The sequence below is a fragment of the Scardinius erythrophthalmus genome, assembly GCF_964197995.2.
Source record: "Scardinius erythrophthalmus genome assembly, chromosome: 20".
Taxonomy (NCBI): domain Eukaryota; kingdom Metazoa; phylum Chordata; class Actinopteri; order Cypriniformes; family Leuciscidae; genus Scardinius; species Scardinius erythrophthalmus.
In genome coordinates this window covers 4,294,479-4,438,657 of record NC_138240.1, presented here as the reverse complement: position 1 = coordinate 4,438,657, position 144,179 = coordinate 4,294,479, and the positions used below count along the sequence as shown (strand labels likewise).

The 144,179-nt window shown below is 36.8% G+C and overlaps 8 protein-coding genes and 1 long non-coding RNA gene across 11 annotated transcripts in view; 6 read left to right on the top strand and 3 right to left on the bottom strand.

Annotated features, from left to right (window-relative positions):
• wdr13 (WD repeat domain 13) overlaps window positions 1-462 on the top strand; it is a 6,639-nt gene extending 6,177 nt beyond the window's left edge. Inside the window, exon 10 of the mRNA XM_081348941.1 lies at window positions 1-462. This exon is cut by the window's left edge and continues 181 nt beyond it. Within this exon, the coding sequence (XP_081205067.1) occupies window positions 1-4 (4 nt within the window). The 3' untranslated portion in view covers window positions 5-462.
• Window positions 463-1,040: 578 nt separating this feature from the next.
• On the top strand, window positions 1,041-5,046 carry asb6 (ankyrin repeat and SOCS box containing 6). 2 transcript variants are annotated; one of them, XM_081348344.1, is made up of 7 exons: window positions 1,041-1,122; window positions 1,723-1,859; window positions 1,937-2,109; window positions 2,196-2,302; window positions 2,389-2,497; window positions 2,607-2,693; window positions 3,595-5,046. In XM_081348344.1, exons 1-7 carry the CDS (start codon window positions 1,090-1,092, stop codon window positions 4,323-4,325), a joined length of 1,377 nt encoding a protein of 458 aa, XP_081204470.1. In that variant the 5' UTR covers window positions 1,041-1,089; the 3' UTR covers window positions 4,326-5,046. The 2 variants fall into 2 exon arrangements, with proteins under 2 accessions (XP_081204470.1, XP_081204471.1); XM_081348345.1 differs by having other exon boundaries at window positions 1,110-1,258.
• A 1,467-nt stretch (window positions 5,047-6,513) lies between these two features.
• LOC308681318 (protein NLRC3) lies at window positions 6,514-19,577 on the top strand. The gene is made up of 9 exons (XM_081350101.1): window positions 6,514-6,642; window positions 7,130-7,266; window positions 7,763-7,985; window positions 8,620-9,099; window positions 14,216-15,541; window positions 15,955-16,128; window positions 17,970-18,134; window positions 18,405-18,451; window positions 18,624-19,577. Exons 3-9 carry the CDS (start codon window positions 7,765-7,767, stop codon window positions 19,142-19,144), a joined length of 2,934 nt encoding a protein of 977 aa, XP_081206227.1. The 5' UTR covers window positions 6,514-6,642; window positions 7,130-7,266; window positions 7,763-7,764; the 3' UTR covers window positions 19,145-19,577.
• Window positions 11,712-13,679, top strand: LOC308681319. Its single transcript, XR_014029017.1, has 7 exons — window positions 11,712-12,050; window positions 12,183-12,214; window positions 12,315-12,362; window positions 12,609-12,726; window positions 12,892-12,953; window positions 13,062-13,153; window positions 13,242-13,679. It is a non-coding gene; the product is annotated as an uncharacterized lncRNA (long non-coding RNA).
• Window positions 19,578-22,114: 2,537 nt separating the features above from the next.
• Window positions 22,115-25,263, top strand: neflb (neurofilament light chain b). The gene is made up of 4 exons (XM_081348102.1): window positions 22,115-23,289; window positions 23,501-23,625; window positions 23,789-24,144; window positions 24,607-25,263. The coding sequence occupies exons 1-4, from the start codon at window positions 22,276-22,278 to the stop codon at window positions 24,834-24,836; spliced, it is 1,725 nt and encodes a 574-aa protein (XP_081204228.1). The 5' UTR covers window positions 22,115-22,275; the 3' UTR covers window positions 24,837-25,263.
• Window positions 25,264-27,934: 2,671 nt separating this feature from the next.
• Window positions 27,935-30,880, bottom strand: nefmb (neurofilament medium chain b; the record flags this gene model as incomplete). Its single annotated transcript, XM_081349865.1, has 3 exons — window positions 27,935-28,961; window positions 29,043-29,167; window positions 29,876-30,880. The coding sequence occupies 3 exons, from the start codon at window positions 30,878-30,880 to the stop codon at window positions 27,935-27,937; spliced, it is 2,157 nt and encodes a 718-aa protein (XP_081205991.1).
• Window positions 30,881-43,589: 12,709 nt separating this feature from the next.
• On the top strand, window positions 43,590-106,922 carry dock5 (dedicator of cytokinesis 5). Of its 2 annotated transcripts, none has more exons than XM_081350009.1 (51): window positions 43,590-43,784; window positions 50,289-50,372; window positions 51,872-51,912; window positions 52,032-52,087; window positions 54,173-54,269; window positions 54,440-54,588; window positions 54,806-54,941; window positions 55,843-56,000; window positions 56,696-56,777; window positions 57,278-57,407; window positions 59,214-59,286; window positions 59,481-59,623; window positions 64,879-65,004; window positions 65,184-65,308; window positions 66,119-66,217; window positions 68,186-68,258; window positions 68,488-68,591; window positions 69,196-69,376; window positions 69,940-70,037; window positions 70,120-70,209; window positions 71,515-71,615; window positions 71,838-71,972; window positions 72,331-72,442; window positions 72,768-72,838; window positions 73,757-73,863; window positions 73,972-74,108; window positions 74,645-74,740; window positions 75,010-75,108; window positions 75,440-75,610; window positions 77,793-77,893; window positions 78,022-78,080; window positions 78,331-78,485; window positions 79,842-79,927; window positions 82,256-82,412; window positions 83,366-83,406; window positions 83,485-83,575; window positions 87,477-87,596; window positions 88,455-88,544; window positions 90,729-90,833; window positions 91,342-91,483; window positions 91,823-91,904; window positions 91,990-92,074; window positions 93,431-93,517; window positions 94,958-95,134; window positions 97,204-97,287; window positions 98,344-98,481; window positions 99,727-99,893; window positions 102,015-102,159; window positions 102,856-103,006; window positions 103,846-103,967; window positions 104,149-106,922. In XM_081350009.1, exons 1-51 carry the CDS (start codon window positions 43,742-43,744, stop codon window positions 104,248-104,250), a joined length of 5,604 nt encoding a protein of 1,867 aa, XP_081206135.1. In that variant the 5' UTR covers window positions 43,590-43,741; the 3' UTR covers window positions 104,251-106,922. The 2 variants fall into 2 exon arrangements, with proteins under 2 accessions (XP_081206135.1, XP_081206136.1); XM_081350010.1 differs by having other exon boundaries at window positions 72,331-72,446; window positions 72,772-72,838.
• A 4,164-nt stretch (window positions 106,923-111,086) lies between these two features.
• tas2r202 (taste receptor, type 2, member 202) lies at window positions 111,087-112,064 on the bottom strand (the record flags this gene model as incomplete). The annotated part of the gene is made up of 1 exon (XM_081348802.1): window positions 111,087-112,064. The coding sequence occupies one exon, from the start codon at window positions 112,062-112,064 to the stop codon at window positions 111,087-111,089; it is 978 nt and encodes a 325-aa protein (XP_081204928.1).
• A 10,992-nt stretch (window positions 112,065-123,056) lies between these two features.
• Window positions 123,057-141,377, bottom strand: vsig8b (V-set and immunoglobulin domain containing 8b). The gene is made up of 8 exons (XM_081348978.1): window positions 141,216-141,377; window positions 139,460-139,563; window positions 134,799-134,968; window positions 128,658-128,859; window positions 126,664-126,813; window positions 126,289-126,411; window positions 124,874-125,012; window positions 123,057-123,568 (listed from the first exon to the last, which is right to left on the bottom strand). Exons 2-8 carry the CDS (start codon window positions 139,533-139,535, stop codon window positions 123,337-123,339), a joined length of 1,092 nt encoding a protein of 363 aa, XP_081205104.1. The 5' UTR covers window positions 139,536-139,563; window positions 141,216-141,377; the 3' UTR covers window positions 123,057-123,336.
• Window positions 141,378-144,179: the final 2,802 nt, after the last annotated feature.

Below are 144,179 nucleotides of genomic sequence, written 5' to 3'. Positions count from 1 at the left end.
GTAATCCCAGCGACTCCAAGCTTTCGCTACCTTGGCTACAGCATCTTTCATGCAGGCTGGCTTGAATCACGTGCAATGAAACTCCTACTGTAAATGTGTGATGACTGTGATGTTTTGAATGAGTCTGAGCTAACTCATGTGGACCATGAAAGAAACTTGTATTCTCTTACCTTTGTTTTAGGGCTGATATTTCTATTGTTGTTGTTTCGGGATGTGATGCTTGATTGTGACTATGTGCACTTAATCAGTGCTTTGTGGTCATAAATGTGTAACTTAAGAGAGGAGACGTTAATATAATAATATGTTCACCTTTGTGCATTGTGTGTCTTTGTGAGTAAGTGTGAGAGAATGGGAACGCTTGAGACAATGTGTCACTGAAGTTGTGTTTGCTTGCACAATAACACTACTGTATTTATGCCTTGTTGAACTCAATAAACTTACTCACACTAAGCACTAAGTTACATTTGGTCTCTCTGTGTTTTCCTTGGATTTATTCACGGTTTTTCTTTAATGGCAAGATTGGCAACCTTAAATCAAAGTAGCTTTTTGAAGATGGGAAAGATGTTGGCACAGATGAAGTTTAGTTCAAATCATTTTTTGAACTAAAGGATTTGTTGTTTTGAGCACTATTGTACATATTACCAGATAAGAGAGATGGAGACTTGATTTTAGAAATTTTAAGCTTTTGGTTTCAGTGCAAATTTAGCCTATATTTTCAAGTTTGAAATATGAGTAGATCTCCTCAAGTTAGTAATTTTACATGTATTTCTTTAGTATTGATATTTACTCTGTGCTAATACCGGTGACAATATTTCTTCAATATATTAATGAAGTATTTTCTAGTAACACGAATAAATTGTTGCCTACAAAATGTATTTTTTCTAAATATATATATTTTTAGTAGAATATCTGGTGACTTCAGACTCACACTTGTACCTCGGATAAAAAGACTTCTAAACCTCGTTGCTATTTTTAAATGTTAAGGCTTTTATTTTGAAATTAACATGTTTTAAATATGCGTAAGCACACTTTTTTCATGTGCTTTTATTTTGAAAGGAATCAATTCTCTCACGGCCGCTACACTGTAACATGTGGGAGGAACTACTTCCGGTTCTACAGTGGGTAAGCTTAAAGAGAAAACAAACAAATATATGAATGAAACGCAAATGGTATAAATATATATTGTTAAAAAAAAATACATTTTAGCAGCCTTGAACATTGATTACTTACTGTATAGTAAGAGGTAGACCGCTCGCAGGCAAGTAAAGAACCCACTACATAAAACACCAAACAAAAATGAATAAATCTGGTTTATAGGCTTATTTTCTATTAATTCAGACTCTGTAATTATAAAGACATTTTATAAAGAGTTAAAATAGTTTATATTTTCATGCATGTGAATCATCGAGCTGGCCGTTTTTTAGAGGTGTGGTCCATCTGATAAAACGAGTTCTTTCTTTTTCGTGAATATGTATTATTTAAAAAATTGAAAAGGATTTAATGGTTGTTTCTTATGTAATCATAGTCTTAATATATATTTATATTTTTATATACCCCAATTGTTGCATAACTATTTCATAAAAATTGTTTATTAGTCGCAAACAAATACTGATATGTGACTCAGTTTCCAAGCAAGATCTTTAGTGCATTATAATATTGTGTGTATTATGACTTGATTTATATATATTTTTGAATATTGCATGAGTTTGTACTGTTTTAAAGCGTGAAGAGACCGTGGGACAGAGGGAACAGAATATGCCTTTCCTCCACGGGTTCAGGAGGATCGTGTACGAGTACCAGCCGCTGGTGGATGCTGTGATGAGTGTCCTGGGAACAGAAGGAGGAGAAACCCAGCGCAGGTCAGCGTCTCAACTGCACTTTAAAGACACTGCAGTTGAGCAGACGATGACAGAATTGTATGCACTGCATTTCACAGACAAGAGGATGAAGAAAGCATCTCAAGGACTCTCATGGAGCTTCTGGATAGAGAGTCCCAGTCTCCCGTCTTCATGCAGGGAATCAGCTACTGCCTGTTTCGGGTGGCTGATCTCGGGTTGGTCGGCGCAGCAAAGGTGCTCTTGCGTTACGGAGCGGATCTCAACTTTGAAGGTGCGGAGATGCTAAAGACGAATACATCATGATTTTGTGATTCTGATAAACCTCATTATCAACTCAACTTTTTGTTATTGTTCCAGATCCTGTGTCGTACTACAACCCCTTACATATTGCAGTGTTGAGGAACAAGCCAGACATGGTGCAGATGTTGATATCTCACGGAGCTGAAATCAACAAGCGGGACAGGGTGAGAACACGTGTCTTATAAAGTAGCATTTACAGTCATAGTCATGCAATAATACTTTTTGTGGCACTTTTTCATCTCTGCAATAGATTCATGAAAGCAGCCCTCTTGACCTGGCCAGCGAGGAGGCGGATAAGCTGCCGTGTCTGCGTGTGCTTCTGGACTTGGGTGCTGATGTGAATGCGAAAGACAAGAATGGTATTTTATTTAACTCATCTAACAATGTAGAATGTTTGTGGTCTCTTGATATATTTCATTTTATTCTAACCCTCTGTTTATTGTGTTCCACATGCTTGCGCTTTTGCAGGGAAAACCGCATTGCTTCATGCTCTGGCCAGCAGTGATGGACTCACAGTCAATAATGTGGACAATATAGAGCTGCTTCTACAAAGAGGTGCTTCACTGGACATTAAAACAGCAGTTCTGACATTAGGCAACAGATTTATTCAGAAATTTCATTTTAAAATCTCAAATCTTGACTTAAACTGAAAGATTTGATATAGTTGTTATTGTAATGTTGAAAGTGTAATATTGTGAAATATTATTACAATTTAAAATAACTTTTTATCATTTGAATATATTTTAAAATGTAATTTATTCCTGTGATGCAAAGCTGAATTTTCAGCATCATTACCCCAGTCTGATTTGATGCTCAAGAAACATTTCTGATTACCAGTGTTGAAAAAGTTTTTTTTTTATTAAAAAAATGTATACTCTATACTTAATTTTTTGTTATACTTAATTATTTTATATCTATATAATATTTATAATATAGGTAATTAACACCTCAAAATAAATTATATATATATATATATAAATATATACATTTTTATTTTGTGGTGTAATATGACCTATATTATAAATATATTATATATATTTATGAAGAGTTCAGATGCAAAAGCCTCTAAGTGCCATCTGAAAATTTCTTCTAGAATGATCTTTTTTTATCAAGCTCGTATATTTAAGTTCAGTAATTTCACTTAAATGGCAATGAAAATTACCTATTAATTGTCATTTAAGTGAAATTAATGAACTTAAATATACAAGCTTGATAAAAATGACCATTCTAGAAGAAATTTTCAGATGGCACCTAGAGGCTTTTGCATCTGAACTCTTTATATATATATAGTATAATTGATTTGCCTGTATGTATATTTTTTTAATGTTTTATGTTTTTCTTTAAAACTTTTTTTTGCTTTACATTTTTTTTTTTTACAGCCATCTAAAAGTAAAAAAATCAAACCACTTATTCTTATTTCTTACTGTGTTTTTAAACTCATATCTGTCCTGTGCAGGTGCAGATGTGAACGCCACCACACATGACGGCGAGACCCCCATGTCGTCTCTGATCTTCCTGGTGAAGGAGGCTCTGGACAGCAGCGTGGAGGATGCGAAGGAGATCGGGCGTTTTTGTACCCACGTGGCACATCTTCTGATCAGCCACGGTGCCGATCCCAGCTGCTGCTTGAACGCTGCCGACGGGGAAGAGTGGGAACATTCTCTAACCTACACGATTCTGGAGAACTTTGACTTGCTATTTCCCCTGACCGCCCTTCTACTCCAGCACGGCGCTTCCTTCGTCTGCTCTCACCACAGTGCCTCCTTTTGGACGGGTCAACAACTGATATTCACGCGTCTCGCTGAAGCTCTCCGTGAGCCTTTAGATGCTGCCGAGCTGGCTGATGTTTTAGCCAAAGCTGAAGTGCTGTTGGATCTGGCCAGGATCTGCTCTCCTGTTGTTCCTCCTCTCTTCCCGCGCTCACAACTGCCCGTTCTGGACCAGGTTTCTACCCATCAGCCCCTGCTGGAGCTCTACAGCAAACTAGAGGACCAAGAGAGCCGGCCGCTGCCACTGAGATGCCTTTGCCGGAGACTGATCCGCCGCTGTCTGCAGCCGTGGCCCTTTGAGGAGAAGGTGAAAGCCCTGCCACTGCCAGACAGACTGAAGGACCTGCTGCTCCCAGAGAACTGCTGGACCAACAGACCCGGCTGGGACAGATTCAAACCTCGACGTTCTCCACGCTGAGAGGCGGGTCCTCACGGACTGTGTGTGTGGTTGTAAATATGGAGCCCTTAATGACCTCTGCATTCAGGAAAATTCAGATAGAAGTGATACAGTGCTTGTATCATTTGAATCAGCATGCAGAAAGATCTGTTGAACCGAGAGTGGGAAACTAACAAAAATATGTATATAAGTCTTATAATTGTCATTCAAATAAGTGTTCTTTGTGCCAAAATGCCAGTAACCTCACTGTATTACATATCACCAGGTAATTTTCTGTTTGTTTTGTAGTTTCTTTCAGTATGAAAAGGGATAATTGTTTACAGTTGAATCTTTAATATTATTCTGCATCACTGCGTTATGTGCTTTGTACTTATGTGTGTCTATTTTTAAGCTGATTTGTAAGTGATTCAGAGTTGCTGATTGGAATCAGTCTCCATTTTTTTTGTATTATCATGTATATGATATACTTAATGTGCCTTAACAAGATCAACTTTGTAGCTGGAGAATTGAAGAAATGTTTGGCTCTCTTGCATTGTACTGTGTGTGTGTGTGTGTGTGTGCGCGTGTGTTTGTAATATAGTTTGAAGCTATTTTGACTTCTTGCACATCTTTAAAATATGAGGCTATATGTTTGTAATCTTGCTTTTTAAGTATCAATTCTCCCCATCAAATTATTATTATTATACCATCAAAGGGGTGGTATAATGCCCTTTTCACAAGATGTAAAATAAATCTCTGATGTCCCCAGAGTGTGTAAGTGAAGTTTTAGCTCAAAATAACCCACAGATATGTTTATATACCATGTTAAAGTTGTCACTTTTTGAGGGTGAGCAAAAACGCACCATTTTTGTATGTGTCCCTTTAAATGCAAATGAGCTGCTGCTCCCGGCACAGAGGGCGGAGCTACAACAGCTCATTCTTAGCAGCTTCGATTACCTCACACAGACCAAGCGTCAACCTTCCAGGCTGCGTTCCAGTCCACTTTAAGACGCACTTGCAACTTCCCTAAGCACTTCCCCTCGGGGGAATCCCTGCCGCCATTTTGAAGGTCCTCTTCATGAAGTGGACGAGGGAAGTTTATATGGACAGACAAATCGAGGGAGCGAGTCTACTTCATATGTACACTTCAGGCAGCTCCATATACCACAATGCAACACGATTGTGACGTCAACGCATATTGCGTTTAATTTACCCCACCACAAACAACTCTATTCTTAATTATTTTTAAAAAAATCTTAAACAACTCAAACACACCTATATACATATAGAATGCTGCATTAAACAATTTCGTAAGGGAAAAAAAGAAATTATAAATCAGCCCCATAGTGGATTCTAAGTGATCAAGGGCTCAGCACGTTCCTATTCAGCCTATTGCAAAGGTAATTTAAGGACTATTGTAGTCCTTAAAAAGAAAATATCTCCCTTTGCTTTGAACTTTGAGCTTGTTTATGCTCAAACAGCAACATTACACACTAAATAAAGTTAGAAAATTGAAATCCTAATAAACCACCCATTTAAAGGAATTAAATACGTTTGGTTTCGTCCTGACCTGATCTCAAAATTATACTTTAATGGAGACTTTAATTACATGCCGATGGTCCCCTGTGGGAGGGCACGTGGTCTATGGGTGCATGATAAAAATAGCTAGTTATGGGAATTTTGACTCATCCCTGTGAATTGAAAAATAACTATTTTCTGACATCAATGGATAACTGAAACATGTTTATAAACCTAAAATGAGCAACTTAACATAATAACTATTAACCACTGACATCAGGCTAAGTTATGCCTAGGCTACTAACCATGTTTTAGTGTATTTTTTTTTTCGTATTTAGGCCTATTCTGGATGAGCCCCTATTTGATTTTTAACTGAAGTGTGGCCAAAGTGTATCAAGTGGTGTGCCGAATCTCAAGAGACACGTGGCAACAACACGCATCTAAACTGCTTTTGCACCAGGGGCCGGTTGCATAAACATAGCCATTATATGTCTTAAATTCGCAGATTGGCTTAATTTGATACTGAAAAGTAAGACAAATTAGGCCAATCAAATTAGGCCAATCTACGTTTTTATGTAACTGATTTAAAAAAGCCATGAACAGTCTTAAAGAAAAAAAAAAGATGTCTTGTAAGACTATTTTAGCGGTTTATGCAACCGGCCCCAGGTTAAACGTAGATTTGGCCCCGCCCACTTTTGTCGACTCAAACCGAAAGTGATGCCCGATAATAAAGTGGTTATAGCCTACCTCTATGAATTATACACACGGAAGTTTTCCATCGACGTTTATTTGGGAAAGAATTGAGGATGAATAGTTGAAACGCACAGGAGTCACATTCATAGTAGGCTAAGTTCGTTTTCACGTTATCAGTCAGAAATGAAAACTATAGTGATAAAATATTACGTAAAATAGTTGATAAACTGAAGCGATATATTAACGCTTTATCTCCATCAGCCTATCTATACTCCTTGAAGAACTCTAAAAACTACTGCATGTAATGTTATGGTGTAAAACATTTAAACTAATTTAATATTCTTTGTGGTTTTGTTTTCTAACCCTCATAATTGTCTATTATTGTTCATTAGGCTACTGTCTCCTCTTGTTTTTGTATTTGTTATTGTTGCATAAAAAACTCCATCTGGCAGACGCAGACTGTCAGATTGTGAAATGTAATCGCGAAACGTTTGTTTCCGTTTTTAAGTATGTTAACTTTAACGATAATACCTATATTGAGCTTTGTTAAACTTTTCAAGATGTATTTTTAGATGTATTTCAAGAAAATCATGTGGTTTTGTAATCAAATGTTCCTATTTCCTTCCTACTTTTAGGTTGAGAATGTTAAAGGCGTCATAACATCTCGATGACTCTAGAGGGCGCTGGCGTTAGGTGTGGTTTGGCTGGTCAGTCCAGTGGTCACTACTCGCTCAGATAGCACTGTCACGACTCACAGTATTAAGAATCAAGGGTGTGTAAACTTTTAAACGGGGTAATTTTAAAACTCCAGCTGTCTTTTTGTCCTGTGGACTATATGTAAACAACAGTAGGCTAAAAAATAAAAAATGCCATTTTTATGATCCCGCTTATTTTGTTCAAATTAATAACATTTTCGCAGATTCTGCAAAGGGTATGATGGATAGAGATATAGAGTTTTTTTATTTTTTATTTTTTTTTTATCTTCCAACACTGTTATATAACCCTGTTCTACTGAAGTATTATTGTTTTTTATTTTGATTTATGTTTTTAATTATTTAAATTTTATATTTAATTTAGCTGTTTATTTAATGTTCATTGGTATATTCTAAAATCACACAAATCAGGGTTTGGAACTATACAGTATTTAGATATGTTCTACATTTTAGTATCAGGGTTTAAAAAAAAGAAAGAAAATAAAACAGCTTATATAGAATTAATTTATTTTGACGTTCCTGTGGTTGACATATTGTATTCTAACCTTTTGAAAGCTATGGAAGGAAAGGAGAAGAGATGGAGAACAGCATCTCCAGAACCCAGCGGTGTGTCTATGAAGAGTAAAGGCTCCATGTATGAACCTCCTGGATTCAGTGAAGGAAAGGAGAAGAGCCGGAGAACGGCATCTCCAGAACCCAGCTGTGCGTCTATGAAGAGTACACACTCCATGTATGAACCTCCAGGATTCAGTGATGGACCTGTGCCATTTGACCCCAGGTAAGACTAAGGTGCTGCTTCTGTGAACAGTATAGACTCTCCCAGGTATGATAGGACACTTAAAATGTAAATTCCTGACATGTCAGTATTGTGGCATATGCTCAAATTCATTCAGATGAAGTATATTGCTGTTTTTTTTTTAATTCTTTTTTTTTTTTTTTTTTTTATTAAGCTAAGCTTTTTATTAAGCTTTTACCTATTAAGGGTGTTCAGTGTTTCCCACAGGATTTTGTGAGTCTGTGGTGAGTGGACCTTGGACGTCTAGCTGGGTCCAGGGCATTTTAAAATTAAAAGCATGAATGTGGTGCACATTGAGAACAAAATATATAACAACTTATTATTCTTATTACTACTACTGCTAAAGGAATATATTACTATTGTAATACAACTGCATTGTAAAATAAAAATGAATATTTAATAATAATATTATTAATAAATGTACTTTATAATAGTAGGATTACAATACTTATGTATAATACTTAATTTCCTTATTTTCAAGCCTTAAACCAATTCTGATTTAAATATTAATTTAAATTATTAGTATAACCCTACCCTACTGTAGACTGTAGTATTGTGTGGTGGGTCATTTTAATAAACATTTTTAAATAATAATTTTTTCTAGCTTGAATTCCAGTTCTGTTGGTTCTGCTTCCCGCTATACTTCATCTGTTGATGTGCTCAAGGAGAGACACAAAACAAGCATGAAGAGCAAGTATGAAAGCTTATTTGAGGGAATTCAATTACAAGGGAATAAAACTCTCCTGGACCGGATTTACACGCATCTCTTCATCATAGAGGGAGAGAGTGAAGGAGTGAATAAAGAACATGAGATCTTACAGATGGAGAAAAATTACAAGATGCTCCAAGAGACCCAGGTTAACTGCAATGACATCTTTAAACCTCTAACGGGACATGAGAAGCAGAGGAAAGAAAAAATCAAGACCGTTCTTACTAATGGTTTTGCTGGAATTGGAAAAACTGTCTCTGTGCAGAAGTTCATTCTAGACTGGGCTGAGGGAAAAGCCAATCAGGATGTAGATTTCATGCTTGTGCTTCCATTTCGAGAGCTGAACTTGATTAAAGATCACCAGTACAGTCTTCACAGACTTCTGCTGGACTCACTGCATGAAAAGACTCAAATCCGGCAAAATACGGGCATGGTAAACTCCTGTGTAATTTGATGTTTGCCGGATGTATGCGGGAAAAAGCGGATCAGAGTAACATGGAACAGTATATTTCCAGATAAACCCGGAAACCTCACATATGCGGACATGTAAAGGAATCCGTGAAATTTCACGGACATATACAGCTGAAACACTGCTGGGTGTGAGAGGACTGACAACTGTTGGGTGTGAAGACCTTTCATATGTTAATGACTGACACTAAAGGTGCTGGCTGTTCTCAGAGGGAGGGGCGGCCAGGGAGGACTTCAGGGTTGAGAATTATCTCTGGATTACTATAGGCTAAAGCAAACAAGCTTTTTGTACAGAAAAATAAATAAATTCTTAAGGACCTGAAACACAAAACCGACGTCAAAGAACTAGCAATAGGCTTGTTTGAGATGAGCAAAATCTGCGCAGAATCGATCACCGGTGATCAGCGCGAGATGCATGCCGGTTAGAAATGTGTCCGAGTGCGGTCCGCCTTGCTCTGATGTCATGCTGACGTATGTCAAAAATCTCTCGCGAGCGCAAGGCGCACCTGTCGGATTCTGCAGTCGCGCGCAGTTGCTCTCCACCGACTGCGCTGATCAAAAGCATGATGGGAAACGACTTGCTGACGACACAGCTTAATGCTCATTGGTTTAAACAACCGTGATGTATTTGTTCTCTTTTAAAATGTTTGATTTTAAAACTCTAATATCATGTTTTATGTGTATATGTTATGTGTGAATATTCCCAAACTATCTGACAGTGCGATCTCTTTGGGTTATGCAGTTTAATTTTTATAAAAAAAAAAAAAAAAAAAACACATATGTCTGTATTAAAGAAAAAATGATTGATAAACATGTATTTAGAATGGAATTAAATAACAAGTACTTTGGGTGTCTTGTTCATTTTATTTATTTCCATATAAAAGCAACAGAACTTGAATTACATCCAGTTTATTAGCAACACTGTGCACGAGCGTGAATCCCGTGAATCCCGCGATATCCATCTTTGATCTCACAGGTGTCAGATCCACTGCGAGAAGAGAGATCTGTCCGGCTTGCCTGCGCTTTTTTCACTCCTCCTCTCACTGCAGCCGCCTACTCTCGGCTACATTGCAGGCGAGGCAAGGCGCATCTCAAACAAGCCTAATGACTAAAGCCGACTCTAGGGTTGGCTCACGTCGCCTGTGTCAGGGCCTTAAAACCACTGCATGAAAAAAAGTCTCTTAATCAAATATTTTTTATAAAAACAGGACAAAATAAACACCCAGTCTGAACATATACGTTCACAAAAACATCTGAATATTTAATGAAATAAACAAAGGAATTTAATTAGTGCTGGGAAAAAAATAATCGCATCCAAAATAAAAGTTTGTGTTTGCATAATATATGTGTGTGTACTGTGTATAATTATTCTGTAAATACACACATATGCATGTATTTATTTAAGAAATATCTGCATGTATATACTGTATATACATTTATACACAATTTATATTATATATAAATATAAATAATTGAATAAAAAAAAAAAAAATCTTAAATATATACATGCATATGTGTGTATTTATATATACAAAATAATTATATACAGTACACGCACATATATTATGCAAACACAAACTTTTATTTTGGATGCGATTAATCGCGATTAATTTTTTTCCCAGCAATAAATTTAATGGAACAAATAAAGAAAAATGAACCAAACATTTCAGAATATCTCAAATTTTATTGTGAAGTTTTACAAATTGCAGACAACAACAATTGTCGCCTTTTTTACAATTGGCTTTTAGCTTGCTTAGTTGGGGAAATTTAATATTCAACAATATTATTGATCTGCCTGCGTTGACACTATTATATGAGATCTGAGCTGAGCTGGACGATGACATCACGGTTTTCTCCAAAGTGGCTATATATATCCACATTTAAATTTATTCATTTATTTATACAACAAAATGAATCACCACTGAACTGACTTAAGCTGGACTGTGAAGCTATTTTCTTCTGGAAACAAACTGTCTTGCATTACTTTCCTGTTATCTCTGTAAAGCTACTTTGAAACAATCTGTATTGTAAAAAGCGCTGTATAAATAAAGGTGACTTGATATTTATTAAAAAGGTAGAAGGAACCTGAGCTTTTCTACTCCACTGAATTGAAGACTGAGGTCACTACAGTTAAAATCTCTTGCTGATTTAATCCACCTTTAAACTATTAATGTCTATGAACAAATAGCCTATGTATTTTTATGTTTGTGTGCCTCAGCGTTTCTGAGTGAACACCGCTGGTTTACTCACTATTTTAAAGTGTACTGTCGATCACGTGATATGACGTCATGACGTGCAGCTGACGTTACCTGAAAAATCTGTCCAAGATGGCTACCCTCTTGAGCGACGTGTATCAAGAATGAAACAACTTGTAAGTAAACCAAAACACTTCAAAACTACTTTGCTTGTTGTAATATTGTAAGAATGTCATATTACACGTGATATTTGACTTAGACGAGGCTATTTTTAAGTTGCAAGCGCGGTGCCGCGGGCGCGATTGCCGTCAGTCCGCCTGCTAGTTACAGATAATATCCTGTGTACTGTTAATGTCGTGGCAGGGCAATAATGTTCACGTTAGTCAATAACTCTTTTCAGCAAGTGATAGTCCTTCTGTTTTTGAGTGTGTTGCTGCTGTTTGTGTTAAGCGCCCTGCTCTGGCAAGTTCAATGTGATGTTATCTACATGCTGATGCACCCAAATGAGCTAGTGGCTAACGTTAGCAGTTACGTTAACTTTTACTCAAACAAAGTTAAGGTTATGGACATAATAGTTACCGAATGAACTATGCAAGTTTTTATTAAACCCTTTACAAACGTCTTTTCATTATAGGTTTAAGTGGAAGGAGTGCAGTGAGCATCCCCAAAATCAAGGTGACTCAAATGTTAATTTAGTCTGTAACTATTTTTCACCATTTCTTTTATTTGGAGCCTAATTCATTAGCATCAATCAAACGTCTCTTAAAAATTAAATCTCTTGCTGTCTGTTTTTGTGTGCATGTGCAGACCTACATTGTCACCAGAGAGCAACTTTATCGGTAAGTTACATTCACTTGAAATTCTGTATCATTAATTTGTCATTAAAGAGGTTGATTGCATAATTTGACTGGTTTCATATTGATTGATTTATCTGTGCAGGTGAAGGACTTCTTGGGGAAATGGCCGGCTCTTCGGGTTGAATCGCAGGTAAAACAGACTCACTTCTCTTTTCTGCCACTCTTCACACATATTTCACTGCCAAATTTTTAATATGTATCACATTCAAATGGAACAGCAAATGCCACTATTCACTGTGTGTAAGAACTATCACTTTGCATGTGACCATGTTGCTCAACAATGTATTTTAACGGAACATGTTGCATCACAAATGTGTTTTCTGTTGCAAATCGAGTATTATCCTTTTTATATAATTATTTTTGTTTGTTTTTGTAGCTTTGTGCTGAGTTCCAACGCATCACAAACGTCAACATACGGAACCAGTTCTATGCTGTGCTTGACCAACACACACCTGCACTGGTGGCCTTGTATAGGCAGAAGGCGGCACGAACCGGTAAGATATCAGAGGCGCTGAGTGACATCTTAAAGACTTATGAACTGATATGTTTTGTCTCTTATGTTTACTGTGATGGCCAACTTATTCAAACTGAAAATTCACTTTTGAGGTTCTTGCAGATTGTGAATCCATTTAAACGCTTTTTAATTTCAAACTTTACAGGAACCCGTAAAGCGCCTCCATAATTCAGAGAACAACCCACACAAATACGATCCACAAACCGGGTAAGACTGCGTATTGTATACTGTAAATGTTAGTTTAATCTACCACTATATGGATTTGAAATACTAAAACTGAATTTCATTAATGATGCCTGCAACTTTTTCCCCCAGAATAAATTCATCACATAACCTGGCTGTGACCACTTATCTCTTCAAAGAATTAAGGACAACTTTTACAGACGTTGACCCTGAATGTGCAAAAGGTAATCTTAAAGATGTTGTAATCATTTTAATGTCCTCTGTTTTACTTAGTTTTATTGGCATTACATTTATTTATGATTTATTTAACAGGTTGCAAGACGTATTTTGAGACTTTGCGGAGGAAGTAACCACAGAGTTATCTGCTCTCTGCCAGGTACTACAAACCAGACTAGAGGCTGACCCACGCTACGTCACACCACCAGTGCATCATGGCAGTTTGAAAAAATTAATATTTACATATATACACTTTAATTTCTATATTTATTTATTGATTTTAAATTGTTTTATATTGTATACTTTGTATATTTGTTCCTTTTTGATGTGCATGTTGCTGATCTCCACGTTTTGTATTTTATTCCTTTACACCTTTGTTAACATTTCTTTTTCCCCATTCATTTTAATGTATGTTTATAATGTTCATGTTATATTTGTTTTTGTTCCTTTAAATTTTCATCCCCTCAAATATTTTTGTTCCCCCATTCCTTTTTAATGCTTGTTTATAATGCTCTTTGTAATGTTTTATTTACCTTAATAAAAATGTCAGACTTTCTCATTGTTCTTTGTGTGTGTTTTTAAAATTATATTTGAATGTATTAAAATTGGGGTAAGGGGGGTTTAGTGTATACTGAGCAATATCTGCATAGCTGGCCTATAACCAATCAAATCACTGTGCGAAAAGGCCTAGGGTGGGTTATGTTCTAAAAGTAACCAATCAAATCACTTTCCTGGGTTTTCAATGTATCCTGTCCTCCAATAGTGGTCTGGGTAATGGGAGTGGTTTTAAAAGAAAAGGACCAATAGGGGGGAAGGCCAAAAGGTGCACAAAGGTGTGAAAATGTTCTCTTGAAAAAACCTTTGAGGGATTACTTGCCATGGCAACAAATGGCTGTAGCACGGGAGTATACGTCCACAACATACATCCGATTTGGTATCATTTCGGATGTATACGGATATATACAGACCCATGGAATTTGAGCTATCCGGCCAGTATACTCCCGGATTCTTCCGAATTCCAGCAGTGTATACAGGAGTATACTGGTCCGGATACACCTCTTTTCATGCAGTGACTTTCATTCTGAACTCCAGGATCTGGACTCAAAGATCTTTGAAGAGTATAAAGTTGTGTTCATCTTTGATGGTCTGGATGAAAGCAGAATTTCACAGATTTTTTCAGAAAATGAGACCATTTCTGATGTGAATGAGTCTTCATCAGTGGGTGTGTTGATGTCAAACCTCATCAGAGGAGACCTACTTCCCAATGCTCTCATCTGGATCACCTCCAGACCAGCAGCAGCCAATCAGATCCCCTTGAAATATGTTGATCGGGTGACAGAAATTGAGGGATTCAATGATTCTCAGAAGGAGGAATATTTCAGGAAGAGAATCAGTGACGAGCATCAAGCCAGCAGAATCATCTCACACATTAGAAGATTAAGAAGCCTCCACATCATGTGTCACATACCCGTCTTCTGCTGGATCTCAGCCACCGTGCATCAAAACCTCCTGAGACAAGATGACAGTGCAGAAATCCCTCAAACTCTGACTGAGATGTACATTCACTTCCTGCTCACTCAGATGAACATGAAGAATCAGAAGTATGAAGAGACAAGTGGGAGAGATCCAGAAGAACTCCTGCAGTCCAACAGAGACGTGATTGTGAAACTTGCTGAACTGGCTTTCAAGCAGCTGATGAAGGGCAATGTGATGTTCTACGAGGAGGACCTGGGAGAGAGCGGCATAGATGCCACTGACACCACAGTGTATTCTGGGATTTGCACTGAGATCTTTAAGGAGGAATCTGTGATTCATCAGAGGAAAGTCTACTGCTTCATTCATCTGAGCTTTCAGGAGTTTCTCGCAGCGTTGTATGTTTTTAACAGCTTTATAAATGACACTTCAGATGCTCTGAAAGTGTTTGATTTACTGCCAAATTTCCATAAAGGAGTGATAGATGTGGCTCTTCGGAGTGAGAATGGACACCTGGATCTCTTCCTGCGATTCCTGCTGGGAATCTCTCTGGAGTCCAATCAGAGACTCTTACAGGGTTTGCTGACACATACGGAGAGGAGCTCAGAGAGCATCGGGACAATCACAGCTTACATTAAAGACAAAATCAAACATGAACAGGGTCTCTCGGCCGACAGATCCATCAATCTTTTCCTCTGTCTGCTGGAGATGAAAGATCAGACTCTGTTCAAAGAGATTGTACAGTTTCTGAAATCAAACAAAGACTCGCAGAAGAAACTCTCTCCTGCGCACTGCTCAGCAATTGCCTACCTGCTCCAGATGTCAGACGAGGTGCTGGAGGAACTGGACCTCAAGAAATACAACACATCAGATGAGGGCAGAAGGAGACTGGTACCGGCTGTGATGAACTGCAGAAAAGCTCTGTGAGTATCTACATGCAGCACATTTTTTAGTATTGGGATATCAAAAATACACTTGATAGCCTAGCTTTTGTCTTGTATGATCTAAAAATATATTTTCTCATTTAAATGACAAACATGTCAGAACTGCGCGGTTCAGGTTATTTTCTTCATATCAAGTTCCAGATTACTAATTCATTCAATTGTGTATGTAGGCCTACACTTTTTCTCATTTTTTAATTGTAAGATATAATTTTACATTATTGTTTCTGCACACCAATAGACTCTTTTTACTTCAGCCTAGATGTTATTTGCCAAAACCTACCAACTAATCATTTGAACAACTTCAACAAACAAAAATAACGATCATTGACATTAAAAACCTGTTATAGATGTCCAATTACATCAACTGAAACAGTGTTTTTATTCTCTTTCAGTCTTGCTGGCTGTAATATCAGCGATCAGTGCTGTGAAATCCTGGCATCAGTTCTACAATCATCAGATTCACCGCTGATAGAGCTGGATCTGAGTAACAATGACCTGGAGGACTCAGGTGTGAAGCTCCTCTGTGTTGGTCTGAAGAGTCCAAACTGCCGGCTGGAGATACTGAGGTGAGTAAAGGCCCTTCACACAGTGTTTAGTTTATTTTTAATGGGAGGCAGTGCACAAGCGATGTTCGTGCACCTAAAATCTTGCCGGCTCCACAAGCATGGCTCTTTGTGGCTGGCACTGCTGAAGATAAAAATATATTTTTTTTGTGAGGTTTAGGCGCGTCCACTTTAACCAATCATTGAACAGATTATTAACAACCAATCATAGAACATTTCACTGAGCTCATGCTGTAGTGTTGAAAACATAGGAGAAGATCCTTTTAAATGTAATGAAATTCCCAGAGTTGTATGACCCATCAAAAATCTCATACAGAGATATAAATAAAAAATCCAGAGCATGGCAGCTTGTGAGTGTAGTGAAGTTGGTTTTACAAGTAAAAATACAAATACGTGCAAAATGTCATTAACTACTCAACTAATCACATTCCCATTCGATGATATATAACAAATAACATGAACACAACATTTCTGTTATGTTTTATTTACGTAAAATACATTTATTTACTTTAGGTGGGCTAAAGGCACACCTTAAGAAAAATGTTCCCATAGTGTATTGCAGAAAAAAATGTTTGGATTGAACATTTATGGAGCAACAGATTTTGTGTGGAAATATATAATAAAAGTTGTTTATTTTGTTTAAAAATCTAATAAATGTATGAAGTGGCTAGGGCCTTTTACCCCACAGACACAGGTAAAAACATGGGGCAAAAGGCACACATTATTTATACAAATACTTTAGCTAAAATAGTACAATATATTTTTAATAATGTCTAAGTTAATACTTGTTCAGAACAATCACAATCAAGTTTGTACTATTTTCTGATTATTTTGATAAATAAAAGAATTCATTTTTGTTCAATAAATATACTGTCATTAAAATATGTTCATTTTTAAAATACAGAAACAAAATTATTTTAAAAAGTAAAGATTCTGAAAGCTTTGAAGGAGATCCGATAATATTTTAATATAGATTTACTGTAGTAACATTATTGATTATTGATATTTTATTATATGGTATGATTAATATCATATTTTAAAATATGATGGTTTCATTATAAATATAGTAATTATCTCTAAGGTGGACACCCAACTTAAAATATGATATTTACCATCTGAATCAACTGTGTCAAATCTAATGTCATGTCAACAAATGGAAAAGTCAGCCAGATATTTATCATCATGTTAATTATTGTGTCTTTCATCCCAACAGCAGGGGTGCCTTTTACCCCAAATACCATACTTTTACATATTCTTCCGTTATTGAAAAACTGTTGCTTTAATTACCTTTAACAAAACTGAAAATCATTAACAAAACCTTTGTCTCAAAATATATTCAATAATTTTAGCGATTCTCATTTGCTACTTAAATCTACATTTGAAAAATATCAAATATTAGATCAAACTAGCACAGAATCAACTTGCGCTGCTGCCTGCGATCGCATCAAGGATCAGCCGAATTTCCACATGCATCTTGAAAAGCGGATGTTTTGGAAAGTGCTGCAGCAAGTTTTTGTGCCAGTGGCTAAAAGGAAAATAAAATCAAAGGCGCCTTTTGCCCCGCTGCACCCAACTGTGAGCTTGTTGATTGGCAGTGTTGGCCCTGAGACTGCTCCGTTTCCACCGCTTGCCTGACGTGTCCTATGTGAAACAGCCTTAGAGATAGCAAACATTTTCGTCCTGTTTTCAGAGAAATAATTTATCAATGTTCCTGCCTAAATAAATGAGTGATGCATGATATCTTTTCTTTTACATATATTTATTTTCTTATCAGCATAATAATATCAGTATAGATCTAATACAACAAGAAATCCCAACCTTACTTTTAATTACTCTCTTTGTAGCTTGTCTGGCTGTATGGTAACAGAGAAAGGCTGTTGTTATCTGGCTTCAGCTCTCAGTTCAAACCCTTCACACCTGAGAGAGCTGGATCTCAGCTACAATCACGCAAACTTCAAGATGTTTTCTGCTCTGCTAGAGGATCCAGACTGCAAACTGGCGAAATTTAAGTATGACATGTAATGTATTTACCGTATGTGTCCCAATCAGATTTAGCTTTGAAAGTATGTTTGATAAGTATGACAAAATATGATAAATGTTCCTGTTTACATTTGTAATGATCTACAGCTTTTTTATGATCTTATTTGATCTAAATAAAGTGTACTAATATTGTTCAAAGTAAAAATAAATACTATGTGAAAAGTACAGGTTGTCGTAAAAGTACTAGACCTGCACTGCCTATTCCTACTTCATTCCTACATTTCTTTTTCACTTTTTAGTGCATGCCATTGTGGAGATTTCAGGATTACACCAGGACTGCGAAAATGTAGGTGCTATATATATATATATATATATATATATATATATAAATGTGTGTGTGTGTGTATGTATAATATACACGCACATAAACATGGAATCAGACAATCATATTCCAGAGAGCCATGCAATACTATGATGAATGAACTGTCTGTCGTTCTAATCTCTCTTGTTCTGTACAGATGCCTTTGATCTCACGCTGGATCCAGACACGGCAAATACTCTTCTCACTCTGTCCGAGGGGAACAGAAAGGTGTCACATATGGAAGATTACCAGCCATATCCTGATCGTCCGGAGAGATTTGAGCACCAGGAGCAGGTTCTGTGTAGAGAAACTCTGTCTGAACGCTGTTACTGGGAGGTTGACTGGAGTGGGAGGGCTTATATTGCAGTAACATATAAAGAAATCAGAAAGAAAGGAAGAGGTGAGTGTAAGTTTGGGTGGAATGAAAAGTCCTGGAGTCTTTTCTGTACTACTGATAGATATAGTGCCTGGCACGATAACAAGAGCACCGACATACATGTCCAATCAGACCCTTCAAACAGAGTAGCAGTGTATCTGGACAAGCCGGCCGGCACTCTGTCCTTCTACAGCATCTCTGAAACACACACACTCACACACATACACACGTTCAACACCATGTTCACTGGACCGCTCTACGCTGGGTTTGCAGTTTATGGTTCAGTGTTTCTGTCAGGGTGAACAGCCTTCTGCCTTTTAGTCATCATGAAATCAAAATTGACAATTCTTTTTTTTATTATTATTGAATTTTGCAATATTTATTATAAATTCATTATCTTTTTTTTTTTTTTACATTCACATGTCCTCGTCCATATGTAATCAAAATAACTTGCAGCAACCCTCACATGGGATCAACTAATAGCAAACCACAACCATCCAATCAATTCCCGATTGACAAAATCAACTCCCATCCTACAAAAAGCCTTATTCGCTAACCATCCACTGCCAACTTTACCAGGTGTTAGTTTCAGTAAATGCTCTTTTAGGACTAGGGAGGAAGTTTTGAGTTTTGAAAGTTTCATAATGAACTCTTGAATGTAACAGGATGTTGTGGTGTGTTTATCATAACATATTTCATTGTGATGAAATTCATATTTCATATTTCATGGAGTGAATACACTCCAATCAAACATCACAGGAACACTAAAAGACATCAGTCAAGTTAATTAGCTGCTTCTGTGATTCATAGATGAAGCAAATATCATATTGGATTACTATATCGTGGTATGTGTCAATTACTATGATGCAAAATTACTTGTTTCAGTGATGTCATTTATTTTTGTGTCATATTTATACAATACAATACAATTGTATTAATGGTTCAGTAAGCATTGTAATTAAGATTTGTGAGGAACGCTGTTGAAAATATAAATCAACACTTTAACAATTTTGTGAATATTTGCTAGATGTCTGTTCTGTGTGTGTTTGCTGAAAGAAACTGTATTTGTATAGTCCTTGCTGTGTAAATAGGAGAAAAAAAGGAAACGGTCAGAGAAATATAATTGGAAGAAGGGTTATGATCAGGCAAGAGCTTTAGGATCCACGTTAATATTGGAAAAGTGTGTTGGAGAGATGTTATAGAGGAGGAGTTAAGGGCTGAAAACGGACGCCCAGGTTGCTTTGTTTCTGCTTGATATGTGGATAAAATGGTTTTTGCTATATTTCATAAAACCAAGATATACTTTTGTATGCTGTTGTTGTTAAATTACAGCAGATTCATACATGTGCGAGCTGCCTGATGCACCAGTTGTTAGCGGTATCCTGTGTTGCATAACGTGTTTGTTATTTTGGGGGCGGAGCAATGAAGTGTTGATTTCAAATATCAACAGTGTTTCTTACTGCACTTTTAATCCCTGAGACTTGTCACCTACAACTAAATATTTCATATTTCAATATTTAACAAATCAAGTGAATTCTGTCATTGTTGAAAACCTGAGCTCCTGAAATACAAAAACATTTTTTTTTTATAAAACAATGATGCACTATTATAAACTACAGTAAACACAATTATACACTATTATAAAACAATGTTATAAATTATATATGCTTTATTGTTGTGGTCCACCTTAGAACTTTGTAAAATAACTGCCGGCTTACATTTCTGTGTTTGTGTGACGTTAAATGATCTAGGAATTCTCACTCATTATAAACAAAGACAGGTTGTGTGTGTTACTTTAAGAGAGCAATCTGTTGTGTTTTATTTTCTTTGTTTTCTATATGATTTCATTTTATAATAATTTATAATCATTGGTCATTTATGCAGTTGTCATTTGATTTATCATTTATTCATATATTTTTTTACTTACATTTATACTTTAATCATTTATCCATCTTTTTATTATTTATATTATTAACATTTTATGCCTTTATATTTTGCAGCACCATGTTTACTTTCTATTATTGTTTATTGTATGATTGTGTGGTTTCAAGGGATATTTGTCTTTATGAGTAAGAGGCAAGAGAATGTCTCCATTTCAAGGTTTTTAAACTAACAGGATGATGTTGTGAAGCAGTAATTTTCCATTGCTTTGCCCAAAGAGCACTGTTGCAGAAATATGCTTTTGCTCAGTGCCTTTATTCAGATATGTACAACATTTGACATGAACACATGATGAACCCAATAATTACACATTTTGTTTTCTTTATTAAAACGAAATGCAATGTCAAGGCCATAAGAGTTAAAAAGCAGTGCACATTTCCTTTGCTTGGCATAATAAGACTTGTTGAATTTGTTTTGAGCTTTGATAAAGACTCTAAGAATGTTCAATAAACACATTTTTTCATCATTACTTCATCTCCTGCCTACTGCATTAGCTGTCTGGCTGTTGAAGAGACTTTAGCAATCAGATGACAAGAAGATGTTTGTCTGATATTCTAACTTAACTGTTAAGCAAGAATAAAGAAAGGGAAAATGAAGTGTGTATAAAAAGGTTGCTCAAAAATGTCCAATAATCTAAATGCATTTCTGTCACAATCTATTAAATTGTGTGAAATATTGTTCTTTGGGGACCTATTTCTTTGTGATTGACGGATTATTATTTCAGGTTATTGTGTTGTTGTCAGTTTCTACTATGACTCTGCATTATTTCACAGCGATGCAAATCTAACTTGGATTATTTCACAATACCTTCGACCACCACTAGAGAGAAGCATTTACTTGTGTAAGTCCTTCTGTTAATGTTTATTTTGCAGTTTGTTTGTAAGATTTGCCTTTAGAGCATCTGGTGACAAGGATTTTAGTGGCCTGTGCAGCACTTGCACAGACCATTGAAAAGCCTTTCCTTCACACCAATTTTGCCAACATTTTAAGATGGCAAAAGTGAAAATATTATGCAGATTTCTCATCTCACAACTAGAAACAGTTTAAAATGCAAAGAGAACTGCTGGGAACTAATATTAAAGGCTCGATTTAACAGCTATATCCCCTGTTAGATCTGTACAATGAAGCCATTGCATGATGAATTGTCTTTTTCCTTTGTTTCCTTCCTTTTGTCCTCATTGCCCTCTTTGCTGTGCTCTCTGTTTCTCTCTCTCTCTCTCTCTCTCTCTCTCTCTCTCTCTCTCTCTCTCTCTCTCTCTCTCTCTCTCGCGCATTGCCAATCCATTTCTGTAATTCGCCCCTCCACTCCTGAGAAACCTATCCCAGCCCGCACTGGAGGGTAATGGATTCATGCTGTCAGTAAAAAGCTCTGCGTCAGAGTCTCTCCTCCTGCTATAAAAAGCCGTGCCAGTGGCGCTACATCCTCACAGAGCTCTCTCCACAACAGCAGCAGCACTGCGGAAACCTCTGCTCTCTTTTCTCTTCAACAACCATGAGCTCAATGAGTTACAACCCTTATCTCCCGTCTGTGCAGCGGAGGCGCGTGGTGGTGCGCAGCGGGACGCCCTTCGGCGGAGCAAGCAGTCGTTCTCGATCTGTCTACTCAACCTACTCTTCCCCGTCCCGTGCCTCGGTTCTCTCCTCCTCTGCAGGTCTGCAGCATGCAGAGCTGGACCTGAGCCAGGCTTCTCAGCTGAGCTCGGAGTTCAAAGTGGTGCGGACCCAAGAGAGGGCCCAACTCCAGGGCCTCAACGACCGCTTTGCCAACTTCATTGAGCGTGTGCATGGCCTGGAGCTCCAGAACCGTTCCCTGGAGGCAGAGCTGCTCCTGCTGCGTCAGAAGCACTGCGAACCCTCCCGCCTCAGGGGTCTGTACGAGCAAGAGGCGAGGGAGCTGCGCGCGGCGGTGGACGAGGCCCGTAGGGAGCGCCAAGCGGCTCAAGAAAGGCGGGACCGACTGGAAGACGCACTCAAGGACTTGCAGAGTCGCTATGAAGAAGTAGTCCTGGCCCGTGAGGAAGCCGAAGGCCGGATGGTGGATGCCAGGAAGGGGGCGGACGATGCAGCGTTGGCCCGGTCTGAGCTGGAAAAAAGAGCCGAAACTCTACTGGACGAGCTGGCCTTCCTCAAGAGGCTCCATGAAAGCGAGATCGCCGAGCTCCAAGCCCAGGTGCAGTACAGCGCCCAGGTGTCGGTGGAGATGGAAGTGGCCAAACCCGATCTCTCTGTGGCTCTCCGAGAAATCCGAGGTCAGTACGAGCGCCTGGCTCAGCAGAACATCCAAGCCGCAGAGGAGTGGTTCCGTGGGAAGGTGAGCACCATGACGGAGGACACTGCCAAACACACGGAGAACATCCGCACCGCTAAAGACGAGGCCGGGGAGTACCGTCGAATGCTGAAATCTCGAGACCTGGAGATCGAAGCATGCCAGGGCTTCAACCAAGCTCTGGAGAGACAACTGCAAGAGGTCGAGGAGAAGCAGAGCGCGGAGATCGCTGAGCTACAGGTCAGAATCATAACTACATGTCCTCAATTTACATTTATGCATTTGGCTTTTATTTAAAGTGACTTAAACTGTATTCAACACACACATTTGATCCGTTCTTTATGTCCCTGGGAACTGAACCCATGACCTTGGCTATATCCTTCAATAATGCTCTATATGCACTGTTGTACTCAAAAATCAAACTTTTGTCTTTAATTTTTTGTCTGGACAGGATAACATCGGTGACTTGGAGAATGAGCTAAGGTCCATGAAGAGTGAAATGGGCCGTTACCTTAAAGAATATCAGGACCTTCTCAATGTGAAAATGGCCTTGGACATTGAGATAGCTGCTTACAGGTTAGTAATGTCAACCGTTTTCTAGAACAACATTTATGCTTCATTGCATTTGATATATAGCCTCAATCAATTAATATGGGTTTTACATTGATTACATTTGATCCTCCCTAATCTTGAAAACTTCTTTAGATCCTTAAATAAAAGTCAATTTACATTCCAACAGGAAACTTCTAGAAGGAGAAGAAACCCGCTTCAACGTGGGCGGTATTGGTGGTATGTCCAGTGTGTTTTCTCCCTCCATCGCTGCCACTCCGTCTTTCGGCCGTCCCGTGTTCTCTGTGCAGGCCAGTCTGACCTCTGGCGCCCCCTATCTTCTGGGAACCAGATTGATGAGTTACTCTGCCATTCCGGATGAGATTATAGAAGCCAGTCAGATGCAGGAGGCTGGAGCAAGTCCAGAGAAAGAAGAGGAGGAGGAGGAGGAGGAGGTGGAGGAGAAGGAGGAGGTGGAGGAGGAAGAGGGTGAGAAAGAGGAGGAGGAGGAAGAAGACAAAAAAAAGGAAGAGGAAAAAGAAGAGGGTGAGGATCATTTGTTTTTTATATATATATATTTTAGATATATTTTAATTTAATTTACATAAAAATTTCTTCTATTTATTATGTTTGACACATTGGTGCATATACAGTAAATGAACCCCCCCCCCCCAATATTTTTCCCTTTTATTTATTTTTATTTATCTTCATTTAGTGAAAAAAAGTTCATTATAACTACATTTTTTATTTAAAAAAATTACATTAACGTTTTTGTACCTATTTTTTTATGTTTGTTAAAATGTGTTTATATATAATATCGTCACCTTTTCAATTATCAATTTTTCAGTTATTGGTTCAGTTTTTTGTGTTTTCTGAGAAACCTGAAAAAATGATTTATTTCATTATTATTTTTTTTAATTATTTTAGGAAGGTGACGATATATAAATTCTATCTATCTATCTATCTATCTATAGATGGCAGTAGTGACATTTGTTGTCTCTTTTACAGGTGAAGAAGGAGGTGAAGAGGGAGCAGAGGAAGAAGGTGAGGATAAGGGAGAACAGGAAGAGGAGGAAGAAAAAGAGGAAGGAGGAGAGGGTGAAGAAGCTGATAAAGAAGAAGGGAAAGGTGAAGAAGAAGAGGAGGAGAAGGATGATACAGGAAAAGAAGAGGAGAAAAAGAAAGGAGACGACGAGAAAGAGAGTAAAGCTGAGAAAGTCAAGCCGAAAGAGAAGTAAACCCACTGGACCAAACCCCTGGTGCTAGCTGGAGGTGATCAAACCTCGTTTATCTCACACATGCAGACGTCTCGACAGGTTTACTGTGTCCTGCTGCTCCATTTCACATTCAGACACAAACTAGAATAATAAACGCCACCATAGAGATCGCCTAAAGCCAGAGTAGCCTATGCATGAACACATGCCTTATGTTTGCGCTTGGCAGGGAAGTTGTGATTGCAGGTTTCTTGTGTTGGTTTAATTGATGTTTATTTATTAAAATGCAAACAAATGTTATTATTTGAGCACTGTGTCTGTATGCCTTCAGCATTAATCGCACTATCAACTGCCTATGCTAACACAAGTGTGCTTAGTATACAAAATGCCTTATACCAGATCCTCAAAGAAAGGCTTATTGCCTACTAATAAAATCTTGACAAACCTCCTTAACCTAGTGCGTTACTCTGTGTTGTTGTGTTTCTGCCTGTATGCTGTTAGTAGTACAGAATAACTAACTAGAACAAATTATACCGCATGCATAATTCAGCGAGTGGTGTCTAGCTATCATTTCAGAAGAAGGTTACTTTGCATGTTTTGGCGGAACTCATTGATTAAATGTTGAATGTTTCTTCCAGTTCATTCGTAATGCCAGACATTAAAGGTTTAGCACAGTGCATTGTGGGATACGATATACCATATGTGATCCTGGACCACAAAACCAGTCATAAGTCCCACAGGTATATTTGTGGCAATAGCCAACAATACATTGTATGGGTCAAAATGATCGATTTTTCTTTTATGACAAAAATCATTAGGATATTAAGTAAAGATCATGTTCCATGAAGATATTTAGTAAATTTCCTAGCTTAAATATATCAAAAATGTATTTTTATGAGTGGATGCAGCAAAATCGCCAACAAAAATGGACAACTTTAAAGGCGATTTTCTCAATATTTAGATTTTTTTGCACCCTCAGATTCCAGATTTTCAGATATCGGCCAAATATTGTCCTATCCTAACAAACCATACATCAGTGGAAAGCTTATTCAGCTTTCAGATGATGTATAAAACTCAATTTTAAAAAAATGACCTATAAGACTGTTTTTGTGGTCCAGGGTCACATATGTGCTCTGCTCTCTCTCTATAAATAGGCATACTGTAGAAATACTAAGAGAATAGTATAATCCATTCAGGTATGCTACGGCCCACTAAAGCTGCAAGTACGGAGCCATTAGCTCAAGTATAGCGCTGCATTTTGATTATTTATTCATGACAGCTGTAATCAATATAATGCAAGAATCCTCAGAGCTCAGCTAAAGTGATTCACTAGAGTAGACTGATGTCATGTGACTGTTTTGTGCCCGTTCAGCACAGAGCAGAGTCCAGGCAAAGCACAGCTTATGCTTCTAATGCACATATATACGAGGTGAGTGTTGCATAGTGGTTCAGATCTGGGCTGTAACAGGGAAGTTTTAGGTTTGAATCCACTGGAGTTTCCCACTGTGTTGGATAAGTGTGTCAGCCATGCACTGTCACCCCAGATGTGATCCTCAGCCATACCCGGTGGTCAGCACAAATCTCTATTGATTTATCATTTGAATTAGTGTGTTTTAGCATACAAATCCAATTACTGCCCCCTCAGCGACATCCTTTCGCACAAATTCAGTTACCTGATGAGCCCGAGGACTCGGCTCGAGCTCTAACAAGCCAGCGCAGCGCATCTTCTCCATTATCCTAATTGAGAACTATACGCTGACATGTAGTTACACTAATGTAGGGGGTTTAGAGATGGTCTCGTCTGAAAATGTTTTTTGATTAATGTCCACGCTGTGATGAAACGTTTGTGAGTTAAGTCATGCTTCATTGTCATTCTTTCCATTTGCCCAGGTGGAAAAAAAAGAAGGTTTTATTGCCAACTATTAATCTTAGTTTACATGTGAAGGACTTTATCTTCTAGTGGAAGGATAATGAATGGTTGAATGTATGAAGGAAACATTTAATGAAAGCAATTAGATATACAATAAGGGGATGCAATGGTAACTTTGCTGTGCATTGTGTCTAACAAGGCCCTTTATCCATATGACAATAAATACTTTATTGGTAAATGTATCATTTAGGGTTACATGTAAATTGTCCATGTTGAAATCCTATTGATTTTGTGATTATCACCAATCATCGTTGTGCTATTTGTTTCTAAATCATTGCAGTGCAAATGTCCATAATACTTTTATAAAGAAAGAATGCATTAAATTGATAAATCTGTTCTTTTGAACTTTCTATTCATAATTTTTTTGTCATTTCCACAACAATATTTAGCAGCGCAACTGTTTTTAACATTGATGTTTCTTCATACAATGTTTCTTGAGCAGCAAATCATCATATTAGATTGATTTCTGAAGGATCACGTGACACTGAAGATTGAAGTAATGATTCTGAAAATTCAGCTTTGATCATACATTTTAAAATATATTCAACTTGAAAACAGTTATTTAATATTGTAATAATATTTCACTGTTTCTACTGTATTTTCGATCAAATAAATGCAGCCTTGGAGACTTTGGTCTTATCCACCCCAAACTTGTGTGTACAGTAGCGTGAATGCAAACACACAAGAAGCTTTGTAAGGACTTGATGAGCTTTTATTGATTGATATGATATTGCAAAGTGCAGCACCAGTTAGCTTTCACAGTATCATCGTCAACAGCTTTTGTGTTTCGCGTTAACAAACCGACTCTTATCATTGATTCAGTGCATTATGTCTTAAGGCAAGAAGTATACAGATGAAATGAAGGGGTTTCTGCTCAAAGTGCGCCTGCGAATGATGATATAGTCGTAGCACCATTATTGCCAAACAGCTGCTGGAGAACTTCTCTCGTTCACAGAGATGGTTCAAGTCATTAGCAGCGTAATGTATTTGCACTTTAATTCAAACGCGCTATAATTTCTGTTTCAGACGCAACAGCTCAGCATGGCGACGTCCTCCCCAAACCACACATGCAAGTTAATCATTTAACACGCATGCAATTATTGTTGCTAGCTGCGTCATTTTCACATTTTGCATCAAATAGAATAATTTCTAACAATTGATTATAACTAATTTCCCATCGGAATCATCTGCATCAGTCTTTTCCTTTGATTTCCTTCTTGGCTTCGGGAGTGACTTTCTCCACCTTTTTGGTGACTTCTTTCTTTTTCTCCTGAGGCTTTTCCTCTGGCTCCTTCTTCTCTTCCTCTTTCTCTGCGTCTGCTTTGCTCTGCTTGTCTCCGTTGGTGATGGTCTCCACCGTTCTGGTCTGGACGTCTTCTTTCGGACTGGCTTCCTCTTTGGCCGGGCTCGTCTGCTCACCGTTGGGAACAACTTCTTCTTTTTCTTCTGGCTGCTTTTCCTCTGCTGGGCTTTCTGGTTTCTCTTTTTCTTCACTTACGGGGGATTTCTTTTCGTCTTCCTCTGCATCGCTTTTTTTGTCGCTCTTCTCGGAATCAGCCTTTGTTTCCTCTCCTCCAGACTCGTCTTTCTTCTCCTCATCTCCTTCGGATTTGGTCTCCTCTTTCTCGTCGTCTTTTTCATCAGCTTCTTCCTTCTCCTCGTCATCTTTGGTTTGTTCTTTCTCTTCCGCCTCTTGTTCTTCAGCGCCCTCCTCCTCTTCCTTTCCTTCTTCATCTTTGTCACTGCCTTCTTTCTCTGATGTTGGCGATTTGTCTCCACACAGTTTTGTTTCCTCAATCACTTCCACTTGTGCCTCTTCCTCCTCACCCTCTTCTTCCTCTTCCTCTGCCTCCTCAGCCGCCTCTCCTTCTTCTGCTGTTTCTTCCTCATCTTCTCCTTTCTCTTCCTCTTCTCCTTTTTCTTCCTCTTCTTCTCCCTCAGGAGCGGCGGAACTCACTTTGGCCTGACTGGCGGCAACAATCTCTTCCTCCTCTTCCTCCTTTTCCTCCTCTTCACCCTCACCTGCTTCTTCTGACACCTCTTTTGCCACCTCTGCCAGGACATCATCAAAGTCACTCTCTCCTTTAGTCTCCTCAATGATCTCCTCCACTATTTTATGTTTGACTTTAGAGGATCTGGGCTGGCTGTACGGAAACGCAGCGCTCGAAATACTTCCAGAGACGGCACGGAAGCGCGTCTCCTCGCCCTCCAGTAGTTTCCTACATTTAAAAGAGAAAAGTTTGTCATAAATCAAACAAGACATGAAAAAGAGCAAAAAAAAGTGTTCTGCACAACTCTACCTGTAAGCTGCTATTTCAGCATCCAATGCCATCTTGACATTGAGCAGATCCTGATATTCCCGAAGATGACGAGACATTTCCCATTTTGTTCCTTTTAGATCATTTTCCAATTGATGAATCATTTCCTGTTAAATTAGATGTGATAAATGTATTAGTTTAAAATTTTGACTCAGTATTAACTAAAAAACTGATCTTTTACCTTACAGTGGAAACAACTACATTTACAAAAGTTCTTATTTGGTGCCAAATGTTCTCATTGTACCAAATGTAGCATCTGTTCATGATTTGTTTTTATAATTTATACCAGGCCTGGCAGAAACACAACAAACCACTAAAACGAAGTCCTGCAGCACTAGTAAAAAGTAAGTAGTACGCGCTTGGCACGCTACGCATAATTACGCACGCAGTGCGCAACCACCTGTGAAATAATGGCTGGGTTTCAAAACCTAGTAAGCAGCAGGATGCTTTCTGTTTTGCAACACAGCCATGTGCATTTGCTTCCATTTAAGACATTAGAATTAAGAAATAAATAAACTCTAAAAACAAAAACAAAATCCATCGTTCATATCATGAAAAAAGCAATCATCTCACTGCGTGCGTATTTACGCGCAATGGTACAGTGTGCATACTTACATTATAGCTACTAATGCTGCAGGATTTGTCACATCTGATATAAATTGTAAAAAACATTCTTATTAATTTATATGAATTAATTAGTAATAATTTATATATAAAATAATTATATTTTTATTAACTTTTTATTTATATTATTATTGAATTAAAATTATAATCGATTCGGTTTTAAATGTTTTATTAGGTCTTGATAAACTGACCTGATAACTCGCAACGTCGGTGTTGTGGCGGTCTTCGATATCATGCAGCTGCCTTTCCAGTGAATCTTTGGTGCCTCGAAGAGCCTCCAGTTCGACGTTCTTGGCTTGGATCTGACGGCGGTAGTTACCGATCTCGTCCCGTATGGACTTTATAGCATCCTTGTTCTGTTCCGCGGCGTCCGTCAGCATGGCATAGCGGCACTGGAACACCTCTTCAGCCTGCTGGAGGTTCTTGGAGGAAAGCCCGTCCAGTTGCGCGCGGATCTCCCGGAGCGCAGAGGTGATGTCGGTCTTCTGGAGGTCCCTCATCTCCACCACCGGCACCTGCGCGGCTTGAAGCTGAGCCAGAAGCTCGCTGATCTCCTCCTCGTGGTTCTGCCGCAAGAAGTCCATTTCGTCCACGAGCGACTGGACTTTCCTCTCCAACTCCAGCTTCAGCAGAACCGAGTCGTCCTTGTCTTTCTTCATGCCTCGGATGGCAGCCTCCGTGTGCTCTCTGAGCCTGGACTCATCTTCGTAGCGCTCTCGGATCCGCTGGAGATCCTCATCCATGTGGTCTGTGTCCAGCAGGATCTGCGTCTTCTCCTTGTGGAGCTGCTCCAGGGCGCAGCGCAGGTCTTGGAGCTCGCGGTCGTACCCATCGCTCTGCAGGGACTGCGACAGTTTCTGCTGCTTTAGCGCTTGGATCTCAGCCTCGAGCTGCTTGTTTTGCTCCTCGAGGAAGCGAACCTTGTCGATGTAGCTGGCGAAGCGGTCGTTGAGGCCATGGAGCTGCTCCTTCTCGTTATGGCGCGCCGGGTCTCCGTTGAGCGCCGCGCTCAACTCGAACCCTTCCGGAGACGCGAGCACGGAAGAACTGTACGCAGCTCTTGATGCAGTCACATTTGCGGTTCTTTTGAAAGACACAGGACTGCTTTTAGCCCACGAGCGCATAGTGGATGACGGCTGGCGGATAGTCCGTGTCTCCAGAGCTCTTCGGCGGGAGGAGGTACCTATCATGTCCATGGTAGATGGTGCTTGTGAATTGGTGGTGTGTTCGGTCCTGTTCTATTTATACGCGCGCTTACTTTGTCAACGAGGCAGGAGCACCACCCTCCCCTTGGAAAATCGATAAAGATGGGTCGTTGGGTTGTTCAGCAATTCACCTCAGTGGTCGAAGTCTTTTAAAATTGTATAAAAGGTGAAGTCAAGAGGCTGTGACTTTCTGCATCACATGTTGTTTAATGCACTTTAACGCACTTTTTGCTCTTGTTCACTTATACTTAATGTATTGCAGATGGACTTTATCCACTATCTATCTATCTATCTATCTATCTATCTATCTATCTATCTATCTATCTATCTATCTATCTATCTATCTATCTATCTATCTATCTATCTATCTATCTATCTATCTATCTATCTATCTATCTATCTATCTATCTATCTATCTATCTATCTATCTATCTATCTATCTAATTTTAATTTATGTGTCCTTAGAGCAACCCATCAATAAACGTGCATTTTGCTTCAAATTCAGTAATATTTTATGTTAATGCATATGAATTTAAACAAATTTTGTGCAGAGATTGAACAAAATATTTGCAGAGATATAACAAACATTAATCATCGGCTGAACAATAAATACACAGCTCTAATTTACAAAAAAATATTAAAAAAGTTAAGTTTTTTTTAACATGCTGTGACTGTTTTTAATAAACTGTTTTTCTGTTTTTAGAAATAAAAAATAATTATGTGAAAAAAAATGTATTTTAAAGAACAGATATTCCATGTAGTCTCTGCATTAATTTGCAGGAAAAAAACTGCATACTTAATAATAATATAATAATAATAATAATAGTTACAAAAGTTTTTATTAAAAAAATGTTTTTGGATATACAGATGAATTATAAAATGCCACACTGTAGGACATGAAAGCACTGCACACAAACACAAAATAAAGTAGTATTTGCACTTCTATTAAAATTAAAATTAACATCAAATCGGATCGAAAGGCTAAAAAGCAATATCATTTTTATGGATAACCTCTGTCCCATATTAACATTCACCTCTTTAACTGATCGCTTTCTAATAAAGTGTAATTTTTTCCTTTGCTTTTACAGACATTGACATTCTTGAATGTGTGCACATGGCAAGACGAAGCAGCCAATCCGCCGTCAGCCTCAGCTGATGCACTGAGGATTTGGCCTCTGTTGTCAGGAAGGTTCAACAATGCAGCAAAGTACCAAGGTTATAAGAAGTTTTCTAATTCATTTTAGAGTGCACAAGGGAGTCATTTTAGTTCAATGCTTAATAAAAAACCAAGGGCCTTCCTAAAATAATAATTATACTTTCTTCATAAGGAAGTACCCCAAGGACCTAAAAAGCATCTTGAATACTGATATTAATTAAAAAAAGGGGCGCAAATCACTAAGATGTTATGATATTAATATCATTATATAAGACAAATCCAATAAAACGGCAGTAATAATGCCATAAGAACTGCACTTCAATTATTTATCCAGATTATAGCCATGACGAGTAAAATGAGCAGACACATACTGGAAGAAGTGGGTCATGATGGGAAATACTGTACACATATGTCAGAGGTTATATACAAGAAGCTTTGCAGACTAGATCAATACAAATCATAGATAATCAATAGAAAATATAAATCTGACAATCAAAAGAGGGAAAGTGGCCTGTTGCTAATGACACTGATGCTTAAGATTCAGGGTTTAGGCAATATGTAGCAGTGTGTGTGTGTGTGTGTGTGTGTGTGTGTGTGTGTGTGTGTGTGTGTGTGTGACAAAATGTTCCCACAAAGATCCAAAATCCTTGTTCTTGTTGGACATTTTTGGTCCCCATACATGAGGAAAATGGCTTATAAATAATTATAAATAATGGCTTATAAAATATACAGTTTGTACAGTATACAATCGTTATGTCTATGGAAAGTCCCCATAAAACATTAAATCACAAAGTGTGTGTGTGTCAGAGTGTGTATATATATATAGCCTAGTTTGAGTTAAATCCTATAGGCTATATAATATGTTGAGCTAGCTGTGCATCATCTCTAGTAGGCTAACTCATCCGGCTCATATGTCGTTGTTGACTCTGTGATAGTGAATCGCCTGCCGCAGTGAAACACTAGACGCTCGAATGTAATTGTAAAGCCCAAAAAAGTTGCTTTTTTGCCGGTTATAAAATTGCACAGTCATGCTTTTAGACAGTGCGCCGGCTGATGTTCAACCCAGGCTGCGAGCCAACACAAGGGTGCAGAGATGCTGAGTCAGCTCAGAGGCAGAGGAACACAGCGGAGCTCCATTACTGTTGCACACAAATGGGAATGTAAGACAGATAGTAGTACACCATATACGCGTGTGTTTGTGTGTGCTGAAGTAGGAAAAAAAATGATGAGAAACATAAACATTCTGGTACTAGAAAGACATCTGTATCATTTCAGTGTGCAGAAGTCTCTTTTCATGAGTTTAAAGACATACTTGGACAACTATTAGGTGTTTTGAGGATTGCATTTCCCACTCAACACTTCAGCATCCCTCTCCTCCGTCAGCAGCTCTGCGGCACCGCGAGCGCTCGCGCGGGCTGACAGCACTGTTTTTCCTGCAGACTCACACACACACACACACACACACACACACACACACACACACACACACACACACACACACACACACACACACACACACACACACGCGCGCGCGCGCGTATCTGTGTACACACTGCCGGGTGTAAATCACAAGCTCCGCCCCTCTGCAGCACACCACTGCACACAGACATCTCATTTACAGAGCCGGACGGGTTAGACGGGTTTGGCAGCTTTGGAATTCCATATTAGAAACCGTGTGTGTGTCAGTCTAGAAAGATAGTAAGCCTATTACACAAATACGCATTTGATTTTTTAAATCACGATGTGGACTTTCCATTGACTTGCACTGATTTTACCCCTAATACTCACAAACCTTTTGTTTTTTCATCAGCACATTACTGAGTTTGTTTAATAAGTAGTTTTACTCGTGAGGACCATTTGCTGCACCAAGTGATATCAGATTTTACTAGTCTTGCGGGGAGTTTTAGACCCTATAAAGTAAACCAAACCGAAGTCTCTCTTTTTTTTTGCACATCTTAAAGCTTCTTTTGTGGCATTTTCAGTTCCATGAAGAACCTTACACATTAACAGAACCTTTTCTTTTCCACACAAAGTTCTTTATAGTGGAAAAAGTTCTTTAGAATTTAGAAATTCTTAACAGTAAAAAAAATAAAAAAAAAATAAAAAGTTATTTGAGGAAGGAACCAAAAATAGTTCTTTGGAATACGAAAAACTCAATTTTTAACATTTATTTTAATGAGTGTATATGATAGAACAACGTGCATTTACTTTTCAATTATAGCATATTTCTATATGTTTAGCATTATATATTTTAGCATTATAGAATTATATTTTCCAATTTTTTAATAAGGGAAATAAAAACATTTAGCACAAATTATAAAAATTATTCACCGCTATTCTTTTAACACGACAACAACGGCGTTTTGGGGGCCTGAAAACAAAAAATTTTTAAAATGGGTTTCAAAGTGCATGTTTTTGAAAACAATACCATTATTGTCTCTGTGTAAACTACAAAAACGCAAATTTGTGAAAACGGTGACATCATGCGCATGTGTATTACGTCTATAGGCGTGTCGTTTTTCTTTACAAAGTGACATCGCCACCTACTGGCCTGGCATGAATAATACAGCGTTTTGTGTAGTTTTTGTAAATCCGTGTGAACAGGTTGAATTTTGACAATGTTGTCATTTGTAGCCTACACAAAAAACGCAAAGGAAACACTTTTCTGTTTTTAGTAACGTTGTCATCTAAACGTACCCTTAAATTTACAAATGTTAACATTTAGATTAAATGAGAAAATTAAGAAGAGCATAGCCGTTCATCATAAGTGTTGAGATGAGATTTTGTGCCATATGGTCAAAAGAAAAACATATCCCTCATTTAAAGTTATCACTTATGTTATATAGTGGTCACTTATGATATCATATTAAAATATCATTTTTATTATTATTTAATAATAGTAATTTTATAGTAATTTTTTTTCTCTAGGTCCACTTGACAATCTCTTTGTAATGATAATCTCTATTTTGTGTACTAAAGCAGTCATACTTTATTTAGTTCATAGAGCTCAGTTCCGCTCAGATCTGGGCTGTGAGTTTGCTGTCAAGACAGATTCATAAAGCTTCTTCACAATCTGTGCGGAAATGTTCCTCTCAAAATGTTCAGATCAGACTGAAATGATCTGGAGCATGGCAGATTTCCACATGTTTTACTCTTAGTTTGTTTTTCTGCTGTTTATAATCTTCATCCTCATTGCCTGACGGTGTCTGGGTGGGCCATATTTTTGAACGCCGAATAGGCTGACAGGCGTCAAATTTAGGCGTGTGTTCATGTTTTCACCTGTCTGCATTATAACCCATTTTTACAGCTTAGTTTGAATAAATGCTCTTTTTGGACTAAAGAGGAAGTTTTGAGTTTTTAAAGTAACCGTATGTTTTCATGTCATTCTGTGTTGAAATTGAAATTGAAGTTGAAATGATTCCTCATGATATGACCACTGTAGTATTGATCAGCTTTCAAACTCAAATCACTACAACAGCAACCTAATGAACTATTAACACTGCCACCAACAATATATCACTAACAAGAGACAAAATCAATAGTTGATAATCTGATCGCACTACTGTGGATGTTCAATGACCCTTCTATGTTCAAATGTCTCTTTAAATGAACACACCTTGAAACAAGAATCTTTCTTTGTCATGTTTGAGAACGATGTCATTGTCTGTCCTCTGGGTCCCACTGTCCATCTGTCGTGTGTGTGTGTGTGTGTGTATATGTACAGAGCGCCTCCTATTGGTCTAACAGCAAGAATCACCTGACAAATGCAGGACTCACAGGGGTTACAGTAAATGTTTCTAAAGCTCAGGCTTTCAGTGCCTTTATTTGGAACAATTTGCAAAAATGTTTAAGATGTACAGTAATTGCTTTTAGTGAATTTAAATTCTGTAGAATTAGAAATTTGATTGTATCAGCTTTAAGCGATTGTTTCTTTTACTTAAATGTGCTTTTGTGTAAATTTGTTTTGTTGGTAGTTTATTTAAGGATTTTTTTTTCTGGTTAAAGAAAAATATTAAATGTGTTAAAACACCACCAGAGGTATGTGCACAAATTCAAAAATATATAAACAGGAAGATTTAATAACAAAAATGATCTTGTCGTTTATCATTGTAAAAACACATTTGGGAAAAAATACACAGGGAATAATGAGCATTTTCACTTTGTGCATATGATACGGCGGTGTCTGAGGGAAGATTGTATCATCATCCCCTTCTGCAGAGCTCTTATTAGGTGTTTAATGCTTCTGCCAAAGAACGAGTGTAACTTCATTACTGCAGTGGATATAAATCTCCCACAAATGCATGTGTGGCAGACACACACACACACACACACACACACGCACTGAAAACGTCTAAGGCCACTGAGCCAAGATGATTAATATCCTCTAGGTCTGCGTCGGCTTTTATTGTAATTTCCATTATACGACTGTATCGGGACTCCTGCCTCACTCTCATATAGTATTATGCTGTTTCAGTAAACAGGACTATCTTGAGTTGCATGTGAATTCTTCACCATGCATTTGGTGCAAAAGATGCTGCATTCTGTTTATAAGCAGTCTAGCTCCATTGCTGTCAGTGTCACCTGACCTTTACCCTCTGTCCAGGACCTGAAAGGCAACACCCAGAATCTGCAGTGCTTTCCTCCTCACTCTCCTTCTCAGTACAGTATTGGCAAGCGCAGCCACAGATGAGGAGAGGTGGTCCCACTTGTGACGTGGGTCAGTCCAGCACTGCATTGCACCCAGACCACACCTCAAAACACACCACACCACACCACACCACACACACACACCACAATGCACCTACAGGCAGCAGTGACGGACACTGATGAATCTCTGCTTATATTGTGCATATGGTTGTGCTGCAGTGCCTGTTTTAGGAGGATTGGCACAGCCTGGTGCTATAGTTCAGCAAGTTTATGTGCTTTATCCTGCCAAGCTCTTTTATCATCTGTTCTGTGCTGAAGTGCACTGGAGGAAACACAGTAATTGTCGCCGTCATTTGTAGGGTGGTGTTAAAAGCACTAAAATGCATTAAAGTAACAATGAGCTGATAGTTGGAATGAGATGACAAATATGGTGAGCGTGGGGGGACATGCTGGGTTCTCTTAGGCCCTGTTTACACCTGGTGTTAAGATGCGTTTTGGTCGACCGGATCTCAAGTAAACGAGGGGGACACATTCCCGTTTACACTTGGTGTTTTAATCCGTCTCTTTTGTCCACTATCTTCTGTCCTGATTTCTTCGAGAGGAGGGTTAATGGACGGGTAAATGTAGGCTATGGGCTTTTTCAGATCTTACGATCTAATGGGTGACAAAGCTCAAGCAATTTACATTTAAACGCACCCGGAGACGACGGAAAAAAACTTACAGAGAGCAGCAGCTTTAGTTTCTGCTCTGACAGCGGAAGACCAGCCGGACGCTGTGAGTGTGTGTAAGAAATCAGGAATGGCGAGAGAACATTGTGCTTGATATTCTCACATTCGGTCAGTAGAGGGAGAGTAAGCGTCTTTTGTGACACATTTGTCCATGAGCGTTTAAACCACCAAAGCAATCCGGTTCAATGCGTTCAACTGAATTTGTGATGCTCACAAATAATTTGAACAAACCCCTAACAATAGCCTACTTTTTGGTACTGATTTTTCAACGCCAGTGTTGCTGTTATACTTGTGCTGCTATGCCATAAAATAACTATAGTCCATGTTTACAATTTACAGTCCATATTCAGTGTATCTATTTTTTCCCCAGAGTATTTATTATCCAATGATATTTTTTCATTTATTGCGTATTTATGTAGTAGCCTATGTAGTCTTGTGTAATGTTCCGTGTTAAACCATGGTCCTGAAGAAACGCCTTCTCGTTCCAATGCACAGCCTACATGTTATATAGAGGAAAGACAATACAAATGCACTTGACTTGACTTGATGCTATACTTAAATCATGTGGATTTTTAAATAGGGTTGTGCTTTTCATTTTCTTAGCAAAAAGATTGGACAGTTTTGCATAATTTTTCCCCCCATGCCTTATGAATCAGAATATGATTTCTGGTGTAGCATTTTCTTTGAAATAGTTTTCACTATACATTTCCCAAATAATTAAGAAACAATCCATTGAATTAATGTGACATTTTTATGTGGAAAGACAGAAATAGTTTTTTCTTGTAAAATGAACTCTCCAATTGACAACACTGAACACTATTTTTCCAGTGCAGAACACCCTGTCAACTAGTTTTACATTCACATTAATGCATTTGATAGACACTTTTATCCAAAGGACTTTTCCAGGGAATCGAACCAATGACCTTTGATGAACAACAATTGAGCTGAATAATGACACTATCGTCTTCAGCTGAAATTGAACTGGTTTCATAATTGATGAATTTTGCAATGTTATTTTCTTGTTTATTAATGTGAAGCTGCTTTAAAACAATGTTTTGTAGAAAAACTAGCCTATTTGTGATTTGAACTGACCTTGGCTACATGCAAAACCACAGGCAATCACCACTCAGTTTTTGCACACACACACACACACACACACACACACACACACACACACACACACACACACACACACACACAAAAGAAAAATAGAGGGAATTTGCCCTTGACTGAGCGCACGGAAACACTCAGCCATGGACGAAATAGACACGGGAATCAATACTGAACAATGTATATTAACATTCTGCAATGTAAATGTCATTTCATAAATGGTTGGAATTTGAAATTCTAATCAATCCCAGTTTTTTGGGATTGAAAAAGCAGATGGTCGCCTTCGTTTTGGAGGAATGAGAGCAGCCGGTCACATCCATGGAAGTGGATCAACACCATCAGCAGTTCCAAGCCCTGAAACGCTGCATTTCCTTGACAAGATTTAAGGTGGAAGTGCTGAGCCTTTGACTTCCACAGAGATGTTTTAGCAGAAAGATGCTGCTCTGGCCACGGTCACGCAAGCACTTACGGATTGGATGTTTCCTGCACTGCTGATCAATTCAGTTTAATGGCAGGGAAAGCAGGGTGGGGGGGCTTTGAGGAGAGGAGAGTTTCATCTAAACCGTGCATGTCCTTTCGTACTTTTGCAAAGACATTCAGCCTTCTTTCTTTCTTTTTTCTGTTAAACTCGTTTTCAAAACAGCAGTTGTCAGTAAGAAACAGACTGCAACCTGAATACGCTTTTTGACAAGTAGATGAAAGGCAGTTTTTGTTTTAGCAGAGGTTTGAATCGAAGCTTTCACTGACTTCATCAGACTCGATGTACTGTAAGCTCTTCTCATGCACCGGCACCGTCATTCTCTTCTTTATGTTTTACTCGCTGGCTGAATATTTTTGCTTTAAGTTGCTGCCTTAATTTTTTAAGTGCAATCAACTTGGATGATTAAGTCATTTCAACTTAAATTACATAAAAAAATGAGTTGAATCTTGTATAACTTCTTGTATAACTTATTTTGATGAGATAAAGCAATGTAAAAACATGTGTTATCATAAATTATCGATCATATCATTTTTTACAGTGAGGCCACTATCATCATCACCGCCCATCTTACCATAAGATAGAAAATCTGTTTAAGCAGTGAGACTAAATGAAGAGTAAATGGAGACTGATTTTGTTTTCCTGAGCAAAAGTACAGTAATTATTAAAAAAATAAAATAAGCTGATCTACATTTGTGACTTTTGCTTTTTTTTTTTTTACTGTCTCATATTTGAAATTGAGATTTATACATCATCTGAAAGCTGAATCAATAAGTATGGTTTGTTAGGATAGGACAATATTTGGTCGAGATATAACTATTTAAAAATCTGGAATCTGAGGGTGCAAAAAAATCTAAACATTGAGAAAATCACCTTTAAAGTCATCTATTTATGTTCGTGATTGTGCTGCATTCACTCACAAAAATAAATGTTTAATATATAATTTACAGTAGGAAATTTACAAATGATCTTCATGGAGCATGATCTTTACTTAATATCCTAATGATTTTTGGCATAAAAGAAAAATCGATCATTTCGACCCATACAATGTATTGTTGACTATTGCCACAAATATACCCGTGCGACTTGTGACTGGTTTCGTGATCCAGGGTCACATATCGTAATTTTTAGTTAATTTCTGTGAAGCTGCTTTGAAACAATCAGTATTGTATAAAGCACTAGGCCTAAGATGACTTGACTTATAGGCCCACTGTTTATATTATTTATAATACATTTTAGGAGAAACCCCCAAGACGAATTTGCACTAGGCTACTGTAAAAGAAACGTAGCCTAACTCACAACTCCATTAAGATACGAAAGAGCAACTGACTGAGCAATATTATTTCCTCTTAGTTGCCATAAAATAAATAGTTGCCACATTTGACTGAAAATATCTGTTGTATGTGCTATAAATACTAACAACAAACCTCGTGACGCTGAAAGAAAAATGAGAACCAGCACTTGATTCTGCTGAGGAAACACACGGAATTGATTGGTGAGAAAACTGATTTTTCAACAGCACAACTTTTGAGTAGCCTAGGAGGAGGAGGAGGAAGACGAAACCAGTGAATAATTTGGGTTAGAAATATTAACATAAGCGTGACAGAAAGAAAAAGGGATCGAAAAAAATCCGTGGTGAAATATAAATGGCTGGAGGAGGGGAACAATTATTAGTTTGAGAGTTGCAGAAAACATCCGAGCAAAGCAGAAATCGTGTATAATATATAGTTGAGAATATGTTTCTATTGAACTGTTTTATCAGTCAGTCAAGTATCCCAAACCCTTGAATAGTTTTCATACCTTCAGAAATTTAATAAAGGCTTCAGCACTTCACAATATATCTGACTCATAAACGGAACGGAACCTTCTGCAGATGTGGATCTGGAGGACAATAACTCCCTCTACTGGACACTGGGAGCGCTGCTTTCAGATGATCAGAATTCTCATATTATATTACTTCCCATGCACTGGACAAAAAATTAGCTGCCTTACATTTTTAAGTACAACCAACTTGGATGTTTAAGTCATTTCAACTTAAATTATGTTAAACTGACGTTTAAAAAATGGTCTGAATCTAGTTAAACTTATAAAAAAAAGTTGAAAATTGCTTAACTTATTTTGATGATTTGAAGCAGTGTGAAAACATATGTTGTCAACTTATTGATCAAATATTTTATTTTGTTATTTTTTACAGACAGGAGACTTTTTTTAACTCCTCAGTCACTTTGTGTACACACAAAATATAATGCAGAAGTAAATTTTGTGCGTCACTCCTCAATATTTGTTGAACAAATTCAATATGTAAACCATAACCAGTGATTTATTAAACACAGACCCTGATTATATAATGCCATATTCAGTGTTAATGTGATCAGGTAATGCCAGCGGTGTTTTTGCCAATTTTTTTCCTCTATGCAGTTCGTAATACTTTTATCTTTATAGACAAAAAAATCCTCTACTTCTCCAGTATAAGACTATGTGCACCCTACTGTCCAGTCATAAAATGTTTTTTTCTTTCTTTACAGTTTACGGTTAAATACTGACTCAACATCTTGCTCTGCTAACTGTTTGTCAGCTGTTAAACACTCCAGGATACTTTGGCTTTGACTCTATGGGTGAGTTTGAAGGTTTTGTGCACTGGCTAAAGGGCACATTCCTCACTGATGAGTCAGTTAATGACTGAGGAGATAAAAAAAAGCAAACCAGTACAAAGTAGCCATTCAAAACAATGTGCAACTGTGAATTATGCAAATTATGTAAAATAGGATAAAACAAATCAAATATGATTTTTAAGGTGGCTTTCTATAATGTTGACAGATCACGACCTTCAGATCCCATTTATGATGTTCCTGACTCAAAGTCCAGTAGAAGATCCAAGGATTATATTTAAATTCCAAAATAAAATAAAACAAAAATAAATAGAACAAAAAATAAATAAATAAAAATGAACAAATAAAATAAAATAAAATAAAAGACCAGTAGAACATCCAAGGATTATAGTTAAATTATATAAAAATAAAATAAAATACTACTAACCTATAATTAAATTAAATTAAAGTCAAGTTGAACATCCAAGAATGATAGATTCCACCCCAAAAATAAATAAATAAATAAATAAATAAATAAATAAATAATTAAAAAAATACTACCAACTAACAATTAAATTAAATTAAATTATTTATTTTTTTAGATCTATGTCATTCTTGTTCTTAATATTCTACTGCACAGTGGTTTTTACCTCAGAATCAGAAGGCTTGATTTGAATAAAACACTGAGATGAATGTAATGACTCACAGTAAACATTAGATGGCACTCTGTCCCTATATAAAAAAATCAAGCTTTGAGCCTTTGGAAGGGCTTTAAGAAGATGACTAATTTGATATTCTGTCATTGGGCCTAATTTATTCCGCATTTCAGTTCTCCTGTCTACTTCTGAAATTCACTAGTATTTTCACTTATAAAGAGCACTGAAGTTAAACCAAATACTCAAAGCATTTTTATCTTGTTTGAAACTCTAAGAAAACTGGATCATTAAAAATATATAGACAGCTTGTGTATGTGTTCAACAGTTTTATTGACTGGTTGGTGGAGTTTGTAACCTTCAACCCAAGAATGAAGAGTCAAATGTTAAGAACATAAACACCAATATTAGAATTTAAAGGAATCAAAGCCTATAGTGACCAAATGTGCTTTACTCAGAGTTGTTTGCTGATCATCCAAACCCTGAATTTGTATAAAAATGAAGGCAGAACAATAAGCCAGAGCAGAATGACAGAATGTTCTCTCAACACATTTTGTTGGCAACTGAAGGTCTCTGTATTTGCAGAAGGATCATGGAATTAGTTTTGTCCAAATAAATTGGAGACAGAGAAGTGGCAATGAGTTAGTTAAATCCACACTTAAACAGCTGGGGTCCTGCCGAAATCAGGGGGATGAGAACACGCACGCACGCATGCACGCACACACACACGCACACGCGCACACACAGATGTAGCAGTTGCTGTAACAATAGTAGATTCCAAACATTCCTTCCCATCTCATCTCATTCTGGCTCAGTTCACCGTCCTTGAAATTATTGCAAAAATGATTAAAGCCATGCACGTACTAAATCTAAAACGATAAAAAGCCCACCCTGTTAAAATATATATAGTGAGGGGGAAATGTGGGCATGCATCCCATGGACTTCCTATCTATCTATCTATCTATCTATCTATCTATCTATCTATCTATCTATCTATCTATCTATCTATCTATCTATCTATCTATCTATCTATCTATCTATCTATCTATCTATCTATCTATCTATCTATCTATCTATCTATCTATCTATCTATCTATCTATCTATCTATCTATCTATCTATCTACAGAACCCTACCTTAACCTAATTTTAAACCCATAACCAAATCTTAACTATAAACATTGACCTTATGTCCTGACAACTTTTAGTATTTAGCAGTTTTTGTGTTTAAAAATGAATATTAATGAATGCATAAACTTTTAGATTTCAATGAAATTCACTCTCTGTATGTGTGAAAGAGTGAGGGCGCGTCACACACACACACACACACACACACACACACACACACACACACACACACACACACACGCGCGCGCACACGCACGTTCTTTGCGTAACACCGGAACTGTGATGTTCGGACCGCTGCAGCCCTGCTACTCCACAACACTATTATTGTTCATATGATTAATTTCACTTGTCTCAAGTTTTCCTGCCATGACGCTCTGGATTCCCACTAAAAGAGAGAAATACGGAGTGGGTGAGTGACTTTCAAAGCGCTTCCGTTAGTTTGTACCCTATGTTTCACTCTGTAAACTTGCGTTGGAGTTTGAGGAGCGTTCAGCCGCACCTTTACCTGAACACACACACACACACACACACACACACACGCGCTAATGATACCTGTATGAAAAGTTGTCAAGTTATTATACACAAACTACTCAGATGGTTTAATATAACAAAATGGTTTAGATTTGTTGACATTTTGTTTCATAAGATTGGATGGGGATCTCATTGCACTTTATGGTCACAAACAACATGTTTATTTTAGTATACTTTGCTTCATTGTATATATAAGTACACAGTACAGTGAATGTTTTTTCCTGGAGGCTTGACAGGACAATACAATTACACTAAATACAGCAGCAGTGCGGCCAGAGTTACAGTGATCACAGTCATAAACAGCATTTCCCTTCCAGTCACATTAATCTGTGCACATGAGCTCAGGTTAACACACCCATAAAGCCAAGCAGAAGGAACTCTTTTATCTCTCACTGCTCACTGACATGTACACTTGCTGGATTGTTTCGCAAATGCCCTTATCAACCCACACACAAACAACAATAAAGGACATTTGCATACATTTGTGGTCCGCCAACAGGCTACGCTCCATCTAAAACTAGTTTTTTATGTAAACTACCCTTGTGCAGTTTAATTTTTAGTTGATAGTACCCAATTGTGCATTTGCAATTTGCTCTTACTTTTGTTGTTCAAGAGCAACATTTGCTCCCTGGAATTGATTTTTTTCAATTTCAATTTGCATTTATTTTTCCAATTATCCAATTTATGTCACATGCTTCATTTGAAATGACTTCAATTCTGAGGACAGTTAAAGCTATTACCTATGAAATTAAATCAACTTCAAATTCAAAAGATATCATAACACAGCAAATGCTCTGCTTGCTTCATGCAATTGTCCAGTCTTGGTTTTCTTCATGTTTTCCTCCAAAAAAAAAAAAAAACACACTTAATATTATCTACACATTCAACAAAACTTGGCCCTGAAACAGTAATTAAGAGCAAATCTGATAGCTACCGTGTCTGGAGAGGGAGTACATTTAATATTTAATGCTAATGCATCAGCTAGAGGTGGGAGATTTAAGCATTCTTTCTCGATTAATTACATCTAACATAATTAGTTTATATATATATATATATATGCTATTAGTTGCAGTTTATTGCGATTAATCGATTTGAAAGCACTAATATATATATATATTGTGTGTGAATATGTCATTTTTATTTATTGGAACAGTCAATGTATAAAAAATATACTTTTGATAATGGTTTGAATCGGCATGTGCAATGTTTGGACATACTGGACTGAATTTATGATTTTCATGATTTTCAAAAAACATACACTTATACGTTCAAAAGTGTAGGGACGGTAAGATTTTTAAAAATGTTCTTCAGAGGCTCTACACCCATATTCAACTCTTCACTACATTATGTCATACAGTACATGTTAGATAACAGATTCAGAGCACATTTTAATATTTGGAGTACTTTTGTCGCTGGTTGATGTACGTATTTATTCTGTAGCTCTGTTGCGATACTGTACTTAGTGTTTATGCCAAGAGTGGTCAGCTGGCCAGTTGAACGCACACAGGATCGATTGTTGCGGTGGAATGTTCTTAAGGGATATGTAATCTGTTGGTCAGACATCAAGCAGTCTGGTTCATACTCAGCCGTTTTTCCTGCCCGAGGACTTTAACATACACTTGAGGAATTTGAATTAAAGGTGCTTTTTGTGGTAACACTTTACAATAAGGTTTTATTTGTTTTCATTTGTTAGTTAACATGAACTAACAATGATACTTCTACAGCATGTAATAGGCTTAGTTAATGTTAATCTCAACATTTACGAATGCATTTCTTAAATCGAAAGTTACATCTGTACATTAGGGTGAACATTTGTATTCACTAACATTTCATTAATGCTATAAATATATTTAGTATATAAGTATATTTTGATAACACTTTATTTCGATGGTCCACTTTAGACGTTTAGGCCTACTATAAGTAACTTTGCAACTACATGTCAACTAGCAGTCATTAGAGTATTAGTAGACTGTCTGCTTAATATCTGATAACACTTTATTTTGAAGCTCCACAAACAGACATTCTACTGACTATGAGTAGCTTTGCAACTACTTGTCAATGTATTCTACTTACCAGAACCCTAACCAAACAGTCTACTAATACTTATTATAAGTTACTTCTAGTTAGGAGAATGTGTAAGTGGACCATCGAAATAAAGTGTAACCAATGTTTTTGTTGCTTCTGAACTCTAATCGCACTCATTCAAGCTGTTTTTGCACCATGACTTCAGCACATTTTTTGCTTGTCACTATAACCACAAGGCATTAGTCTCACTGCCCTTGTGAAGCGCTATCACATATTTACTCTTTGAAATAGCTCGGTTCATCGTGGTACTTGAGAGAAGCGCATAAAAACGCTTATGGCAAAATGACAAATGGCAGTGTGCTAGTGTGTGACTTGCTTGTCAGTGATGTCATAGACGAGCCTACACAAAGACGGTCAGAATAGAGCCTGTTAGCAGAGCCCACATCCCAGCATGCACCAGGCCAACACTGTGACACCTCTATGACCCATTTGGCCAACAACAAATCACACGCTCAAATGGTGCCTAGTGTGTGAACTGAAGACCGTGACAGCTTTTTTTAAGTGATAAAAAGTCTTAATATGTTCTAAATGTAACCTGGGGTGGTGAAATTCTCCTTTGTGTTTGACACTCCTCTGAGATCTAGATTCGTTTGGGTGTGGACAGGAAATTTCATGCACCTTATAAATGATTAATCTGAGCGAACCAGACCGAAGTTTATGTGCTGATTTTACGAGTTGTGCGATATGGTGGTAGCACATTTTCTTTTCTTCAATGTGCACAGAATGTCAGATTGTAATGAACCTGTTCTATACTAACTCAGCTGTAGATTAAACCGAAAGAAGTTGCTCCATACTTTGCCGTGAAAAAGAAGCGGACAGATTTCTCAGTTGAGTGTGCTTGAGATCTGCAGTGCGCTAGTGGAAGCATGTTAGGAAACGTAGCCTCAAGCTTTTTGGTTTATCTATGAGTCTTTATTTGAACTGAACGATGCGCATGCCTGAACAAGACCTGAGCTATTTTCCCCTGGGCTGAGTGTCATCGCGCTGTAGATAGTGTGGCATTGAAAAATAACATTATTTTTTAGCTGTACTTGATCTTTTTTATTGTTTAATGCGTCATGAGTGGGAGATTTAAGCAAAACATTTATACATACCCTGCTGTTCAAAAGTCTTTAATGCTCACCAAGGCTGTATTTAATTGATCAACAAAATACTGTGAAATATTATTGCAATTCAAAATAACTAATTTCTATTATAATATGTTTCAATATATTTTATTTTAAAAATGTAATTTATTCCTGTAAAGACAGAGCTGAATTTTCAGCATCATTACTCCAGTCTTCATTGTTGTTGTTGCTTAATATTTTTATGAAAACTGTGATGCATATATTTTTTTCTGGATTCTTTGATGAATAGAAAAAGCACATAATTTGTTTAAAATATTTTTTTTTAAACATTTTAAAATGTCTTTACTCTCACTTTGTGCACAATTTATTGCATCCTTGCTGAATAAAAGTATTAATTTACTATGAAATATATAGACATAACTGGTTTTATTCTAAATATGTCACAGATTTGGTCACACTGGACTGAATTTATAAATGATTTTTAAGAAAATTTTATATACAGTACCAGTCAAAAGTTTGGAAACATTACTATTTTTAATGTTTTTGAAAGAAGTCTCTTATGCTCATCAAGCCTGCAGTAAAAAAACCAAAAAAAAAACAGTAATATTATGAAATATTATTACAATTTAAAATAATGGTTCTCTTTTTTAATATACTTTAAAATGTAATTTATTTTTGTGATGCAAAGCTGAATTTTCATCAGCAAGTACTCCAGTCTTTGGTGTCTTATGATCCTTCAGAAATCATTCTAATATGCTGATTTATGATCAATGTTGGAAACAGTTGTGCTGCTTAATATTTTTTTTATAACCTGAGATACTTTTTTCAGGATTATTTGATGAATAAAAAGTTAAAAAGAACTGTATTTATTTAGAATAGAAATCTTTTGTAACAATATACACTACCGTTCAAAAGTTTAGGAACAATAACTATTTTTTTTTTAAGAAATTAGTACTTTAATTCAACAAGGATGCGTTAATTGATAAAAGGTGATGGTAACGATTTATATTGTTAGAAATGTTTTTATTTTGAATAAATGCTGTTTTTATGAATAAATGCTGTTAACGTTTTACTCATCAATGAATCCTGAAAAAAGTATTCCAAAAAAATATATTAAACGGCACAACTGTTTCCATCATTGATAATAACTGAGTATCAAATCATCATATTAGAATGATTTCTGAAGGAATTTTTATTTATTTTTTTTTTTTTTAACTGCAGGCTTGATGAGCATAAGAGACTTCTTTCAAAAACATTAAAAATAGTAATGTTTCCAAACTTTTGACTGGTACTGTATATAATGTGTTATTTAATAATTTCAGTGGTAGCTCACTCAATTCCATTGCTTCTATTCATGTTTGACGTCAGCTTTCGAGGAAGTGCTAGTAGGAGGGCTTGACAGCTTTAGAGACAGTAAATGTGGCGAGGCTTAGCGACTGATCATTTTCTTCTTCGCAGGGAATGCTTAAAGTGACCCATGTGCTTGCACAATTGAGATACGATACTGTTCAGTTTAGTTACATCGATTGACAAACTGGTTTATCGACCACCCCTAGTATCAGCCAATCATGTTTCAGTGATTGCTTTGTCATGACACTGTTTCTTTAATGTAATTTAATATGTGAATGCGGAATGAGGAAAGTCAAGTTACCTTTATTTATATTGAGCTTTATACAAAACAGCTTTACCGTGATAAACAGGAAATGAACGATTCAGTGACGCAAACAGAATTGTGTTAGTGTGCTAAACTTTCCTAGACTTCATCTTTGTATGCACATACTCTCATTTTTTGTGTGTAGCAGATGGAAGGCAGTGTGGAGGCAGATGCGTGGCACAAAGAAATCTTGCACTCCCACTAGTTGTCCTTCAGACATGCACCCTCAGGTTCATCTGCAGTTCAACAGCCCAAAAATGTTACTACTAGTATGAGGAAAGCACTCAGCACCTCTTAGTGTGTTCACATTCCACAAATCCGCACTTGTACAGTGCCCAACATTTCAGATGCTGTTTGTTCAAGCTAATATTGCATCCAAGTATATCACAAACTCTCCTGTCGTCTGTTGTATCCCCTACAGCATGATGAAATTGACTTATATTGCTAAGACAAGCGTCACTATTAATATTGCTGTCTCTGAATCTTTGAGGTTGAGGTTTATTTTAAGTGTGCCAAGAAAGGATCTAACATAACAATCAGCATCATAAAATAAATCATCATCAAATCATTAATTACAAGCAATCATAAGTGAGTTAATCAATTACCAACATACAGTATATCATTTTTTAAAACAATTTATGGAATAAAATAGTTCTTTTTTATTATATAGTATAGGTAAAGGCTCAATATGTAAGATTTATGTATTCAAATGTCCAAAAACCATCAAAACAATGTTATGTATTTTGTTGACTTGTGTACTTACACTATCTCAAATGTTTCCAACAATGTTTAAATCCAGAGAAATCAGCTGTTTTAACCAGTGCAACGGTCCGTGTCATTGCGGCGCCTTGCCAGTGACGTCATATAAACGATAACCCGTGATCATGAGTCCTGTTGGATGTTTCCATTGGCTGTGGAGGTTAAGATGACAACTCCCATGATTCCATGCTCATTCACAGCATCATCAGGCTATGCCTTTGTTATTGTTTTGAATAAGCGACCTCTTGCGGCAAAACTTACATACTGTGCCTTTAAAGTTACCTTTATTATATTATAAAGACTTGGGGTCAGATTTACTAACAGCTTGTGCCAGCAAACCCTCTTTTGGCCTGTGCACGTTGTCAGTCGATCACGAGCAGAGCTTTTCACTCTCATTGGCACTTTTTTGGAATTGCGCTCTCACGCTAATTTAGTAAACACCAGATGATGTGTGCTCTTTTGACCAGTATAACCTCCCTGAACACCCTATCAACTGCAAAGCAACGTCCTTGCGTCATGATGGCATGTTTTTAAGGGCAAAATAAACTTGCATTATATTCTGAAAATCGTTTTTAGTTGTAATCTCACAGGGAGTTTGGGTTACATTTGACGTTGTTTGAAGATCTGAGTCATTCCGATAGGCGTCAGACATGTCAAGTGGCTGTTTCCCTGCAGAACTTGAGAACTTTCCTCTTAAGAACTTGTGCAACAGTTTGTGCGCTGTCGTTTTTTTTTCCCTCTTTCACAGGACAGACAGCAGCCTTGTTGTTTTTGTTTTTAGTTTTCTCTTTGTGACACACTCTTGTCTAAATTTCAGCTATCTATAACTATGATGCCAAAGGAGAGCCAGAGCTGAGTCTTCAGGTTGGGGACACGGTACACATACTTGAGACGTTTGAAGGTGAGTGTTGAGTTCTTGGACACGTTTTGACACGTCCACCTACACTTTCTGATTGCGTGTTCACACTTGCACTGAACACTTAATCTGGGGTATCCCAGTTCTGGTGTAGCTTTGAGAGATGTTTGAATGAATGGATTTCACACATGACCTGAACACACAAATTAAGCACCATTTGCTTAGAGGATTTAAAGGGATCATATTTTACACTTTGTTGCAGTTTATTTAACCAAAGTCCACTTATAATGTTAAAAGTTTTTTTCCATGACCATTTTCTATTCTCTCGGACCGTTAAGCTGGTGTCAAAGGGACAGTTCACACAAAAATATAAATTGCCTCCGAATTTACTGACCCGCATGTTATTGCAAATATGTAAAACTTTCTTTTTTTCTGTGTTACGACATTTAAAGTAATAATAATAAAAACATTCTTCTTTTGTGTTCTTCAGAAGAAAGGAAGTCATACAGGTTTGCAATGACTTGAGGGTATAATACTGCAATATTGTCAAATATTATTACAATTTAAAATAACTGTTTTCTATTTGAATATATTTTAAAATGTAATTTATTTTTGTGGTCAAAGCTGAATTATCAGCATCATTACTCCAGTTTTCAGTGTCACATGATCCTTCAGAAATCATTATAATATTATCAAGAAACGTTTCTGATTATTATGTTGAAAAGTTGGGCTGGTTCATATTTTTGTGGACAAGGCTTTTTAACTTTGCTGTCCACATGCAGCTTAAAAAAATAAATAACCATCTGATTTCAAAATACCTTTCCATCTGTGATGGACTTAAACCTTTAAGTGTGGAAGTTAAAGATGTGATGTAAATTCACGTGATTTTTGTCTGATTAAAATGGGACAGATTGGCTAATTTCCGTTTTTTTACTTGCTGAAAAGGACAGGAAACTTTTTAGCACCAATACAACAAAATGAATAGGAAAGGATTGTGCATTATGCACACAATTGTTGATTTATCTGTGCATTTTAGCATTCTTGCACTGCAACAAAGAATGATTGGACATTTTGTGTAAGTCTGTATCCTTGTAAACTCGCTAAGTATTTTCTGGCAAGGTTTATAGATATTCTTCTTCAACAGCTCACAAAATGCTCTCAAACTAATTTGTACAGTCAACATTCACAATGAAAACTTTATTATATTACCATTATCATTAATCAGCTTCCACCATTATTATTTAATTTACACCCCCAACTCGGAAAGCTGTGTTTTAAAGACAATACAGAGTTTCCAACTGATAATTATGACTTTGCAGTGCTTGCATTAATGTCCCTCTTCTTGTAAATATGATTTATTTAAAAATAGAAAACCTGATTTTTGTTATTTACAACTGCCTTATTTCAATATTTTCGCTCGTGATATTGTTAAATCCGAACAGAACATCTGCCTTATTCTGTTATTTTAATAATATAGAACATAGCATCTGCCATGTGGCATCATCTTTCTAAAAAGATCTGTTCTTTTTCCTTCCTTCTCCCAGGGTGGTACCGAGGATACACACTACGACAGAAATCACAAAAGGTGTTGGGATAATTATCATCCTACTGATAAAATGACAATCTAATCATTACCTGACATTCTGCAGCAGGCGGAATGAATTGCGTGGGTTCTCACAAATGCTTCTTTGTCTTATTTCAAAGGGCATTTTCCCTGCCAACTATATTCATCTGAAAGAAGCGAAAGTTGAGGGAACTGGGTAAGAGGCAGATCATATGTTAATTATGCTCTATAATGCATTAATGAAAAATTGTCTATCACTTATTTAATCATGTGCTGTCAGAAAGATCTACAGTTCTAGTCATCAACCGTGGCTTGTAGTTTTCTCGTTTACTCTGACACCCACTGTTGCACGATTGTAACACTTGTTCAAAGCAGTTAAAGGTAGGGTAGGCAATTTTCGGAGGGGCTAGAAATAGCAAGTTATTTTTGAAAGCATGAGATCCAATCCTCCCTTCAGAGTGTCTCCAAAGCCATGCCTCCTTAAAAACACAAAAACACGCAGAGCAAGGAGCAAAAAAAAAAAGAGTCATGAGACGAGAAACGGCATTAAACTTCCTCATGTCTCAAAGCACATGACATTACAATAATAATGAACATAACTTAAAGGTGCATTGCGCAAGTCTCTGAGTTTTTGCAGAACTATGCCCCCTCTGGCAAGAAGCGAAACTGCAATATAGGCAATTTAATAGGCCCAGTCTCAAATTCCGACCCGAATCCCTCTTATTTATTTTACTGTACAGGATTATAGAGGCAATCGCAGTGATCAGAGAAGGGCTCATTCAGCCCATCAGGCAATTGTTCAAGCATGTATGGGTTAGAAAAACGGGTATTTTTAACATGAAATGTTGCGCAATGCACCTTTAAAGAGCTGTGACCTGTACCACCTGACTGCTGCAGATTAATTTCGACGTTGATAGTGTTGCTATTGAAACGCATAAATTCAAGTCACGAACAGCTCCGAGTATAACGTCACGGGTTTCATCTCTTCCAAATGACAGTAGTTATGGCGTGAACGCAGCATAAGCTGGTTGTTTTGTTGTCAGCTGTATAAGGCGGCTGCTGTTTCGTTTGCGGCGCTTGGTGACTGACGTCTGTCTAACTCTGCATAGCATGAATCGCAGTGATGACGTCACGTGATGTCTGCGCGAACAGGTGTGCGGAGATATTGAAATGCATACGTTGACAGGCAGGTAGGACATCGTATCATTGAATTCGGACCGAATGCAATGATTGGACAAACATTTTATGTTCCTATGCCTTCCACAGATTATATATATACATATAAAAATACAGTTAGACCACTTAACTTAGTGATTGTTATCAGCATGTGAAGAGACTTTCAACCAGCATAACAAACTATTTTTCTGGAACAAATCGCCTACCCTGCCTTTAAAATAATGCATGATTAATAAATATGGGTTAAAATGCTCTGAAATGTATCATAGCAACACATTTGGCAAGAAAATATAGTCTGAATCTCCCAGCATGCCAAAGTCACACAACATGGTCACTGCTGACACAATTGCTGAGTGTTTTGGACCAAATTTAACAATCTTCTAAGCAAGTGTTTCAACTGAAATCATTTTCTCAATTCTCAACATGTTTAGTCATAGTCAAAATGAGTGTAATTAGTGCAATTATAGTGACATTTTTCTGACATTTATCTTTTAAATGAGCATTTTTATATTTTTAATTGTACTCTTATCAGTGACATTTTTGAAAATAAGGCATTTCAATAACTTGCTAATAAACTTTTCATTGCCATTAAAGTGAAATTACTGGTTTTCATGCAATGGAGCATATATATATGTGTGTGTGTGTATATATGTATATGTATATGTATTTTTTTTTTTTAAATAAGTAGTATTTCAATGAATAACATATATTTAAAAAATGCTTTGATTTGGATATTTATACATTATTTGAGTGGTCCATTAGTGACATTTCTTAACTTGTCATGACTGTATGCTTACTGGCTGAAATATAGATTATTAAATATGCTGACTTGTGTTTTTAATTCAAAATGATCACTTAGTGTATCAAATAATATTGATGACGTTCTGCAACCAAAAAGCCCAGCGTTGCAATTTTGCGAATGTTTTCCAAATTATACTTTTTATAACGATGGCTTCTTATAGACATTTCAAAAAAATGAAAAAAGCATGATGAAAATCAGTGCTTGGTTCTCCCCGGTTTAAATAACTGCAAAAGGCATTTTTATTTGATGATCTGAGAACCTGACTGAATCAGGTTTTTCTTCTAACCTTCTGTTGATGTACAGGAAACAAGAGACTGTCGTACCTACAGATTTGCCTTTGGTCCAGGAACTTGGCGCCACACTACGGGAATGGACACAAATATGGCACAAGCTTTACGTGGTACGTGAGCCCACCTGTGTCATTTGTGGTTAGTTTGAGTTGAACTCGTCGTCCGTTTCAGCTCAACACAGAGCTTCCCACAATGTGTTTGTTCAACAAAGACAAATCCCATCCCTAGTGTTTTGTAAGCTGTGATATCATTTTTAATCAATTGTTCGTCTACACACCAGAACAACAAGACCACGCTCTTCCGGAACGTTCAGCAGATGGCCTACAGTCTGATCGAGTACCGCTCGCAGATTGTGTCCGGCACGCTTCCCAACGACGAACTTGTGGAGCTGAGGAAGAAAGTCACCGCGAAAATCGACTATGGGAACAGGTGCGATATAGCCTCCCCAACCTCACGTTGTTTCACCAAACAGATCTTTTGATAAGTTTTCATTTGAGGGGCTTGAATGTCTGTATATGTGATTTACTGATATCCTCAAGCAGTTGATGGAATGTTTTGATACAACTGTTTATAATTAATGATGATAATACAGTAAGAATGTGTCAGCACTCTTGTGTGGTAAACTGTGACTGTGGCTGTTGCACAGGATTCTGGGTCTCGATTTAGTGGTGCGTGATGAAGCCGGAAACACATTAGATCCCGAACGCACCAGCACGGTCAGTCTGTTCAGGGCTCATGAGACGGCATCCCTCAGTATTGATGAGAGGATACAGGAGGAGAAGGTAAAACACAAGTTTTTGCTCTGTTCATGGTCAAATTGGTATAATATACACGCTGGTACTAGGAAAATATTTTCTTTCTAGTTGCTTGTTGAACCCTGGGTCCAGAATTAGCACATGACTATTGCCAAATTGGATTTGATGAGTAATTAAAATAATTGGCTGTTTATTGTATAATGCATGGTTTGAGTTGCAATGTAAATTCACAGGAATAGCTGTCAGAATCAAATTAGGAAGGATACAAATGGACTGCTAAAGAAAAACTGATCCACTGGTTGGTTATTCTGCTGTTATGTTTTGACAAATAAATAGGCTAAATATATATTAATTGCACAAGGAATTTTTATGAATCCCCTTTGAAGCACTGTAGCTAAATATATATAATAAAAATAATGCAAAAGTTATTGTATTATTGTAAAAGTTATTATAATGCATGGTTATTTCCATGGCTGGTGAAAAATAATTATGGCTGTTAATTAAAATTGACCTGCAACTGAAAAGTGTATTAAGGTATTTTTGGACTTTGTATGAGCGTTTTCTTTGTACATTTCTTGATAATAAATAATCCCCCCTAATCAACATGTTTTTATGTTTGGTTTGTTGTGAAATTGGTCCTAAAATCTTTTTCAAATCATTATTTGCATAAAAAATGTCAAAACATTATTACTTAAAGAACTCATTGGCTTTCCTCTCAAGTGTCTTTTGAAAGTTACATTTCATTTGTTTTGCAATGCAATGCATTTTTTTTGCATTTAACAGATGCTTTTTTCCATTGCATTCAGATGTACATTTTAACAGCTAATGCATTCCCAAGCATTGTTAATCAAACCCATGACATAACTTCAGTCAAACTGTCCACTACTTCTGTGTCCAGTGCTGTATTTTCTCTTTTCTTTTTGAGTAGATGCGGCTTCAGAGCCTGGAGAAACGGCGTCAGGCCCTCTTCAGCGGCGTGCACACGTACAGCATCCTAATGAATCTCAAAAACTTTGTATGCAACCTCGGCGAAGACGCAGAACTCTTCATGTCATTATATGACCCTGACAAGTCGGAATTTATCAGGTGAGTCCGTCTCTTCCTTTTGTTTTGTTTTTTAAAAGCAGAAGGACAAAAGTATTCAATGTCCGCTTCGTATCGATGGACTTCTGTTTGAAATAGAAAGTTGATTTAGTTCTTTAAAAGCTGAAATACACCAGTATATTCCTCAAAGAGCAGCTTGTGTCGGTTTCAGTGGTGAAAATATTATGGCACAAACTGGACAATGAATAACATGCTATTTTATTTCATGAGTTGCTTTATGTTAGAGAGAGAATGTCCAAGAGACTGAAAGTGAATCTGTTCTTTACAAGTCAACGAAATAGTTTTTCAAAAGATACATCGAGATACACCTACTCAATGCGGTTCTTTGCTTTCAGTTATAGCCTTTATATTTAAGAGCTTGCATCATGAATCATCAAATTTTCCTTGACATTTTGAATTAAAAGGGTATATTGTATTATAAAAACAAGAACTCGAAAGATCCTGAGTCCATTAAAACTGTTTATTAAAGTCAAACTTGAAAAGTGTCCCATTTCGAAAGCATTGGATTTTTGATGAGGGTGGAAAATAGTCATGAATATTAAATTAACATTTAACATTATAAGTGGACCTTGTCATAAGCTTGTCATATAAAGGCAACCTTTCACAGACCTAGTTTGGTTAGTAATGTGAGTTTTGTGGAAATAATTTTTGTGACACATTTTGTATTTTCCTATCAGTGAAAACTTCCTGGTGCGGTGGGACAGCACAGGCATGCCGAAAGAGATCGAAAAACTCAACAACCTTCCTGCACTCTTTACGGTAAGAACAGGTTTTTTGACTACCGGTCAAAAGTTTGGGGTCAGTACGATTTTTTTGTTGTTGAAAGAACTGTTTGTCTTTTTGAATATATTTTAAAATGTAATTTATTCCTGTGATCAAAGCTGAATTTTCAGCATCAGTCTTCAGTGTCACATGATCCTTCAGAAATCATTCTGATATGATAATTTGCTGCTCAAGAAACATTTCTTCTGATCAATGTTGAAAACAAATGTGCTGCTAAATATTTTTGTAGAAACTGTTATTCATTTTTCAGTATTATTTAATGCATAGAAAGTTCAAGAGAACACCATTTATTTGAAATATATATATATTTTTTGTAATAATGCAAGTCTTTACTGTCACAAACAAACATTCTGACCCCAAACGTTTGAACAGCAACTCTAAAAATGATTAAAAAAAATAAAAATAAAAAAGCATGGGATTGTTTTGAATAGTTGTAAGTGTTACCTGCTGTTCTTCTGTGACGACCCTGTGTTCAGGATCTGAGCAGCAGTGACCTCATCAGACAGCGCCTCTTCCTGGTGTGTCAGATCATCCGTGTGGGATGCATGGAGCTGAAGGACGGAAAGAAACACACAGGAGGGCTGAGGAGGCCGTTTGGAGTAGCAGGTTCTAGATTCTTGAATATGTATAGATGGTATAGCTGTAGAAGATCCAGAGCTTTCCTAGATCTTCTCTTCGTTTCAATCTTCATATTCGGAATATGTTTAGAACCATAAGTATTTGTCCCTTTAAATTGTTAAAATGGTACACTTTACAATAAGGTCCAATTAGTTAACATTAGTTAATGCAACTAATTATGAGCAACACATTTGTCACAGTATTTATTCATCTTTGTTAATGTTAGTTAATACAAACACAAGTGTTAGTTCATGTTCGCTCGGGTCCATTAAATAATATTAATAGATTTTTATGTTATTTTAATGATGTATTACTAAATGTACTGATATTAATAAATGGTTGACAAGTATTTTTTATTATTAGTTTGTTAACTAAGGTAGTTAAGTGTAGCCATTATATATCCATAAGTAATTTCTGTGCCACTAGTATCCTGGAACAGAATTGCAAAAATATTGACTGTTTTCAGGCAGATTTCCTTCCACCTCAACAGGACGACACAAACAGCTTTAAAGCTCAAATAACACACATTTTGTTCTGCTGACTACAAGTTCTTCAAAAACAACAATACAAATGACACATGTCTGCTTTTAAGCTCTTCAGCTGTCTTGTCTGCTGGGCTTCACTTATGAGTGCATTACTGCGAGTGCACTTTTTGTCTGTTTTCACGATCTTGGGGATGCGTCAACTTCATTTTGTGCGGTAATAGATCTTAACTTGACAGATGTGTGTGAACAAGGGTTTAATTGCATCAAGAGAATCACAACAATCTGTGTTTCTCTAGTATTTTGATGATAACACTTTTACTTTTTTGCTCTGCCTTGTATTGTCAAATAACTGAGCAAAAGACATTATTTATCCGTATTGCCGATTTGTTTTTGAGAAAAATGGATTTTCCCAAGTCAAGCACGCATGACGTTTCGCATCTCGCAGCTTATAGTGTTCTCTTGCCTTTCTTTCTCCTGTTTATCATATTTCAGTTTAAAGTTTCCAGTTGTGCAGGTAGCTGAAAGACCCAATTATACTCTTATTATCTTCCTTGGTCAAACTCAATAATGTCATACGAAATGATTACATTGTGAATAGATGTTGTATCAAACCTACAGGTGACCCACATTTGTGGAAAATAGTTTATTTTTGTTTCAATAGGACGTTGTGTCAAGTGTTGTGACTTTTTTTTTTTTTTTTTTTTTTACTGCTGACTCACTGTAGACAAAAACATCAGGTTGAATGCCTGCATTGTATTTTTTAAGAAGAAAATTGAAGCAATTTTTTACCGTAAGCTCAAAGACATATTGCATCACTGGCTTATCCTGAGCACAGACAATACCTGGGTTATCTTGTTGAGAACATGTTTGTCCATTTTTTCATGGTTGGTGGTACACAATTAGAGAGCTAAAAGACATGAGAGTTTCAGGAAAAGCAGTTATTAGTAGGCAGCATGATCACAGAATAATGATGTTTTTCTTAGATTTAATAATCTGATTTTGAAGATGATTTAGTGTCTGTTCATTTGGCATTCAAGCTTGCATATCACAAGTCGATATTGAGGTTTCTATAGACTCAAGATTAGTCTATAGAAATCTTTAGTCAAAAATATTTTATCAACATTAATACATATTCAAAGAATTGAAATGAATAGTTTGCGCCACATATTTGACCTCCGAATACATCTCAAAACTAATACTTAGTTATTTTCTCTCTCTAAAGGAATTTGAACAATACAGAATGTAATAATTAAATGTAATGTATCTGTGGTTCGGATCAGCTATAGCCTCCTGTTCTTTGTGTTTACAGTCATGGATATCACAGATATTGCCCATGGGAAAATTGATGATGATGATAAGCAGTATTTCATCCCTTTTCAACAGTGAGTGTGTCCTTTTTGAGATTAAAATATCCTTCATTTACATGATTGGTTTCTCTTTTCATGCTTTTTTTTGTGCACTTCTTCATGCATTGTTGTTTATCTTTGGCAGAGTCCATCATACACTGTTACCCCTAGGCTATATTTTGCTATTTCTTTCAGTTTTGTCCTTCTCCTCTTGGACTCTCTTTTCCTAGGATTGCCATGGAAACGTACATCCGTCAGAGGCAGCTAATCATGTCTCCTCTCATCCCGTCTCGTGTCATTGGCGAGAACGAGCCACTGGCTGCCGTCTTCAACAAGGTCATCGCAACACGAGAGGTCAACCACAAAGGACAGGGTAAATCCAGACCAAAAGGGCCAAGCAAATAATCTTTGGTCTTGTGTTTATGTCTCTGGCAACAAATGTGACCTTGTGGAAGTTTCTTGATTGTTGTATGAAAGTCGAGTATTTGGTTTTGAGAGAATGAAAACTGGATAACTTTGGTAGAGACAAATTTTACAGTTGATTTTAAACAAAAAATTCACTTTATTTTTATTTTAGTAGCACTTTAAGGCCAATCATGTTTTATGTCTGTCTGTCTGTCTGTCTGTCTGTCGGTCTGTTTGTCTTGTCTCTCTTTCTTTCGTTTGGTTTTGCTTGTCTTTCTGTCTTTCGTTTTGTCTGTCTGTGTCTGTCTGTCTTTCTTTTGGTCTGTCTGTCTTTCGTTTGGTCTGTTTGTCTTGTCTTTCTGTCTTTCGTTTGGTCTGTTTGTCTGTGTCTGTCTGTCTTTCGTTAGGTCTGTTTGTCTTGTCTTTCTGTCTTTCGTTTGGTCTGTCTGTCTTGTCTCTCTGTCTTTCGTTTGGTCTGTCTGTCTTTCGTTTGGTCTGTCTGTCTTTCGTTTGGTCTGTTTGTCTTGTCTTTCTGTCTTTCGTTTGGTCTGTCTGTCTTGTCTTTCTGTCTTTCGTTTGGTCTGTTTGTCTTGTCTTTCGTTTCGTCTGTTTGTCTTGTCTTTCTTTCATTTGGTCTGTCTGTGTCTGTCTGTTTTTCGTTTGGTCTGCCTGCCTTTCATTTGGTCTGTTTGTCTTGTCTCTCTTTCTTTCATTTGGTCTGTCTGTCTTGTCTTTCTGTCTTTCGTTTGGTCTGTCTGTCTTTCATTTGGTCTGTTTGTCTTGTCTCTCTGTCTTTCGTTTGGTCTGTTTGTCTTGTCTCTGTCTTTCGTTTAGTCTGCCTGCCTTTCATTTGGTCTGTTTGTCTTGTCTTTGTCTTTCGTTTGGTCTGTTTGTCTTGTTTTTCTGTCTTTCGTTTGGTCTGTTTGTCTTGTCTTTCTGTCTTTCGTTTGGTCTGTCTGTCTTGTCTTTCTGTCTTTCGTTTGGTCTGTTTGTCTTGTCTTTCGTTTGGTCTGTTTATCTTGTCTTTCTGTCTTTCGTTTGATCTGTCTGTGTCTGTCTGTTTTTCGTTTGGTCTGCCTGCCTTTCATTTGGTCTGTTTGTCTTGTCTCTCTTTCTTTCATTTGGTCTGTCTGTCTTGTCTTTCTGTCTTTCGTTTGGTCTGTCTGTCTTTCATTTGGTCTGTTTGTCTTGTCTCTCTGTCTTTCGTTTGGTCTGTTTGTCTTGTCTCTGTCTTTCGTTTAGTCTGCCTGCCTTTCATTTGGTCTGTTTGTCTTGTCTTTGTCTTTCGTTTGGTCTGTTTGTCTTGTTTTTCTGTCTTTCGTTTGGTCTGTTTGTCTTGTCTTTCTGTCTTTCGTTTGGTCTGTTTGTCTGTGTCTGTCTGTTTTTCGTTAGGTCTGTTTGTCTTGAATCCGTGTATCATTCGTTCAATCGTTTTTTGATTTAATTTTGAAAGTAGAAAAATGAGAAAACAGTTCCTTTTTCGATTTTTCGTTTTTTTCCAAAAAAACGAAAGACAAGAATTCAGCTTGATTTTTCGTTTTTCGTTCTGAGGTAGCAAAATGAATAAACAGATGGAAAATTCGATTTCTACACGTGGGCGTGAATGAAACGCCACTTTCCTCTGATTTGTCAGCCGAAGATCAAACTGTCCCGTCATCAGCTCTTCCTCAGTTCTGCACTGCAGAATAAGAGTCCTCCGTTGTGTGGATTCTTAACGCGTTTATTGCAACTTTTTCATGTTTTCCATCAACGAGACTAATGAATGGCTCGACACAACCCGTACTGGGGAATAGACTAGACGGGGCTTTCTTCTTTGTAGACCAGAGTTCTCAAGTGCCAGGGGTTTGCTATTTTCATATTTTCCGAACTGTAAAGTTTTTTTTTTTTTTTTTTTATCATGAACCACGCTGAGTTTTATTCCTGAGTGACTATATAATGCATTTTACTTCAAATAATCTAAATGTTGACTTTGAAAAGTAGGCGCGTCCGAAGGCTATTCACTCTATTTTGGTTCATTTTTGGTGTGCGCCAGAAAGATGTTCAAGGAGACTGAGACGCACTAAAGTAGAAATCATGTTGTTTTCTTTATTTTTCAAAGGCATGACATTTTGTAGTCATTTTGAATGTAAACAAATAAAAACATAAATTTTTACTGTTTCGAATGACAGAGTAACGAATAACGAAGTTATTTCCCCTGCTGAGCAACAACTCCAAGTGATGGCGCTGACGCATCGCTCGCTCTCACAACATAGGCAACATAGGCTATTATCAGTTCACTTCTGGCATTGCTAACTTGACATCGCAGCCTGTTCATTATTAAAATAAAACACAGTCAACCAAATATATAAAAAGTTATTCTGCTTAATTTAATTTGTCTGTTGTACAATATAAAGGCTGTGCCGCACAGTTAATCCAAACTCATTTCCCATGCTGTGAAGAGGATGATTTAGCCTATACGTGTAGGCCTATATTGGGACTCGACTGAAGTTTAAAGCCTTCTTTACATTATAGTTAGCATCGAAATTTTGCATTGCAAATATGGAAACTATATGGAACCAACGCCGGTACAGTTTCAGTTTCGATTCAAATAGCCTAAATTTGTTTAGGCTTGGCGTTTAAAATAGGCTAAATGTTGTTTATAATAAAGGACACAATAGGCTATTATTATAAGCTATTAGGTTATATTTTTATTATACGTGGCTACTTATTTTTTATTCTTGTTGTTTTCTGAATACCATTCATTTAAGGATTTGACATAGGCAAATGTCAAAGGGGAAGTAATGGTAAGGGGAAGTAAAATACGCATAGAAATAGCCTATATGTTATTAATAGTGTTTATAATGTTAATGTTGAATTTTATTTACCGTTTTTTTTCTGAATAGGCTAATAATAAAAATGCGTTTGTTTCCCTCTCAACATGACCCAGTGCACTGCGCACAAGCGCACATCTTTGAGATATAAATTAATAAATTTTAATAAAACACAATAAGGCCTACATTATAAAACTCAGAAGAGTATGTATTTTAATATCTATGTTGTTCTCTGTTCTCCGGTTGTTAGATAGTCAGTCTGAATGACATTTCATGCGTTTATGTTAATATAGCCTAGGCTTAGGCTATATATAGTCAATGCATTATTCTTTTCTTTTTCTATAAGTGTTAAAATATTTAATTTATAACTAATTATATTGATTATCTATATCTACATTTATTATTTTAAAAAAATTACTGGGCGATCGAGGGCGACCATGTTAGGCTAACAGTTGTCATTTACCCTGCATACCGAGCTGATGCAAAGCATAAAGTTAGGTGAATTTATATCTACACAGAAGAAAGCCCTGTCTAGTTTATTTCCCAGTACGGGTTGTGTCGAACCACTCGTTAGTCTGGTTGTTTGATGAAAAAAAGATTAAATGTAGTTGCAATAAACGCGTTAAGAATCCACACAACGGAGGACTCTTATTCTGCAGTGCAGAACTGAGGAAGAGCTGATGACGGGACAGTTTGATCTTCGGCTGACAAATCAGAGGAAAGGGGCGTTTCATTCCCGCCCACGTGTAGAAATCGAATTTTCCAGCTGTTTATTAATTTTGCTACCTCAGAACGAAAAACGAAAAATCAAGCTGAATTCTTGTTTTTCGTTTTTTGGAAAAAATGAAAAATCGAAAAAGGAACTGTTTTCTCATTTTTCTACTTTCAATATTAAATCAAAAAACGATTGAACGAATGATACACGGATTGTCTTGTCTTTCTGTCTTTCGTTTGGTCTGTCTGTCTTGTCTCTCTGTCTTTCGTTTGGTCTGTCTGTCTTTCGTTTGGTCTGTCTGTCTTTCGTTTGGTCTGTTTGTCTTGTCTTTCTGTCTTTAGTTTGGTCTGTCTGTCTTGTCTCTCTGTCTTTCGTTTGGTCTGTTTGTCTTGTCTTTCTGTCTTTCGTTTGGTCTGTTTGTCTTGTCTTTCGTTTGGTCTGTTTGTCTTGTTTTTCTGTCTTTCGTTTGGTCTGTTTGTCTTGTCTTTCTGTCTTTCGTTTGGTCTGTTTGTCTGTGTCTCTCTGTTTTTCGTTAAGTCTGTTTGTCTTGTCTTTCTGTCTTTCGTTTGGTCTGTCTGTCTTGTCTCTCTGTCTTTCGTTTGGTCTGTCTGTCTTTCATTTGGTCTGTCTGTCTTTCGTTTGGTCTGTTTGTCTTGTCTTTCTGTCTTTCGTTTGGTCTGTCTGTCTTGTCTTTCTGTCTTTCGTTTGGTCTGTTTGTCTTGTCTTTCTTTCATTTGGTCTGTCTGTGTCTTTCGTTTGGTCTGTTTGTCTTGTCTTTCTGTCTTTCGTTTGATCTGTCTGTGTCTGTCTGTCTTTCGTTTGGTCTGTTTATCTTGTCTTTCTGTCTTTCGTTTGATCTGTCTGTGTCTGTCTGTTTTTCGTTTGGTCTGCCTGCCTTTCATTTGGTCTGTTTGTCTTGTCTTTCTGTCTTTTGTTTGGTCTGTTTGTCTTGTCTCTCTGTCTTTCATTTGGTCTGTCTTGTCTTTGTCTTTCGTTTGGTCTGTTTGTCTTGTCTCTCTTTCATTTGGTCTGTCTGTCTTGTCTTTCTGTCTTTCGTTTGGTCTGTCTGTCTTTCATTTGGTCTGTTTGTCTTGTCTCTCTGTCTTTCGTTTGGTCTGTTTGTCTTGTCTCTGTCTTTCGTTTAGTCTGCCTGCCTTTCATTTGGTCTGTTTGTCTTGTCTTTGTCTTTCGTTTGGTCTGTTTGTCTTGTTTTTCTGTCTTTCGTTTGGTCTGTTTGTCTTGTCTCTCTGTCTTTCATTTGGTCTGTCTTGTCTTTATGTCTTTCGTTTGGTCTGTTTGTCTTGTCTTTCTGTCTTTCGTTTGGTCTGTTTGTCTTGACTTTCTGTCTTTGTTTGGTCTGTCTGTCTTTCGTTTGGTCTGTTTGTCTTGTCTCTTTGTCTTTCGTTTGGTCTGTTTGTCTTGTCTCTGTCTTTCGTTTGGTCTGTCTGTCTTTCGTTTGGTCTGTTTGTCTTGTCTCTCTGTCTTTCGTTTGGTCTGTTTGTCTTGTCTCTCTGTCTTTCGTTTGGTCTGTCTGTCTTTCGTTTGGTCTGTTTGTCTTGTCTGCCTGTCTGCTATCTGTCCGGTAATTGATTCTGAGATGACTTAGTCTGTGTTGAGAGATTCTTCACCCTCAGGGCTGGAGTTTGTTGACTGACGAGACCTGTCCGACTTATAATGGCATATTTTTTTTAATCTCAGGTTTGTTTGTGACCCTAAAGCTGCTCCCTGGAGACGTGTTTCAGGTTAAAAAAGATTACCCTCATTTTGTGGATCGCACAACAGCTATAGTCAGGAAAATGGGCTTTCCTGAAATTATCCTGCCAGGTTGGTCTGCACATCTTTCAGAGTGTAACATCTTCGTCTTAATAACAGTCCTATTAAAGCCTTTCTTACCCACTTTAGTACATCCATTTGCAGTTGTCTCTTCACCCAGATCCTCTAGTGACCATTACCAGTCAACCTTAATGTACAGTTCAGTTAGTGCAACTATTATGTCTCTACAGGTTATCTAAGGAATGATATATATGTTACACTGCTACAAGGAGAATTTGATCGTGGCAAGAAGAAGACCCCCAAAAATGTAGAAGTTATAATGAGCGTGTTGGATGAAGAAGGAAATCCCATGGAGGTAAAAATAAAACAAAAAACATCAAATTTAATATTTACTAACATTAATATCTAGGCACAATCAGGATATTCCCACAGCATTGCTTGGTAAAGCGCAATTGTTAAAAACCAGTAACTGAATCCTGATTCAAAATAAACACACGACAACAGCTTCAATTACATATTTTTTGCATTAGTCATTTGCAGGTGCTACCATGGTACATACCAAAAAAACTTTTTAGGAAATAACATCGTCATTTCACTATGAATGATCTGAATAAAAAAACACGTTCTTTGGTTCCACTGTCCTCCGTTCTCCTTGTTTATATTGACTAACAGTTTTTACTTTCTCTGTTTAGCATGCATAGCTCATCCACCCCCTTTATCTCTGTGTTTTGACAGCAGAACTGTTGCTGGCATAAAAACAGCTCACAGATCTTTCTCCTTTATGAAACGGCTGCTTTCTTTAAATGTTCAAACACACAGTACAGAAAGCTTTTTACAGTTCTGTTCTTGCCAAATGCTATTTCGATCTGTAATGCACAGTAATGTGTGTCCTGTTTACACCCGTGAACACTGAAAAATACAAAAAAATTCATTCTGAAACATTTCCTAAAAAGATCTCCCCCTTTTAAGAGATTTAAGCTTGTCTTTCAGTCTTGCTGTCATTTTATATACTGCACATTATGCAACACAGTTTCCTTCAACTCAAGCTGTGCGCTGCCAATTTCTGGTCTTGTTAACATTGAACTTTTTCTGCTGCAAAACACTTACTGTATGTGAAAAGAAAAACTAAATCTTTTTTTTTTTTACCTTCTCAATCTCTCTTCAGAAAGCCATGTTTCCTGGAGCTGGCTATGAAGGGATCACTGAATATAAGTCTGTCATCTACTATCAAGTCAAGCAGCCCTGCTGGAATGAGACGGTTAAGGTACAAACACCAGGACGAAAACAAAAGCATCTGGGTTCAGGTTTTTGAAGTTTTGAAGCTAAAGGCCCTTTCATATGACTCACGCAAGCATTCTCCAATGCAAAGCATTAATCTACAGTTCAGCACAACCTCGCTTTATTTTGCATGCAGCGTATTCAAGCGTTGTAACCTGTAACTCAAAGTTCAACATTTTCAACTTTTTTCAACGCAGTCAAATATTATAACAAGATGGAAGAGCGACTGATTCTTTGTGCAACTGAAGTTGCATGTTTTATTCATTTATTTAATATCACTTTCATTAAAACCTCTTTGCTAACTCAACCATGCTAATGCATTTTTGCATGAACATTGACGCACATTTTACAGCTGATCTTAAACAAAAAATTCACTTTAGATTTATTTTTGAAGCACTTCCCATAAGGCCAATTGTGTTTTAATTGTAAAAGTAAAAAAATATATATTTTTGTCATCTCAGTTTCTGTTATTATAATTTGTTTTAACACATATCGACACCCAACTCTTTGTCCATTTAAAAAATTGTAACACTTTACAATAAGGTTTAATATGTTCACATTCGTTAACTACAGTAGTTAACATTCATCTTATTTAATCTTAAGCATTTAATCTTTCAGCATTTACTAATACATTATTTAAATCAAAAGTTTTATTTGTTAACTTCAGTAAACGCACTGTGAACTAACGAACAAACAATAAACAATTATATTTTTAATAACTAACATTAACGAAGAATAATAAATGCTTTAAAAAAATGTATTGCTTATTGTTAAAGGAGAACTCCGGTCAATTTTAACATTGAGCTCATTTTTTTGTAAATTTGGAGTGCTGTCAATACAGAGAACAACGACAAAAATCGGTGTTGCCTACACCGAGTTGTTCTATTTTTAAAATTTGCACCCTGTTGACTTCAATGGGGCAAGTACTAAACCTGCTTTTAGCCTCTTAACATCCTTGATGTGTCATTACAAGTGCACAGCTAATGTGAGTGATTCCTTCAGAGTGAACATGAGTGAATCTGACTGCAGTAGATGTGAAAGATATGTATAAAAATTATGTTATTTAAGCCAGCGCAAATACCTGTGTTTACATCCTGTTTTCGGTTGAAGTCCAAAGTAGTCGATTGCCGAGTTCACGCGCATAGGTTTAGTTACCTATGATCACGCGCGTGAACTCGACAATCGACTACTTTGGACTTCAACCGAAAACAGGATGTAAACACAGGTATTTGCACTGGCTTAAATAACATCATTTTTATACATATCTATCACATCTACTGCAGTCAGATTCACTCGTGTTCACTCTGAAGGAATCACTCACATGACCTGTGCACTTGTAATGACACATCAAGGATGTTAAGAGGCTAAAAGCAGGTTTAAAAGAAGTCAACAGGGTGCAAATTTTAAAAATAGGCAACACCGATTTTTGTCGTTGTTCTCTGTATTGACAGCACTCCAAATGTACAAAAAAATGAGCTCAATGTTAAAATTGACCGGAGTTCTCCTTTAAGCTTATGCAAATGAGATGTTATTGTAAATTGTTACCAAAAAGTGTTGCCACTATTTATAATAGTTCCTCAAAGTAAGATTGGACAAAATGATCTGGTGAAATGAACACACACAATGTAAAATGCATATCTTGACAATCAGAGAGAGTATGTTTCCTTTTCATTCTTTCTGTAATGTTTTATTGTGATCTCCCGGATCTTATTTTAAGCTCAAATGTGTTCCCTCTTCCATATCCGATTTCCTATTTTCACTGCATACACCTTCCACTTTCATGCTGCCGTGCAAGAAAATTGCCCTTCTGTGACACTGCCTGCAATGCTTTTCATGTCAAGGTCAACTGACGCTTGTGTTAAGAGGTGTGTTGGAGCCCTTCACATGGGTCATATGAAAGGGACTTAAGAGCTGCACTAGAGTTTTCATTCACTCGCTCCCATCTGTTTGTCAGGTGGCCATTCCTATTGAGGATGTGTGTCGATGTCACCTGAGGCTGACCTTTAGACACAGATCTTCTCAAGATTGTGAGTCCCTATTGTGCATGACATTGAGGTTGCAAGAACTGTATGTAGAACAATGGGCTAAATATTAAACTTGAAAAACATTTAAAAAAAGAAAAAAAGAATATAGAGTTTATGGAGATCTCACTTAAACACATTAGCATTTTTGCTGACCCCAGGTTGAGAACCTCTGCACTACTCTATTTTCAAGTTTGTTTTAATGTTGAAAGTTTGTCTGCTTACATTTCTGTAGCCAGAGATAAGTCCGAGAAGCCTTTTGGCATGGGCTTTGTCCGCCTGATGAAGTCGGATGGCACCACACTCCCAGATGGAAAACACGATCTCATTGTCTACAAGGTGGGCATCTTAAAGGAATGTTCTGGGTTCAAAATAACTGTTCTCTATTTGAATATATTTTAAAATGTAATTTATTCCTGCGATTTTTCAGCATCATTACTCCAGTCTTGAGTCACATGATCCTTCAGAAGTCATTCTAATATGCTGATTTGCTGCTCAAGAAACATATTTCTGATTATTATCAATGTTAAGAACAGTGGTGTTTGTGAACAGTTTGTGAAAACCGTGATACATTTTTTCAGGGTTCTTTAATGAAGAGAGTTCAAAAGAACAGCGTTTATTTAAAATATAAATCTTTTGAAACATTATAAACGTCTTGACTGTCACTTTTGATCAATTGAAGGCATCCTTGCTGAATGTGAAATGTATTAATGTCTTTCAAATAAAAAATATATTACTGTCCCCAAGCTTTTGAAAAGTAGTGTTCTTTCTTCGCTGAAAGCATTTCAGTCAGTTAAACTCATCTTAGCATGTGACCTTTGGGTCTCCTCAAACTTTTCTGAACTTCCCTTTATACCTGCAGTATCTGTTGTTGTTCCATGTCATGTGGCCTTTCTATTTCAAACATGCAGTGCCACTACAAGTTCCTCTTCTGTTCCTACAGGTGGATGTGAAGAAAACTGACGACGCCAAGACGTATTTGACTCTGCCTGGCTCGTATGCTGAAGTGGAAGAGAAAGAGAGACAAACGGGAAAGTCCTTCCATCCTGCCGGTCTCATTCCTATCACCAAAGACAGCTTCCAGATCGCCACCCTCACCTGCTCTACAAAGCTTACTCAAAACGGTATTTCCTGTAGTAAAATCAACAGCACTTCCACCACAGTCATTTATTATATTTTTAATTTAAATATTTCCACAATATCTCACCCAAGAATGACAGTTTTGTCATAATTTACCCTCATGTCTTTGCAAACCTGACATTGTTTGATGTCTCTGCATGTTAAACTTTACCTTCAGATTTCATTTTCACATTTATTTGAGCGCTTTTCACTATGCATATTGTCAAAGCAGCTTTACAGAAAATACATTTTTCTAGGTTACAATTAAGATGAATCTGTGATCAGAGGTGACTGTGTCAAAATAATGTCCATATGGCAGAAATACACAGCTGTAAGAAAATCACGCAGTTAGCTAACGTCATGTATTCATTTAAGCAGAAACAATGAGCAATGACGTTAAAGCAATGATTACATGTGATCATATGATTTGGAACAAGAGGGATGAAAATAGATAATGATAGATAACGTTTAATTGTGTGCTAAACTCTCACAGAATGTGACAGTATGAAGCAGTAAAGTTCTTGCAGTTGGTGGATTTGTAAAACTTTTTTAATTTCCTCTGTCTCAGTTGACCTTCTGGGGCTTCTCAACTGGAGATCAAACACTGAGAGACTTGGAGAAATTCTTCAGAAACTGATGGAAGTAGATGGAGGGGAGATTATTAAAGTAAGCTTGTGAGAAAACACAACATTGGCCTTCTGCAAAATGCTGCTTTATGATCTAAAGTTTTTGTTGTGTGTTTCTCTAGTTCCTGCAGGACACACTAGACGCTCTCTTTAATATCATGATGGAGACCTCAGAGGAAGAAACCTATGATACACTAGTTTTCAATGCCCTGGCAAGTATTGATTATTTAACTCGCTCTTCGGAGATCCACTAGTTTCCAATTATGCTTCTGTTTTGGAGTTTTTCCAGTAATGGAAAATCTGGAAATATCAAGGAGCAATCAAAGAAATTACATGTAAACTTTCCTGTCAATTCGTGCAATGATTTGGTCCCAACATGCCACATGAGTGTAAGTGTTAAGTATCCCGAATAGAAGTTACACACCAAAGCTTAAAGGGTTAGTTCATCCAAAAATGAAAATTCTGTCAGTAATTACTCTCCCGCATGTTGTTCCAACCCCGTAAAACTTTCGTTCATCTTCAGAACACAAATTAAGATATTTTTGATGAAATCTGAGAGCTGTCTCACTCCTTCATAGGCTGCTAGGTAATTTCATTCTGCCGGCCCAGAAAAATTAGTAAAGACAACATTAAAATAGTCTAAGTGACTACAGTTTTTACTCATTTAAAATTCTTAATTTATTATATGAATAATACTGTATGTAAGGAATTTGATTGAATTTTACCATTAATTGAAATGGCTAAATCTTGAAAAAAGACTTCATTTTTGGAGTGGTATTCATAGTGTGGGAAGCTTGTTCCGAATGAGCGATACTTTCACTGTTACTCATAGTTGCGGTCTAGGATATGAACAAGTATTAAACTTTGGTGTGTACGTTTTCTCATCGTGATACAAATCTTGTTGAGCTTGTTGGGGCCAAATCATTCCACAAAAGTTAGATTAAAGTTACCAACTGTATAAAGAGTGCTCTGCCACTTCTGCCGAGTCATTGCGTTTTCATTAGTTATTCATATGAGTAACCTTGCCATAGCACGCCATATGGCCATCTGCATGTGGGATGTCTTCCCCCTCACAGACATACAAGTCAGATTATTCCTCCATATGATGCCTACTTTACCCGTACATCATTTTTTTAAGTAGTTATTTTTTATTTCAGTATGTTTTTCAACCACTGTTAAGTTGCATTACATTTGGGACAGAGAGTGACGTTAGTGCCTTATAATCCTTTGAGGTTATGCATCATGTCAGAAGATATAAAAATCAAGTTGGTTATTAATATTTTTCTCTGCTAATTTGATCTTGGTTGCATAAGTACAAAAGAAAGGTAGTCTTGCAGAGGCAGGGACTGAGTTACTTCAATTTGATGAAATATAATGAAAACAAATGTTTTTCTTCTGATGAATTATTCACAATGAGATACATTTATTAAGAAAGTAAATTTAAATTTAAACTTGATTGAAGTCATATGATTATATTGTGAAGTGCTAGACTTTTTATTTTTGCTTTATTTGTCCAGGTTTTCATCATCTCACTGATTGGTGACGTAAAGTTTCAGCATTTCAACCCTGTTTTGGAGACCTACATTAGCAAACACTTCAGCGCTACTCTGGCGTATCAGTAAGAGTTAATGTCTTGTTTGGATTTCGCACAGTTCACATGTTTTAATATAACTCACCAGTATTTTTCCACATTTAATTCTCACTTTGCCAACTCGGACTAACACTCTCTTCTTATCTAACCTGTTCTCCATATACACCTGTCCAGTGACACTCTCAGTTGTGACTTGTGTTTATTTGCAAGCGCGCTGTAATTGCCTCGGTTTGCCTTGTCTTTTCACAGGAAATTGACCAAAGTGTTGAATTATTTTGTGGGCCATGCTGAGAACCCGGCTCATACAGAGCGACTATACGCCGCCTTGAAAGCCTTCAAATATCTTTTTCGTTTCATTGTGCAGTCTCGAATTCTCTATTTGAGGTGGGTACCGGCCCTCATTTCCTCTTGAAAAGAGGGCTTGATTAAACTTGTCCTTCATCTGACAATACAAATGAAAAAGCAACAGTAAAAATTATATTTTAGAAATCACTCGCTTCTATGTTGGTACAAAGACATGGGGCAATTGGACCTCCATATGGACATCCATGGCGATGGATGGATGGATGGATGGATGGAATGAGAGATGGATAGATAGAAGGAGAGATGGATAGATAGCATGAGAGATGGATAGATAGATAGATAGATAGTTCTACATCCGCCCACAGCTCCCTAGAATCATATCGCTGATGTTTGCATGGACAAGCATCACTAAAATGTTTTTCTGTTTGTTATTTGTCAGGTTTTATGGGAAAAGTGAAGATGCGGGGCAGTTTCTCGACTCCATTCGGACCTTATTTCTCTCAATCAGCAATCTGATGGACAGACCTCTGGATGAAGGAGTTAAGATAAAGGCAGGTCTCACTACTTTTAGAAGATATCTTTACAGATGTCATTTGTGAACGATGCAGCCATTTGTAAAAGCCACAAATAAAGATTCACACTACTGTTCAAAAGTTTGTGGTCAGTATTTTTTCTTATTTGAAAGAAAATAGTACGCTTATTCAGTTACAAAAGATTTCTATTTCCAATAAATGCTGTTCTATTCATCAGAGAATCCTGGAAAAAATTAGACATTGATAAAAATTTAAAATGTTTCTTGAGTAGCAAATCAGCATATTGCTAATGCTTTCTAATATATATATATATATTATCATATCATATATGTTTTTCTCACAGGGAGCAATCTTGAAATATCTTCCCACCATCATCAATGAATTGCAGAAGGTCTTTGACGCTGTAGAGCTCAGGTAAAGTGAAAACTTCATTGCCGTTTCTCTTTTCAGAAATCATGGTTACAGTAAAACACATATGAATGTAAATAAATTGCGTCAGTGTTTCTGATGGTTACAGTTTCATTCCACCCTCAAATGTTACAACTACCATCGTATCTTACATGATCAAAAAACTGCTAAATGAATGGGATCAGTGTACAAAAAACAAACTGAATGAAATGTACCTTACTGCTGTGTGTGAAAAAAATCATTTAAAAAATGTATTTTCAATAATTCCTGGGATCAGATCATATATACATAATGCAGAATCGGACATTCCAGAATCTTACACAAGTTAATAATATCAAACGAAGATCCACCGCTATGATCCTTGTGTATCTCTGAAAGATATTTGATTCAATTGTGTGGTTTGAAGTTCTCTTAGGAAATCATATTACTCAGCAGCACTTTGGGAGATAGTGCCCTGTCTATTTTAGAGTTTTTATCTAAAGCAAACTTTAATAACCTTAAATTAATCTTTTATAATATTTCAACTTCTTACCTGCCATGAAAATAGCCAAGGAAGCTGGCATGGCATTAAAACACCAACTAGTCCTGATAGTTAAAACACAGAAATGTGAAGCTTTTATTTTCGTTGAAGCATTAGCAATTCAGTAAAAACAGTTGCATTTTTTAAGCTTTAAAGTATAAATGTCTTTCAACCATTATCACTAACAGAATGTGTTTGGCGCGGTAGATCTTGTGGAAAATTGGTTGTGGAAAAACATCTCTAACAGGCTTGTTAAACATCCAATATTTGAAGACCAGTTTAGACAAATTAAGGGTAGTGTAACTCAGATGTTCACTTCACAGATGTAAAAAAAAAAAAAGTATGTCAGCTTTAGAGTATTAATTTAGAGTTGACACTTTTTTTCCTTTCTCTCTCTCTCACAGTGTTCAGCTGGCTAAGTTCATCGAGAGCATCCCAGATTTTCAGATGGTGAGGCAGAAGCTGGGCTGTCTGGTGAAAATTGTTGAGAGTAACCTGTTCAAACAGCCAGGTAGGACTTGACACAACATATAATTTATCTCATCGACATCACACTAAATGCGTAGTGCACAAGCTGTGTGTCATCCTAAACCCCTCATATTCTCTGTTGTGCTTCTAGACTGCAGAGATGTCTTGTTGCCCCTGATCACAGATCAGCTGAGTGGACAACTGGACGATCACTCCAACAAACCAGATCTTGAGGCCTGTGTACAGCTGTTGAGCACTGTACTGGACATGCTGGACTGCAAAAACGTGGTGAGTGATGTGGTAGAGCTTCTCACATCAAATCAGTATATTAGAATGATTTCTGGAGGATGTGACACTGAAGACTGGAGTAATGATGCTGAAAATGTAGCTTTTCCTCCCTGGAATAAATGACATCATAAAATATATATAAAAAATAGTTATAATATTTCACAGTATAACTTTTTTTTTACTGTATTTTTGATCAAATAAATTCAGCATTGGTGAGTGTACTTATATCTGGCTACACAAGACTATTGAGTGACTTTTTGTATGAATACAGACAGGCTGATCTTTCAACCATGATGCATTTCACTGGTTTGTTGATATGACAGCACATTCAAGATTGGTTGACATTTCGGTTGATATGCATTGAGACAGACAGACATTTCAGGTCAAACTCTTGTGACTTGTGAGCAGTTGCATTGCAAATTTCCAAAATAAGGTCAGATAAGGTCATCTTACCAGAGAGAGAGTAGTTTCTGGATTCAGTCATCACTCATTCAACCGTCCTTTGTTGCATGTAATTCACCTTTTTATTCTTTCAGGGTCCCACGTCCGGTCATGTGAAGTTAATCGTGGACCGTCTCCTGCGGAGGGTCAACCGTACGGTCATCAGCCTGAGCTTGGACTCTCCCTTCATAGTAAGAAACAAAGAACGCCACAAAACTGAGCTTTTCTAGAACGATTTGGCAGAGATGAATCTGCTTACCTTCCTGCCAAAGCTGGTGCAATTTCGACCGCACCGCGGCAAAGCCCACACACACCTGCTGAAGCTCATAACAACAACAGACCGCACCACTGAACTTAACTTGTTTATTTCCTTGCCCAGGCTCTTGGCTATGAGTTTTCACAGCGGTGTGGGCAGCACATGTAAAGTTATTGATTATTCCTTCTCTTCCTCTGGACACAGGGCCACTACCTGGCATGCATGACCGCTATCCTGAAACAAATGGAAGACGCGCATTATGCACAATACATCAGCACCTTCAAAACCAGACAGGACATTATCGTAAGTCTCCCGCTCTCTCCGCAGGAGCCATCCATCATCGCAGATGCAGAAAGAGCCTTCTGTGCTCCGAGAGTTTAGTTATAAATAATCCACCTTTTGCACAGCTGCCCGATGTTGCTCTTTTCCCTGTCGTCGGTCGAAGCGAGTCAGGGTTTAATAGCACAACGAAATTAGTGTGTTCAAAGCGCCGCTTCAAATTAGCATCTGTTTTTCCTGCTCGGTCATATATTTATATATTTGCCGGTCTGCATCTAATCATAGAATTCCTTGGCATGTACATACATGCTCTTAACAACAATAAATCCTGTATTTTGTTGTCTCCCCTCACCAGGATTTTCTAATGGAGACTTTCATCATGTTCAAAAACCTGATGGGCAACGTGTTTCCGCCTGACTGGATGATCCTGAATCTTCTCCAGATGAAAGTGTTTCTGCGGGCGATAGACCAGTACTCTGATGTTCTCAACAAGTACTTTCTGGACTCCGCTAACTTCCACTTACAGGTCAGTTTGACAAAGTCTCATAAAGGGGTTTTAAGTACGCAATTATGCTTCAGGCAAGACCAAGGTTATATTTCCAGAAATGCAATAGTGTTTCTGGTTGTGCAAACCACCAGTGCATCCCAGTGTTGCTCCAGACACAACTGCACATTGTAGGCAACTCACCAGAACCGGTTCCATTTTTCCATCCGGAAGACATTCGGAGGTCAGTGTTGTCTGGTGACAGAACAAATGGCTCTTCACAGTTTGGGGTTAATGAGAAATAATACTTTCATTCAGTAAGGAAGCATGAATTTTGTTAAAAAGTGAGAGTAAAGACATTTATAATGCCGCTTTTGTGTTTTGTGTCAGTGGTATAAAATGGATGAAATATGTTTCCACTTTTTTGTTTTAGTTTTGTTATGGTGAAATAAAGACCAAAAAGGTTGTGAAAAATCTGGTTAAACATGCCGTGTGTAGGAATTATTAATTTTTTTTTCAAATATGTAAAGCTACTAACAAAATCATTAATTGAACCTTTAATGAACCGTAGTGGTATGTTGAAGAAGAAAATAATGAATACTGTCTGTTGTTAAAAAGCCTGTGTCAAAAGGAATATTATTTTCCTTTAATCTTCTGAGATGAAAGAGTTCATTTTACTAACCATACTGTAATTTTCAGATCTTGTACTTCCATCCCAATCCTAAGAACAGCACAGCTGAATCCTTCATTTGAAAACTGCTGCCTTCACAAGCAGTATATAGGCATTAAGGCAATCTGATGTCCAAATCTGATGTTTGCACAACACCCTGCCTGCTAAGACCTGCTGCCTGCTTAGTTATTGGTTGTTTTTTGACAGCGGCATAGATTTTTTTTTTTTGTTGTTGGTTGGAATGAAAAAGGGATCTGACAGAGTGGTTAAAAGAAGCAAATAAATGTATTATTTTCCTATCTATGATTCTGTTTCTACCAGGAAATACACACTGTAGTCATTAAATATTCTAAAACTCACTTGAATGTGTTCTCGATAAATAAACTGGACCATCTAAAACCAGGTATCCAAAAGCAAATTGTGTAAGCGCAGCAATGCTCCGTTTCTCATTTAATATGTGAATAGTGAATTTTCATCTTGAATAATCCTAAGGGTCTGAGAGAGTGTAAAAAATGGTCATTGAAATCTAATTTATGGCTGTTTTTGGTGCAAAAAACTTGACGAACATTATTATAAGACCAGAGATAAAAATAAAACCTCTTTAATGTTCTGTGAGATTGTGCAGTGGTGATTTGACCACTGGTTTTATATAAGTGCTGTGACTATCTCTGCATGCATCTCTCTGCAAGTGTGTCCAGGAAAATAATGTGAGGTTATTCCTATGAAGCGTATGGATGCTTTCTGGTGATTGCACGCTCTTATGTAACATGTTTTTACTGTTGAGATTGTGATTATCTTTTGGGAAACCATATGGATTTTGCACCCACGTTAAGCCTTGTGCACTTTAGGCATTTGGGAAATATAATCTATAGCGCTGTTGAAAATACAGCTAAACTTTCTGTTGCTTGGTTACCATTCATCCAACACCCTGTGCAGTATTTCACCCGTAAGACCTCAGGCAATTAAAAAAGCAATTGCATTACAGTATATCAATACAAACTAATTTGTTTAAATAATCAAAGTGTGACTATGCCTTACTCATCTGTGATATGTAACCAAACACTCAACGATAATTTAAAAGCAGCGTCCGGCTTTGCGATGGTAGAACGAGGACAATTGTGGTCCTTGAAACAATGAAATAGTAAATACAGATTTTCCTCAGTGAATCCCCTTTTTGTCAGTGCAATTAATATTGTTATAAGTATTAAACATATCCTTCGCCATTTGTGCAGACATAAGTTATACCTCAAATTGTGCATCTTGTTACACACACATATGCATGTATGCCCAATACAATATGCATATAAGAATACTAGGATATTACCATGGTGCATGTCTTAAACATAGTAATACCATGGTATGTTTTGGTACTGTTTTTTTATGTAATGACAATGAGACCAAAACTTATCAAAGAGCCAATTGTCTGAAATGCAGGAAATTGCTGTACACAGATGTTTTTGAATCTTTGCCTTATTCTTGTGATATTTTTATGTCCGTTTTGTACTCTGGAAATTGTTTTGCAGTGATTGATTTCCTTTTGTGTTTCCTCAATAGCTTTGGAACAACTACTTTCACCTAATTGTTGCCTTCCTTACCCACAAGTCCTTGCAGCTGGAATCCTTCTCGCTTGAGAAACGAGACAAGATTCTCAACAAGTGAGTGAGAGACATTGTTCTGTCAAATCTTTTTGAGTTCAAGTGTTTTTTGTTTTTTTTTTGGTTTTGTTTTAAAGGCTGATATTAAATTAAACTTGATTAAATTGTGTTCCTAAAAATGTAAACAGGTGCGGAGACATGCGGAAAAGCATCGGCTTTAAGCTGGGAGTTATGTGGCAGAATCTTGGTAAAACCTTTTTCCTGTGCCTCTTATCTGTTTGAGACACAGACAATTACAGAAGCTTCAAGAGTAGAGAGGAATTTTGCAGAATGTTCTTAAGGACTGTCTTTTTGTTCAAATTGCTTTTTATCGAGAGTAAAATCATTGCTGTACTGTTTGTCTTTAATGGCTAAGGCAAAGTACATATTGCAGATAAAAACGGAAAAGAACATTTCAGCTATTTTGGGGCATCATTGGATGTATGTGTCACTTCCAGGCCCAGAGAAGATCAAGTTCATCCCTGCAATGGTTGGGCCGATCCTGGACGCCACGTTAGTGCCTGAGCCTGACCTGAGGAAAGCCACCATCCCCATCTTCTTTGACATGATGCAGTGTGAACAGCATTTTAGCCCCAACCACACCTTTCAGAAGGTGAGAGGTTGTTTTTGTACCAGGGTTACTTTGAGAATGAGAACTTCTGTTCCAAAATGTTGTCTACCTAGGCAGCATATTATTTAGGCAGCACGCGCACACTCATTATGCTGTCGACAGACGAATAATTCTTCCTTAAAAGATGCTGGTATTTTTTATTCGGTGCAGAAATATCTATCAATTAAAATATAGACATGTTTAATTATAAAAAGTGATAATTTACAATGTAGTTAATTTTGTGAACATTTGTTAATGCATTAGGTTTCATGACCTAAAAGTGCACAGCAATTATTTTCTTCATCATTGTTAATTGAAATATAAAAAAATATGCAGTTTAAAAAAAATATATATATTAATAAACAGTCAGATTATTAGTCAGTAGATGACAGCTCAATATTGGATTGTGCAGTGAGATAAACAATGACAACAGTCAAGAAAGTCTTTCAATCTAGTGTTCTTTCTAAAATGTGCAAATCTAGTATCCCCATTAGGACATACGCAACAAAATGAGGTACTCCAGTTGTTGAAAAAATACATTTTTACCGAAAAATAAATGCATTTTAAAAATAAAGTTGTTAAACATCAAATATTTGATGACAGCTGCAGTGACAATTTGACATCTCATTTTTCTCTAGTGGTCTCTTTCGAGAGCTATTTCTTTAGAAAAATCAACTAAATAGATAGAGGTGCATCTTAAAAATGTATATTTATAATATTCAATGTTGGGGGAAAGTTACTTTTTAAAGTAATGCGTTACAATATAGAGTTACTCCCTAAAAAAAGTAACTAACTGCATTTTATGGAAAAAGTAATGCGTTACGTTACTTTTGCGTTAGTTTTTCTCACCTGGGCAGGGCTTGCTTGTTTGATTTTAATGCCAAAAAAGAAACAAAAGTAAAGTTTTTGGCAAATGTAAAGGCCCTTTCACACCAAAAGTGAAGGCTGAAGGAAAAAGAAAATTCACTGCCATTCTGGATCGCAGAAGAATAGGACGCAGGAGATTTTGTTGTAAATTTAAAACTAATGCGTTACTTTACTATTAAAAAAATAATCTGATTACGTAACTCACGTTACTTGTAATGCATTACCCCCTACACTGATGATAATACATCATATCGTTAGTCATTTGATTGATGCATCGATCCATATCAATGTATTGCTACACTTCTAATGCTAATGACAGTTTCTAGTGAAATCAACTGTAAGTGTTCTCTATTTGTGTGTGTGCTTGAGTTACTGACCATGAAGAGCATTCAGATCAGCTACTTAGGAAGGTCCATGTCTTTTAAGATGTTGCCTATGTTGGCTCCTACATGATGCTCAGAAAGTTTGATGAAGCATTTGTGTGCTTTGCAGTTTGAGAATGAGCTAATCACAAAACTGGACCAGGAAGTTGAAGGAGGCCGTGGTGATGAACAATACAAGATTCTGCTGGAAAAAATGTGAGATCTTTCTCTCCCCTTATACTCTTAAAGATAATGTTTCCAAAAGAAGTTTTTTGCAGCGATGCCGTACTATCTTTGGTTCTCCAAAGAACCTTTCAGTAAACAGTTCTTAAAAGAACCAGACTTTTCTTTGAGTTTAAAAATTCTAAAGAACCTTTCCTCTTTAACCCTCTGGAGTCTGAGCGGTTTTCTGGGCCCTTGAGATGTTCTGACATGCCCTGACATTTGTGCTTTTTTCAGTTGCTTATAAACATATTAATGGCAAAGGTGTAAATTCACTCTATAAAGCACAAACAGGGCTACCATAATATGTGAGCCACGTGTATGTACATGTTTTAATTTTTGAGAGAATAATGTTTATGCGTGGATATTGAAAAAACTAAAAACTAAAATTTCTGAAATAAGGCCACAAAACACATAGTAAATATGTGTCAATAAGACTTTTGACCAAATGGATGTCGTCGCCTATAGTTTTTTCTTCAAAATTATGTGAAAACAGTCTTGCTTTATCGTTCAAATAAAACCATACATTGATTTAAATTGATGTAAAACAGGTTTTGCTTTGAAAGCCAATATGCGAGGGGGCGTGAACGAGGAGTGGTTTTCACCTGAATTACCACCCACTCTGCATAATGATGAGCCATTCACACAGGTGTGAAACTGGCTGAGCCACAATGCTTGGACAAAAGATATTTAGAAGAAGACTTATATTGACCATTTAAGAATTTGCTTACATCTATCTTGTACATATGTTGTGCTATTTTATTAAAAAGGTTACAATTACAACAATAATTACAATTTCAACAATATTTCAAGTGTACTCTTTCTTTGTAAAAAAAAAAAGAAAGATTATAGGCCTACATTTTATCTATGTATTCATTACTTTGAATATAGCCAACATTGGAACAGCTAACATCTTAGTTGATGACTTTATTTTTGACAAAAATATTAGGCTATTTTATATATAGAAATTGCTAAACAAAAGCTTATTTGACGAGGCAGTATATTCTACAGTAAGAACTGTACCCAAATCTACTAAACAAAATGTTGTCTTTCATATTTCGCCTGACTGTAAAGTTGTTTTCATGAAATATTAGGGCATATAAATGTTAATTTGCAGTTTACGTTGCTTATACAAATAGCCAACATTTTATTTCAACATATTTCAGTCGATTTTTACTCATCTCAGTATAGCAATACAGTTTGCTAAAACATCATCATTCGTTGACGATAGGCTTATTTACTTTAAATCCAGGAAAGTTGTTAATGAAAAAATTATTAAAATTAAGATACAATTGATACAAAACGAAATTCGTTTTAAAGAAAGGATTTGTACTTTCTGTTTTGAGGTCTCTGTGAAAGTTTGAAAGTCTTTTAGTGTTTTTTTTTTAGAGCTCGCGTCCATAATGGAGAAAAAAACAGAGCGCATGCCGTTCATTCGTCAATAAACAGAAACCCGAGAAGGAAAAACTTACTAGTATTCCTCAGCTCCTATTCCTCGTATTCCTCATTATTCCTCACAGCGCTGCAAGACGGTGTAAACAAGTAATGATCTGAATAAACTTGTGTTTTCTCGAGCTGATGGGGGCGTTCACAGGATTGCGCGGATTACCTCAGCCATTTGCGTTTGAATAGCGTGCGCTCTCCGTGGGCGGAGTCACATTACATTTGAATTAGCTCTAATTAGGTCGACTGGAATCGCTCTCTTTTAATACAGATTTCACAAGATGAGAATATTTGTTTTTTATATAAATTACTTCATTTAAAAGAAGAGATTTCAAGCTTCATAAAGACATATATCACGTGTATGTGTGAGAAGTATTCACTGAGTTATGGTTCATTTTCGGACGCGTTTCAGAATGGACTACACGGACAGAGAGAAGGCAGAACTCGCTTCGTGTTTATTTTTCTTTATTTGTCGAAAAGCACAACACTATGTTTTTATTGTGAGTATACACAAAAATAATACACATTTAACAGAATCGATTGATGTATGGAACTCCTATGGAAAATCAAAGTCAACAGAGTATTCATGAGTTTCTTTTACACTGATAAAAAAAAAAGCAAGCTGGTATCGCCGGCGATACCGTCGACCTCAGGGGGTTAAAGAACCTTTTGTGGAATTGAAAGGTTCCATAGAATCATAGATGCCAAAATGGTATCTTCTAATGGTTCTTCCATGGCATAACTGGTGAAAATCTTGATTTTTAAGAGTGTACCTTGTGCTGCCACTCAAATATTTTTGATTGCTTTGTGCTTCTATTCTTTTCTGTAGTTTCTGTGCCTGCGTGACTGACTCTATGTCTCTGTTTGTGTTGTGTCCAGACTGTTGGAGCACTGTCAGCGGCATCGGTATCTGTGTCAGTCTGGTGAGGAGTTGGCTCTGCTCTTGAGTAGTCTGCTGGAGAACCTGCTGGCCTACCGCACCATCAACCACGACGAGAGCCCCGAGCTCCGCATGAGCTGCACTGTCAACGTCCTGGTGAGAACCGGAGCGCGTGAACTCAAACACATCTTTAGCTTTCGAAAACATTCTTTATCACGCACTCAACCTGCTGAAAAGACCAGCGAGGACTAGAGGTTTGGTTCTGGTCTAGTTTGGTGGAACACACTTTTCATCAGAGGGCTTAATTTGTGAAGCTAATTGACTAAAGAAGTCTTGCTGTACACTCTTAGAAGAAAAGGTTCGGTTACACTTTATTTGGTAACACTTTATTTTACAGTGTCCTTGTTACATATGTTACATGTACTTACAATAGTATTAACAGTTAATTATGCATAATTACATGCAACTAACCCTCAACCAAACCATAATCCTACCCTAACTCTAACTCTATAGTAAGTACATGCACTTGTATAGAAAGTAATATTACTCAGTACTTAAATATATAATTACACTGTAACAATGGCACTGTAAAATAAAGTGTAACCCTTTATTTTTAGGTGACGCAGTTACATTGTACTTACTCAAATAAGAATTGAGTAATATGAATTACCTACATGTATTTACTCTAGAGTTACTTACTATACTTACTATGTAGTAATGTGTTTTTTTACGTCACTTTAAAATAGTGTTCTGTCAGGTGCTTCATTTATAGAAACTTTTTAGGGGTTCCCAACATGGGGTCATTTTATGGATTTAGTATTAATTAATTAACTGTTTTAATTCATTTTTTTTATTTTATGAATTAAACATACTTAATTACTAGAAAAAATAACCCGTTAAACATGAAAGTATTTTGCAAATGTTAAAGACCTTTCCCTTATAACAGAACCTTTTTGGCATAAAGCGTTTTTTAAAAATTGTGACAGGAACCCTAGCGTTCTATATAAAAACCCATTAAATTATTATTTATTATATTCATCTAATCAGGAATAAAAGATCTTTAAAGACTTTCATAAAAATCACATGTATCTTCTCTCTCATGCCCACAGAACTTTTACAAAGAAAAGAAAAGGGAGGATATTTATATCCGGTAAGTGTGCCAGATGATTGAAAGTTATTGGCTTGTTGACCCACACATGAATCTGAGTGTTTTGTGGTCTTTCATTAGATATTTGTACAAGTTACGTGATCTACATCTGGCCTGTGAGAATTACACCGAGGCTGCCTACACCCTGCTGCTGCATGCTGAACTGTTGGAGGTTTGTGCTGGTCACGGTTATGGTTAGATGCCGACATCTATGCATATCTCATAAATGAGTACACCCCCTCTGAACATAAAGATACTTTTCTATTTCTAAATGATTGCAATTCATGGAAAGATGACAACATGTAAATTCATTAAACATATACTAAATAAAAACAGAGAAAAATGTGATATCAATATCTGTAAAATAAGTAAATGAGCCGATTTTGCTTCAATGAAGGGTTGCATAGCCTTGTGGGGAAGTGTGCCGACATGTAGCTTCGTTGCGCTTCGGGGGACCCGAGTTCAAATCCCGGCTCGTGGACCCTTTCTCGATCCCGTCCTCCCTCTCTCTCTCTCCCATCTCGCTTCCTGTCTAGCTACTGTCCTATCCAATAAAAGGCAAAAAAAAAAAGAAAAGAAAAAAAAGAGGGGTTGCAAAAATTAAATTCAACAAACATGTAATATTCTAGTACGTACAGTAGTATGCCCTGCATAACTTTAAGTATACTGCTTGGAAAATGTTTTGCATTAAATAACAAAAACAATATTGCCCCATTGACTTTAGACCGGGTTTTTGTTGGTCAATGGCACAGTCTATTTCATTTGCCTCAAAATAGCAACAATGCACCTGAACACACCTCGTTTTCAGACCAGCAGCCCATGGGAGAACAGATGGGCGCAAATGCATTTGCTTTTTAAACAACGTGACGCAGGACGTGAAGATGATACCTGCATTGCGCCAGGTGTATGATAGTGCCCCTAGAGTGCCCTGATGTTTGATGAGGAATGTTGCTCTTGTCTCTACAAAATCCCCCAATAGTGTTAAGGTTGGAATAAGGCATGGAATAAGGAAAAGGATTGCATCTCCTATGTTTCAAGATTTAGAATTTTAAATTCATGACACACTGATCCTCCAATCCATTTTTGGATGCTGTTAGGTCCCAAATGTTTGATTTGGTCTCATGAGACCATAGTATGGATTACCAGAAGTCTCTATTTTGTTATTATGAGCCTTGGAAAAGGCTAAATGAGTTTCTTGTGCTTTGGCTACAGTAGGTAGTTCCTGTGTAGACAACATTTCACTTCTGCACGTTGCGTCTTACTGTGTAAGATGAAACAGTCCCTCTTCTGACAGCTTTTTCCAGATCTGAGACACTTGCTTGGCATTTCTCCTGCTCTTTTCTTAGCAAAAAATCACTCATTCATACAAAATGAAAGCTTAAAGTGAATGCCGTATTGTTTCAGGTATATATTTTCACGATTGGAACATTGCTTTGATAATTCTCTTGTACCAATGTCCTCTTTTGTGCAAAGAAACAAATCTACTAATCTTTGAAATTGTTCCATATTTGTCAAAATTAAGTCTGAGAAGGATTCAATGGGCTTTATAACTTTTAATTGTCAAGAAATTACTCTTATATAAAAGTTTTGGTTCAACATACTCACTCGTTGATCACAAAATGCCTTTAACTTGCAGCAGAAAATTTGTTTAATTTTATTTTGTAACTTTCAGGAGGGTGTACTCATTTTTGCAACAACATTTTATCACTTTGATAAGAAAATCTTATTTCCCTGAATAATATTGGCATGGTTCTTTGGTAATTGATCAAGGATACTTGCTGGAACATTACATCTTCAAGAAACCCTAAGAACTCTTCTATGCAAAGAGTAATTTGTTAACTTTCAAAGGGGGTGTTTATATTAAATAAGTTAAATATGTATTTCTTAGAAACAGCAATAATTTCCAATTTTTATTCTTCCTTCAAATTATGAGAAGTTTGTAGTGACCAAAAAAGATAGCAAATCAAAACTTAATTAAATTAAAAGCAAATTAAAACAAATGATTAGAAAACACAATTAACTAAATTAAATCTTATTTTTGAGCTTTTTGCAAATTTACGTTCTTTAAGCTGCTTTTCAGTCTAATCATCCATAAAAAGGGTTTTTAAAATAAAATGTTATAGAAAAATTAATATGTATTCGTAATTCATATTTGTCTTTCACAGTAATTGCAATCATTTAAGCATAAGCCTTTAGATCAAAATGTCTTAGGGTCATGAGTAGGCATGTGACATAGTAGGCATATAATTTTCTGTGTGTTTTTATAACGGAATTGAATTATTTAGCAAAAATAGGTTAAAGATCTTCAGTGTTGTCCTATAAATAACAAGTTTAATGACTCAATAAAACCATACACAACAAAAATATATGATGCAAACAAATGTTTCAAACAGAGTGCAGTAGATCACACTATGCTAAAAACTAGAGAACAAATTTAAGAAGAGAACATTTTCAACCAATATCTGAATATCTTTCTGGGATAGCATTTTTCAGTCCAGATTCAAATTATAAAATGTGTAATTATTAAGTTTAATTGTTTGATAAACACCATAGTGAATACAAAAATCTGAGAGTTTGACTCTCTTCTCAATGACAAGTGGTTGCCAGAAGCAAAAAAACTTTGACTAATACTGCAAAAAATAATGTAATGATGACAAATGACACATATGAAATATTATGATATTAAAGGGGTAGTTCACCCAAAAAGGAAAATTTTGTCATTAATTACTCACCCTCATGTCGCTCCAAACCTGTAAGACTTTTGTTCATCTTCAGAACACAAATGAAGATCTTTTTGATGAAATATAAGCGCTTTCTGACAGCTACGCAACTACCACTTTCAAGCCCCAGAAAGGGAGGAAAGACATCATTAAAGTAATTCACGTGACTCCGGTGGTTTAACCTAAATTTTATGAAATGTCGAGAGTTTGCCTAAACAAATATAATTTTCCACTTTATTTACAAAATATTAATCTCCAACGTGCGTTCATGCACCAACGTCTGCTCTCGCGCCGTGGTGCTCTCTCATTTGTAGCTGGGTTTCCATTACAGATTTACTCAAAACTTTGCGATATTTTCTAAATGTTGATTAAAAACGAAAGCGAAATGACGGGGTTTCCATTAACGGATGATGTCTGACTAAAACATAATTATTTCCTCTCGCGATATGTCAAAACAAAGCCTGAGGCTAACTTAATGTCATCTCAACTTGCATTAGCCTGGTGTATTTTAGTTTTTCCAGTTATATCAGCTCATGCCAAATAGAAAGAATGTTTGCCTTACTTGTGCTGTGCAGACCTGTGCTCATTGATGTGACAGTTGGTCTCTCTCCTAGTATTAGGTTGAAAACCTTGAATTTTATTTCCCCTTTCCCATTAGCACAGCTTTTGCAGAGGTTCTCTTTTCCATAAGATACTTCTGTTTGAGAGCTTTCCATTTGGAGTGTAATATTTGCTACGGCTTCCGGAAGCCCTTCTCCCTCATATCTGCTTCGAGGGCTTGATAAATTGTGGCATTTCTTTGTTTTTTAGAATCCAGTATTCCCATAAAAAGTCTAATGTCTCGTCTTCTGTCTTATGTTTCGCAGAGCTGAATTGGGTTTCCATTATTTTCAATTCGCAATTTCAATTTGCGCAATTTGAAGGGTAATGGAAACGCAGCTTGTGTTCTGAAGATGAACAAAAGTTTAAAGGGTTTGGAACGACAATAGTAATGATTTTCGTTTTTGGGTGAACTAACCCTTTAAAGAGATTTGACACATTCCCATTTATTCACAATTTGCTTACATTTTTAAAAAATAGTTTATTATTCAATGACAAGGATGTCTATAGATTTGGAAATGACATGGCCTAATGAAAGTCAGTTGTTATCCTCCAAATCTTTATAAAAGCCAAACATTTAGCCTGTCACTCCCCAAAATTGTATTATTCTGCTTAACTTCGTCTGGTTTGCATTTTAATATCTGCACTCAGAAACGTATTGCTCTTGCAGTGTGCTGGTTAAAGTTGCAACATAGTTTGGTGATTAGCAGATCAGTGTGATTGACATGACTGAACTGTGCAATCTCTTTCTAGTGGTCCGACAAGCCGTGTGCGCCCCACCTGATCCCACGGGACGGAGCTCAGGGCTGGACACAACAAGAGCTGAAGGAGAGACTTTTTCAGGAAATCATGTGCAATCTGGACAAGGGCAAAGTATGCACATCTAAATCTAATGAAAATGCTTTAATATAATTACTTCACATGCCATTCAACCCATTTTTAGGGAAGTACAGCTGTAAAGAACAGAAAAGAGAATTATTGTCATGTTGCGGTTTAACTTCATTTAAAAGTTTACGGTCTGTAAGAATTTTTTTTGAAGTCTTTTTTAAAATGTAATTTATTCCTGTAATTTTCAGCTTCATTACTCCAGTCTCATTACTCCAGCATCATAACCCCTAACCCTAACCCAGTGTCACATGATCCTTCAGAAATCAATCTAATATGATGATTTGCTGCTCAAGAAACTGCTGCTCATTATCAATGTTGAAAACTGCTTCACATTTTTGTGGAAACCATGATACATTTTTTTCAGGAATTTTTGATGAATAGAATGTTCAAAAGAACAGAATTTATTTGAAATAGAAATCTTTTGTAACATTATAAATGTCTTTACTGTCACTTTTGATCAATTTAATGCATCCTTATTGAATAAAAGTATTGATTTCTTAAAAAAACAAAAAAGAAAAAAACTGACGACTCAATGGTTGTGCATTTAAAGATATATTTCACCCAAAAAGAAAACATGCTTTTATGTATAGATATATATATATATATATATATATATATATAGATGTCAAGTTGACTTTTGCTGTTTCATGTCACAACGCATCATGTTTTAAAATGTTTTTTATCTTTTATGAAGAAAGTAATTGATTTGGAACACTGGAAGGTAGACTAAATGATAACAGATGTTTCATTATTGAAGCTGTTCCTTAAAGAAGAATAAACACCGCAGATGTGTTGCCATCAAAACACGTTCTCATTTATTGTTTGTTTGTTCTTTGTCCACAGATGTGGGAGAAAGCCATCGAGATGGCCAAACAGCTTGTTAAACTTCACGAAAACCAAATGTTTGATTTCATAGAGCTCGGTCAGCTGCTGGTAAGACAGACGTGACAGAATTCCCTCTTGTTTCTTTGTTAATGCGATCTGAAGGTAACGCCGCAGACAAACCTCCCCCGAGCTTCTGCAGGAGATGCTCTGTGATTGTACAAACATTTTAGCGTTTTGATTCACGCACTACTTATTGATTCACGTTCTGGGTTGGTAGCCTAATCCATCACGCTGTCGGCTGGGTAGCAGCCGTCACTCGGCACAGGAAATAAGCATGGCAATTTGCAAGCAAGAGGAGGAAGGAAACTGGTGCGATAACGGCTACTGTAGCAGTTACACACTCTCCTCTCAGTTCTGCCTTTGGCTCTGTCAAGTTCTCACTTGGCAGCTGACTTCAGTTTGATCAGTTTGTGCTGATGAATTGGGTGGACAACTGCTTCAACTTTTCTGTCCTGTGGTGCAGAAAATGTACCATGCATTAGTTAGGTGAAATTTGGGAAATTTTTGCCATTGAGATGACTGGAAAAAAAGTCCCATTTATTTTGAATAAATCCTATATTTCTAATTTCTTGTGTGAATTGGAATCATTGTATTGAATGTACAGTAACAAATACCAAAGGTAAAGTATGTAGAACACTTTGAATATTCTGTCATCATTTACTTATCCTCATGTCATTCTGCACCCGATTTAATTTTTTCTTTATCGCCGGAGCGCAAAAGGAGATATTTATCTGAATGTTCAGGCTGCAAAATGTTCCCATACGTTTAAAGTGAACAGGAGTGCTGTAAAACTCCAAAATGATAAAAACAGCATAAAACCACCGTATTTGTTGTACAAGTATTGTTTAGTATTATTTATGCACTAATATTTATTAATGCTTTTAATTAGCTTTTATTTTTATATTTAAAGTTTTATTTGTAGTTTAAGTTCTAGGAATTTTGTGCTTTTTAATTTTTATTAGCTTTTTTATTTCAGATTTAGTCATTTTATTAATTCAACTTAAACATATTTCAGTTAGTTTCCAAGGCAACATTTATAATTCTAATATTTATATTCTATTTTTTTATTTCAGCTTTATTTAAATTATTAAAAAGATTAATAGTTTTAGCTTTAGCTAACAATAACAACACTGTGTAGTACATATGGCTTGCATGTTATATTCCTAGTGTGAGCCCCCCCCAAACACCCTCTGCCATAACTCTCAAAAGGCACATGAAAACTAAGATGGTTGGAAAAATTATATTTCAGTGCTTTTGCGTTCTCTCACGAAACTTTTGTGCTCACCCAACAATCTTTGTGTTTGCTTGGAAAACATTCGTGATGGAAATAATATGAGGTGGGAGGAAAAACAGTGAAGGGAAACACAATTGCAATTCCATATTTAACTATAAAAGAGCCACATGGTATGTGAGGCCAAAGGCAGAGAGCCACATTTACACAGAGGGGTTCCAAGATCAGATTCTGAATGTTAATCATCTCCATTTATGAATGTATATACGAATATGATTTACAGGCTCTCCTACGACCTAGAAAATAGGTGAAGTTCTTTTACAGAATCATAAATGATTGGCAGTATTGGCAATTCTTCAGTGTTAGATTGCTGCCACTTAGACTACCATAATTAAAAATGTTACCGTATCGAAAGCATTTCTATCAGAGAGCTGTAGGAACAATTACAACAATTCGATTTTTTTTTTAATGACTACTATGACCTTGATTATTATTAACCTCTTAAAATAAGCTACTAAAAGGATCTTAATTGTTCGTCTTTCCAAGTATTGGAAGAACCAGGGGTTAAGTGCTTTGATCAAAGGCATTATGGGGCAGATAACAGTAATTGAAGTTGACTGAAGCCTTTGTATTAGCAGGATTACGTGCAATAGAGGTCAAACTTGTTACGCAACAGTTTTTTGGAACCATCAGAACGGTCAAAAATAGATGATTATGTGCAATATTAAAATTTCCCTCACCCAAAGCTGTCATATGACTTCACAAGAATTGCAATATAGTTCACAAGTATTATGACCTCTTTCACGTTCATTGTATGAACGAGAGCAGCGTGAACACACATAAAAGTCTCCTTTTATGTTCTAAGGAAGAAAAAAAGTAAGACAGGATGAGCAAATGATGACAGTGCTTTCGTTCTCAGCTGAACTTTTCCTTTAATGCTTGACTTTTGAATGCCTTAATTGCTAATTGAAATGTAAAAACACCAGTTGTTTTGTACACAGAAACAGCAGGCACAGTATTATGAGAACATCATGCACGCCATGAGACCTCAGCCCGAATATTTCGCAGTGGGATACTACGGTCAAGGTTTCCCATCCTTCCTCAGGGTGAGTGAATTGCTGCTGTATCCCAGTTTTGCCTGTTTAAATGGATTCAATAAGGGATCGGTTTTTCAAACGACAACTTGGAGAATTATTCCCCCATTTGGTGCTCAAATGTCTAATTTTCTGTTGTTTATGTGGTGTAAAGTATGGATTAAACAGTGACACAAACATGCTGGCAGGGCATTTGGGCATTAAGCATTGCCAAAGGAAAACAGATATTCTGATTGGAGCTCTCCCCAAAGAGCTCTCAGAGTAATTGGGTTTTAACAAGAAAATAATACTTTTGTTCACAGTCAGAGGTTTGGAAACCCTGGTGCCTTACTTTTACATATACAAGAGCCCCTTAGACATCTAATGAAATGATAGGCTTTGTGCAGTTATTATTGGTTCTGCATTCCAGATTTCAAGCCATGAAAATCGCTTAAACAGAGAAAGAACTTTGTTGCTAGTACGTTAATAGCAGTGGCTTACAGTCTTCAATTAACATTTTCACTCTCCCTGTTTCTAACAGAACAAAATGTTCATTTACCGTGGTAAAGAGTATGAGTGGCTGGAAGACTTCAGCCTCAAGCTCATGTCTCAGTTTCCCAATGCAGTGAAGATAACCAGCACATCGCCCCCTGGTGACAACATCTTTAACTCACCCGGTCTACGTATCCTTCACCTTTAACCCAGCAATATACTGATGTTAAAGCTTTTTGTTGGTAACATTTAAAGGTTTGGGGTCAGTATTTTTTTTTAAAGAATATAATACTTGCATTCAGCTGGGATGTATTAAATTGATCAAAGGTGACAGTAGAGACATTTATAATGTTACCAAAGTTTTCTATTTCAAATAAATCTTCTTTTGAACTTTCTATTCATCAAAGAATCCTGAAAAAAAAAATGTCATGGTTACCACAAAAATATTAAGCAGCATTGTGTCCAAATGCTTTTTTGAACCAAATTAAGTCAATGTGAACAGTTTTCTACCCTTAATTGATTCCCTGCAGATATTCAGTGTTTTACGGTGAAGCCTGTCCTAACTTTACCTTCACAGTTCAAGGACAAGGGAGTTCCTGAACAAATCCTCAAGTATGAATCAACACCCTCGTCACAATTCAAATCTATTGTAAATAATGCTGTTATAGATCTTATTTTCCTTCTGTTGTTTTCTCAGTTACTACAGGACGAACGAGGTGGACAAGTTCCAGTATTCAAGACCGTTTAGGAAAGGAGAAAAAGATCCTGACAATGAGTTTGCCGTAAGTTGCAAACATTGATCAAATATTGAATCACTGAGGTTGACCGATAAGGCAGATGAGGGTATTTATGGTGCACGAAAAAGATGATTTCAAATTAAATTACTGACATTTTTATTTCAACATTGTTGACATTATACATTTTTTTAAACTTGTCAAAGCTTTAGTTTGAAGTGTCAAGCTCAAACCCCATGAGTGAGTGACTGGTTTTCATCAAGATTGTTTGTGACTTGCAACCAATGAATGAATGAAATGAATGCAGGGGTCTCACAGGCATGGCAAACCTGAAATTTGTGTCTGAAAAAAAAGTTATTTCCAAGTCTAAAAGAGTCATTAAAATGAATGAAATGTTAAAGGAATGGGTTCAAAGACATAAGTGTTATTATGTTGTTTTTGAAGCTTGGCAGTAAAAAATTACTCTACTTCTTATTTTTTTATTCACGTTTTGTAAAAAAGCTGTTTGGACATTCTAACATCTATGTTTCTTGGAAGAAAGACAATATAAAAATTGTAGTAAAAGTAAAAAAAAAAAAAAAAAAGTCTATCTTATGCTCAGTGTTAATTGGTTTAAAACCTTTTATATGCATTCTCTATGAAATGATTAAAAATATCCATGTCTGATAATCACAAGAAATCATTTAAAAGCAGTAATTTAAAGGGCTCCTATTATTCCTTTTTACATGTTTAACTTTGTTTAGTATGTAATGTTGCTGTTTGAGCATAAAAAGTGAGTTCTTCTCTATATCAGTGCGCTTCTGAACTCCTGAAACGCTTCCATTGTAGTCTTGTAGTCATTGTAGTTTTCTTCCGGAAACGAACACATCACAATATTCCTCATTTAAATAATTCCCATCCAAGGCATACACAAAAAAAGGGTGGGAAGCTTTAATAGTGTTTTGAAACTCACAGACCAATCACAACACACTGGTCCAGCCGACCAATCAGAGCACACTGCTTTTTGGAAGGAGGGGCTTCATAGAGACAGGAACTAAACAGAGCATTACTGACAGACCTTTCTGTCATTAAAGCATAAAACCTATTCTAGTAGATGCCTAAAACAAAATCAAGACTTAATAGCTCTTTAAAAAATGTCAGATTGTCAACCCCCTGATGATGATAATGATTTAAATGCCTAATTAAACTTTTAAAAGAAAGTTGCCACTCACTAGCACTGAAGAATCACCCTTATTGCCAGTAATCTTGAATGTTGTGATTCTGTGAAGCTACATTTCACTAGTTTCTAGGTGGTACAAGAACCTGTAATTCAGTTCTATATAATTATTCATAAAAGGGGATGATTAACCTTCTGAACCTGTTACCCCTCTGTGTAAATGTGCCTCTCTACCTTTGACATCACAGACCATGTGGATCGAAAGGACCACTTTTATTACAGCATACCGCTTTCCAGGAATCCTCAAGTGGTTTGAAGTGAAATCCATGTCTGTGGTGAGTAACTCGTTCTTCTCGAAATACTCTAAAACTGACTTTTATTGTAAAATGTCATAAGTGTTATCTGAATACTTACCTATTAACAAAAGACAACATGACATCAAAATTAACCCTATTCACCTTTTTTTCAAATGCCCCATAATGTGTTAATCAGTGCATGTTATTGTTTTCATAGTCTTTCATCAAATTGTGACTTTTTCTAAAATAATGTTTCTGCTGATGTTATATTAACCAAGTGGATTTTTACTGGAGAAAATGTATGTGATGCTTGTGCGTTGCTGTACTGTTGCTAGGATATTGCTTACTGGCAGTAAGCAATATCTATATAAAAATCAAATCAAATCAATATCAATGTAAAAAATAAAGGATATTTTTTTCGGCAGCACTTGATCCAGTAATACTAACACTTTCACTTCTATTCTATTTTTTTTTTTATATAAAAAAAATAAATAATTACATGCACTGTTAGATTAAACTGAGAATGGTCATAGCACTTGCATATTGTCGTCCTACTGTTAGTTTAACTGCCTCTATTGTTCTCATTTGTAAGTCGCTTTGGATAAAAGCGTCTGCTAAATGAACAAATGCAAATGTACTGGCATAGATTAAAATAGCCCTCCTACAAGCCTTTATGATATTCCAGTTTCAAGATATGCCATTTTATGTCATTCTCAAAAGTTTGGAGTCTTTTGCTCACCAAGGCTGCATTTATTTATTTCAAAAATACAGTAAAACCAGAGAATATTTAGAGAGATTAACACTTTATTTTGATGGTCCACTTTAGACATTCTATTAACTATAAGTAACTTTGCAAGTACATGTCAACTTATTCTACTGATTAACTTAAGAAACTACTTTTAAACTTAATTAACTCATTCTAATCCTAACCTAACAGTCTACTAACAATCTACTACAGTCTACTAATACTCTAATGAGAGTTAGTTGACATGTAGTTGCAAAGTTAATTATAGTTAGTAGAATGTCTAAAGTGGACTATTTTAAATAAAGTGTAACCCAATTTGTTTTAATTACTGTTTTCTTTTTGAAAATATTTAAAAATGTAATTTATGACAGTGATGAAAAGCTGAATTTTCTTTAGTCACATGATCCCTCAGAAATCATTCTAATATGCTGATTTGCTGCTCAATAAACATTGATTATTTTTATCAATGTTGAAAACAGTTGTGGTGCTTAATATTTTTGTGGTAACCATGATCATTTTTTGGAGGATCTTTGATAAATAGAAAGTTCAAAAGAACAGTATTTATTTGAAATCAGTATTTTTTTGTAACATTATAAATGTATTTACTGTCACTTTTGATCAATTGAATCCATCCTTGCTGAATAAAAGTATTCATTTCTTTAAAACAAATGGTAGTGTATGATCATAATCAGATCTTATCTCTCCGCCCGTCTCATATTGTCCCTCGTTTGTAGGAAGAGATCAGCCCTTTGGACAACGCCATAGAAACCATGGAGCTGGCCAATGAGAAGCTGAGTAATCTGGTACAGCAGCAGGCGTGTGACCGCTCTCTTCCTGTGCACCCGCTCTCCATGATGCTCAATGGAATCGTGGACCCGGCTGTCATGGGCGGCTTTTCCAACTATGAGAAGGTCAGTCTTTCTCCCCTGTTTCTTCCGAGCTTTGAAACCATGAGATCCCATGCTCCCTTTAAAGTGTCTCCAATGCCACGCCTCCTTCAAAACACATAAACATGCACAGCAGGGAGCAAGTGTCACGAGAGACAGAGTTAACCTACCTCATGTCTCAAAGCACATAACATTACAATAATAATGAACATAACTTAAAGAGCTCTGACCTGTACCACCTGACTGCTGCAGATTAATTTCGACATTGATAGTAGAGATGCACCGATTACAATTTTCTGGGCCGATTCCGATTTCCGATTTTTCATTAAGTTTGACCTGCCGATACCGATTTTAGCCGATTCCGATTTCATTTTTTCTAACCACTTTACAGCACACACAAATATTTATTTTATATCTTTTCTGTAATAGAACATTTTACAATTTGCATAGTTCACACACATCTAAAGTGCAGTGTTGTGGAAGAACCATTTCCTTTTCACATTCAATATCCAATAATTATATATATATATATATATATATATATATATATATATATATATATATATATATATATATATATATATATATATATATATATATATATATATATATTAGCAAACGAAACGTCTGTATGAAAACAGGGAATGGCAATAAAATAATAGGCTATATAAATAAAAAATAAAATAAATATAGCCTTGCAGTATAAAGATATTTCTCAAAGCACACACACACAGGCCTATTGCAATCACTTGTACAAACTGAATAATAAAACAAGTTTAAAGGGTACATTTTCTATAAATATTAGTCTTTGTTTTCTTTTCTGACATAGCCTGCTCCAGTTCTTGTTAAAACACACAAATTCTGTGCATTTTGGGCACTTTTTTAGTGAAACCCTATTTAGGCTATTTTCCATCAAAAATGTGCTTTCCCTTTAATTGAGCGTGAGCAGTGCAGCAAATAGACTCGGCGGCGAAACATGCGCTTCACTGCTCGCGACGCTCCTGCTTGACGCTCACGCGCTGCTCCTGCTTCCGTTGTGAATGCACTCATTGATTAACATGCACGCCGAAAAAAAATACGCGCTTGCGGTCTGAACGGACGTAATTCACGAGGTTTTCTACATGTGCTCCGTGTGCACGTGTGATGCTGATGTTGCGCGATGTTAATTATGCGGCGCCCGAGTGCATTAGACCGGCATAAAATCGGCATTTGTCAGACTGACCGGCCGGTCGCCGGTTACAGCCGATCACGTGAAAATCGGCCAATTCCGGTCACCAGCCGATCAATCGGTGCATCTCTAATTGATAGTGTTGCCGCTGAAACACATAAATCCAAGTCACGAACCGCTCCGAGTATAAAGTCACGGGTTTCATCTCTTCCAAATGACAGTAGTTATGGCGTGAACGCAGCGTAAGCTGGTTGTTTTGGTTCAGGAGGAACTGTAAAAGGCGGCTGCTGTTTCGTTTGTGGCACTCGGTGACTGACGTCTGTCTAACTCTGCATAGCATGAATCGCGCTGATGACGTCACGTGATGTCTGTGCGAACATGTGCGCAAAGATATGGAAATACATACGCTGACTGGCAGGTAGGACATCGTATCATTGAATTCGGACGAACATTTTATAGTCCTACGCCTTCAACATACAATTTATATAGATATAAATACATGTAGACCACTTAACTTAGTGATTGCTATCAGGATGTGAAGAGACATTCAACCAGCATAACAAAAATGTTTCTGGAACAAATCGCCTCCTGCCTTTAATTTCAGAGCTGTAAGCTCAGTGTGCGGACATGAGTCTTCTTACTTCTATGATAGTCGTCTTTTTCTCCTGCACCTGAGCCCAATAAAGGTTTGGGATGTGCACACCTTTTTCTGTATTTTTGATTCTATTAATTTTTAACCAAAAGAAATCAAGCCCAAATCAAGCTGACACCCTGATAGTCCTCAGCTAAATCAGTCAGATGTGCTCAAGAGTCGCTCTGTATCTTTAGTCCTGGTCAGATATGAAAAATTGATGTGTGTCTCGAGGCGTTAGGTCTGCTGCAGCACCGGCAGATTCTGATTGAAATTTTTGTTTCACCCCCTCAGGCGTTTTTCACAGACGCCTACATGAAGAAGAACCCCGACCACCTGGAACGCATTGAAGTCTTGAAACACCTGATTGCATTGCAGGTGACACTTCTGCAGATCTGTGTTGTGTTTAACCATTCTCACAATACTCGAATTATTCTCATAGAAGTGGGAGATATGACCATCTACCATGTTAACTATGTATGTAGAATTATTTGCACCCCTGGTAAATATGATCAAAGATGGCTATAAAAATAAATCTGTATTGTTTCATTAAAAAAAAAATTCGCTAAAATCTAACTTTTCATTGAAGTAAAAGAATTATTGCCCTGATGGTGCTTTGGAGAAAAAGTATTTATTTCATTATGAGATTTTCGCTTCACTTTCAATTCTTTTACTTTAATGAAAGGTTAGATTTTTGTGAATTTTTTGAATGATAGATCAAAAGGATAAACAATGCAGATTCATTTTTAGAGCTTTGCTCATATTTACCAGGGGTGCCAATAATTCTGACCACAACTGAATATATAAATTAATATTGTCTAAATGTATTTACATTTTTGTTCAAATGTTTGGGGTTGTTAAGAATTTTTCATGTTTTTGAAAAAAAAAAAAAATTTATTCTCACCAAGGCTGCATTTATTTGATCAAAAATACAGTAAAGCATTAGTGCTGCTGATTAATATTAATGTGGGAACTGTGGTCGTTTGATTAATAAAAAGTTCAAAAGAACAGCATTTATTTGAAATAGAAATCATTTGTAACATTATAAATGTTTTTACAGTCACTTTTGATCAATTGAATGCATCCCTGTTGAATTAACCTATTAATTTCTTGAAAAAAAATATTATTGACCCCAAACTTTTGAATGCTGGTCTAAATTTTTATAAAAATTGTGGAACTGCCTGTTTTTAGATAATCAAATATCTTTAGATAATTAAATGGATTAAATTACTTGATGTAAGTAATAAAAAAAAAAATTCTAAATCTAAATTTCAATTAGCTTTGAAACCATCTACAGTAAATGGTAAAACCATCTATACATTTGTACTGTTGCACTGTATGTTTTGTCATATTAAAATCAGGTACTGAAAAAGCATCAATGTGATCCATTCAGAGTTAAATTTTTAATGTTGAAAATGCTTTAATGCTTCCCAGGTCCCATTGCTTGATGAGGGAATTCGGATCCACGGAGAGAAGTCCACGGAGCAGCTCAAACCCCTTCACAACAGAATCGTCTCCTGCTTCCAGGACCTGCGCGCCAAAGTGGAGAAACTCTATGGCGTCATTACTCTAGTGAGTATGACGAATACGACTCTATTGAGAAGAGGCAGTTTTTAACAGCCTGTTTTTGGGTCGCAATGTTTCAGATCTAATGAAATGATTCATACTACATGTTGTCTAACAATTACTTTGATGGAGATTTGAGATCAGCTAAGACTCATCAAGATTCATTTTCGTGAGACAGTAGACCACAAGAGGAGGCCATATCTGCTTTGATGAAGTGATATTTGTCTTTGTGTGTCAGGTGTATTTGGTCCCAACAAACATAGTAAAACCTGCACTTTCCAGCCTCTTTATTACGATATTTTTCTTTGACAAGGTTGGTCCCCAAAAAGAGAAAAATAGCTTAAAGGTGAAGTATATCATTGTTTTGATGTTAAAAATCTTTCTGCAATCCCAATTAACTAGAAGTAAGCACAGTTCTTATTAGATGACACACAACTTGTCCCTTATCTTTTTCCCTAAGTACATGAATGTTGCCTCAAATCATGTGATGACTTGTGCAGAAGCATGCTATTACTTTACCAAGCAATTTTTACTAAGCAAAAATCCCATAGATTTACACTACTCTTCAAAAGTTTAGGGTCTCCTGTGCACACAATTTATGCATTTATTTGATTCAAAATAACTTTCTTTTTGATTGTAATTTATTCCTGTGATGCAATCCTGTGATATTCCTGAATTTTCTGCATCATTACTCCAGTCTTCACTCAGTGTCACATGATCCTTCAGAAATCATTCTGATATGCTGATTTGCTACTCAAGAAACATTTCTGATTGTTATCAGTGTTATAATCAACAGTTTGTAACTGTAATCAACAGTACAATCACAGTTTTTTGTGGAAACTAATGATACATTTTTTTTCAGGGTTCTTTGATGAATTAAAAAAGTTCAAAAGCACAGTATTTTTTTTTCAAATAGAAATATCTGTAACATTATAAATGTCTTTACCGTCACTTTTGATCAATTGAATACATTCTTGCTGATTAAAAGTATTATTTGCAATTATTATATATATAAATGTATTATTTTTAAGTTTATAAAAAGTATTATTATACATAAATATATATAAATCTTACTGGGTGGGAAGAAATGACATCACTTTAATTGACTTAATAGTGCTAAATTCACATTTACGGTATAAATGCTAAAAGTTTAGAGTTGCATTTAATTGGATTATTACAGAGGTCAGTGAGATTCAAGTCATGATATAAATAGAAACTTGTTTGTGTTTGTGTTTGTATCTGTATCTCCAGCCCTGCTCTCTGACCGAAAAGAAAAAGAGTCGCGTGGGGTCGATGGTGATGCCATACATCATGTCCTCCACGCTTAGACGGATGTCCACCATCTCAAATTCCTCCTCGGGACACTCCAGCGGCTCAGGCTCCTCCGACGGAAACTCCTCCAGGCCTGCATCCCAGGAGTCAGTATTCTCTCGTTCATAGAAATAATCTTCCTCATTTTCAGCTGCGCACCGAGGGCTAATTTATCGTTAGACAGAGTTCCCGTGGTCATGAAAGGATTCAGTTTCCCCTGTAATTATGCCTCTGCTAGTGGAAAAACATGACATTAATCCGGTTTAACCTCCATGTTTAATTGGTTCTTTTATGTGTAAGTGGGTTCTCATTAAACAAGTCCTTAATTACCATTAACTCCCCAATAATTTAGATAAAAATCTACCTAGCCTCAAATCTTATCTTATCGGAGTAAAGGACAACCTGCTTGTTTTTCCCTCAAGTATTTGCAGATGAAATTGTTCTAAATTAGTCATTCCTAACTGGTCATCACACTTGCCTATAAATGCTTTCTTTCTGGAAAATCATTATTGTGGATGAATGATGCTTAGTCGGAAAGAACACGAAAAATGCAGTTTCCGTTTTTCTTCCCCCGTCACTTTATGCATCGTTTGATGTCACCCGAGCGTGTGCTGCTTTATTTAGAGAATGTTCTAGGTAAATAATTCTTATTAATTCTTATTTCCCATGAGGTCCACTTATAATGCTAGTCAAGTTTTTTTTTGTGCCAAAAAAGTCAATAATTTAGTTTTTATGACTATTTTCCCTCGCTCTGAGTCTGACCTTTAGAATTCAGTTTAGTCAATTTTAGCTTCACATCAAATAAGTATTTTAATCACAAAGCAGAGACTGTTTTACATAGGTTGTCTTTACACCCAACATTAACACGCGTTTTTTGTGCATAACTTAGATATTGTATGAAAGGTTGTGTTAACTGAAACATTTTCATTTTAGTGGTTGATATTTGGATATATTGGCTGATTAGATATTTAATTGCATGTTCATTTCCCCTGTTTTTACATTAAGATGATGATCACGTAAAGTCAACCTTTAAAAACACTTATAGTTTAGCAGTGGTACATGTAATCTTTAGCAAATCTCTAAGTCAATATCCATTATTCATACTTTATTATGTTGCTATGGCTTAATTCCCTTGAAGCATTTAAAACTATAGAATATATTTTTGTTGTTGTATTTTTAATGTATTAGGCAAAATAGTATTCTATGGAGCACATGACATGCGGACAAATATATATATATATATATGTCATGGCCGCGAATTAAGAAATCGTTCCCACAACTTAATTGAGCATTTTAGTAAGTGGTTAGCCACGTTGTACTAGTTTGCTCCCTTGTTTTGATTGAACTAAAACATTGGAACGAATTATTACAACGTGGCCACAATTTCGTAAAACGAGGGAAGTTAATAAACCAAGGGAATGAATTCTTAATTTGTGGCTACAATATAGTATGTATTTTCCCCGCATGTCATGTACTGGGCTCCATAATATTCACTTAATATCAGTCATTTTATTGGTTATCGGCTATGTCATGGAATGAATCAACATTGTAATTCGGAAATTCAAAATGAAGTACATTGCGACAGATTCATAAAACAATCAGTGCTAAAATGTGTTGCTCAAACCGTTTCAGACTGACATAAACAGTTTAAGAACTTCCTCCATTTAAATAAACTTGTTCATGTCATAAAAGTGAAGAGTTGAGAGAAGAGTTTGGAAACTCTTAATGTTTCCTTCTGTGCATGTTAAAACGTCATGATTGAATGTTTTATAATGTTTGTACTGTTGTATTTGGACTTTTTCATGTTAGTCAGAAGCAGTTATACTCAATGTTTCCATTTTATATTTTAACATCTTTGATTTTCTTATCTTAATATGTTAACATTTATACTTCTGTTTTTAGCAATGTGCTTTTACTGAATTGTCAATGAAGTGCGTATATCATATAAGTAGCAATTACCAAGACAGGCAGCTGGGAGAATACATCAAATATCTCTGAAGAATCTCCCAAGAATAATTGCATATACATTGTTTTTCACTTCTGACGGTTTCTACTTCTGCGCCACTCAACCCACGAGTGGCTTACTTGTAGTCAAAAGTGTTTCTAGACCTGAGATTACTAAACTAATACATAAGCAGAATGCTGTTGCACAAATGCATAATACATGGCAACATGCTCAGAGGATTTGTAAAGGTGCACAAATATCTGATTGTCTCTCTTTCTCTCAGTTCGCTGCTCTCCCGCGTGAGCGACAGCAGGGTTTCGGTTCTGTCCCGCTCAGAGGAAGATAATCGGATAAGTAAGAAGAACAGGAAGGAATGGAGCATGAGCAAGTCTCAGGTCTTACTGGAGCGACCCGCTGACACAGACCAGGTCCTGGGAGCTTTTGTATTCATTCTTCTGTTTAGGGTCAGATTCACTTCAGTTTGCGCCAGCGCAAACCCTCTTTTGCCATTAAATAAAAACTTCTGTCAGGATTTACTAAAGACACGCAGTGAAAAATGAGCGCTGAAAAGGGTTATTTTGCGGCTGACCTTTTTGCATATGCATTTGTAGGAGTTTCCCTTTCAGATGCAAAATTTATGGAAGGAGATTATTTAAATGAATTATGCAAGGTGATTTACTTAGGTTTGCGCTCATCAATTTACTGGTATTTGGGCCATTATTTAATGCCCCAAAAAAGCCCTTCTTAAACCAGATGCTAATTTGAGCTGCTCTTAGATTGCGTTGGTCATTATAGAAACGGTCCTGCTGCCTCTGTGTCCTTTAATTTGCACGTCATCAGTAGATCACGAGCAGAGCTTTTCACTCCCATCTGCGCTGTTTTGGAGTCACGCTCTCATGCTAATTTGCCCTGTTTAGTAAATCCGGCCCTATATGCGATGGCTCTGTGATGTTAACATGATCACAATCTGTTTGATGTTGATTTTTATCATTTCATAGTGAATCAAAATGATAGAGTGGAATAAATTGTAGAGTTGTAGACATTTATAAAATGGACTAATGTAATATTTTGAGATATGATTCATTTGATGCACTGTCTCTGTGTCTGTGTCTGTGTGGTGGCAGATTCCTCCAGAGAAGCAGCCAAGGCCGAAAAGTCTGACGATAGGGGACCGGAGACTCACGCTGTCACTGTTTCATGGAGAATCATCCAATTTGAGTTTACACAACCCACTCAGCCCTCTGCCTGCCACACCACACACACCGCGCAGCTCGAGTGAGTGCACACACACACACAACACTGACACTTATGGAGATGGTGGGCTTTTTTTACTTGATCTGCGGGTTTTCTTTACCATAATAACTACATGTCAAAGCATTATGGTATTACTGTATGCTAATATCTGTAAACCGTGGTGCCACTACAGTAATGTTAAGAAATATAAAAGTTCTCAAAATACAAAACCATTCAAAAGTCAGAGCTTGGTAAGATTTTTAACTATTTTTGAAAGAAGTTTCTTATGTTTACCAAGGCTGCATTTATTTGATCAGAAATACAGTAAAAAATGTAATTTTGTGAAATATTATTACATATTAAAATAACTTTCTATTTAAATATATTTTACAATATCATGTATTCCTTTGATGGCAATTCGAATTTTCAGCATCATTACTCCAGTCTTCAGTGTCACCTGATCGTTCAGAAATCATTCTAATATGATGATTTGCTGCTCAAGCAACATTTCTGATTATTATCAATGTTGAAAACAGTTTTGTGTGGAATCCTTGATAAATTTGATAAGTTTCCTACATTATTTGATGAATAAAAAGTAGCATACAAAATGTAGCATTTATTTGAATCAGTTGTAACAGTGTAAATATCTTAATGGTGACTTTTGACCAATTTAATGTGTTTTCTACCGAAATAACACAAATGTAAATATGAGAATTATGCCGTTTTTTAAAACTTAAAAGGTTTTAAACAAACTACAATTTCTAGAGGCATGTAAGGATGATGTTATAAATCCACAGATCATCATGATCGAACACACTGATCCAGGACATGGCACATCTGTATTGACATTAATAAACCTCACATTGATCACCTTCCCGTAGGTTACACATGTCTCCCGAGCGAGAGTGACTTCAGCACACCTGACATCACGAACATCCCTCCACCAATGCCACCCAAGAAACACCCTCACGAGAGCGAGAGCACCTATAACTCTACTTCTGAGGTGAGACGCGGCATGTGCAGTCTACATGTGGAAACAAGTTACATTTTTAGCATTAAATTTACACTTTCCTTTGTGCATTCATCTGTATTTTGAGCTAAAATCTTGATGGCAAAAACGGCATAGAAAGCTGAAACAACATTTACAGACTGAAAATAATAAGCTTTTCCTCTGTCACCCATAGTTCACGCCTCCTTTACCGACGAAAGCTGAAATCAAGCCTCCACCGCCGCCACCCAAAACACGCAAGTCCATGTTTTCCACATATGAGAGCAATCCACAATAAAGACACTCCGGTTGTCCTGACGCCCGCGGTACCCGTGTCTCATATCATTGCGTGCTGTGAGGGTTCGATTTAAAGAGGAAACACATCTGAACGGTACTTGCTCCTCTTTTAAGAAATTCTGAGCTGGGTTTTGTGATGAAAATTTGATTGAAGATTATCATAACATTTTTTGGTAGCAAAACAGCAGTTTAATTATGATAAAATGCTGTTTTTTTTATTTGGAAATGAACTGAGAAATGTATTTATTCATCACTGCTGGGCAGGAACGTGACCAAAGGTTGGTTTGAATGTTCAGATCGGCCTCGCATCCACTGGATTCATTCGTTTATCTAGACCTGTAGCTGTGCCTGATAAAAATAAATATTTAAAGTTATTGAAGTTATTTTTACTTCCTCTGTGCACATATTCACTTTGCACATTGCTCATAATTGTTGAGTTGTGCATTCATGCAATTAAATCTTTTCTAGCTGAACTTGTTGAACCAAGGAATAAGAAAAGACTGATTGTCTATGTGTTTTCACTGTAGAGAGCTGTGTAGAAAGCCTGTGAACTAAATCAGTATAATAATGCACGTTTAATCAAATTAAAAAACAGAATTCAGGAATGTGTCAGCACTTAAATCTCACCGTAGTTCTTCGCGGAACGGTACATTTGTTTTGGATCTGGGCCGGTCGGTCCGCTCCATGCTTGGGACGGCCCTGGCTTGGATCAACATATACTCGTCTATGAAACAAGTCATACCTAAGGTTTGCTGGTTCATGTACCTCAAGTCAGAATCACTTCAGTAGTTTGTGCACTGTATGGAAAAGCTGTATTTGTGTACTGTATTTTTTGCTCATTATGTGTTTTTTTTATTTTTATTTCTTTATATGATGTTTTTTATTTTTGTGATTCCAAATTTGTCTCTTAGAATAGAATGCAACTTTGGATGTGTAAATTATTCATTGTAATGTTTTTGAATACAGCGCTCCAGTTATGAATTTGTTTCAGAATAGCAGGAGTTCACAGTTAAGGTTCACTGGGTAAAAACTACATGGCATTTATGTTGTTTGTAATGGGTTCTTATATTAAGGTAATTTGCATAAAGATGGCATAGTTTTGTACTTTAAGAGTGTGCTTTTTTTTTTGTGCAAATATGATATTTAATTGATGTGCACATGGGAAAATCTATTTCTGAATGAAATGTTTTGTACATTTTGTATTAAACTGTGAAATTTTCAGAACAAATGTGATAGAAATAACACAAAATTCCAGGGAATCCAGAACAATGTTTTTATAAAGGGATTGTAGGGTGTAAATATAGAATTTTTCTTTGCAGAATTATTTAAACTTGAAACTGTAATTTAAATTAGATTTGAATGAACGAATTAGGGTTTTCTATTTTAATTTGTTCATTCTGAACAAAAATACAGTCCACTGGGATTCTGGCCTGGATCATTTCAACATTCAAACACTTTTTTCAGTTTAGTAAATGCATGTTTTTAAAGTAATTATTTATATTTTTGCGGCCAAAGTTGGCAGTTTTTCCACCTGCAGGCAGAAACCTGTTAAAGCCACTGGACAACAACCAATCAGAAACTGTTATTTTTGCTCTGTAGTTTGAATAAAAGTGCCAAAAAATCTTGAATCAAACTGTTTACTAGTTTTTCCACTAATGGAGTTTAATAGTTGAGTCAAATTACCTTTCAGTGTAAATATGTCTTCATTTGGTTTCTGTTGTGTTTGGTAAGGATCAGCATCAACTTATCGTAACTTTTTACTTCAATCTCGCTGTCCTTTCAGACCCAAGTAAATGAACGTATACATTCGTCAGGCATTACAGAATGCTTCCAGCACAATCAAACTCTATGCATCACTGAACACTCAATGCATTATTAAACCCCACTTGAGAGAACACAACAGTTTCTTTTCAGAACTTGCCTGTGTGAGATTTGTTGTAACTTGTTCTATTTAAATTTTTAGAATTTGCAGGTGAAATCAAATGAGAAAGAAATGAATGTTTCACACTTTTCAAATAAGCACTTTGAAAATTGGTTTTCTTATTTTAACAGGCCTATAAAAAATAATCCCCTATGGAAAACGTAGTTGTCCTTGCCCAAACCACTTCTAATCCTTGATTTACAATAGCTAGAAACGTGCTGGAATAAAAAAGAATCAGTATTAATTCAGTATCAACTTCAGGCGTATTTCTTTAGACGTGAAGAATAACAAATTTTAAGAATCTATTTCAAATATGCTTCCGTACATAACATCACGGTAAAGAATATTGTATTTAGCTTTTAAGGTCAAGATAATGATTCTGCTCAGCAAAGTTGCAATTCCTGTTTTCTCCTTATTGTCTTTAATGGCCTTTTTTCACTCAGACTTATGGGATTAGCACACGAATGATTCGTCTATGCAATTTGAATGATAGTGTTATGCTGATTGGGCCTGTTTTCTCTTGAGCAAGCCAGATAACCTGCCTAACTGGTTTTCACTTGATAGAATCAAATCACTGAAAGATTCATCCCTACATTTGCATGCTTTGTTTGAATTTGTCTCCACCTTCAAAAGTCCCTCCTCCTAAAATGCCTATAAGATACAGTGCATACTGTATTAGATTTAGATTTGTTGGATGACTGCAGCAACGTACAGCGAAGTTCTCAATAAAGAATAACTTCTGTTTGAACGTGATCCCAACATCTCCTGGTCTTGCTTTAATGAAGGAAAAGAAGTTTCCAAATGACTTTTATTTTTATTATTTTATTCATTCTTTTATGTTCGATTTTCTTGTACAGCACTTTGAGAAGCTGCCTTTAAAGGCGCTATATAAAATAAAGTTTATTATTATTATTATTAATGTAATAGTCATCTATGGCTATACTGAGCATACAGTAAGCAATGTTTTATTTAGCCATTTACAGGGGCCCTAAAAGTTTCACAAAAATCTAAAATCATATACATGCACTTATTATAACCTCATATTGACAACATTGAATATTTATAATAATAATAATTGAAAAAAAAAAATGGCGCCCTGCAGTGAAGACAAGAAGGCGTTTAAGTGACTCGATAGCCAAATACTTCTCGGTCCACTGTGTGTTTTTACTTGAATAAAATGCAACTTGTCACAATGATTTCATGTAAATTGTCCTATTCTTCTGGAGACACCCAGACTGACTGCTCATCAAGTGAGTTTACGCTGACATTATACGCGAGACGTGTTCTCTCTCAGCGACCTGAACTAGAGGTCATGAGTGAGTCGATCAAAGCACCTCTCCGTCCGGCCTGAGATTACAGAGGGAATCATCTCGCCTGTCAAGGTGTCCCTCTTTTTTAGAAATGGATACTTCTCTCTGTTGTGCTGCATGATAGTATGAGCCACACAAAGCCAAGCATCCTCTAAACCTGCAAATCATTTATGTGCCTACATTTTTATTTTAATTGTTGAAGATACGATTTTCTGTTCATTTTGTTTGATCCCAAACCAGAATAGGTCGTAAAATATGTGCTGTTCAATTCTCCACGGTTCTCCTTCTGAATTAATGTTTGATGCTTGAACGTCATAGTCTCTCTATATGCCTGTAAAATGATTGACTTCTAAATAGCCTTTAATCTTACATTCCACTGATGGATGTCTCCATGGTAACACCACTTAAAACCTGCCTTCAGAACATGAGATCCTCGGTTTTTCACTCGGGGGAAGCATAGATATTAAACTCTATATTCTTATATCATTAGCCTAATAATGTCTGTCTTTCTTCTGTAAGACAAAACTATTTAACAGTTGCTGGATGTTTAGAAGCATATTCACGTTGGTCTTTTCTGAAATAATGAATCTTTTCCATCAGGTAGTGTCGTATCTGGTCAACGATGAGAGGTGAAAGCATTGGTTTTTTTATTGGTTTGATTCCTGCACTTGAGTTTCTTTTGATCTTTTCTCTCATTTCTCTCTGAATCATGATGTTCTCTGTCTATTGGCTCCAGATTAAAAAAAAAAAAAAAAAAAAAAAAAAAAAAGAGGAAAGAAAGAAATTAGTACTTTTATTCAGCAAGGATGCCTTGAACTGATCAAAAGCAACAGTAAAGACATTTATAATATTACAAATTATGATAAATACTGTTCTTTTGAATTTTCTATTCATCAAGGATTCCTAAAGAAAAATATATCATAGTTTCCATAAAAATATGAAGCTGCACAACTGTTTTCAATAATAATAAATGTTATGATGAATGGATCATTCAAGATTTATTTACAAATTAAATTTTAAAATACATTCAAATAAAAAACTTTTTTAATTTTAATAATATGCTACAATATTATTTGCTGTTTTTATGATTGATAGAATGAATAAAATTGTGTATAACTTATGTAAAACACTTGCACCGCACTTTAAATGTCTGAATGTCAATGAATTAGTTGGGGGGGATATCAAAGCAAGTGGCATTTACGTTAAAGAAAAACATTTGACCGAAATGTTTAGTTGCTGCTTGTTTTGATGTTTTGTTATATAATGCAATGACAATCAGACATTTTAGTTGTTTTGTGTCCACTCTGTCACTGCAGATTTCAGCAGATCCGAAAGTCCAAAATGATACAGAGATTTCTTTTTTTTTTTTTTTTCATCCAGTACTTAAAATGCTTGCTTTGGTTGACAGAAATTAGTGTAATTGTGAACCTACTTTAAAAACAATTTCTTTATAACCCATATAAAACCTCAAGCCTTTATTGTTATCTTTATACATTGGTATGACCGGGCCTTAACGCTGTGTTACTAGTGCTAGGTGATAAAGATGGCTTTGGGGACGGCAAGATGTGAATGTCTCAGTTGAGCATTATTTATTTGTATTCGTTACATTTCACTGTGGATTATTTGCTAAATTTGCAAACAGACTTTTACGATATGAACTCGACAGTAATGCAACAACATGTAGCCTAAGTAACCGTGTTTATTCTAATGCCTGATCTGTGACCAGTGATTTCTGATGATTCATGTAATGTTCTTTATCGATGTGTCAGTAAATCAAACCAGTGACTAAACGATCAACTTCACATTTTTTCTCTTAGTAGGATGAAAATAATCTGTTATTTAAACTGTGCTTAAAATATAGAAAGCGGTCAAAGAACGCTCCCTTTAAAGTCACTGGAGCTGTCAATCAAACAGCAAGACTCTCGCCAAAACTCTCGTTATAGTCAACGAATCACTTATTTACATTGTGTTTGCACTGTTAGTTATGATGAGAGCATTCGTTAGAGTGCTGAAATACAGTTGCAATGATGAGATCACTGCATTCATGCGCTCAACATGTCTATGATCAGCTACAATGCTCATCACTGCAGCCTTTCATGCCACAATCTTAAATATAATGCTATAGATTTCAATATAATGCTATTATCAACACTTTTCACGATTAGTAAACCTTGAGAGCTGTAATATTTAAAATGCGCTTAAAGTTTTCGAGAGAGTTCCACTTGTAATACTTATTTCATATGCAAAGATGCCAGCCAATCACAGCAGTGGGCGTTTACACTGAAGTCTCACAGCAGACACGCCCCTTCAAACAGAGCGTTCAAATCAGAGGGCTAAAATCAGGCTAGGAAAAATGCCTTTTATTTCTAAATTATGACAATTTTTTATGTAAAAATCATACTAACATTATAAGTGCACCCCAGGAAACATAAAATAATAAAATAATGCAGTTCATGACCCCTCATGAATGAGTCTGTCAAACTATTGGAAGAACCATGTGGTGCTTTATGTAAACATTTTGTTTTGTAACTTTAAAAGAAAGAAAAAAAAGAAATGTTTGATGAATTGCAGTACACTTGCACAGAAGACGCTGCAGCATATTTCAGCCCACAAAGGAGTATCTTTACACAAAAGGCAATCAAATGTTTTTATACTTTATTCATGTCAACCATTGACAAGTTGCGATAACATGAACCTTCAAGGACTAGTAGAGCAGAATGATTGTGCAAACTTTCAAGGCAACTCAATGTCCAATAATATCTAGTGCTCAGACCTTAAAGAATGAGTTATGAAATCGCATTGTATTATCTCAGGTGAAGAGAAATCTAAAAATGTCTTCGCTCGCAAGAAGCTACCCAAGCTATATCATTTCTAAAGCCTCGTTCACACCCAGAATGATAGCTATAAAAACGATATTAGCATCCGCACCAATGGACGATTTTGTTCTGTTTATTCTTTGTCGTCTGCCGCTATAAATGCTCAAGCTCTTTAAAGCAGGGTGGATTCTGATTGACTGTCAATGTTTTTATTGCGCACCAGCTGGAAAAATCGTTCTGAAAGTGATTCCAATGACAGTGTTTCTCTGAGCCGTTATCGTTATAGTTGAGGTGTGGACTCTACTATTCTTTTTTATTTAGAAAGATTTTTAGAACTATATCTTTATGGTTAACTATAAATATAATTTTGACGTTACCTATATTAGCGTGCACCAGCAGACAACATTGTTCTGTTTATTTTAAGCATGCGCTGCAGTTTTGTCATCTGCCGCTTTAAATGCTCAAGTTCTTAAAGCAGGATGGATTCTGATTGGCTGACTGGTTTTTATCGTTCATCAGCTGGAACAAATCCTTCTGAAAGTGATTCCACCGATATAGTTTCTCTGTGCTGTTATAGTTGTGGTGTGGACTCTGCTATTCTTTTACATTTAAAACTATTTTTAAAACTGAATCTTTAGTGTTTGATTCTGATTGGCTGTCAATGTTTCTCTGTGTTGTTATCTTTATAGTTGCGGTGTGGACTTCTTTTATATTTCTAATGTTTTTTTTTTTAAACTAAATCTTGTCACTATAGTTATCGTCCCTGATGTGAACGGGCCTTAACTCCAGGTTAGTGTCCATGGCTGTGCTCATGCGGTTCTGTTTTGACCTCTTCGACCTTCATGCTGCTGAAACAAGGGTACTCTTCTAAAAAGAGGTTATAGGAGGCGATCAGTTCCTTCCAGTAGCTCTTTTTACCGTAAACCAGCACGAACGCGCTGACCGTGGTGTAGACGCTGGCAAAGAGAATGGTCAGTGCGAGCGTGTTCTGCCTCATCAGCACCACCGTCATCTGTGTGTAGATGTCCACGGCCACGAAGCAAATGTACACGACCACCAGGCTCAGGGTCATCTTGATAACCCGCATCTGCGTGCCTAACTTGGGCCCGTGGGCTCCGTTGCTGCTGGCCTTCATCTCCAGAAGATGTTTTGCCAGGTGGTATGAGATCGAAATGCTGCATTTGACCATCACAATGCCCGGAATGATGTCGGAGATGATCACGTAGTAGAAGACGTAGGCGAGCCCCGTCGTATCGGTGGGCATGATGGACCCGCAATCGCCAAATTCAGTGCTTGTGCCATTGTAATAAGTGAGAACGCTCAGCAAGGGAACGCAATTGGCGAAGCCGCTCACGAAGATGAGCGCCAGGACGGTGTGGACATGCTTGACGATGGCCTCCTGGATGCGTGTGTAGCAGTGGACGGGCTCCATCACCAGCTTTGTGCCGTAGTAGAAGGTCAGGAACGCCGTGCTCCAGAATATGATGAGCTTCAAGCTGAAGATGAGCACCAGCAGGATGGCCGCCATCAAGCTGATTCGGCACACGGTGTCGATCACGTCTATAGTCTGCCATAAGTAAGTGAGAACCTGCTGGGAGATGCTGGCCAGGGCGATGGCCGTGATGATGAAGTCGGCAGGGTTGAGCTTGTGCTTCTTCCGGTAGCTTCTGTGGGTGACCAGAAGCAGGTACATGTTGAAGAAGATGGTGAGAATTGCCAAGAAGCCGGTCAGCAGCCAGGCCACGAGTTTGTCCACAGATGACAGCATGATCGATGATGGTCAGATCGATGGTCTCAACATACACAAAGGAAAGAAAAGAAGATCTCTTTCAAATATATTCAATGAGATTATGGTATCATAATACCTCCTGGTATCATAAACCCGGCGCAATGCGACACCAGACGCAAGTGTTTTTTGCTAGTTTCAGCCCGACGCAGTTATCATTTTCACCTGTGCCACATTTCGTCCTGTAGTACTAGAACTTAAAGGGATAGTTCGGCCAAAAATGATATTTAACCCATGATTTACTCACCCTCAAGCCGTTCGAGATGTATATGTCAATCTTTTTTCAGACGAACACATTTTCAGTTATTTTAGAAAATGTCTTCGATCTTTCAGTGGTTATAATGTGAAGCTATGGGGTCCACCTTCTTCAAGTCCCAAAATGTGCATGCATCCTTCACAAAAGTAATCCATCCGGGTCCAGGGGGATAAACGAAGGCCTTCTGATGGTAATCCGTGCGGTTTTGTCGTAAAAATATACATATTTAAAACTTTATAAACGAAAATAACTGGCTTCCAGTGGCGGTCAACGCGCATTCACGGAGATGGATGCCGGCGTAGGACGTAGCGTAGGAAGCGTCGTGACGTAGAACGAACGTGACAGCGCAGCCAGAGAGCAGAGCAAAACAAATCTCTACGTTCGTTCTACGTCACGACGCTTCCTACGCTACGTCCTACGTCATACGCCAGCATCCATCTCCGTGAACGCGCGTCGACCGCTACCGGAAGCCAGTTATTTTCGTTTATCCCCCTGGAGCCGGATGGATTACTTTTGTGAAGGATGCATGCACATTTTGGGACTTGAAGGAGGTGGACCCCATTACTTCACATTATAACCACTGAAAGATCTAAGACATTTTCTAAAATAACTGATAATGTGTTTGTCTGAAAAAAGATTGACATATGGATCTCGAACGGCTTGAGGGTGAGTAAATCATGGGTTAAATATAATTTTTGGCCGAACTATCCCTTTAACTAAAAATACTAAATAAAGCTAAATCATTTTTTTTTAAAGAAAACAAACTAATAAAATGACAAACTAAAATAAAGTGAAAACTGAAAATATAAAAAAGCTAATATAAAACATTAATAAATAATATGATGTATGTGTGTGTGTATGTAAAAGTGTTCAGTTCACAACCCGTTGCCTTAGAATTAGGTAAATAAACGTAATGCTTAATTGAAAAAAATAAGTTATGTGAACTTGACAATTCCACATTACTTCATTTTTTCGAGTAAGTATGAAGTTTATTATACTTATTTATAATTTTAAGGCAACAGGTTTCCTCAATTTTTTTAAGTTAAATCAACTGATCAATAGCTCTATTCTCTGACAAATTTTTATTTTTATTTCTAGACAACATTGATGCATAAATGAATTAAACCAGTGTTATTGCTAACTAAAATGTCAACTTAAACTTGAAAAACAAAATTTAAATGTTGGCAACTTGGCAACTCACTGAAATAAAAGGTTTAAGCTGAAATCCTAAAAGTACCAAAATTACTAAAGAAGACAAAAGTCAAAACAAAAATTGACAAAAATTTAAATAATAAAATAATACGGGTCTCAAACAGTAAAGATACTAAAGCACTCAAACGTCAAAGATCAATATCAGCTTTCTGATGCTTTCATATTTTGCTATGTTCTCTACTGTACGACTGCTATTGACTCATTTGTGTGCTTTTATTTCTTTAGAGAATAAACAAAGGAGAAACATCTGACACAACATTGATAAATAAATTCATATTTGAACACATACGTTTTCCCTGTGAACATGCACACACATACAGTAAGAGTTATGATTCCTTCAAAAATAATATTTCATTACCTTGTTTGGAGTTCTCAAATATTTTCCTTCATGTTCGCTGTGCTTGAGCTCCTCGTGCATTTAGGGGCTAAAAATACCAGAAAATGATGTTCTGTTGTCATGGCAAAATGCATTTTCTTTTTAAAGAAGTAGTAAATGATAGGGAGAAAATTGAAAGTGAATTGCTAAGGTTGGTGCTGCAAGCACTTGACAACAGACAAGTGACTTTTATACACAAGATTTGAAGGACAATTTTCATATGCTGACAGTAACCATATTTAAAGCAGTGTATTTTATGGCACAGAAGCATGACTAGTCATTCTATCCACTATAGCTGACCAGACACTGCGGTTTAATTCAAATGGCATTGGGGGCTGGTGGGCTTTCAGTTTCGGGATTTATGCTTCAGTATTCATTCAGCCAGATTAAATTCCTTTCATATGCAAAGCTTTATGTTGTCCGACACCATTTCACATTTGGTAACGACAATCTGTGTTTACTTTGATGATTACAGCATTTATATAATCCAGTTAATGAGCATAATTAAGGGCCACTGGCCACAAGTTATTTTCTTAGATGGGGGGAAAAAAGAAAAAGAAATCTCTCTTTTTTACACTAAAAACAAGAGATTGTGTTAAATAATTCACACTAAGAGGAAGTAGATGGACAAATACAGAGTGAGCAAAAGTGATGGGATGTTTTTAATGACCATAATAAGTTTGGCTAAACCATTGAAATATGAGCTATATAAATAAATAAATATATATATATATATATATATATATATATATCTTAAATATTATATATATATATTTATTAATTATATATTATTGTATTATATTAAATATGAGGGAAGAACACAGGAATAAACTTGGTATTTATCTGACAAAGTTATTTGGCAAAAAAGGGGTAAACTAAAGCTACACATTTTATTTTGCTATGCAATTCAATTCTGCCACATCTGAACATCTCATAAACCACAAAAGCAGTAATGGGTATTAAATAATAAACATTGTGCATTCATGTAGATCCATACAAAAGTGATTTAATTTGACAGTTATTTTTGAACAAGAGACAACATTTTCATGCCCTCATCATGTAAGACTGGATAAAATATTATGAAATGAAGTAAAATCTAACTGACATCAGAGGTTGACTTTTTTTCCATTTATTTCTAAACAAGGCTGTAAGAACTGAGATTTAATACAGCCTATTTCAATCTTCGTTTCTATGCCATATGTTGAAAGGCACCTGCACAAACCTGCTGTTCTCATTATGAAATCATGTTGTATAATTATTCAGATGTGCTCAATGTAAATCGAAGCCAAATCCTGAGGTGGACAAACTGCTTTGCCTGCACCCGTCCTTCCTGTGCTAATGCACCCAGAGGTTTTTATTTGACTAGCACACATCCCACCGAGACTCATAATGAGAAGATCCAGTCCTCATTCACAAGACAAATACAGCTCTCCTGGCATTCGTATGCACGACGCATATTAATTGTGATACTGCTGTATAACATGCAGGTGATAAAATGGCCACTTAAGCATGTTGCTTTTAAAGAACTTTGGTGCTTTCTTGTTCATTTTGTTCAAAACATTCAAACACATCCAGCAGCCCTTGCCTCGAGCCAAACGTCTTTTCATAACCCAGCAGTCGCTTTTCCCTGCTTTCGTCTGATACTGAGAATACTTACACGACCCTGACATTTTACCCACAGATCCAGCAGGAGAAAGCATCACATTACCAGGAGAACCTACGATATTCTGTTTGTGCATCTCATAAACCATGTAAGCTGTAATGGGTATTAATTAAATAATAAATCATAGTGCATTCAAGTGATTTAATTGGACAAACACACAGCTACACTTACTTTTGAATAAGATAAATGGTACATTTCCACGCCCTCGTCATATGTGTCTTTATAAAATATTCAATTTACTTTTTTTAAAGATGGAATGAAGTAAAGTCACCTTTTAGTGTTTTATACAAAACAGATTATTTCAAAGCAGATTACTGATTAATGATTCAGTAATGCAAACAGAATCCGATTAAAGAAAACAGTATAATCATATAAATCATTATGAAAGTTTTCTTTCATTTTAATTAACTTTTTAAACTTTAAACTAAGCACAGGGTTTTTAACTAAGCACTTTTAACTAAGCACTTTAAACTAAGCACAACTTAATTTGAAGTTGTCTTCATTTGTGTGGATGTTCAATTCTGAAAACACACTTTCATTATTTTCCTTCTATTCTCAAATTTGATGAAAAATGATCTATTTATTAGGAAATATTCCAGTTCCTTCATTATTTTATTTCTATGCTCAAACATATTTCAGTCGTAATTTAACTCATAGATTTTTTCTTGTGTATTTCCTGTCAGTCTTGGTAAAAATCCCTTTACTACTGACATCATCCTCCAGGAAGTGACATCATTTCAGAGGGACAAACATCAGTGAGTATTATCAAAAGATTGGATGAATTCTGTGATGTTTTGTTGTATTGGTTGTGTTGTTTCACTTTAAAACACAGAAATCATTATGATAATATCAAAATTGATTCAAGTTGATAGCCACTGTCAGGCCTCACTATAACTCTTTATTTTCGTCATGTTCTGGCTATAATATTTTGTTAAAATACAGTAATTTACCGTAAGGCTCGGACACTTCTTTTGTCACATGCTGTTTTTCTCCTACCGTATAGTATGGGATTTCGGATGCAGCCATATAGAGAGTTCAAATGCTCAAGAACAGAAATGAGCCATAAAACAACAGGTGATGAGATAAAACCTGATCCATCAGAGCATTAATAAACTCATAATGGACAGGATGACCAACAATGTCATTACTTTTACAACCACTACTTTTTGCACTTATTGGATACAGTCATGCTTTATGAAAGGCACTTGAGTCATTCTACTGGATTGAAATCAGTTTTGAGATGCAGTCACTAGAAATGGTCTTGGTGAATTACTACAGCTGAAGTTCTGTAACTCATCCTGAAGTGTTTGTGCTACAGACATGAATGTTGACACAAATCATACCATAAAGTGTTCTGGTTTTTTTTTTTACTGGCGGCTAATAAAACAGAGAAAAAAATAATAATAATCCAATAGATGTACATTAAAGAGACCTGAGCCAATTCCAAAGACCAGAATATGAGGCTTAAAGGATGCTTTAAAATAACCACCTACAATAGTAATGTGCTTACAGACTCAAAAAAACACCTTAGCAACCGAAGAACCATCCTGGCAACCAACCAGAAACCAGAATAGCCATGATTTTGCACTCACATTTTCTTCAGAAAATCTATGGTGTAAAAACAATGGTTTGCAAGGAAAATCTTTCTGCTCTCTTATTTAAGGATAGGCATATTGGTTTCTTTGAATCAGAATATTGATTTTTCAAGCCTGATGAACCTTGGCAAGGAAAGGAAAATCTTGTTCACTTTGTGCAATTAAATGTGAATTCATCTGCATGCAGTCTGTCACACACTGTGCTGCTATGTGTCCCTGAAACACGGTGTGTAAATGCACTAATTTCATTTCAAATATCTTTTCATGTCTTTCTGCCACTCGCTTCTTATTGTCCATCCCTTAGTCCAGACCCATTATCCCATAATGAGGGGTTATTGGTCTAACAATTCTGAGAGAAAAGTGGAAAAGAAGAAATGGATTGGAGGCGAAAGGGCACTGAGAGGGTGAGGTGATGGAGGATGGTGCACTGCCTCCAGGGGGCGCTCTTGCACAACGCTCTCACTGTCATACAGGGATTGACCTGAAGATGCAAATCAAACAGAGCAAACAATTTCCTTCCCATCATCTCTCAATCAGAGCGCAGATTAGAACTGAACACTTGTCAGTGCAGGTGCATCACAAGGGAAAATCAGTTAGACAGCAACTAAAAAAAACAACGTATTAGAAACGGAGGACTTTACCAATTCAACCACCAACATGCAAACTGCAGAATAAAATCATATATAAATATTTAACAAATCAAAATCATTGCAGCAGAAAAAAAAGCATTTAATATGAATTAGAAGTAATTATTTTATTTAGGTCTTGTCATTGAAAACAAGCCCATCACTGGCTCTGGTAAATCAGTCTGAGGTAAACTTAAGGCTGGAATACACTACACGACTTCTAAAATCGGAACAGATTTTAAAACATTGCATCATACACTTGTTGACTTTGTAAATGGTTACAGAGAAAACCTGAGGATCACACACTAGATTTTCAAGTAATTCCGAACACAACAGAAACATGCCCTTGTTGCTATGAGCCACATGACAAATGAAAACAATATGCTTTCTAAAATCAGCTCAAGGTGTTTAAAAGTGACATGAAACGGAAGTTGCGGTCGTCTTTTCTTCCCTTTTGTGACGTAGCCTATGTCTATTTGAAACGGCATCTTGAACAAGGAAAAAATGTAGGACGGGACTTGATTTTCTCCATGGGGTATTGATTGGATTATTGTGGTTTGCTATTGGTCGTTCTCATGTGAGTGACAGGCGTGTGGAGGATGGGACTATATTCTCCACAACTGACTGCAAATTGCCATTCAGATCTGCCCTTATTCAGGGGCGGACTTTACCATTAGGCAAAGGTCGGCAATTGCCTTGGGCCCCAAGCTACCTAGGGGCCCCCAAAATGCCCCATTAATTTATGCTTAAGTTTTTTTTTTTAATTTTTTTTTTAATTTTCGCAAATTATATATTTCTAAATCTCCATTTGCGAAAAATGGCATCAAATCATTAGTCGCAGAAAGGAGGGGGCCCCCCACCTCACTACATTGGACTATTCCATTATCTCACGCATCTGCGAAAGTGACAAGGCTGTATTGCGACAAAAAACTGACAGAGAAAAAGAAGTGATTGACAGAGTGTACAGAGTAGCCTAGTAGAGTAAAAATGAAGCGAAGCTACACAAGCGGTGCTGAAAAGAGGAGGAAAAATTGCAGAATAAGGTAACAAACTTTTTTGTGATGCCCGCTGACAATGACAACAACGATACAGGAAATACACAAACAGAGCAAGATGAGTCTAAACGTGAAAATGAAAAGTTTCGAAGTTACCCAAGCGTCTCAAATAAAAGAAAAAAAGACTCAGATACTGTAAGTAGGCTATTTGGGAAAGCTGCCAAAGATGACAAACTTTTTTATGGCTAGGAACAACAAACGTCCAACGCACAGAAAGATCGTGAAGCAAAGAGGACATGGAGACCGACAGACAAAACAGAGCAGTTTAAATTACTCAGGTCTCAGATTCTGTCAGTTCTATTACGAAATAATAAATACCGTTTGGAGCTTGTAATGTGACGTGACCGATCCCTAGAGGCACGTGAACTGATCATCTTCGGTAATAACTTACCAAAATGTATTCCTTTATTCATAATATCGACCAATCAGTGTTTTTCAACCGCGGAAAGAGGTAAAACAGCTGGAGAACAATCGTCACATAACATTTAGCCTAACGTTCCTCAGGAAAGCCACTTAGTTACCATAATATAGGCTATAGCATGTTAGTTGACTAGAAAAATAAGATATAAAGAGTATTTAGCTAAATAGGGCCTATGTGTAGGCCTACTATATTATTTATTTAGTATATTGTTTACTTATAATTTAATTATAATAAAAAAGCATTGTTTAATTTTAGTTATTTTTAACCTTAAATAATACCAGCTGATATGGCTCTCTGTATGTTCACAGCATTATGTGAGTTTTTTTTTTCTTGAGAAAAATTAACGCCTATCTTGTGTACCTAATATGTATCCAAATGAGTCAATATTGAATCAAATCACAAGAATTGAATCGAAATGGTGAAATTTGTCAAGCAAAAAAAAAAAAAAAAAAAAAAAAACAGAGCTTACCAGAAATTGTACCATGTAAACATTGTAACGTTTCTGTTTAGGAGTGAATACGTGTATGCAAGGTTTAAAGGGGAAGTTTTATTTCTCCTCTCCAACCTTTACCTGCCTATTCACCATTCAGTCTGTAAAAAAGAGATTTCGCTCTCTTTTAAAGGTGCAGTGTGTGATTTTTAGACGTCACAATAAGTTGATCTTCATAGAAGGGGGTTCCCGCGGTTATGTAGATATAAATGACTCATTCTAAGGTAATAAGAACATAACGGTTCATTAAGTAAGGTCTTTATACACCACTGAAAACATAGTTATGGATCTTATATTGCATTTCTGTCAATAGATCCTCAGAAATATGACACATTGCACCTTTAAAGATCGGATGGGGGGCCCATACATACCTTCGCCTTGGGCCCCCAATTTGCTAAATCCGCCACTGCCCTTATTTAGTTAACAATGCCCAACTTCCTACAATCCAATCCACTCCAGAGGACGAAAATCCCGGTCCAGTCCCGTCCTAGATTTATTTCTCAATGCAGAAGCCATTTTACTCGAATACACGTCACAATAGGGAAGAAAAGACTATCGAAACTTCTATTTCATGCTGACTTTAAAGATTATGAGAGCACAAGAATAATGCAAGACACATTCCATATATAATTGTTGGTTTGTAAACTGTGCAAAATTTGTCTGTTGTTGTACCATGTCGCTCTGCTTTTGCATCATAATCATACGCTGTTCGTTCGTTGGCCAGAGGAGAATTGAGCGACTGAGCCTGGTTTCTCCCAAGGTTTTTTCTCCATTGTGTCACCTGATGGAGTTTTGGTTCCTTGCCACTGTCGTCTTTTTTCACCTTTGTTGCCATTGGCTTTTGGCTTGATTAGTTGAAGACATTGAATTTAATATTCAACAATATTATTGATCGGCCTGCATTGACACCATTATATGAGAACTGAACTGAGCTGGACGATGACATCACACTTTTCCCCAGATACATGATCTAAATTAATAACCTTTTTACAACAAAAATGAAACATCACTGAACTTACTTCAGCTGGACTGTGACACTATTTTGTTCTGGAAACAAACTTTGTTGCATTATTTTCCAATTATCTCTGTAAAGCTGCTTTGAAACAATCTGGATTGTAAATCTGGACTGTAAGCATTGCATTATTTTTTAGATTAGTGGATATTTCTTCCAGGTTTTCTTTCTCCACTCCTAACACCTACTGTATGAAGATGGGTTCCTTTAGGGTTCAAGTGGTGCTCACTGTAGAGACACATGATGTCCAGCTCCACCTCTCTGGATGTCATGGGTTGGGCTTGATCTAGTATGTTTCCACCTCTGTGGATCTGATGGGTGGAGGGATAGAGGTATGGGCAGGGTTAGGTGTGTTTGGACCTTCTCCAGCCATTATGCCATTAAGTTGGACTTGACAGTGAGAACCACTCTTTGGCTTGCTCACTCGGGAAAATACTCTAAGGCATAATTTTCATGTAAATGAACTTCCAAATGAGGACCTCACAGAATTTGAGGCATTATTATTTTTCTGTAAAGATGCTTTGTTTGAAATATTGTTCATTGTGAGAAGCGTTATAAATAATATTGACTTGTGGGGCTGGACTTCACTTCAACAAGAACAGATTTCTGCCCCATGTGTCACAGCTCAGACCGCTTTCGCTCTTTATGAACACAAAAAACAAACAAACAAACAAAATTCTGTGCAATCCGATCCTTGAAACTACTCTGATGATTCATTAAGTAATTTGCATATGGGTCTGGGGGCATGATTTATTCAGTAATGTAAGGCTGGTGCCAGTACGTCTGATTGACCCCTCGATGAAACAAAAGACCCTCATGAGAATTAACACTTGAACTACCTCCTGCATATGTAACAGGGATTTCTGAGACGCAGCACACAGTGCAGTTCACACTTCACACACTATCTCCCCTTCATTCCCCCCTTCCTCCTCGCCTGAAATACACTAAAAACCTATGCAATGTAAACTATGTACAAGAAGTATCTATGCATGTTTGATATTTATATCTGGTAAAATGGTCTCATTCTCCCAACCATAATGAAAAGCTAAAAGAAGTTATAAAATATGAGAAAAGTGATGTGTCCCTTAAAGGTGTTTCTCTCCCCCAGATCCTCCATTCAGACTGTACCTCCTGTATGTAAAACAAGAACCTATTCAAATACAAATTCTGATCTCACAGTGTGAATCCCTGAATAGGGAGCCAAAATCTAATTATAATGACAGACCCCACCATTTGGTAAGAATATTGAATTATCTGGGTATATAAGGAAAAGGTGCAGAAAGTTCGAGGAGTCTGTAGGTTGACTGCCCACACAAACCCTGTGTGTAATTTTCGTTGACAGGTAATTTCTACAAATCATTCCATTTCTGAATTGTTATGTTATGATTAACTGATGATTTTATTCTTGCGAATTGGACTTTGAAGTATTACTTCATTACCTGGTCAATAAATTGTAAACGTTTGATTTTATTCTGAACGACTCCGAGATTTGTTTTTCCCAAATAAGATTAACGGATTCGTATATTGCCACAAGATTGCGTCAGAGATTAGCGACGGCTAATAACTGATATCAGGGAGTGTGCTGGCGACTTGGGTGGGTGGATGTGTTCCGATGTCTTCTGTTCTAATTTAATGTTACTTTAGATAAATGTACAGGCTTGATTAATTCAGAGCCAAAACCTACTTGTAAAACGATTGAATTAAGTTCCTGAAGGGCATCCAAGGGGGCTATACAAAATCTCTTTGATTGTTGTGCGTGTTCGGCAAAATCCTAGAGAATTAGCCAACTGCCTCAGCTCCTGATCTTCGGGACTGGCCACTTGTGTCGGAGACCTGGGTAAGGAACTCGGAGCGATATAGTCTTCCTGATCTAAGCGGGTAAAATACAAACAGAGTTTTAAGAGAATAATCAAATATTCGTTCACATTTTAATGATGCACAGATATCATTAAAACCTTTTCATTTTTGGAGTCAGATGAAACGAGCTATTGCATGTGAGAAAATATATTGCATTTAATCTTGTTGTGTTGCGTAAAAGGAAAGACAGTAGCGCGCAGAGAAACCTTCCCCGTATTATTGGAGACCTCCATTGGACCAATTAGACGGGCTTAAAGTAATAATAATTTTTTATATATTACATTTCATAAATTTTATTTAAATAAAAATAACTATTTATTGGCTAATTCATTCATCAAAATGAATTAAATTTTAAATAATTGAAAAACAGCCCTAGTAAACATCAACCACTCAGATGACACTTTATGTTTTACTTTCAATCTTAAAAGATTGAATTTATTGTTATAACAAAAAGTTAGTTTGTTAGTTTAATGTATTTAAATTTCCATTATCATTTTGACCACATTTCACCAAAACGACTGCAAATACTTATAAAACAATCATACAAAAATACAACAACACAACTATACACATATATTATTAGATCTCTATCTTGAACATTAGGAGAATTCACAAATGTAAGTATTCTTCTGTGCAGTATTAATGTCCTCAAATCTTCTGAGCGCAGTGTCCCCTGGCAGGACGTCAGATGTTATACGGGGTATCCGTATTTGCTGTCATACGTGAGCTGAGGCCTGTGATCAGACGCAAGCATGCTGGCTTCCCTTTGGACTCTGCTGAGTTCGGTGTGGGCACTGCTGCGACCGGATCCGGCTTTCTGTACGGGGTTGTAGTGGATCCCGTGGTGGACGCGGTAATTCCTTACAGAACGGAAGCTGGAGTTACGGCTTCCCGGGCGACTATCCGGAGCTGCGGTGTCCTCCCTGAGAAAGGAAAAATGTCACATGGTGTTAGCCACATTTATTTTTTGATATATATATATATATATATATGTATATAAATAAATAAATAAATAAATAAAGGACACATATATTTGGGGCCAGTCCAGTTAGGTACTATTGGGTGTGGTTACAGTTGATGAATAACAATGTACCAGTATTGGTGACTTGTCAGCCAGGTATTTATCCATGAGATTTGTTGTGAGACATTCTTTAACGCTGAACTAAAAGTACGTAGGCTACTTCTGCTGATGTAGTGTGAGACAGTATTCCAGTGTTGAGACATGCTGCATTCACACCCTCATCGTTATTAGGCTACCGTAATTACGAGATGACAACGCCTGACGTTCTACTTGGAGCTGTTCTCATAATGAGCTGTTCTTGGATGCATTTCTATGGCAACATTATCAACGGCAGGTCAGGTGCTACAGCGGTCAAGTTACAAGTTGGAATTACGAGTTCTACGAGGACATGAACGCTTTTTACGAGTTGGAAACTCAATTACAGTAATTCCGAAATAGCGTGAACACACCTCTATACCACCATTCCCATTCAAACCAATCAGTTTTTTGAGCAAAAATGGATTTTCACATTTGATAATTAAGTTTCACAATAGTAGAAGGAAGAAAACAATAGTTTTGGGCAATGTTTTCCTAAAAAGTGTGAAAATGCACTAAAATGCTTTCAAAATATCCTCTGGGTCTATGACTACGCCCAGGCAAACCTTCCCACTTTGTTGTTAGGGTGTGTTGGGTGGTTGCTAATGTAGTTGTGTAATGTGTTTATTAGTGCTTGCATACTGGCTCAAGTCAAAGAATCCAACTTCAAGTTTCACTGACATTCTTGTATCTGCGACTTTGCCTCCTTTAATGTACGTCTGTAGGATTTTAACTTTAAAGTCCGCATGAATTGAAAATTCACCCTATCTATTTTCCAAATGCATGTAATATATCTTATTGAAAACAATTCATGCCTACATAAATTGAATTTTTTTTTTTATGTCATAACTGGTCCTTTCGGTGTAAATGACTTCTCTCTGATGATGCATGCAGGACTTCTCCAATCATTTAGTCCACTTAAACTCGCGTTTATCTACCTCCATTTTCAGATCCAATCAACAACTGACGCATAGAAACCAACTCCCGCCCTACATTTTTTCCTTTTGGATAACCCGTTTCACTCGGATATATAAGTCATAATACGGAGGAAAAGATCTGTCGCTATACTTCTGTTTCATCAACATTCCACCTATTCCAATTTTTTTAAATATATAAACAAGCAATATCTTACCTGATCTCATTGGCTATCTCTTTTTCATAACGCCGCTTGTTGCAACAGCAAATCAGGAGCCAGATCAGCAGAAGGAGGAGGAGCAGCAGCAGCAAAGCACCAATCACAGCTCCCACAATCACTCCAACTTTATTGGTTGCTAGAGATTCCGATAAAAGCCAATAGATTATGTGAAGAAATGGCTCGCTCGACTCTAAACCTGAGAAACAATTCATCTGACAGTGCTGCAGAGGCTTCAATTGCCTTACAAAATCATCTGCAGATTAAATAGGTTAATCAAAATAATATGCAAAAAAATGCTCTGTTGAGTGAGTCTTACATATTTTGTTCAAGGACACATGCTGCATAATGGACTTCACAAACAGACATGCTACTGCATGTATTATATATGAACCTTGAACAGAAATGTGCTGAATACACAGGAAAATCACTGGATTTCTCAATTTCTCCATGGGTTCAATAAGCATAAAGACACTTTTTTTGTGCAAATAAATTGCTTTCAAGTATTTGGACACTTAAGCTACTTAAAGAAATAGATTTAAAAGGTCTCAAAAGCCTCAGGAACTTTTCAATTCACTAACGTCATGTTTTAAGCCATTTCTTTTAGCACAGAATCTTTAAATCAGATGGTGTTCTAGTGCTTTCTAGTGGATGTACACTTACCACAATACCAGTTTTAATGTTTTTGAAAGAAGTCTCTCCTGCTCACCAAGGCTGCATTTATTTAATCAGAAATACAGCAATATTGTGAAATATTAAAATTTAAAACATTATGTAATTTATTCCTGTGATCAAAGCTGAATTTTCAGCATCATTACTCCAGTCTTCAGTGTCACATGATCCTTCAGAAACCATTCTAATATGCTGATTTGCTGCTCAGTTATTATTGGTTAGCTCAATTATTAATAATTTTTTTATTATTATCATCAATGCTGAAAATAGTTTGTGCAATGAACAGTAACTTACTTGCCCAAAACTTTTGAATAGTAGTGTATCACGGTTTCCACAAAAATATTAAGCAGCACAACTGTTTTCAACTCTGATAATAATAAGAAATGTTTCTTAAGCACAAATCATATTATTAGAATGATTTATGAAGATAATGCTGCTAAAAATTCAGCTTTGATCAAATTGCAATAATATTTAATATAATTACTGAAATTTTTATCAAATTAATGCAGCCTTGGTGAGACTCAAAAACATCACAAAAAGTTCTCAGCTTCACACAGGTGTCCTTGCAGAGTAACTGCAGGTTAAATTCTCTATGATAATGAATCTTTTTGTGAAATGTCTGTTCTGGCTTCCTGTCAGATACAGCATATGGCACTCAATACTCAACGCTGACATGCTGTTGACATTCAGACGTCAAGTGTGTCTTACTTGTCTAAATACGTTGTGGATCCACCCATACTTACGGTTATAAGCTTGAAGGGCGTATGTGCATCGCTCCGCTCCGACTTCATTGCTGACCTCACAGAGGTACTTCCCCGTGTAGCTCTCGCTGTGGTTTGAGATGAGCAGCTCTCCGGTCAGGGGATCTTTAAACAAAAGAGTCATTCAGAATGAGCAGCCATTGCGAAAGGCCCGGCGGCGGCGTTTACGGCAGAGTGCACACAGTCAAACTTGTTTGGTTGCTATGAGGCTCAAAAAATTTTTTTGTTTTCATCTACAACAGCTGGCTTTACGACACACACGCCTGAAGCTACAGGTTCTTCATATTATGAAGCTTTCGCTTCAACTATCCGCTAGCGTTGCGCTAGATCTGCGCTCACCGCTGGGGACTCACTCACTCTGTGTTGCGGTTGGTGGCATGTTTCCACTTTCTTTGGTCCATGCATATTTCAGGGGTGATGAACCCTGGGAGGTTTTGCAGCGGAGCGAAACGGTTCCGCCCTTCTCCTCGCTACCTTCCAGCCAGCATTTAGGGGGCGAAGGTTGTACTGACAGAAACCAAAAGAAAAATAATCAGAGGTCATGGACAAAATCACATGGCTGATGCAAGGAACAAACTGATCTGTTACGAGCCTGCAACGTCAGTAATGAAAGCACTAGGCCTGGGCAATATAGAGTTATAAAATAATAATCATAATACATGTTGATATTTTTAAGTACTTTATATGCTGTAGGCTATATGTAAAAAAATACTTGACAGTGATCAGACATTGTAGCCAATTTGATTAAAAAGGTAGGCCTATTTAAAAAAAAAGAAAAAGTGTATACATATATTTAAATAGTTGAAAAGAAAGAAATTCGTCTTGGATAACTGTAACTTGGATCCCTTTCAGGTGTACAACACCAGCTTTTCACAATCTAATTCATTCCTCATAGATAAAATCAAGTCCTATAAATGTTTTCCTCATTGAATATCCTGTTTCACACAGAAAGGCGTCACATATAAGGGGAGTGCAATTTGATGTTGACACTCTCATACTTGGATGGATTGTGAGATTAGTGTCACGCTGTTTAGAAAATTGAATGGCCAGATAAAAATTGATTAAAAACATTGTAATATTCACAATGATGCCAAATTATACGACAGCAGCAAATTACAAATATATTATGAATATTTGATATATTGTCCAGCCCTTGACAAATATGTTGTCATGTTATTATAGTTTTATTATAAAATAATAACTTTTGTAAAATAATATTTGTTACTTGAAATCACGTTACTGAAAGCAAATACAATTTTAACTTATTTTGTAGCCAAGGCAACATTTCTAATTTTCATGTTTATTTTAACATTATGTGCTACAACAACTAAAATTTACATAAAAAATAAACTATATTACACATCAAATTTGAGATCACAAATATGTGGCAGATGTTGAATATAGCCTACTGTGGAAAAAAAACCCACATCTGCTCAAAATTAAGTTCCAAAAAGTAACGAAATATGTTTTATTTTATTCTTTTGCAATTGTTATTAAAACATCAGGAGAGTTTTATATTATTGCGGCAGTTAGAGATCAATCTGTGTTAGATCGTGAATATGTAATAATGATTGGCGAAACATTCATTCATTTAAGGGTTTAAAAAACAAAAGATGAGCACACAACAAAATTCCTAAAATTTTAACTAGAATTGAAATGAAAATGGATCATTTAAAAATAAAAACTAATTCAGAATATTGATATGAAGTATCTCAATGATACTGAAATAACAAGGGCCCTAGGTAGAGTTGTTATTATTATTATAAAAAAAAAAAAACTATTTTTGTTCACTGGAATAAAAAAAAAGAATACTATATAAAACAGAAACTTGAGTAAATACATTTACATGGCTCCAAAAAATAATCATGAATTATTTTTTATTTCACTTTTGAACGCTAAAGAAGCCCCAAAAGTACTATAGTAAAAATAGCCTACTATAATTAAAAAAATAGATATAGATTATAACCTCTCAACTGAAACTATAAAGGCTGCAAAAAATAACACAAAACTGAAATAAAATAGAATCAGCCTCAAGATCTAAAAATCCTAAACTATAATTACACTGGACTCTTAAAGGATCACAGCACCGAACTGGAGTTTTCCGAGAAAGTGGAAATCACTGAGGCTCTCGACAGACGAGGTGGCGGGGTTGGGCTGAGGTTAACAGAGGAAAACCGAAGGCAGGCGTGAACAAAGAGCATCCACCCCACCTGCCATTCCAGTCATGTCATCCTGAACGACTGGATGAAAGGGGCATGTTGGGGTGGAGAGAACCGGTACAACAGAAACCCAGCAGCTTGATAAGAGCGCCAGAGCAGGTCAGCAGAGACAGAGAATGTGCAAGTCCTCACCCAGCACCACTAAAGTGACTTTCCTGGAGTCGATGCCGGGTGTCTTCTTCACTTTGCACTGGTACGTGGCCGTGTCCGAGACCTTGAGGGTGGAGAAGGTGATCGTGGCGTCGCCGAGACTCGGGTCACCGACAAACTTCAAGCGACTCATCAGGTCTGTGTTTCCTAGCTGATAGAGTTTCCCTCCGGTGTAGGATAAGATCTGTCAGAGAGAGAAACCCAGTTCAGTGAGCCTTATCTAATATAACAGGTCTAACCACCTGCCGTCATTAACACTGAGCCGCTAATACACCGTAAACACGGATTTCTCCAAATCTCCACACACATCCCTGGAAAGCATGAAGTTAAGTAGTTTGGACGAGGGAGAAATGGGAGGAAATTACAAAAATCCATCAAGATGATATACGATTGATCAGGTGTAGACTGTGATCTCCTTGGAGCTGAGAAAACATTCTTACATTCTTGTCTTATCAGAAACACCAGATGTTACGTCAAGAAAAGCTGCACGGCATGCATTCTTTGCAGTTTTAAAATGACCTTTATTCCTTCAGTAGTTTCATTAATGTACACCGAAAAAAAAATGTTTTCATTCAGAAACTGCTAATAACAATCACAAAGAAACAGCAAGATATATATATATAAACTGTCCATGCAGTTTTAAATATTTTTTATTTTGACATATTTTCGCACTTCCAGTTATACTAAACCACAATGACAAATTGTGACAAGTTTAAGTCAAGTCAAGTCAAGTCAACTTTATTTATATAGCGCTTTTCACAATACAGATTGTATCAAAGCAGCTTCACAGTATTAAATAAAATAGTACATCAGTGTATGTTTCTGGTGTAAAACATCCACGTTTGGTAATGCAGATCAATAGCACTGTTGAATCGATTAATCAAATTAAGTATCCCCAACTGAGCAAGCCAAAGGCAACAGTGGCAAGGAACCGAAAAACTCCATTAGGTGACCTAATGGAGAAAAAAAAACCTTGGGAGAACCCAGGCTCAGTCGGGGGCCAGTTCTCCTCTGGCGTTTATGAAGTAGAGACCGGATTTAACTGTAAGATTAAAATATTATATGAATGCCTGGCTGAAGAGATGCGTCTTTAATCTAGTTTTAAACTGGGAGAGCGAATCTGAGCAACGAACAGTATCAGGAAGGCTATTCCAGAGTTTTGGTGCTAAATGTGAAAATGCTCTCCCTCCTTTGGTGGATCTGGATATCCTAGGTATGACCAGAAGCCTCGAATTTAGTGATCTTAAAGAGCGCGATGGATTATAGGGCGATAGAAGATCCGTTAAATAAACTGGAGCTAAGCCGTTTAGGGCTTTATAAGTCAGTAGCAATACCTTGTAATTAATACGGAACTTTATAGGTAACCAATGTAGTGATGATAAAATTGGTGTTATATGGTCAAACTTTCTTGATCTAGTAAGAACTCTAGCGGCGGCATTTTGGACTAACTGTAGCTTGTTTATTGAGGATGCAGGACAACCAGCTAATAAAGCATTACAGTAATCTAGTCTCGAGGTCATGAATGCATGAACTAGCTTTTCTGCATCAGAAACAGATAGCATGTTACGTAATTTAGCAATATCTCTAAGGTGAAAAAAGGCTGTTTTTGTAACATATGAAATATGATTTTCAAAAGACAAGTTACAATCTAATATAACACCCAGGTCTTTTACTGTAGAGGATAAAGTAACAGGACACCCTACTATGTTAAAGTTGTATTGAAGGAGGTTTTGTGGGCGGTTTTTTGAACCGATAAGTATTACCTCTGTCTTATCTGGATTTAATAAAAGAAAATTGTGCGTCATCCAATCTTTTATATCTTTAACACACTCTGTCAATTTGGATAATTTAGCGTTTTCATCCGGCCGTGATGAAATATATAGTTGAGTGTCATCAGCATAACAATGGAAACTAATTCCATGTTTCCTTATAATATTTCCAAGTGGCAGCATATATATTGAGAATAATAGAGGGCCTAACACAGATCCTTGCGGCACTCCATAGTTTACTGGAGTTATGATCGATTTTTCTCCGTTTAAATAGACAAAATGGTAGCGGTCAGATAGGTATGATCTGAACCAGCTTAATGCTTGTCCTTGAACACCGGTATAGTTTTGTAGCCGATCTAAGAGTATTGTGTGATCTATAGTATCGAACGCAGCACTAAGATCAAGTAAAACTAGTATTGAGATACAGCCTTGGTCAGAAGCTAAGAGTAAATCATTTGTGATTTTAACGAGCGCAGTTTCAGTGCTATGATGCGGCCTGAACCCAGACTGAAACTTTTCATAGGTGTCATTTTCTTGCAAGAAAGAGCCCAGTTGGGCAGACACAACTTTTTCTAATATTTTGGACATAAAAGGAAGATTTGAAATGGGTCTATAATTTGCTAGGTTATTTGGGTCTAATTGTGGTTTCTTAATTAGTGGTTTTATAACTGCCAATTTAAATGTTCTTGGAACATGACCTAAAGATAAAGACGAGTTAATAATATTGAGGAGAGGCTCTTCCACTATAGGTAACACTTCTTTCAATAGTTTAGTTGGTATGGGATCTAATAAACATGTTGTTGTTTTAGAGGAAATGATAAATTTATTTAACTCTTTTTGTTCTATAGTTGTAAAGCACTGTAATTGTTCTTGCGGGGTGATAATCGAGGCTGAATTATAAGGCGCGATTGAAGATTGAACGTTTACAATTGTGGATCTGATGTTTTCTATTTTCTCAGTGAAAAAATTCATGAAATCATTACTACTAAACTGTAACGGAATATTTTGTTCAGGTGACGCTTGTTTATTTGTTAGTCTAGCCACGGTGTTAAATAAGAACCTAGGATTGTTTTGGTTATTTTCTATTAGTTTGCGGAGATGCTCAGCCCTGGCCGCTTTTAGGGCCTTTTTATAGCGTGACGTACTGTCTTTCCAAGCGATTCTAAAAACCTCTAAATTAGTTTGTTTCCATTTACGCTCTAAATTACGGGTTTCTCTCTTTAGAACACGAGTAGTATTGTTGTACCATGGTGCTTTAATTTTCTCTCTGACCTTTTTTAGTCTCATAGGTGCAACAATATCCCATTTTCCAGAGAGAACGGTGCTCATAGTGCTGGTTAGTTCGTCTAGTTCATCTGTTTGTTTAGGTTCAGGCAGCAGCTGAGACAGATCCGATAAGCAATTTGAAAAATTATCTATGGTGGATGGAAGGATTGTTCTGCCTAATCGATAACGCGGCGCAGCATGATATATTACCGGGGTACGTAATATGCAAGTTACCATGTAATGGTCAGTTACATCATCACTTTGCGGAATGATATCTATATCGGTTGGATCGGTTCCATGTGATATAATTAAATCGAGTGTATGATTAAAACGATGAGTCGGTCCGGTAACGTTTTGCTTAACCCCAAAGGAGTTTAATAAGTCTATAAACGCAGCCCCTAACGTATCATTTTGATTATCTACGTGTATGTTAAAATCTCCAACAATTAATATTTTATCGACATTGACCAATAGATCTGAGAGAAAATTTGCAAATTCTTTTAGGAAATCAGCGTAAGGCCCTGGTGGTCTATATACGGTAGCCAAGGCTAAAGATAATAGGGATGTTTTTCTATCATCTAAGAGCGTAACATTTAGTACAAGTACTTCAAATGAAATAAACTTATAACCCGTTTTCTGAGTAACATTGAGAATATCTCTATAGATAGTTGCAATACCGCCGCCACGACCAATCAGACGGGGCTCGTGCTTATAGGAGTATCCTGCTGGAGTAGACTCATTTAGACCGAAATAATCATTTGGTTTAAGCCAGGTTTCAGTAAGGCAAAGTACATCTATGCTATTATCTGTGACTATTTCATTTACAATAACTGCCTTAGGTGTGAGTGATCTAATGTTTAGAAGACCTAGCTTTAGAAATTGTTTTTGTTTACTAATAGCAACATTTTCTGTTTTAATAACAATTAGATTTTTCCTAGATCCTGCAGTAGATTTATTATTTGATCGCACTAAACGAGGAATAGACACAGTTTCTATGCAATGTTCTACACTAGTATTTATATCAGTTAATTTGGTGCAGCAGAGACTATGATTTGGACTTTTGGTTACTAGTCAAAAGGTATTTAACGTTTTGGAGATGTTATCTGACAGAAGATCCGATCCGAATCTGTTTGGGTGAAAGCCATCAGCACGGTATAGCCTAGGACGCTCCCAAAACAGATTCCAATTATTTACAAAGAGCAGTTTCTGCTCATTGCACCATGACGTTAACCATTCATTTAGCGCGAATAATCTACTAAACTTGTCATGTCCTAGACGGTACGTGGGAAGCGGTCCTGACACAATGATCGTTATATCAGGCGATGTGCTGCGTACCGTATCGATCAGATTCCTGAAGTCTTTCTTCAGAACTTCCGTCTGGCGCAGCCTGATGTCGTTCACTCCCGCGTGCAATACCAAAGTTCCGACGCGCTCGTTATCGTTCAGAATCTCGGGAACGCGAGCAGCGATTTCAGAAACACGAGCACCAGGAAAGCAGTGACTGTGCACCTTATTTTTACCTGATGTAGCATGGACGTGCCGAACAATGGAATCGCCGATGATCACAGCATCGCGTTCTGTTTCGCGAAGAGCGGAGAAGCGGTTTTGTGTGGATAACTCGAAAACCGGGAGGGTCGGAGAGGGTCTTGGTCTAGACCTGACTCGCGTCTTCCGCTGCGGAAATATCCAGGCTTCGTGGTGGCGTGTTGGAGCCGGAGTGAACGAGACCATGGCTGATCGCGACCTTGGCGCTCGGAACCGATGCCGAGTAACGCACGGAGTAGACGAGGTCGGAGTCAGCCGGTTAGTAACATTAATCTCTGATTTGTGAGCATCAGCGCGTGATGTTTCAAGAGCTAAACGCCGGTCTCTCAGCTCGGCCTGTCTCACTAAAAGGTCGTGGATCTGTTTCTCAACAGCTTCCAGCTCAGACTGTACCGCGTGCAGCTCAAATGTGTCCTCACCTGCACCAAAAGGTAGACTACTTGCATCTGATATATTCGCCATTTTAACAGATGGACAGTAAGTTAGCAACGACACTACCAGTGATGCTATCAATTAATACTAATTTCTGACAAGCGTCTTAGATATAATCCGTCTTTTAAGTGGTACGGGTGTAGAGTAGACGCACGATAGGTGAAAAATGTTTGTAAGTGAGTGTTGAGAAGACGCGTTCAGCCGTGATCCCCGGGAGTAACCTATAAGAGTATCCAGCGTAGAATCACTAACAGGCTTGAGACACGTCTGCTCAACAGTCCGCGTTGTAACTATGAGGTTTGAGCAGTAGTGCTTCTCAGTGAGGAAAAGTAGAAAATGTTTGTTGTAAGTAAGTTTAAAGAGTAAAATCAAGAATTATAAATCAAATCGATAGAGCTCCAAAGACAACAACGCGTTCAGACGCGACGCATGCGCATTCGACAACAGGAGTTTAAGTCAATTACCTTTACTCAATACAAGATGAGAATGTGCTTTAAAGAGGTCCTGACATGAGAAGTCAAATTTTCCTTGAGCTTTTGATGTAAGAGGTCCCTTTAAGATAAACACTTTCAAAATGCTTTTGCGTTTTGGCTGTTAATTAACACGACAACGGCGTTTTGGGGACCTGAAAACCCAAACTTTTGAAAACGAGTTTCAAAGTGCATGTTTTGAAAACGATACTGTTATTGTCTCTGTAAACTACAAAAATGTGAATTTGTCAAAACGGTGACATTTTGCGCAAGCGTATTACATGTTCAGTCTAAAGGCGCAGTTTTTCTTTACGCAGTGACATCGCCAACTACTGGCCTGGCAGCAGAATACAGCGATTTAAGTCATTTTCACAGGGATCGTTTTGATCAATGGCGTCACCTGTACACAAAAGACACAAAGTAAAAACTTTTTCCCTTTTAGTACATTATTGAGTACATTATTGTCATGTAAACATGGCCTTACTCGTGTGCTATAGCGAGTGGGCGTTGATACTTCTCCTATGCAATGAGGTTAGCCAATCATAACAATGGCTGTTTACTGACACAAGGAACATATTCAATAAAAATATCCATGTCACGACCACTTTAATCTCCATTTTGTACTCTCAGTGCCCTCTCACCAGCTCATCTTTCTGGGTCATGTCTGGACTGACGAGTGTCCACTCAATGTCCAGGTCTCCGACATCTGTGGTGCTCACGGTGTACGTGCAGCCCAAAGTAACACTCTCCCCCTGGGCTTTCTTGATTGTCTGTGGTTCCGTAGTCGTCACCTGTATAGCCCACGTAAGAGCTAAAGGTTCACAGAGAGAGATACAGAATAATTAATTAATGACTATTCATTTTACAAACACCTGTCTTGTCCAATTCCAGTGGCGGATACACAATGTCATTAATAGGTGGGCCTGGTGAATATACGGGGGGGGGGCTCGGTTTTTTAAGCTTATACACGCCCAGTGGTGTAACTTTGCTAAATTAGATATATGTACATTGTACAATAACATTACGATGTCCATCGATTTAAATAGTATGCTACATTTTTCGTTTAATGAGATGTAGCCAAATATATGCTGTATAATAGATTTGTTTTGTGACTAAATAGATTCGCTTATTTGAATATACACCTAAATGGTCCAGGGGTAGAACTTTCACCAACAGTGTCAGAGGTTGTGGGATCTAATCTGAACCAGCATAGTTTTTTTTTTTTTTTCCATCAAAACTGATTATGTTCATCAGTGGTTGTATATCAAGGAGGGACACGTGTGCATTATGATGTGTGATGATTTCACCAGAACGAATAGAGAGTATCCGCAACGGATTGAAGCGCGCGTCGAGTCAAGACAGTGCGGTGTGTGCGCGAGCCACACGAGAGACTGTATCAGCACCACTGATCGCAGCGGCAACAAGCACTTTCATCACTTGATTTAAAAAACACATTTCAGCGCTAGATCGTCTCTTATTTAACAAACGAACGAAATGAATGCTCTGCTGGTTAACTGGAGATGTTTATTTGTAGAATTGGTACATTCGTGCCGCGAAATGTTTTAAAAAGTGGTGGGGACATGTCCCACCCGCCCCACTCGCAAATTACGCTTATGTAACATGCACGCCTGATAAAATATGTCAACTATAGCAGATCGGTACATAGGTAGTGAATTTAACTACCTTGTACTCATGTCAGTCAGCCCTCCGCGGCTGCTTTAAACCTGAAGTTCATCTGTCTGTCACGCGAGTCGCAAGTAGAGAGTGGTGTTGCGTGATAGCATCACTGGACTGACACGTGATATGCCGACATAATATTTTTCTTTTGTAGCTATTTTTCGTAGCTATTGTACATAAATGTCCTCAGGAAACTATTAAAATGAAATTATTTATTAATTCATTATTATTTTTATTAAAATTTAAAAATTAAATTGTTTTTATTAATCTGATTGGGTGGGCCACCGGTCAATCTGGGTGGGCACGTGCCCACCCAGGCCCACCCATAAATCCGCGCCTGGTTTGGACAATCGAAATTGGACAATCAAGCAATCAAGTCTCTTCAGAAAATTTGGACCAAACCGAAGGAAGATATTTGCTTTTAAAGAAATCGTTTTTCGTAAATCGCCCCGGAACACGATTTATAGATTGAACAGAATATGTCATTATTCATGACAGAATATGCTAATCAATGACTAGAAGATAACTACACATAATCTATCAAAATTCATCAACTAACCATTCAGAAATGTCATGTTGCATTCTACATGGTCACTTCTTGAGTCTCTCCATCATCGTCTGACTCCCGTTTGAACATAAAAGTCTAAACGTTGTTGAAATTTTCAGTGCAACTTTCTGTGTGAGGTAAAAGGACACAAGCTGTTGAAGCTCCGCCCTCTGTGCCGGGATCAGCAGCTCATTTGCATTTAAAGGGACAAACACAAAAACGGTGCGTTTTTGCTCACCCTCAAAAAGTGACAATTTTAACATTGCTATATAAAATGATCTGTGGGGTATTTCCAGCTAAAACTTCACATTCACACTCTGGGGACATCAGAGACATATTATTTGCTTATACTATGGGGCAGTTGAATGCTTGAATCTGGTTGGTCGACAAACGTTCTAAGGTGTGTAATTATTTTCAGGGAAACACACGGCTAAAGTAGTTCCAGGCAGGTCTTGACCGAATTACAGGTCCATATCACTTCGCCAAATGATTTCAGTTATTTCAAAGGTCTGTACAGCCTAGAACAACAACATGACCAAAACCTACAACGACACTGACCAAGCAAATAAATATAGTAAACAATAGGATAAAAACGTCAAATTATATCCACAAAATTCAATTTTATTATGTATGGAAAGCACATACTCTCTTTCTCCCACTCTCCCACTCAAACACACACACATACAGTACACACACTCGCATAGAAACGTGTTGTTAGCACTGCTCTGACGATGTTGTCAGTAAAATAGTTTAAGAACTTAAAAGCTACATGACATGTATCACTAGCGAGGTAATAACGGTGTTGTTCTTGGAGAAGATAAACTTACAGTTTTGCTATTATTAGAGACGGGCTCAGACCGAGGTAATTCACATCTCTCTCTCTCTCTCTCTCTCTCTCTCATTAACTGCATTAGTCTGCTATTAACGGCTCAAGACACCATTACTAGCTCTAAAATGACGTTTTGGAATTAACAACAACAAAAAAAAATTGTCCTAAACTCAAGAGCGTTTTAATGACAAACACCTAATGTCTTGAAATACATGATCTGAAGAATATTTTGAGGTGTGGAAACTGTAGTGCTATTAGGGTTAATAGCACTACGGTTACCGCACCTCAAAATATTCATCAGATCATGTATTTACATTAATCATGTATGCATTAATAGCACTAAAACCTAACCCTAACCTTTTCTAATGGCCTATTTCAAAGGCCCGTCGTTAATTATTCCTCACATAACTTATCCAATCATGTTTGGGCCACGACCATCAGTTTTTGCACATTTAATTAAAGAGCGCTTTTGTGTTGCATTTTCTCCCTGAAACTTTCTCCACCGAAACCAGCCGCTGTTTTGTTTATAATGCAAATGAAACAGGCTTTTCACAGTTTTTCAACTGCACGTTATTTATAAATGAGCTGTTATGTTTGGCTAACCTCTTTGCATGTCAATGACATCTCCAAGTTGCTAAATATTACTTAGCCCTTTGATATGTGCTCATGTGTTAATGTGCTCATAGTTGTGACTTCATAACTGTGGCTATTTCTGACGAAACCATTTCTGCAGCTTCATTTCAATGATTGGTCTGAGGAACAAGTGACATGACACCATTTATTTTGAAAGAGCACAAACGATCCTGTTTTCCATGATATGCACTTTAAAAAGGGATCAAGAGGGGGATTTGCTATAATGAATCACGGTTGCTAATAATGCCATTTATCTGCACATTCTGTCTGTGCTAGAAAATCTGCTAGGTGCAATTTCCATGCTTCAATCATGCGGATTGGTTCTGAGTGTTGGTTGTGTGGAGGATGATACAGACAGCATCGCTCCACATATCCAGACACCATCCATCGGCTCTTTAAAATGCTGAAAGTGCACTTGCATGGTGCTTCTGGATATTTGGACGGTAATAACTTTCTGCTCCCATATTTGATGAATTACCTGAGCCATGATCACTAGAAAATGTTTTTTACGGATGGAATAGTATAACCTTAACTGCACCAAGCAGAATATCTTAAAAATAAAGCTTCCAAAAGGGGGTGTTCGGTGGTGTGAAGAACATTTCAAAAAAATCTAAAGAACCTAAAGGGTCCATGAATATTAAAGGTTGTTCACGGAACCCTAAATGTCAATACAACCTTTCTTTTTTTAAGAGTGAAAAGAGGCATGTTAATGCTGGAAGCAAAATTAATACTCATGGCACAATGCTAATTTATAACATTTAGTGCTTGTTAAAGCTTCGACAAAGGCCACAGCTGTGAAGGTCACAGAAATGTTACCAAACAACAACGGTTTACTATCATCAGAAACTGAATGGGAAGACTTGAAGCCTGAAATAACAATTAGGTGATCTATGCAATGTGAGCTGATGTACTTTACTGTCTTCGGATGCTCCTGTCACTGTCTTTGTGTCTTAAATTCACAAACAACTGCTCTGATTACAGATGAGCAATCTTTGCTTGGGGCATATGATTTTTGTTTTTTTGCTTTTTGGGAAATGCTACAGATTTTCAGGTTTGGTTTGTTTTTTGCACAACCAACACAACTGAACATGTCAGACAACTATGTCATTCCTATTAGCATTGCACTTTCACATAAAATGCAGGGAGTGTCTGTGCTTTACGGATCGCCTCTCTCAGCTGGAATAAAAACAGTCCAAGCATGAATGTGTTGAGCAACACCGCTGGGCTAAACCCATGGAAGACGGTTGATGTATGGTTAAAAATTATGCATTTTCATGCTCTATAATTTCAGTGCACTCAATACGATGCAAATCGCACTCACACATAATGAACTATTGTTTTGTTGACGCTACATCTGCTGCTTTTTTAAAAGTCTGAAAATGCACATGCAAGTGCATTGAACTGAATCTCAGAACCAGTAATATTCAGAGCTAGAATTTGCATAAAGCAGAGTGGGAGGCCAGTGCAACTTCTTAATATGCAGGGTTAATTTATGCATAACATGGTCACACTGCCGTGGAAACTCAATACAGCCCACACAAAGTGAAGAGAAAAGTGACCTTTAACACAGAAAACCCTCAAAGAGATTGTTAAATAAATAAATATATTTCACACACCTGCATGATTTAGACACGCCGCAATGACGTATAATGCAGCCAGCGGTAAGGGGAAGTTGATCCAAAACTTGCTCATAGCCAAATATCAACTTTTCACTGAAACCCTGGGGGGAAAGAAGAACAGACTGTCATTGTCGCTCGCTGACTGGACACCTCATTTGCAAGTGTGAGCCATTTGATTCTGATAAGGGTCTCAGTTATGGCAAATTCAAATGTCATTTTAACGCAACTGGAATGAGAAAGTCTCCAGTTTCGATTCAAAGGTGTAAAGAAACAACAACATTAATCACTCTGAAGTAGTAAAGGAGAAATGTCAACAAAAGAAATATGGCACAGAAAAATGAAATCAGGAACTATAGACTTGTATCTGACAGATATAGCCTTTTTAAAAGCCAATACTGAACCCAATTTATAATGCTACTGTATATACAAACAAATAAACACTAAATAAATAAGATTATTTATAAGAAATAATAAAAAAATTGAAATAAAAAAATATATAATTCACTTAAATAAATAATGCATTTTATTGTCTCTTTAATTAGTTCTTCCTGTTTAAGAGTGTTGGAGTGGTATATTTGCCCGATTGATCCACTATTCAGATCAAAGAAAAACACACACACACACACACACACACACACACACACACACACACACACACACACACACACACACACACACACACACACACACACATATATATATATATACTGTATATATACATATATATATATATACTGTATATATACACATATAATGACACATACACACACACACACACACACACACACACACACACACACACACACACACACACACACACACACATATATATATATACTGTATATATACACATATAATGACACATACACACACACACACACACACACACACACACACACACACACACACACACACACATATATATATATATATAAAAAATGTTATGTAAAATACAATTTTAATAATAACAATATTAATAATTGAATAAATTAATTAAAAAAAAAGTTTTTACATTTTTTTACACACATTATTTACTTAATTTAAAACCTACATTTCAAAACAAAAATTGTGCACTAACAAATGATAAGTGTGTTTGGATATTTTTGACCAGTTTGTCATCAGACAAATTCAAAAATCTCAAACACGGCCTGATTTATCTGCCAGACCAATATTTTCGCCTATCACTATTTTCATTTCCTGTGTAAATCACTCTAGAGAATGGCAAATAAGGCATTTAGTAGCCTACAGTGTGACTAAAACATTATAATGTTTGAAACACCAGGTGGAGTTATCAAAAAAAAAAAGAAATAAAAAGGGGCAATTAAAAGGGAAATGGGTTACTTGTTAAAATCTCAAAGCACTGAAACTGTGATTGTTATCAGTGTGTCTATAAATCATTCAAGGAACAAATCATGAGTCAGTGTTGCTGCCAATAAAACACACAGTAATTAAAACTTTGAGGAAGAGAGTTCTGTCACAACTGAAAACAGCTCAAATACAGTAGGCCTATGCTTTCGATTCCATGAGCCTTCTTTGAGCACTTGCTTACTGACAGTCTGCAATACTCATCTCAGTCTCATAAGAAATGAAATAAGCCAGAAAAACAAATTAATGGAAGTCAGAGGTGGCAAGGATCTTTTAAAGAGCAAAGTTCAAACTACATTTCTTCCTATCACACCCAACTAGCTTTGTTTTCTTCTTATAAATCTTATGTAAACCCAATAAGAGTATTCTGTGAAAAAATATAAATTACCTCTCAACGGAGCAACCGATTTCAGAATAATCCAACAAACCCCGCAGTTCTATCAGTTGTTTTCTTTGCGGTTTCCTCAACTCAAACCCGCACTAAACAGGTGTTTCCGCTCAAGCTCCGCCCCCTCACAGCATTCCACCAATCACAGAGAATCACAAACTCAGTGAAACCCGCTGCTGACCCGCCTATTTACACCTGACGTGTTTGTTTAGTGATTCATGGCCTCTGTGTAGGCAGTCGAGCTTCATTCCAGTGAAATATTCCCCTTGGATTATCTAATGCAAAATGTGTTCAAAGAATCACTGTAAGTAAGTGGATTAAATAAGCTATTTTGAAGTAAAGAGTCCTCGAGAGGATTTCATGATCCAAACACAGTGTTCACAGAAAAGCAGTGCTTCTCATTTGGATATTGAAAACAATTCTAAATATGAATAATACAATATAACTAGCCATAAAGTCATCCGTAGTTAGAATATCAAAATATACATTTACATTTGCAAGGGCAGATTCCCATATTTGTTAGTGTTGAAGGTGAAATACTTCACACATTGTATTTTGGGGAAATATGACTAATACTAATTCAATATTAGTGCTTGTTCTGTGTGTTAGGTTGATACATCACACTTGTTGTTTATGAGTTTACAAAACTGTGGGTTTTCTTACTCAGCCTGGCCATGTGAGTCATTTTTCATTTTGTTTGGCCTGTGCAATTCAGGGTAATATTAATGCATTTCATGTTTGGTTTAATGATCATTTTCTTTACATTCGATAAACAGTTTTTGACACTGTGTTGGCACTGTCCTAATACAAAATGCAAAACCGAATGAGAACCACTGCACTGAAGTGTGTCTTGTTGCATATTGCATGACAAATGTGAGCTTTTTTTTGTGTCAACATTATTTTTTAGAATACATTTTATTCACATGAATTTTGTATTAAGCTCAAAAGGCCAATGTGTTGGTTAAAGTAGTGTTTATTTTGGAAATGCAACTTTAGGCTGATGTAAAAACCTAAATACTGTTGTTTCAGAGGGGAATCGGCTTGTTTGCTCACATTACTCCCACTAATTATCACTACCAAAACATGTACAATACAAGGAGAATCAATCTTTGCTGTCACTGTAGGCGATGGATGTGTGTACACGGCCTCAGATGAAGTCTTCTGTCAGTCAAGAGCTCTTTTGATCATCAATGCCACCTCAAACTCCCACAGCTACACACAGAACCGTGGAAATGCTGATATGATCACCCTGGCAACATCATCGCCGAGCCTCTGAGGACAAAAAAACAAGGTGAGTGTGAGTGTGTGTACAATTCACAATTGAGGAAGCGGGTCTCGTTCATGAGTATGAATCTGAATTTTCCTTCTTACAGGACTTTGTCTCTGTTTTACAAGATTTCTCTTTGTGAAGTTTGAAGTGGTTTTAAAAGCTTGCAGTTTGAAGGTTTTCAGTAGGTTTTGAGTAGTTTTAAAAGCCAGATAGACAGATAGATAGATTTAAATAAATATTAGATAGATAGATACAAATATTAGACAGATTGATGATTTAACATGTTGCTAGCATGTTTTAGCATGTTGTTAACATGAATTAGCATGTTGTTTGTTAGTGTAATTTTAATGACCTCATCTGTCGATAAAATGCCGATGAATTAGCTGGTGCAATTATATCCACATCGCTATGATCAGATGTTTTCTTAACTGTCGTTTTCTCACATTTTCGTGAGTATATTGGGGCCTTGAATCACGTTCAGTCAGTCTCTTATGTTGCTGACTGCAGTTTCACTAATCGCTAATAACAATTCCACACATAGCCCCTTTAAATACAATGAAATGATTAATACGTATAGTAGCCTAATATAAAGGATTTAGCCTAACGAATTAAATGGTGTACATGACCAAAGTTTTTGTGTTTGAGGTTCAGTCTGACTCTTTGCTAACACAAAAGCAATGTTCTCCTCGTCTCGATTCTCGCAGGCTTTGCTTCAAGGCCGACAGCCTAATCGTTGAGATAGCGGCCGCTGATAATTGGTGCCGATTAGGAATTTAAGACCTTTCAATGTAGTTTTCCCTGAAGACCCTGAGATATGAGCTTTACAAATCCTTATCTCTTCTTATCAAGAACAAAGAAAGCATCTTGTGGTTTTCAATGAAGCAGTTCATCCAGTGAACTCAGTCCATTAGTAGTGAGAAAACATTGACACCAGATGAGAGGACGTGACCGTACTTTGCTGTTTTCTATATGATGTGATGCTTTGAAAATAACTCTGTGGTTTTGTTTTGTTGTGCGCACGACTTAATCTAACATCTGACTTTAAAGAGCAACCGTATACGTCAAGCTGTCTCTTTAAAAACGGTACAGTATTTTCAGTCATTTCTGATTGCCAAAGTGGTGACTGGAAAATCTCAGAAAATCTTCAGTTCATGAGTCATCTGCAGACACTTGACCCAGTTTGACTCCAAAATATATTTTCATATAAACAACATATGGAGTATTTCTAGAAGCACTAGATTCCACCTGTTAAATTTATAGATATTTTATAATTTTGTATACGTACATTTTTATTTGGATGAAGAACATTACATTTTATAGAATGCTCAAATTTACCCCTATTTGTAATGTCAATATTTATTTTTATTATCTGAAAACGATTTGGTGGATTATTTTATAGAGCTCTATGGTGCAAGATACATTTCCATTGACAGTCTTTGGATTTATACAAACACTCTGTAATTTATTTTATACCAAGCAATAGTGAGTGAATAGAGAAATATACCATCAATAAATAATGCTTACTGGCCATGAGACTGTATTTTGTATCATTATGTTAAGTAATAAGTAGAAAATATTTTTCCTTGTGACAAAATGATTATTTCAAGCCGTTCGTCGTGTTTGTGGCATGGAGCGTAGGATAATGTATTTTGCAGCATCATGTATGAAATGAGACGGTCTCCATCTTTTGATGA

What these genes read in the sequence shown, in the direction of transcription:
- asb6 (XM_081348344.1), top strand. Translation starts at nt 1,090, where the DNA reads ATGTGGGAGGAACTACTTCCGGTTCTACAGTGG. An exon ending in GGAGGAGAAACCCAGCGCAG is followed by an intron (nt 1,860 to 1,936) that starts GTCAGCGTCTCA and finishes TGCATTTCACAG; the next exon opens with ACAAGAGGATGAAGAAAGCA. An exon ending in GAATGCGAAAGACAAGAATG is followed by an intron (nt 2,498 to 2,606) that starts GTATTTTATTTA and finishes GCGCTTTTGCAG; the next exon opens with GGAAAACCGCATTGCTTCAT.
- LOC308681318 (XM_081350101.1), top strand. Translation starts at nt 7,765, where the DNA reads ATGGAAGGAAAGGAGAAGAGATGGAGAACAGCATCTCCAGAACCCAGC. An exon ending in TGCCGGCTGGAGATACTGAG is followed by an intron (nt 16,129 to 17,969) that starts GTGAGTAAAGGC and finishes CTCTCTTTGTAG; the next exon opens with CTTGTCTGGCTGTATGGTAA. An exon ending in TACACCAGGACTGCGAAAAT is followed by an intron (nt 18,452 to 18,623) that starts GTAGGTGCTATA and finishes TGTTCTGTACAG; the next exon opens with ATGCCTTTGATCTCACGCTG.
- neflb (XM_081348102.1), top strand. Translation starts at nt 22,276, where the DNA reads ATGAGCTCAATGAGTTACAACCCTTATCTCCCGTCTGTGCAGCGGAGG. An exon ending in CGGAGATCGCTGAGCTACAG is followed by an intron (nt 23,290 to 23,500) that starts GTCAGAATCATA and finishes TTGTCTGGACAG; the next exon opens with GATAACATCGGTGACTTGGA. An exon ending in GGAAGAGGAAAAAGAAGAGG is followed by an intron (nt 24,145 to 24,606) that starts GTGAGGATCATT and finishes TCTCTTTTACAG; the next exon opens with GTGAAGAAGGAGGTGAAGAG.
- dock5 (XM_081350009.1), top strand. Translation starts at nt 43,742, where the DNA reads ATGACGCTCTGGATTCCCACTAAAAGAGAGAAATACGGAGTGG. An exon ending in GTTCCTGAACAAATCCTCAA is followed by an intron (nt 91,905 to 91,989) that starts GTATGAATCAAC and finishes TTGTTTTCTCAG; the next exon opens with TTACTACAGGACGAACGAGG. An exon ending in AAGTGAAATCCATGTCTGTG is followed by an intron (nt 93,518 to 94,957) that starts GTGAGTAACTCG and finishes CCTCGTTTGTAG; the next exon opens with GAAGAGATCAGCCCTTTGGA.
- vsig8b (XM_081348978.1), bottom strand. Translation starts at nt 139,535, where the DNA reads ATGAGCAAGTTTTGGATCAACTTCCCCTTACCGCTGGCTGCATTATAC. An exon ending in GGCGTGTCTAAATCATGCAG is followed by an intron (nt 134,969 to 139,459) that starts GTGTGTGAAATA and finishes GTGAACCTTTAG; the next exon opens with CTCTTACGTGGGCTATACAG. An exon ending in GAGATAGCCAATGAGATCAG is followed by an intron (nt 123,569 to 124,873) that starts GTAAGATATTGC and finishes TTCCTTTCTCAG; the next exon opens with GGAGGACACCGCAGCTCCGG.